Below are 144,179 nucleotides of genomic sequence, written 5' to 3' on the forward strand. Positions count from 1 at the left end.
ACATGTGTGAGACTTTTACACAGCGTAGCCACCTACAGAGGTCCAACATGCAGGGAGCACCTTCAGGCGTTCTGGAGCACCCAGACCAATTCTGAAATTTCTCTCCTACATGTAAAAATTATCATTTATTTGCTAGAAAATTACATAGAACCCCAAAACATATATGCTTCTTTAGCAAAGATCCTAGAGAATAAAAAGACGGCCATTACAACTTTTTATCTCGCACAGTATTTTCGCAGCAATTTTTTGAACGCGTGTTTTAAAAAAAACAAAAAAAAAAAACAGTTTTATGCTTAAAAAAAAAAAAAAAAAAACACAAAACAGTAAAGTTAGCCCAATGTTTTTGCATACTATGAAAGATTAAGTTACGCCGAGTAAATAGATACCAAACATGTCACCCTTCAAAATTGCACATGCTCGTGGAATGGCGCCAAACTTTGCTACTTAAATTTTTTTACTGGTTACATGTTTTTAGTTACAGAGGAGGTCTAGGGCCAAGATGATTGCTCTCGCTCCAACGTTCACAGTGATACCTCACATGTGTTTTCATATGTGGGCGGGACTACGTGTACGTTCGCTTCTGCGTGCAAGCACACAGGGACAGGGGCGCTTTAAAAAAATATATATATTTTATTGTTAATTTTACTTTATTTTAGTTTGACACTTTTTTTCCCCCAAAAATAATTTTTTTGATCACTTTTATTCCCATTATAAGAAATGTAAACATCCCTTGTAATAGGAATATAGCATGACAGGTACTCTTTACAGTGAGATGTGGGGTCAATAAGACCCCACATCTTACCTCTAGGCTGGGAAGTCTGAAATAAAAAAAAATTATCCTGGCTTCGATCGTAGCGGTGAGTATTGCAGGGTATTGCAGAGTATTGGGGTATTGCAGAGTATTGGGGTATTGCAGAGTATTGCGCAGGGTATTGAAGTATTGCGCAGGGTATTGAAGTATTGTGCAGGGTATTGCAGAGTATTGCGCAGGTTATTGCAGAGTATTGCGCAGGGAATTGTGCAGAGTACTGCTCAGGTAATTGCAGAGTATTGCGCATTGTATTGCAGAGTATTGCGCAGAGTATTACTCAGGTAATTGCAGAGTATTGCAGGGTACTGCAGAGTATTGTGCAGGGATGGATGGATGGCTGGATCTGTGACTGCAATTGTCACAGATCCAGCCACAGTGCTGCTGCTGCCACCCGCTCTCCCCCCTCTCCTCTCACACTGTACCGATCGGTACAGAGAGGAGAGGGAGGAACCGGCGTCATCACATGAGCGATCACGTGGTAAACGGCAGCTATCAGCGGCAATTTACCGCGATCCGTGATGCGCCAGGTCTTCTAGTAACTCGACCGCGCTGTAGACGTCTTGTCTATAGCGCGGTCGGCAAAAGGTTAAAAACGATCGTATGTGGGCTTCAGAGCATTTTTCACAATCTAAAAAATGGGCATTAAAAATTTCGAACATGCTCTATTTTGTTCACTACATTTTTAAGGTTGTAAAAAATGGTCGTGTGTGGGCTTAAACGACATGAAAAAAACGTGCATGCTCAGAAGCAAGTTATGAGATGGGAGCGCTCGTTCTGGTAAAACTAGCGCTCGTAATGGAGTAAGCACATTCATCACGCTGTAACAGACAGAAAAGCGCGAATCGTCTTACCGACAATAAATCAGCTAAAGCAGCCTCAAGGGTGGCGCCATCCGAATGGAACTTCCCCTTTATAGTGCCGTTGTACGTGTTGTACGTCACCACGCTTTGCTAGAGCATTTTTTTCCCACGATCGTGTGTAGGCAAGGCCATTTTAATGATCGGGTTGGAAAAAAAAAACATTTTTTTCTAGAACCTTAAAAACTTCATTTTTTAGAACCTGAAAAACGGTCGTGTGTACGCGGCATTAGTGTCTCACCGACACTTCCATGCACTGATGGGGAGGGAGTCAAGTGCCTGCAAAAGAGGCTTTGTGTGCTGTTTGCGGCACCAGTGCCAGGGGGTTGCCTACCCCTGTTCTATGTTTAAAAAAAGAAGAAGAAGAAAAAAAAAAAAAAAAGAAGGGGCACTTCACATTATTATTATATTGTATAGCGCTGGGCTTTTATGAATCAGAGGCTTCCTTCATTTATATAAAGTTTTTAAAAAGGTACAATAGAGCACAGCTGATTTTTTAGGCGTATTTGTATATACTCTATTTGTTGCTTTGTACACCAGAGGGTTCTTATGATGTTTTTCAAGGTTTTCTCACTTTAGCACAGTCTAGAGGAAGATAAAACAAGACTTGTAGTTCATTCAGTGACAGATTTCTGTGAATGAATGAATGAATGAAAGGACGGTGTGTTGCAAAATTCAGACTTTTCTAAGATGGTAGATGTTTTGGGGGTGGACAGGGGGTCAGCCTAGCACTGTATTACAGGTTACACTAAATATGGATGGTGGCTATGCATGCTTCAATAAATTATCAATTTCTTGTCCAATTATCTCTCCTAATAGGAACAATCAATCCATAGTGTACAACCCATTCAATCAATATGCCACACAAAAGGGAACTGGATTTCAACCAACTGTTGGATGATATCGTTATCAGTCACATCAATGTTTTCACCATGCCGTCTCATAATCTGATCAACTGAAATACAATTGAATTTATGACCAAAGCATATTAATACTGCCAATCAAATCAAAATGATCAATAATTTTCTGCCCTGACCAACCAAGTCAGTTTGATCGAATCCTGTGTAAAGAGATCAGAAAAGTAATGCCTATTCAATTGTTTGCCGATTTAAGAGTTTTGATCGAATTTCACATTGATCGACTTATAAAGTCAAAGCATGTATGGCCACTATGACATGCTATAAAAAGGTGGACTTAGCCCTAAAGCTGGCCATACACAGTTAGAATTTTGGACCTATTCCTGACAAAATTAAAGCTTCCTGTTGCCCTCTTCCCTCCAGCTCAACACCCCTAAAAAAATCAATAAATAAAATAAAATAAAAGGAGCTGGGTGAACAACTGTTAGCCGAACAGTGACTGCATTCTATCAGATACAGTTACTGTTCAGATAACCTGACAGCCATAAGTTCTGCAGCTGTCTAAATACAATAGCCAGCAAGAGAGATTTCTTCATCCACAATTTTTAGTGTGGATTAAGGAATATACTGTAATAAATTAGCGGTGCCTACAGTAAGGGATTTTTGTTTTAGCACGCTAGGTGGCCTGTCTAGGCTGAGCAGGGGGTTAATTGGGTTCTGGGATTCTGTGGCCCCGCTTTTCTACCTTGTGCATATTGATATTCATTCACAAACTTAAACGTAGTTTACTATGCTTCAGTTAAGCATGAACACAGGAGCAACCAGTACCGATCACTCGCTGTGTTCATTTAGAAAAAGAAGGGGCCGGTAAATTAAATATTTACCGGCCCCTTCCCCCGCTCTCCATCCCTTGCAGCAGCCGAGAAGAGAGGCGGGAAGCTAGCAGCACTGCAGGGGGGAGACAGGAGGTGCCAGGAAGCAGATGAAATAGGCACTGCACAGGGGGATTATGGTGTGCCCAGGCACACAGGAACACAGTGTACACGCCTATGGTTTGAGTGTTACTCGTCCTGAATGGCACCCCAAGCACAGCATGATTTGGCGTGATTATCACACAATAAAACGTGCAAAAATAATGCCAAAAACGCGTGTAAAAACGTCCCTGGCTCTGGGCCAAAATTTGGTCCCAGAGCTTTTTTTGGCACGAAAAAGGTGCATAGGGCAGCCCATTCAATTGGGCATGAAGGTTCGCAAGGTCAGGATAGAGACTGTTCAGTTATTGGTGACCTTTACACATCAGTGGGATTTGTTTTGGCTCAACCAACATTAAGGATGTTCACCTGCATCTACCTATCTGTCTCGTCATCAGTGGTTCTTCCTTTTTGCAGTGGGTAAACAACATTATTAGTTTGTGGCACTTACTTTTGGGTTGGCATCAGCCTCCAAGGTATTCACAAAGGTTCTGACTCCAGTCCCTGCTCTATTGTGACTACAGGGGGGATCTGAATAATTGGCAATCTACTTCTGTGAACAAACTCTAACCCCAAGCTGGTCTGTTGATATCCTCAGAATATTGAGGCTGACAGTATCGTAGTAGATTTTCTAGGTTATGTCTGGAACATGGTTTTTCTGCCTTAACAGTATACAATAATTTCACATACCTACAGGCGCACAACCCTTTTTGATATTTGTCTCCAACCAAAATGATACACTTACTCTAAGAGCTTGGAAGTGACTTCTTGTTGTGCACCCATCCTACACTACCATTCTGTTCTGGTTTGTGTGGGGTTAGGAGCTGTGTCCCTGTGCCTTGATAGTATTGAGGTTTCCCTTCACTCCTTTTTTTTTTTTTTTTTTTAATTCTTTATTTTATACATTTTTCAGTTTTAAACAAACATATTTTCCAATTTTACCATTTCATATGGCTTAAATATGCTATTACACAAATTAACGGATTGCTCCTATCTCTCTTAAGACTTCTCTGTATAACTATTTCAAAGAAGAAACAAAAAACAAGAAAAAAAGGAGAAGGCAAACGAACACCACGACCAGAAAGAACCAGAACAGTCCCTCTTCTTCCCTTACCCAATGCCTTACCTACCCCCCCCCCCCCCCCCTACCTTCCCCAAAAAAAAAAAAAAAAAAAAAAAAAAAATTACTTCCCCTTCCCCTCTCCGCCCCCGTCCCCCTACCCCCACAGAGCTCCCTCTCTAAATCGTATATAAGGGGTCCAAGTCGATCTATAATTATCCTCTTGTTCTCTTATTCCCGCAGTTAGCTTCTCCATCTGTTGGATTTCTGATATTCTGCCTAGCCATTGTTGTCTAGTAGGGCTGCTTGTACTTTTCCATAAGATTGGTACACAAGCCCTTGCAGCCGTCAAAAAATGTCTTATCAAGGACTTTTTGAAATTAGTCGTGGAGATTGGTATGTCTAGTAGTAAGCAGGTAGCAGGGTTATCTCCCAGCTCTACATCCAATACTTTTATTGTGTCCATGACCATTTTCCAAAAGTCTTTTAACTTTGGACATGTCCAAAACACATGTAACATTGTGCCCCTCTCATCCCCACACCTCCAACATCTGTCTGAACTTTCGGGAAATATCCGCTTTAATGCCACTGGCGTTTTGTACCACCTGGTTAAAATCTTGTACCCCCCCTCCTGGTACCTTGTGGCTAGGGAAGCTTTATGTGCAAAGTTAAAGATTTTTGTTTTCTGCGTTTCCGAGAATTTCACTCCTAACTCTCTTTCCCAAGCTTGTACAAATGGTAATTCCTTTGGGGCTTCTAGATCCACCCATAGACTATACATCTGAGAGAGGGAATGTCTCATCTCTTCTCCCTTCAAACATTGTTCCTTAAATCCTGAGAGCGCTCTGAGAGGACTTCCTTTTGGGTTCAATGCTCTGATAGCAGTTTTTAATTGAATTTGTCTTAGAGGATCAAGTTCTTTTCTCACTGCTTCCTCCCTTCCCTCCCTCCCTGTCCTTTGGTTGTCCCCTTCAAAATGTATTATTCTACTCCAGCCTAAACATTTTATCGTGTCGAAACGAGGGTCTACAAGTCCCAAATGGAACTTGGGGTTCCCCGATACCGGCGTGAGTGGGCTTGGATACTTCGAAAGATTCGTTCTCCTAAATAGTTTTTTCATTACTCTTAGAGTAGCTCCTAGAGTTGGGTGTTTTTTTTACCTCCGATGGTATATCTTCCTCGTGAATCCACACCATACCTTCTAAAGGAATGACTGAAATTTTCTGCTCTATACGTATCCATGGTTTGGACTTCTCTTTTATACACCATTCAACCGTCCTAGCCATATGTGTCGCCTCGTAATATCCTATTGGATCTGGGAAACCCACTCCTCCCCTCTCTTTTGGTAAGGTCAGAATTTCTCGCCGTAACCTCGCTGGTTTTCCTGCCCATACAAATTTCGCAAGTCTGGATCTTAAGTCCCTTAGAAATCCCACAGGGATCTTCACCAGTAGGGTTTGGAGTAGGTAAAGTAATCTTGGTAAGACATTCATTTTCAATATGTTTATTCTCCCGAACCAAGTGAAACTTTCCTTGTCCCATTTCAGGAGATCTAGCTTGATCTGCCTTACCAAGGGGGCGAAATTCAACTCAAAAATTCTATGTAATTTTTTCGAGATTTTAGTGCCCAGGTAGAGTATGTGTGAATCTGTCCATTTAAAAGGAAAAATTCCCTTGTAATTGTTCCTTGTTCTGTCGATTTACTTCTATCCCCATCGCCTCTGATTTACTTTGAAGTTAGAGAGGTCTCCGTAGTCCCTCAACTCTTTCAGCAAAGCTGGTAGAGACAATTCTGGGGCCACCACCGAGAACAAGAGATCATCTGCGAATGCAGCCACTTTATATTCCTCTCCTTTGACCTGAAAACCTTATATCCGTGTTTGATCTGATTGTTCTCAGAAGTGGCTCCAGTGTTAGGACAAAAATAATTGGAGAAAGTGGACAACCTTGTCTTGTACCATTTCTTATTGGAAAGGGGTCGGATAGTGCCTCGTTTACCTTTACCCTTGCCGTCGGGCAAGAGTAGAGGCTAGCAATCCAATTTAACATTCCTGACTCTAAGCCTATGTGCTTTAATGTTGCGCTCAAAAATCCCCAATCCACCCTATCGAACGCTTTTTCCGCGTCAGTTGATACTAATGCCATAGGGGTCTGGTAATATTGGGCCATGTAGATTATACTTAGCGTTCTTTGTGTGTTTTCCCTTCCTTCCCTACCGGGAACAAATCCCACCTGATCTGGATGAATAAGAGAGGGAACATGCGCCACCAATCTATTCGCCATTATCTTGGAAAATATTTTTAAATCTGTATTCAGTAGGGATATTGGACGGTAACTTGAGCATACCGTGGGATCTTTCCCTTCCTTAGGGATAACTACTATATGCGCTCCTAATGTTTCTCCTCTCATCTGCTGTCCCTCTTTCAATGAATTAAAGGCCTCCAGAAATGTAGGTATTACTTGCTCCTGGAAAGTCTTAGAATATTGTAACGTGTACCCGTCTGGGCCTGGGCATTTTCCTGCTTTCATTTCTTTAATTACCTCTAGGACCTCTCCCACCGTGATTGGATTTTCCATATCAAGTTAGCTCTCATTTGGAATTTTAGGCAATCCTGACTCCCTCAGATACGTTTTTATTCTTTCTTCTCTACTCTGTATCCTCCCTGAGGTAGGCTGTTCCTCTAATTGATATAAGCTACTGTAATATTCTCTAAACGCTCCTGCTATTAATTGTGAGGAGTACACTAGGTTATCTCCTTGTGTTTTTTGGATCTGGATTCTCTCAGTGCATTCGCTAGCATCCTGCTTGGCTTATTACCGAACTCGTAAAAGGCCCTCCGGCATCTGCTCAACTTGGCTTTCGCCTTGTCCATGAGAAATAGATTGAGTTTTTCTCGAAGAGACATCAGCCTCTCTTCAAGGTCTCCTTTGTGCGCTTTCTTGTGTTCATTCTCTACTATCTTAATTTCCCCAAGAAGGGTGTCTAGCTTTGCAGTGAGGATTCTTTTTCTGTGGGCCCCCATTGCAATAAGTATTCCTCTCAGGTAGCACTTGTGTGCTTCCCACTTACAGAGCGGGGATGTTTCATCATCATTATTCCTCTCAAAAAAAGATTCTATTTCCTGCTTTATTTTCCCTTCGTACTCTGGGTCTTTAATTAAGGTTTCATTTAACTTCCAGGTCCACTCCCTATGTCCCAAAACTCCCCACTCAATAAGACAGCTAACTGGGGCATGATCAGAAATTGTAATTGAGCCTATTGATGCTTCCCTTACATTCATTAGGACCTTTTGGTCCAGGAATAAATAGTCAATTCTTGTATAAGTTTTGTGTTTATGGGAGTAAAAACTATAATCTCTTTCATGAGCATGCAATGCCCTCCAGCTATCTACTACTTGTAGGTCATGGATTATGGTCCTTGCTTTTCTCAGTTTACTGTTAGATATGCTGTAAGACCCCCTAGACGAGTCCATAGTGGGGTCCCACACCATATTCATGTCTCCTCCCAGAATCAAAACCCCTTCTCTATTTTCTTTTATCACTTCTGCAAATTTTTCCAGGGTGGGGACCGGATCTTCATTCGGAAGCTAGATATTGACTAACGTGACCTTTTGCTCGTTTATTGTCCCTTTTATCAGTAGAAACCTGCCTTCCTCATCCACCACTACTTTAGATTCTTTCCAAGATATATTTTTAGCCAGTAGGATTGCCACCCCATTTGCTTTTGAGGACTGAGATGCCCCCATGTATATCACTGGGAATCTCTGAGACCTCATTTTTGGGATTTTATCCTTTCTAAAGTGAGTTTCCTGGACAAAAACTATTTGTGATTTTAATCTCCCTATTTCTAACATTAATTTTGTTCTTTTTTCTGGAATGTTTAACCCTTTCACATTATACGAAGTTATATTTATTCTATTCATCTCGTAGCGATTTATCTGATAACTCTTGTAAACTTCTATTACGGGCACCAATTATTTCTCACGCTTCCTCCCTATCTATATGAGAGAGCGGCGGAGGGAGGAGGCGAGGACAGAGAGAGGGAGAGGAAAAACAATAAAACAAAAAAACACCCTCCCCCCCCCTTGTATCTCGGAATCAGGACCACCGTCCGATTGTCCGAGTAATCTTTATTGACCCTCTCGTGGTGACAACTCTCCCCTATCCGAGATGTCCCACCTTCACCCAGGGACCAAAACAGGAAAAAAAAAAAAAAAAAAAAACCCCCAACGTCTCCGACTACCCCCCAACTGGAGGAGAGACGCTTTATTGGGGGAAAGTGTGAAAACACAGCGGAGAGTCACGTCCGCAGCCCCCCGTCCGATGCTCGCCCTCTTTGTATTATTGCCGTATCCCCTATCCTTGTACCTCCTGTATATTGCCTCTTAACTTTAAAAAGCTATGTCCCCTCTAAGTTGTCCCTTATTGTGTCCCCCTATCATGAGGAGGACCATGCCTCGTATTCCTATTACATAAAAAAAAAAAAAACACAACAACTATTAAGTTGCAGATATTATAAATAGATGTACGAAAACCTCCCACTAGAGCCCACTTAACACGCTATCCTCTTACTTGACCCTAATCTCTGGTCAGTCTCCATTACCTCCTTCATACTATTACAACATGTTCATATATCACAAAGTAACAGTCGTGTTAGCGTGTTCCACGTGAAGTAGTAGTCATATTTAACAGAGGTTGCAACAAATAATTATATTAGTATATAATATGGTTGATGCCATATAAAGTAATATGTAGTAATAGCCAACTTGGTGGATATAGGATATAGTTTAAGAAAAAAAAAAAAAAAATCATAATGGCAGGTACGTTGTGAGAAGAAAAAAAAAAAAAAATTCCCTTTTCTTTCTGTCACAATATTTTACTTCTTCCTCTAGACATCGTACCATCTCATCTTCCTCATCTTCCTCCCTTTCCTCCTTCCTATTCTCCCCCCTCCCCCTCCCCCCCTCCTCCTTGGATCTACCTACGCGTCTGTTGGTTCAGAGGGCCCCACCCCCCCCCCCCCCCCAAAAAAAAAAAAAAAAAAAAAAAAGTCACTCCCCACTTCTATTATGTAGACCCCCACTTCTATAATATAAAATTACCCGTCTCCCTTTCTCCCTCCCACCCCCTCCCCCTTAAGTAATACATCCCCCTAAGGTGAGCCAAAAAAAAAAAAACTTCACATTCCGTGAGTCGTGTTTCTCGTGCAATAATCCTCTTCAATGTCTTCCCCTGGGAAAAAAAAAAAAAAAAAAAGGCGGGTGATACACGTCTACTTATATTACCTTGTTATGCAGTGCAATCCTAGGGCCCTCTAATTCCAGGAGCCTCAGTCGAAGTGTGGTCAAGTGTTATTCTGTGTAAATCCCCCCCTCCTCAACCTCACCCTCCCTCCCCTCAACCTCACCCTCCCTCCCCCCCTCCCTGGTGTGCCCTCATTGCCCAGAGAAGGGGAAGGAAAGGCAAGACAATTCCTGATACTTAGACTCCCTGTGCCCCTTTAACACTCTATCCACCAGTCCTCGTATCCCTTTTTTCCCTTTTTTCGGTGTACTTACACCTATGCATATCCTATTGCTCTATCCACATATACATATACATATTCAGAGCGCACAACAAATCCACATCTATTCCAGATCCCTTAAAAAAAACAAAAAAACCCCCAAAAAAACGACGGGGCCAGCGGACATGGTTAATCTCTATCATACATTTTGTCATACCTTTAACACTCCTCAAAGTCCCGAATCCCGCCCCCCCCACACCACCTCACCCCACCCCCTCCCCCCCTAAGAAAAGTCCACCTGGCCCCCTAAAAAAAAACAAAAAAAAAACGCATCCTAAACAAAACAAAAAACCCCCAAAAAAAAAAAGAAGGGAAAAATTTCCCCTACACATCCTCGAGACATAGTCCCCCCCACTGTTGTCTGTAGGAGACCATTGTCAGACCGCTCCCTTGCACAGGGCTCCATGCCCCAATCTCCCCTCTTCTTCCTCTCTGTTCAAGAAATCCACTCCCTTCCGATCCTCTTATAGGAGTAAAAAAAAAAAAAAAAAAAAAAAAAGGGAGCAGAAAAAGAGTTGCTCTCACGAATTGTAGTGAAAAGCAGGCCTTGTACCCCTTACCAATGGCCCGGCATTTGCCTATTTATTATTTATCTGTCTCTCTCTCTCTCTCCTACCCCAAAAAAAGGAGAGATTTTCCATCCAGCCTCTGGGGAGGGGAAGAGAGAAAAAGGAGGAAGAGCACCAAAAAATAAATAAATAAATAAATAAAAAAAGAAGAGGGGAAAAAAGAGGGGGAGTTCCCCTGACATCATTTGGAACAGATCTTCTTTAGCTGAATAGGTTTTTCCTTTCCCCTATTACTGACAGGTCCAACCAATTAGGGACACTTATTGGATCTGCTCCCAGGAATTGAAAGAGTGTCTGAAGCTGCGAGGGCTCGCTCATAGTAACTCCTTCCTTCCTTTTTTACTATTAAGGCCAACGGAAACCCCCACCGATAAGTAGCCCCCTTGCTGCGCATATAGTCCAGTAACGGTTTTAATAACCTTCTTCTGTTTTTGGTTTGCCAGCAAAGGTCTTGAAATATTTGGATTTCCGCACCCTCCAGCACCCCCAAAGACCCTTCCTTCCATGCCGCCCTGAGAATCTCTTCTTTCGTCAAGTAAAAGTGGACTCTGCATAGCACGTCTTGGGGGTTCACTTGATCTTGGTATCGTACTGAGGGGATTCTATGGACTCTATCCAGTTCAAGAGCAGCGTCTGAAGGTTTTTTCAGAATTTTATTCAATAGGGAAGTTACAACCTCTCTTAATTCCAAACCTTCATATTTATCCGGAATACCTTTAATGCAAAGATTATTTCTTCTACTTCTATTTTCTGTTTCTTCAGCCTGCAACTGCAGCCTGATCAAATGTCTCTGCTGAAACAGTAACTTTTCCTCTAACTCAGTCAGTCTAATTTCCATACCATTTTGCATCTCCTCGCATCTCCCAATTTTCTGGTCAGCTTCCGCTACCTTCGCATGTACATTTTCAATCTCACCCCTCAGTGTAGCAGTGATGTTTGCTACTATCTGCTGTATGTCTTCTTTGGTAGGAAGAGCTTGAATGAGCCTACTGATTTGCCCAATGTCTGTGGAGGATCCAGTTTCTCCTCTCCCAACCTCTTGTATGTGTTGTGACTTTTTTGAGGCATGCAATCCTGATGTCTCCGCTGGCATTGTCTGACTAGTCATTTCAATACCCTGGCCTTGCTTAGGTGCCTCCATGCTTAGACCCAAGGATGGACTCCCACAAGTACCTAGTCTAGGTTCTGTTGGGGGCCCTAGGGCGGGCTCTTTAGCAGCCTCTAGGGGCCCTCCCAGGGATGGCAAAGCTCTATTTGATATATTTAGGGTAAGTGGCTCCTTTACTATATCCTCTACTGTGTGTTCCACCCTGTGTAGAGCCAAATGTCCACCTGTGGGTGTTGATTGCTGATCTCCTTCCCTCACAGTCTCAATGCATGAAGCTCTTCTCACCTGATTTCCAGAGGGCTCTGCTCTCTGCTCCAGAGGCTTCTCCTTCCCACCTGTCAGCCGTATAGCCGTTGCTGCTACGGGAGCTGCCGGCTCTGAGGATAAGGGAACTGTCCTTCCCGACGCTGATGATACGCTCTCAGTCAGCGAATTCCTCCTACTTGTTCCTCGATCCGACTGCTCACTCCCCTTTCCGCTCAAGAACCGCGTGATCTGCGCTTGGCTCGATTGCTGTAGGGCAACCCCGATGTGCTTCGCGGCGCTCCGTCCTCGTCGTGACATCTGCCGCTCGAGCCAGGCTTTCTCCCCGCTCAAGGGGCGTTCAAGGGGCGTACGGGGTTTGCAAAACTTTAGCCGCTCTCCTGGTTCACGAGCACCGCGGGACTCGGAGGACTCTCCTGGCGAGGACGCCTACTCCGCCATGCTTCCGACTCCTCCCCCCGGAAAACGGAAAAGTAACAACTCCCCCCCCCTTCACTCCTTAATGGGGCGATTTGATTGTTGGCCCCAAATACCTTAAAGAGTCACAGGTCTTCCTTGCGTTGCTTGTTCATAAATCTTAGCGGGCATTTCCTATTCTGGGTCTGTATCGGGGAGGTAAGTTTCTCCTTGTTGGATCTCGAATTTTTCTTTGGGACACGATTTGTTTGCCCAAACTCCTATTTATTCAGAGTGGAAACTGGATTACTGAGAGCCCCTGGGAGTTCGCAAATCCTTTGGGCATTTGTTAAATCTACATTGCTTGAATCCATAAAGCACATTTATGTTAAGGGGCCATTCTGTTGTGGAGAGTGTGCCCCCCCCCCCCCCTACAAGTGGTGGCATATATACCTGCATGTTTGGAGGGGTAAAGAGACATCACCAGTTTTATATTATCGTATGGACTTTGTTTGATTTGTTAATTTGATTTTTTTTTTCATTGTTGTGTTGAAGCACCTTACTGTATTTTATTTTTCAAAAGTGTTTATTGTACAATTATATTATAAATAATATATAGATACATTTTTTTTTATTGCGTTATTGAAGTGAACAGGGGTAGGCACCATTCTTCTTTCTCTATTCACAAAACAACATTGAGGCAGAAAATGGAAAAGTGGGCTTGACACAAAAATATATATATGATACCAACGGATTTGAAAAACAAATTCAACAAAATAACTGAAAGATGCTTACTCTACTTTAAACATTCGATTATGCAAGATTCCCTGACCAGTTGCCTGCATAATAAATAGCGTGCATGTTGTCAAAAACTGATGGGAAAATCCTGTCCTAACTTTGGAGGAATCTTTTGGGTGTATATTCACTCAAAAGATTTCTTAAATTAATCCTTGATAAATACACCCCCTTATACCCATTTTTTTAGGCAGTATGTTGGCAAAAGCAATGTTAACATGTAAAAAACAAACAACTTAAAACCATAAAAGTTCAGGTGCTAAACCATCACAACACATGTCAACATTTGGTACTTGCCTGGAGTTTGCATGTTCTCCCTGTGTCTGCGTGGGTTTCCTCCGGGTACTCCGGTTTCCTCCCACACTCCAAAGACATGCTAGTAGGTAAATTGGATCTCGTCCAAATTGGCCCAGTATATATGTGTATGACTGTGTCCCTAGCGTGTCATGATCCTACGGGGTAAAAATGACCGCACCAAGCAGATACTGGCTGGAAAAAGCGCCCAGAGGCGATTCAGTTTGCATGCGTTGCGCTATACAAGATTATATATATATATATATATATATATTCACACACACACACAATATATATTAATAAATAAAAAAATAAAGTGATCACATAATCTGTTCTCAGTTAAATTGGCTTGGAGAGCTGGAGCTAGAAAAAGCACTGTACACTGATCTTCCCAATGAATGGCTGTGCTGGGTGCCATGTCAGCACAAGTCTTGGCTATTGGAGGACAGAAAGGCTAATGTCTCAGCACAGCCAGAAAACGGACCAAGCTAGGATGGATATGCTTCTATGCCTGGTATGGTCAGTTTTAAATAGGAAAGCATGAAAACTGTCAGAATCAGCAGATATTTCATGCAAAGAAAGCAATACACAGAGAACAAGATATGTTTCTGTTGTACCATTTAAACGTATCAGGAATATGAAATGTTGGGGTAACATACTTAACTTTCTAGCTCTAGCATATACTAAACACATATATTTGGCAGGTGGACTTTCCCTTTAAATTATAAAATTTAGATTATTATTAATAAATAATAATAATATTATTATTATTATACTAGTAAAAGCTGTGTAATTTTCTTGCACAAGGTCATGCATTTCATGACAACTTAAAGCGGGGGTTCACCCTTAGAGGGCACTTTTCCCCCTTAGATTCCTGCTCGTTTTTACTAGGGGAATCGGCTATTTATTTTAAAATATGTGCAGTACTTACCCGTTTACGAGATGCATCCTCTCCGTCGCTTCCGGGTATGGGCTTCGGGAATGGGCGTTCCTTCTTGATTGACAACCTTCCGAGAGGCTTCCGACGGTCGCATCCATCGCGTCACGATTTTCCGAAAGAAGCCGAACGTCGGTGCGCAGGCGCAGTATAGAGCCGCACCGACATTCGGCTTCTTTCGGCTACGAGTGACGCGATGGATGCGACCGTCGGAAGCCTCTCGGAAGGTTGTCAATCAAGAAGGAACGCCCGCTCCCGAAGACCCATACCCGGAAGCGACGGAAGAAGATGCAGCTCGAAAACGGGTAAGTACTGCTCATATTTTAAAATAAATAGCCGATTCCCCTAGTAAAAACGAGCAGGAAGCTAAGGGGAGAATTTTTTTTTTTTTACAAATGGGTGAACTCCCGCTTTAAGCATGCATGCCATTGTTAACACAAATATTAATATAAAAGGTACAAACACACAAGATTGTTTGGTATGGGCAATTCTGGTGATTATTTGTGTATGTGTGTGCGCACAGATGAGTGCAGAGTGCAATAGCTGGGCAGATGGTCTATCGGGTTAATTGGTACTAGAATAAGACGATATATTGGAGATGTCTCCTGACAAGGTCTGTCTGCCCACTCAGATGTGCAGGGAGCTGAAGGAAAGAGATTATTCTTGCGGTTTCTTTATGTTCAGCTGACAATGAAAATGACCAGCTGTCACTTTCCATTATTTGGACATCATGCAAAACTAAAAAAGAAATATGTGAATTAAAATGTGCAATATATTGCAGCACACCAGTACTTAGATGTGGCGGCGGCGGCGGCCGTTCCACCCCCCCCCCCCCAACACTCACTTACTGTATTGCACTTATGAAGGGGCGTCATCATCCCAGGACATAACTACAGAACACCTCCCTCTCTCTCCATCACCATAACACAGTGGGTAGAGGTTTTGTAGTTCCTATAGACATCTAGGAGCAATGCTCACTGGTAAGGGTGCAGCACAGGCAGAGAGTTACCAGCTCACAAGATTTCTGGCAAGATGTACAAGTATTTTTTTTTGCACTTATCAAACAGATATAACAAAATGCTTTCCATGATTTCTTTAAACACATGAAAAAGGGAGCGAATAAGGAGTTCATTGTTCGGGTTTACATACAATTTTTAACAGCATCCTGAAATTAAAGAAAGACAGAAAGCAAGGTCAGTATTCATAACAATATTATTTATTGTGTAAAATAGCGGACACATGGGAACAATATGCAAATATTTCTTGTAATAACACAAGAATAAAATTCAAAGAAACGTGGTCACTCTGACTCTTCTTCAAACTCAACAAGTGGAGCATGTCGGCTGGCTTGTACACCTTCTCTGAAGTGAACCTTTTTGATGGTGCCTGCTTTGGGTGCTCGTATTGTGTGCTATAAGAAAACAGATGGCAATTCAATTTTTTTTTTAGAAAACATTACTTTAAAGAGGTGAATATCAAGATTCATTTTTATAATCTGCTTGGCGTTCAAAGTTGCAAGGCCTGCTTTTTAAGTGTGCCCTCTCCGCCTTTTGAAAAGTTGTGTAGCACCCTCTAGTGGGCAACAAGTATAGGTAAATTTATTTTGGTAGGAATTGTGGTTAGGCCCCTTTCACACATGCAGATCGCTCAGATCCGCCTGTCAGTTTTTTCAGGCGGATCTGAATGGGCGCTCCATATACCTTTATGAAGCGTTTGGATGTCAGCGGTGACATGTCCGCTGACACCCGATCAGCCCCGATCCGATCCTCTCCGCTAAAATGTGACGGATGCAAACCCTATTTTGCATCCAATGAAAATGAACAGACGGTTCGTTTTCATCTGATCCCCCCTAGGGGAGAGCGGAGATCCAACTGCACAGTGTGCAGAGACAGACCTGTCATCTGCCAGCTCAGCAGGGATCAACGGAGGTATCCCCGCTGAGCAAGCGGATGTTTAAAAGCGCTCACGAGATCCGCATGTGTGAAGGGGCCTTACTGTGCGAGTTTGCAAGTAGGTCTAGTTATTGCAGGCCAGGCTGGATGGCTCTACAGGGTGGGTCTCCCCCTGGATCCCGAAGCTTGGAGAAGCTTCTGAAAGTTAGTAGGCAGAGGCAAAGAGGACCTGATCTGCTTACTGTCAGATTATCCCCCCCCCCCCCCCCATTTTGGAGATTTCCCTTAAATTTCCTGTCCATAGCCAAAACAGAAAGTGAGGAAATCCCTGCAAATTAAGGAAATTCCTTGGGAACCCCCAGGTCACCAGAACTAGTCCCCAATTGCAAGATTGCCCCCTCTGTTACTTTTCTGGGGACAAACCAAAATCTGTGATTTTTTTTTTTTACATTCAACGATTATGGTAAAGAGGACAAATAGAGAGGGGGGGGGGGATCTCCTCAACAGTGGCACAGACAGCAATAAAAACTGAGGAGCCTTTTAATCTCTCTGTTGGCTCTGTCTCCAGGCTGGAGCCAAGGAAAGGAAGCCTGAGAGAGGAATCTCTATTACCTTTGGACATCCTGGTTGGCATGGGAAGATCTGATCAGTTGGAGGCCTGAACAAGAATCTTGCCCAGTGCAGCAGGGAGTAAAGATGTGAAGGTTTACAGTGGAAGAAAGATACTTCTTCATATAGTTTTTAACTTTGTGTCAATTCTTTGAAGACGACTGAGAGCTCTTGCTCCTTAAAAGATCTCGTCTCGGATCCATAGAGACTGCGTTTATGCCAGAGGGAGTACAGCCCAATATCTTCATTTTTGTACATATAGAAGATGTTTATCCTCTGATGTTTCTTAAAGTCAAGTTGGGCATCCCAGAATCCCTTTACCCTATCCAAGTTGTTTCCCCAATAAAATAAAAACAAAGCCCATGGACTGATTATTTGCGTCTGGATGCAAGTTGGAAATGTGTTGCATTGCTGTGCAGAAATAGGGGGAATCAAGATATCCAGTGGCCCCTGCAGGGGTAGCGCTACAGTTGTATAATATACTCACCTTTTTCTGGCTTTCATAGTGCAGGTGACTGCACCATCCTGCCGGCGAGATCCCATAGAATGTGAAGTAGAAATCTCATCACGATTTTACTGCGTTTCATGTTTTACCGTGGCCGGCAGTCAAAATATTTCTATTCTGAGAGAGAGGTTGAAGCTCACCTAACTGCAGCAGATCCCCAACGCTGCTAAATGGAGTGGAGTTTGGGAGATGACAAGAGCTCCTAAAACGCAAGTTTAGCAGCTCCTCAAGTTTAATGCCAAGTACACACAATTTTTTTTTCCGGCATGTAGAAAAAACAACGTTTTCCCAACTTCATCATTAAAACGACGTTGCCCACAAACCATCGTTTTTAAAAAATGCTCTAGCAAAGCGTGGTGATGTACAACGGCACTCTAAAGGGGAAGTTCCATTCGCCTTTGGGCTGCTTTAGCAGATTCTGTGTTGGTAAAAGACGATTCGCGCTTTTCTGTCTCTTACAGCGTGATGAATGTGCTTACTCCATTATGAATGGTAGTTTTACCAAAACGAGCGCTCCTGTCTCAGAACTTGCTTCTAACGTCGTTTTAGCCCACACACAATTTTTTACAACCTGAAAAACGACATAAATTTAAAAAATGCAGCATGTTGGAAAAAAATTGTCGTTTTTCAGAACCCGAAAAATTATGTGAAGCCCACACACGATAATTTTAAATTACATTTTTAAAAAACTACATTTTTTTTCATGCCGAAAAATGATCATGTGTACACGGCATAAGAGCTGCTAGTGTACAAGAAGCCTTAGAGGGATTTGGGCTATTAAACATCCCCTAGATCTCAGCAGAAAGAGGACTCCACACTGAAGGTGCAGTGGGCAAAAGCGCATAGGTTATCCAACCTTTTGTTTTTTATGGGACTCTTTTGTGAGTTTTTATGCAGTGTTTCTGCAAGCGAGAGGGAGACATTTAAATAGGAGGCCTTGCAATTTAGGTTCAAGATCTGCTTTAAAGCACATCTCATAGCAAACAAAAACATTTGCTACATTTCTGGCTTACATGCACATTTTCTATGATTTTTCCCCTTTAAAAACACACTGCAAGTACATGAAAATACTAGTTAGTATTCCATAATTACTGTATGGTATGCTCCTCCTAGGCATGTGGAGTCAGCCCTGCCTACCTAATTTCAAATGCACTACAAAATACACAGACTTCTCTTTATCACGTCCTCTCTCCATTTCCATACCCCCTTCCTTGTCCACTTATGCCGCGTACACACGATCAGGCTTTTGCCCGACCAAAAGCTCATCGGAATTCCGACGAATTGCATTGGAGTAAAATAGAACATGTTCTATATTTAAACTCAGACTGAATTCATCTTAATTTCCCCGATGGGGCATACACACGGTCAGAATTTCCTATGGAAAAAGTCCGTCTGACTTTTTCCATTGGAAATTCCCATCATGTGTACACGGCATTAGACAGCATAAGAAGTTATCAGCTCAAAAGACTTGTGTGCACTAATCCAATAAACAAAACTTTTAAAATGGTATATTTAGTAGACCACAAGGGAGCAAATAAGAGACGTGGACTAGTAGGATTTACATACACTTCAATATCCTTGAAACAAATGGTATAGTAAACATGACAAAAATACTGCTAACATTACATTGAAAGGGGTTTGTAACTGGTTATTTGGAAATCTTTTATATTTCAAAGTAAAAAAATACACTCTGAGGTTTTGGCGCCGTCACAATACTTACAGACATGAAGTTATTTTTGCCACTCCCGATGACGTCAGCCACACTGAGCAACCATTGTCTATAGCAGTGATGGCAAACCTCGGCACCCAGATGTTTTGGAACGACATTTCCCATTATGCTCATGCATTCTGCAGTGTAGTCAAGTGTCATGGCAAATGTAGTTCCAAAACATATGGGGTGCCAACGTTCGCCATCACTGGTCTATACCAGTGGTTCTCAACCTTACTAGTGCCGTGACCCCTTGATAAAATTTCCCAAGTTGTGGGGACCCCCAACAGTAAAATTATTTTGGTATAGTGGGTTGTCAGAACCCAAGGCAAGACACGTAATTTGTGCCCCTGACCAATGGATATTTAGCGCTCCCTGAGTCCTTTCCACTTCTACAGTACAGTGCTGGTGGGGACTTGGGATGAGTGGCAATGTTGGGGGGAGTTCTGATCAGCCAACATAGGTGCTCTTGATCAAGGTTATCTGCTGATCTGAGAACTGTAGTGGGGACTTTTTGTGGCAACTATAATCACAGGTAGTGTTACTCACTGTGTCTCCGGCTTCACTGTGAGACACAACTTTGTGGTGTCTCGTAGCAGTGACACCTATGCCGAAATCAGGAGATAGGGTCTCCTCCAGTCCCTCCCACTTCACATTCATCACCAGTCAGCTAACCTCTAGTTTCTGCCCCCAGCCATGCCGTGAACTAAATGGGCGGCTACGAAGAGGCTGAGTGGGTGGCTCCAGGGACAGCCCTGCTGGTCGGCCCCAAAAAAGCTGGGAGAGCGGTGCGGGCTTCAGGAACAGCCCATGATTTGGTGACCCCTGGCAAATCATCATTCGACCCCCAAAGGGGTCCCGACCCCCAGGTTGAGAACCACTGGTCTATACGATCATTCAATTCTATGCCTGAAGACTTACCTCCATTTTCATAGCAATCATGACCATCAGTGGATCTCCAGCTTCTACTTTATCTCCAACTTTTACAAACACCTATAAACAAGCCATGAATAATAATTAGACAGTAAAACAACTAGCTGGGTTATTTACCAATTCATGATTGTGTATTTTGACAGGTTATTGCACACAAGACAACATAAAATCTGAAGGTAAAAATAAATAATAATAATTATTAAAAAATAAATACCCTCTAGTACAGGGGTCTCAACCTCAAATTACCTGAGGGCCACAAGACAAGTTTTCATATGCCATGGGGGGCCGCATGCAAACTTTCAAACTTCAAAAACAACAGTACTGGTGTCAGCGAACACATTATTAACCCCCAGCACTGGTGTCAGCGAGCGCATTATTACCACCAGCACTGGTGTAAGTCAGGGTTTGACAAATTTGCTTGGAATCTAGGAGCCAGCTAAAAAAGTTAGGAGCCAGAAAACGCACCCCGTCCCGACGAGCTTGCGCGCAGAAGCGAACACATACGCGAGCAGCGCCCGCATATGTAAACGGTGTTCAAACCACACATGTGAGGCATCGCCGTGATTGGTAGAGCGAGAGCAATCATTCTAGCACTAGACCTCCTCTGTAACTTAAAACATGCAACCTGTAGAGTTTTTTAAACGTCGCCTATGAAGATTTTAAAAAGGGTAAAAAAGTTTGTCGGCATTCCACAAGCGGACGCAATTTTGAAGCGTGACATGTTGGGTATGAATTTACTCGGCGTAACATTATCTTTCATAATATTAAAAAAAATGGGGATAACTTTACTGTTGTCTTATTTTTTTAATTAAAAAAAAAGTGTATTTTTTTCCCAAAAAAGTGCGCTTGTAAGACCGCTGCGCAAATACGGCGTAACAGAAAGTATTGCAACGATCGCCATTTTATTCTCTAGGGTGTTAGGATAAAAAATATATATAATGTTTGGGGGTTCTAATAAGAGGGAAGAAGATGGCAGTGAAAATAGTGTAAAATGACATTAGAATTGTGTAAAATGACATTAGAATTGCTGTTTAACTTGTAATGCTTAACTTGTAATACCAACGGCTCACCACCAGATGGCGCCAGCTCACAAAAACATTTTTTCCCTCTTTGCTCCACCCACTTCCGCCCTGCCTGCGGGCCATTTATAACTGGTCCGTGGGCCGCAAATGGCCCGCGGGCCGGTACTTTGAGACCACTGCTCTAGTACAATATGAAATGTTTGCATCCAAATTGACCTTAGATGACATATCATTCCAACTATAGGTCTCCAATTTTAACCCTGCCACTCATCCCCTACAGCCTACTCTCTAGAAAGCTACTTATAGTTTTTGAATGGCCCTGAATTTGAGCCTCGTTTTGGTTCATCGCCTCCTCACGACAAACAGAGCTTGAAGGTAATGTAAAGGTCTGCGTTTTATTTATTTATTTTTTTGAAAACGCTCCTTTCCGCATCGAGTGCCCCCTTGGAGACCCGCATTCCAAGGGGGCACTCGTGAGGGGGGCGCTCTCCCGAGTCCTGCTGCTGCGTCCATTGACACAGACAGCAAGGACTCGGCCCTGCCTGGTATGGATTTTGGGGGGGCCCCACGCTAATTATTTTTTAAATTAGGCATGGGGATTCCCTTCAAAATTCATACCAGACCTGAAGGTCCTGGTATGGATTTGGGTGGGACCCCACACCATTTCCCCCCCCCAGTTTTTTAATTGCCGGAAATTGTTTATAGTCCTGTCAGCGGGAAACCCCACGGACAGCTGATTACTTTTTGGTGGTCAAGGACACAGCAGTCACCCGCGCCTTAACAACCAGGTTGTTTACTAAGATGCTGCTGGCACCTGCCAGTTTCTTAAATATTGCATGCCAGGAGGACCACCAATTATTTACTGCATGCATTTTTGTTCGTGAATTGATTTTTACTCCTGTTTTATATGGTATTTACTGAGCGTTTTTGCTTTATGCGGTAAATACAGTATAAAGCAGTAGTAAATTGACATTTTCAGAATCTTATTCAAGATTTGGGAAAACACCTAAATAATACATGCCGTCTGGTTCTGTGAATGGAGCCCACAGTAATTTGAAAATATTGTAGCCTGAAACTAGGGCATATTTTACAATCACAGCTTGTTTGCCATTTGTTGGCATATCATTATCCAGCGGCTAATTATACATTTACTGCTGTGATTTTTATTTCTACCAAGCTGACTTTAAGGCCCCTTTCACACGGACGGACAGAATGGTGCTTTTAGCTACGGATTCTCAAGTTATCTACCGCAGCTAAAAACACACAAATGCTTTCCCATGGCCCCATTCACACGCAGTGTTTAGCTGCGGTTTCGTTACATGCGGTTTGGTGCAGATAGAAAAAAATAGATTTGACTGCGTCCAGGAATGATTTTGCGCAGCTATCTGCACATAACTGCAGGTAATCGCAGTGCACTGCGTCAGCTGCAGATAGCAGCATGAACAAAAACAAAACAGGAAGCACATCAAAATAAAAAAAACGGTTGCTATGGGCATGACAATAATGGCCGACCGCAGCTGCATGTAAAACGCAGCTAAATCGCTGTGCCTGGAGTCTTGAATTTCAAAAGAAAGTAACATGCTGTTAACTGTGGCAGAACAGTCGTCCGTGTGAAAGGGACCCAAGATGCTTTCCTTTCATGCAAGCTGTAAAACCCAATTACCTTAAAAAGTGGAAGTAAAGGCTATGACCAGTCTGCTTAAAAAGGTTTTCTCCTCATACCTATGTGGCTTACCATTTGTAAAAGATCTGTGCAAATACCTTTCTTGTAAATCCGTTTTGGTGCGATCACACAATTAAGAAGCTGCAGCACCCCTGTGTCAGAGAGCACTTGAAAATAGGGCTGAATTTATGGGGCTGCGATCTTTATTGCATCCTCACAAATTTTGTCAGTGGTGCTCCTCCCCCACCTTTTGCAGAAGCTGCAGCTTCCTCAATCATGTGACCAGTCAAAAAATAAATAAATAAATAAAAAAAAAAAAAAGGGCATTTATACCAATCTCAAAACTTTAAAACACACAAAAAAGGTTAAAGTTCATTACCTTTTCTATCGTTCCAGTCATGGGTGCTACAGCCCCTCCTTGACTTCCTGAGGTGCTTACTTCAGAGAGAAATTTGGGAACAGGAATACCCAACTGGACACTGTCCTCCTGCAGCAAGAAGACATGGATAGTGTCAGATACAGTAAACAGTACATGAGTGAGAGATATACAGTACTAGGTCACTTACAAAAATGTCTGTAATACAGACTAGCAATGTACATAGATATTGTGAGAATAGCAAAATAATGAGTACAAAAGAAAAAATCCCGCGCTAATAATGTGTAAGTGGAGCAGCTAACACAGCAAGAAAGATCAAATTGCTAAAAGATACTGTGGAAAAAGTGTAGCGCTAGAAATGATTGAATTTCAATGAAAGATTTGTAAATAAATAAACAAAATACATATACAAACACCACAAGTGAAAATGGATAGTGTTACCACTAATTTACAGTCCATAAACCTCCAATAAATGGATAATAGTGACAAAATCTGGACAATGCCAGAAAGATTGAAGTGAATAGAAAAGTTCATATATGAGAAATCCAGTGACTAGGTGAATAAACACAATCCAAACGGTGATTTCTAGATAGGAGATCCACCACCACTTATAATAGGGGGCTTGCCGGATAGATTGGACCCCGAAGGGCATATACCCACTAGGCCAATCAAGCTTGTAAATAGGATATACTTTAGAGGATATACCACAGATGTCTCAAAGCCAGGAATCATTGATAAGACCTCCAGGAAATCCAGGGGTTTACACCAGGTGAAGATTTACAGCAAATCCCAGAGACGGCACATCAGATATCCCAATGTAAAAGAAAAAATTGGAGCGCACATAGCATAATTCCGTATAAATAACACGAAATTTATTAAAAGAAAGAAACTCACATATTGCAGTAATAAAACAAGCTCATAAAATCAGGGTAGCAATGACGACAGCAGTCCTTCCCAACATGTTTCGTTACAATAGTACTTCATCTGGGGTGTTGTATATGTATTTTGTTTATTTATTTACAAATTTTTCATTGAAATTCAATCATTTCTAGCGCTACACTTTTTCCACAATAGCAAAATAATGTACTTTTGAGTAACCATAGCCCAACTGGACAAAGATTACTCAAAATTATTTATTGCTCATCGTCTTCTATGCTCACCTAAAGCCCAAGTTTAGGCAAACTTAAAAAAATAAAATAAAAAATGTGTAAACAATAGTGCTGCACTATAAATATTCAGATGACAGAAATAAAATGTGCAAAGTACAAATGTGTGAACAGATCACACTGGCGTATACAAGTCAAAAACATAGAAATGTATTTACCCCACCAATATTAGACTAGTAATGTCCATAGAGCTCAGTGTCACTGTGAAAAATGTCCAGTAAAGTCAATCGAGCAAGGTGATGTTAGATCTTCCATGCAAACCACCACCACGAAAGCCCCCAAGGGTGTACGCTCACCTTACTGATGTGGACCCCAATACATGGAGAAACAGAAGCCTTGAGTTATAAATCAAAAGCTGCAGGTAAACACTTCGATGAGTTTGACTGTTAGCAATAACAGCTCCACTCAAAAAAAGAAGGAAATAAAAAAGCCTCATAGTGCAGACTATAATAAAAATATGGCTGTATTTAAACTATAACTGCACTGACATGTACGAATCACAAGTACCGAGCCTCCACCTCCCTTCTACAGTCAAACCATGTCAAAAAGAAAGAGCAACAGAAGCCGGCAAAGCATCAAAGCAAACACTCGCTCACCTGAGTGCGTCTAAGATGAGAGAGTGTTTGGGTTAGAGGCACAAACTGGACATTCATCTCAAACCCCCCAATACAGTAGTACAGAGGGTATCAAGCACCAAACGAAACTTTTTTATGGGGTTATAGCCAAACTGGTGGTAGGTGTTAAAAGCAGAAAGGGTGATTGGGGTGGTGCGGGAGTAGTGGTGAGAATAGGGATGTTCAGTGGGGTGGTGGCATGCACAGTGGTGGGTAGCAGATAGTGTGCACAAAGGTAGTTGGGTCTGTTCACCAGCAGTCAAGTGAATGGAGGGTGGAACTGGCAGGCCCAGTTAGAATGAGGAAAAGCAGCTATTTACAAGATAGAGCGAGGAGTGCACAGACTGTATATGGCTATTGTGGGCAGTATTCAGTGCCAGAATCAACATGTGATAAAGGCACAAAGAAGATGCTGTGCAGGGGATGCAGGAAGCACGGTAGGCACCAGGTTCCGCAGGTGATGAACAGAGGAGGCAAGATCCTGACAGCAATATATAGAAAACCTAAAACAATATGCATTAGGTTTCTGCCCTAGAGGTGCTTACACCTCACACACACACTGGTGACATTTAAAATATACATTTACATACTGTACATATAAACACGAAGTTCTGCCATATTACGCAGTCTGCAGAAAACACTCAGCAAAATCAGTCTCTGCTGCCCTAGAGAAACTGACATTCTAATGTCCCAACCTTACTTATAACTATTATTTCAGTTCTGTGAGCATGGAGTGACAGAATCATTTCTGCAGCTTCTGCACAGGGAGATCGCTGAGCTAGCAGTAGTTCGATGTGATTTGCTGTCTACCAAAAAAGTTATTTCTATAAAAAAAAATATATATATATATATATTTATTTATATTACCAGTTGCCTACCTTTGGCGTATTACACACAGCCATAAAAATCTCCTCCTCTGTACACAAGGCAGTCTCTTGTACATCCAGGACACTGCCTGAAGTCACATAGGTTAGACTTGATGGACTTATGTCTTTTTTCAACCTCACCTACTATGCAAGTTTCTCTTCTACCCTGCTTGCCCCCAAGCACAGTACCCGGAGACCTACTGTCTGTAGAAAGTGGAGCTCCCAATCCTACGATTGGCAGCCAAACTGAAGCCTTCCTCATAGAATGATCACTGTAACAGCCAATCACAATGATCATTCGGTGTAACATTTCTAAAGAACAACAAAAGTAACACAGTAGCTGTCTTATCTACTCAGTTCCCTGACAGACAGTATCAGTGTTAGAGCTGCAACACACACAGAAGAATGTTTATTGTGCGTGCAGGAAATTTGTTAACCCTTAACCAACCCAGACATGCTCTTATTTAACCTTTATTTTACCATTCAACCCATTCATTTCAGTAGATCACCCTCTATAAGCACTATGTAATAGTTTAATCTCCTGTTCCATGTTTCCATTTTAAATCATTTGTAAAAATAAAAAATAAAATAAAAAAAGTGATTTCTGGTATATCTGTTTAATTTTAAATCAGCCCTATTTCTTTTGTAAATAACACGATAATGTAAATTTAAGTGTTGCAGTAAATAAAACGGGCAGCAGAATATGTACAAGCTTCCCCACACTAATGGAACTTGTGTTCAAACTTGGAAAAAAATAAAATAAAAAATGTTTCCCAAAATTATTACTCTGTCCCCCCCCCCCTTAAAATGCAAATAAATTACAAATAAATCAGAAGACCTTAGCATCACATTAAAGTCCCATTTGTCCCTCAAAATATATGCAGTCAGTATTTACAGTTAAAGCGGGGATTCACCCAAAAAAAAAAAATTCTAACATTACATTGAGCCGAGTTGTTAGAATGACATTATGCTGTTTTTTTTTTTTTATTTCCTTGCCGTACATACCGTTTTATCTATATTTTCACTGCGGCTTCCGGGTATGTAATCTGCGGGACTGGGCGTTCCTATTCACATGCTAATTGATTGACATGCTTCCGACCGGCGCATACAGCGCGTCACGAGTTGCTGAAAGAAGCCGAACGTCGGTGCGCAAGCGCCGTATAGAGCCGACTCGCAGTCCGGATTCTTTCGGCAACTCGTGACGCGCTGTATGCGCCGGTCGGACATACCCGAAAGCCGCTGTGAAAATATAGATAAAACTGTATGTACGGCAAGGAAAAAAAAAAAAAAAAACAGCATAATGTCATTCTCACAACTCGGCTTAAAGTGGTGGTTCACCCTCCATAACAACTTTTTAGCATAAAATGAGGCATAGTAGCGCGAGCTACAGTATGCCCGTCTTTATTTTTTTATCCCCGTACTCACTGTGCACTCGTAGATACAAGATTACGACTCCCCGCAGGGAATGGGCGTTCCTATGGAGAGGGAAGGTGATTGACGGCCGGCTCTGGCACGTCACGCTCCCCGAAGACAGCCGGAACAGGTTTTGGCTCTTCACGGCGCCTGCGCACAGACTATGCGCAGGCGCCAAGTCCTATTTCGGCTATTTCCGGAGAAGCGTGACGTGCCAGAGCCGGCCGTCAATCACCTTCCCTCTCCATAGGAACGCCCATTCCCTGCGGGGAGTCGTAATCTTGTATCTACGAGTGCACAGTGAGTACGGGGATAAAAAAATAAAGACAGGCATACTGTAGCTCGCGCTACTATGCCTCATTTTATGCTAGAGGGGGAAAAATTTTTTTTTTTTTATTAATAGGGTGAACCCCCGCTTTAATGTAATGTTAGAATTTATTTTTTTGGGTGAACCCACGCTTTAAGTTAGAGTAATGAATAGACATAGCGGAAATGTAAAAATAAAGGCTGGTCCATAGGGGGTAAACAGGTGCGAGAGGCTGAAGTGTGTGTGTGTATGTGTGTATATATATATATATATATATATATATATATATATATATATATATATATATATATATATATATATATATATATATATATATATATATATATATATATATATATATATATATATATATATTTTTTTATTATTATTTATTCATATGTTCATTATTTCAAATGCAGATATACTACTATACCACTGTGTTACCATTGAGAAGAGATGGATCGTGTTATCAATGATAACAAGCTTGGATTTACAAAGTGTGCCATCCACAGAGCATCTTAGGAATGTCATGCCACCTTCATTCAGAAGTTCTCCTGAAACTTTCAGCACTTTATCTTGAACCTGAAACATACAAAAAAAAATAAAAAATAAAAAATAATGCCCAGGCTGAAATCCACTTTTGTCTAAAACTAGCCAGTAATGAACCATATCTAGCTTGCTAGAGAGGTGCTCAGACAAGCCAGCTCACTTTTTCCCTATATCCATCAGTTACATGGTCTACTGTAGTCCATCACGTTGTGCGCCTGATCATAATGATGTGATGATTATTCAATACCTATTTCAGTTTTCAACGATTATCCATCTACGGCATACAATAATCTTACTATCAATTCTAATGAAACAGTTTTGAACTGCTACCTAGTATGGCTTTACCATTTCCTAATTACTTGCCAAGAAGCCGAGTTTACAAGCAGTTCAAATATATAACCGTAACAAGATATTTTAATCTTCATTTTGTTGCATGCGAGCTTGCAAAAAAGTGTAATATCTCCAAGCCACAATTTACTACTCAGGACATGTAGCTCAGTACACACTCCCAGTTACCTGAATGTCAAATGATCCATCACGGTTGTAATTAATTTTCAAGTCCACTTCTGTTTAAAAAGAAAAGGGAAAAAAAAAAAAAATTAAATGTGTTGCTAAATGATTAACACACAAGCAATGTACTTAAAGTATTGTTTTCTTTTTTTGCAAAGAATCATACCTACCTAGGTGGATGTAGCATAGCATCGGTCCGATACTGCATCTGTCCCCCACCGGCTCTAACAGTGAGAACCGAGTGATCTCAGTGCTCCCCGAGCAGAGAGCTGGTGACTGTCAGTCACCGACTCTCTGCTCTGCCCCCCACGCTCACTGGGATCAGGCTCTTAGGGGCTTGCAGAGAGGCTGAGCCGGGTGCCAGTCCAGGCATGTGGGAAGATCCCGACTTCATTGTCCTGATGTTGCCCAAGACTGTACTGACTAACGGCAGCAGACAGCGGGCTTCACAGCCCACTGTCTGCTGAAAAAAGGTAACATGAGTGCCAAAAGAAATGCATTCTTGTGAGCCACAGGAGAAGTACAGCCAAACAAGCTTTGGCTGTACTTTTCCTTTAACAGTAAAAGTTTGCCTGAACAAAGATGACAAGATTACTGAAAGAAAGACCTGTTGCTAGATACAAGTAAAAAGGGCACGGCTTACACAGAATACACTTGGTGATAAGAAAACAAGTCAATACATCTACACCATGATAAACCAAGTCAGTTTCTTATACTAGTAAACATAAAATACTGTATGTAGATATCCCGATATAAAGAAATGCAATAGCCGTTTGACATATTTGGCTTTAAAAATTACATTTTGTGCCTAGTAGCACTGGGTTCCTAGTACAGCAAGAGCATGTTTATATGCCTTTTAATTGCATCTTCCCTTTGTGTATACTACAGGTTCTCCATTTCACTTCAATAAACCTACTTGTATGTTTTCTGGGTTTCAGATTAAATTAGCATTTACAATGCACTCATCACTGCCTGAGGTAGGGAAACAATACTATCCCCACTATAGCAGGAACTCACTTGAATCATTGTATATTCACTTTGCAGGGTGATACTTTATACAAGTTCACCAGTACAGGAAGTGGAGGGAGACCTCCCCAAAAGAGATTGAAACAGCAATTCAAATAATCTTAGAACCATCTCCACTCTATCCAAAAGAGAAAATGTTTTGGCTTCGGTCCCACATAAATCACATCTGAGTGATGGAGGTTTACATTTAAAGATTTTTATTCTGTTTCTATTTCACTTGATCCATTACTGACAGAAAAAGCTTTGGATGGACTATTACTTTAAATTCACAAACATACGCCCAGTAAACAGAATGAAGCCATTACATAAAACTGGTAATGCCCCAACTAAAATCCAATAAAAAAAAAAAAAAAAAACACACACCACACACAAACACAAACACTACAGCATTTTTAGGATGGACTTGATTGGTCAGTGCCTGCAAATTGAATCGCTCTGGTACGCACTGAAAGTTGTGGACAGAGAGAAGAGAGAAGAGTAGAGATTTCAAATCCCTGGACCACTGCACTGACAGCTCAGCATCTTCAGAGGCAAGTACAGCGTAGTCTGTGGGTGTGAAGGGAGTACGATGTTGGCTCTCCTTTTCATTTTTTCTGAAAAGGTGAACTATTACTTTAACCACTTGAGACCCGCGCTGTAGATGAAAGACGTCCACAGCGCGGCTGTCAACTGCCGAGTGGACGTCCTTTTATTTGCATTTATCGCACGCCGCTGGGGGTGCGCAGCGGGGAAAAACTGTGCCCAGCGCATCGCAGAGATGCCGATGCGCGTGCCTGGCAGCCGCGATGTCCGCCAGGTACCCGCGATCGGCAGTGACGTGGAGCTCTGTGTGTAAACACAGAGCTCCACGTCCTGTCAGGGAGAGGAGACAGATGCTGTGTCCCTTGTACATAGGGACACAGATCAGTCACCTCCCCCAGTCAGTCCCCCTCCACACACAGTAATAATCACTCGCAGGGAATACATTTAACCCCTTCTTCGCCCCCTAGTGTTAACCCCTTCCCTTCCAGTCACATTTATACAGTAATCAGTGCATTACTATAGCACTGTTCGCTGTACAAATGTGAATGGTTCCAAAATAGTGTCAAAAGTGTCCGCCGCAATATCGAAGGCCTGACAAAAATCGCAGATCGTCGTCATTACTAGTAAAAAAAAAAAAAAAAAAAAAAAAAAAAAATCCAAAATGTATCCCCTATTTTGTATAACTTTTGCGAAAACCAAACGCTTATTGCGATTTTTTTTTACCAAAAATATGTAGAAGAATACGTATCGGCCTAAACTGAGGGAAAAAAAGTTTTTTTTTTTTTTTTTTAAATGGGATATTATAACAAAAAGTTAAAAATATTGTGTTTTCTTCAAAATGTTCTGTCTTTTTTGTTTATAGCACAAAAAATAAAAAACCGCAGAGGTGATCAAATACCACCAAAAGAAAGCTCCATTTAACTTTGACAGGAAAAATGAGATTAGAAAACATTTTCTATTAGTCATGCTGACGTGGAATTTTTACTGATGGGAACCCAGTTCTTTCATCATCTATTTATTTTTTTCTATCTTGTGACCCTTTTTTCAGCAGACAGAGCTCTGGAGCCCGCTGTCGGCTGACGTCACAGAGCTGGTCCAGGCTTTGGAAAGATCGTGACGACATGGTCAGAATCTGCCCACAACCTTGAACCAGTACCCAGCTCAGTCTCTTAGCAAGCCACAGAGCCTGATGGCGCGTAGACACGGTCATTTTTTGTGATGAAAAAAAACGTCATTTTTTTTCATGAAAAAAGACAATGTTTTTCAAACTTAATTTTAAAAAACGACGTTGCCTACACACCATCGTTTTTTCAAAATTCTCTAGCAAAGCGCGGTTACGTTCAGCACGTACGGCGGCACTCTGTTCCATTCAAGTTTGCGTCATAACTTGCTACTGAGCATGCGCGGGTTTAAAAACTTTGTTTTAGCCTACACAGGGTCATTTTTTATGACACAAAAAACGACGTTTTGAAAAACGACATACAAAAATTGAAGCATGCTCGAATTTTTTTTTTTGTAGTTTTTCAGAAGACAAAGAGACGTTTTCCCCACACACAGTCATCTTAAATGACTTTTTTTTCATCACAAAAAACGACCGTGTGTACACGGCATAAGCCAGCCACTCCCGCCCCCTCCAAGCCCAGTGGTCAAGTGAGCATGCGATGGGGGCTCTGTTCATGGAGCCCTGAGAACTGAGCAATCAGCGGTGTTTAATGGCTTGGTTCCCAGTCCAAGAGACTGATGTTTTGCCGTCAGCGGTGTTTGATGGCTCTGGTTCCCAGAGAGGACAGATGCAGCATTAAACTGATGCTGCATCCATCTAGGAAAGTATGATTCAGAAAAAAAAAAAATATATATATATATATATATATATATATATATATATATATATATATATATATATATATATATATATATATATATATATATATATATATATATATATTTCTCTTTTAAGGATTTCAAACATGCAAGTTTCTTTGCCAGACAAAAAAAAAAAAAAAGAGAAAGAAGCATAATCTTGCATTATTATAAATTAGCCAACAAAACCAACAACGTGCATCTCCTATACTCCAGACAGTCTAAGAAAAAGGAGAACTTTGCCTTTTGAGGCTATTGGCTTGTAGTTCTCAGTTCTCAGCTGTTAAGCGCTGTGGTAGTTAATTGATGCTTCCCAACAATGTATTACTGCCTGTCTATGCGATTAACAGGTAGACAGACAGGTTACACTGACAGTCTACAGGAGACATACATGGCATCAGCGTTCTAAAATAAAAAAATAAAAAATAATTAAATTTGCACATTTCTTTACCTGCAAACAAATGTGCATTTATTAATTTTTATTTTTTATTATTATTTAAAAGGTGAACTTATCTTTTAAAAAGGTAATATTGCAGAATGAACCCAAGTTCGAAGGCATTCATGTGCTTCTACTCTAGAGAAAGACATTTTTTAATTATCACACAATATATCCAGAAACACAAATTCACTTACTATTGTCTCCATCCAGTAATGCGAGGTTCCTGGTATACAAAACATTTATTCGTCTGCCACTGCCAGAAGCAAACGGAGAGAATTTGTCTACAAAGCAAAATAGTAAACGTCACATTTCCACATTTTGCGCAGTTTCTTGCAGACAATGCAAAATTACAGTACATTTACTTTCATTCTATGTTCCCCGAATCCACCTGTCTTAAAAGCATTTTAAGTCTCTTTTGCAATACTGCAAAATAGCAACACATTTTATAGAATGTTCCCACAAGCAGAAAATGGTTCAAAAGAATTATTGTCAACAAGATCATGGTTTCTCACTCAGAAAGGAAACCATATACACCGTAATGGCATTTTGAGCTAAACATGCAGAAATATTTTATTTTGCACCACTAACTTCTCTTCTGTGCTTTTTAGCATCACCACATATAGGGGTTGATTTACTAAAGTAAAACAGACTGTTCACTCTGCAAGTGCAGTTGCAATTTGCAAGGGAATTTTCCCCAGAGCTTAGTGAAGGAGTTCCATCATGCAATCATGTGCAAGAAAAAATGCTGTGTTTTTCCCCCCCATGCACATTATCTAAGAATTAAAACTCTCCTTGCATCTTGAATAGTGTATTTATCTTTAGTAAACCAACCCTATAGTGTGAAAGAATTCTGTAGCACTGTAATTGAACCCCCAGACAGTACTCAGCCCAACACTTGCAGAAGACATTCTACTTAGGATCCTAATAAATAAATTGAAATATAGGAATCTATATTACCAACCATCAGCTGAATATTGCATTTCGTGAGTAACTGACGTTTTCTGACTGCCGTTGTGGAGGGGGGAATTGGCAAGATATACCTTTGCCCAAGTAGATAAAAATCCTTGCACCGGCTTTACAAAAGAGCTTTTGAAGGAAAGGCACAGGTATGCCATTCCTTTTGGGCACATGCGCCAGTGATGTCACCAGCTGCCAACCAAGTGAATATCTCCTAAGTGGTGCATGTTTAGGAGAAATTAATTATACAGGTAAGTTTTATTATACGCTTACCTGTAGTTAAAATAAATAAAAATCCAGAGCGTTTACTACCACTTTAAGCTTCAACTCCTTAGGATTTGTAATGTATCATTTTTAATATAGCCCTGTAAGAGTCGGTTCACACATAGGCGGCACGACTTCGGGGGCGACTCTGCTAGTCGTCCTGAGGACGACTTCAGAGGCGATTTGCAAAACGCCTTCTGTATAGAAGTCAATGCAGATCGCCCCGAGTCGCCCCCGAAATACTACAGGAACCTTTTTTCGTAGCTCCTATTAGAACGGTTCCATTGCAGTGAATGGGACGCGACACGTCAGGCGGCTGAGCCGCCTGTCGTGTTGCCCCAGTGTGAACCGGGTCTTAATCAGTAACATGAACGGAGCCCCGCTTGGCCACATTTATTGTTTTGTTTGTTTTATTGTGACAGCTAACAGGGAGGGAGAAGAACCCCAATGAGCTGTCACAGCAGGGATCAGGGAGGTGCAGGGGCAGGTCTGTTTGGAACATGAATATGGGTGCAACATGTTACAAAAGGTGAACGTATCCTTTAACCTGGACTAACCATTAATTCTTGAACTAATGTGGCTACAATTGTCTCATCTATAATACAGGCATACCCCACTTTTAAGTACACAATGGAGTTTATTTACTAAAGCTGGAAAGCGCAAAATCTGGCTCACTTCTGCATAAAAACCAATGAGCTTCCAGGTTTTATTACCAGGCTTAATTATACAAGCTGGCGTTAAAAGCTCATTTGTTTCTATGCAGAAGTGAGCCTGATTTTGCGCTTTCCAACTTTAGTAAATAAACCCCATTGTGTACTTAAAAGCGGGGTATGCCTGTATGGCCTTTAAATCTCAAAGTACATAGTTTGAGGACACAGTTGCACACTACCGTCAGCCACAGCATAAACATGACACAATGACATCACTACAGGTGCTACCATTTCCATCCACACTACATAAATGCACACTTGCATTATAATGGAGCAACACAATTTAGTTAAACTGCCCAATGCCCATAAAAATAGGAGTCACGGTCTACTGCTTCTCAGGAGATTACTAAATCTTTATCTGTATGCACTGTTGTAAAATACTATGTGAGATCAGACTACATATTTCAATTAGTATAGGATACTGTATATAGAACATAGGGAAACAAACCTTCCCAATGCACATTGAACTCATCAGTTAAGATTTGCTCCTTCAGAATGAGACCCAGAGCAGCCTGGCACAACATCTGATTGGAGATTCCTTTCTTAGGAGGAAACAGCTTGTTATAATGCTGGGGGATAAAATTGGTATGTACATCCCCTGCTTCAAATGCTGGATGTCCGGAGAGACTAAGGAGGAAATCAATATTGGTGCTCAGTCCTACAATCTGTAAAGACAGGCCAGAAGGCAAATCAATAAACATATAAAAGAGTGTGAAAATGAAACAGAGAAGAGAGCAATTATAATATAGATTTTCTATTAACCTGAGCATTTTAAAACAGAGAATCAAAACAAAGCTAATAAAATGTAATCCCACGATGTACATGTGTATAAGATCGTTAGCATTCAAAAAGAAGTTCAGTGACCAAATACATTTTGGTACTGCGTTATTACAGATGGAGAGAAATCACAGAGGCTGCCATTGCTGGCCTCTTCTGAAATGCTAGCTGTATTGCTGTCATGTTGATGAATTGCCTTTGATACTTCGACTAGCTGACCTGGAACAAGAATTACCGACTTATTTACAGCATGTACAGTGAGGAAATTTGATCCCCTGCTGATTTTTTGGGTAAGTTTGCTCACTTACAAATTAAGGGTTTATCATAGATGTATTTTAAATAATAGAGACAGAATATCAACCAAAAATCCAGAAAACACGCAATACAAAATGTTATAGCATGCAGTTCAGTGAGTAAAATAAGTATTTGACCCCCCTACCAACCAACAATAATTCTGTCTCTCACAGACTGGCTACAGTATGTGCTCATGTGGTACACAGATCAGTTCTGTCAGTTTAATAACAACTCGTTACGTGTATAAAAAGACACCTGTCCTCAGAATCTTTCTTCCATTCAAACCTCACCACTATGGGCAAGAGTTGTCAAAGGACGTCACAAGCAAGATTGTAGACCTGCACAAGGCTGGAAAGACCATCAGTAAGAAGCTTGGCGAGATGGAGACAATTGTTGGAGCGATTATTCACAAATGGAAGAAATACAAAAAAGAGATTTTTAATACAGCTTACCTGTAAAATCTTTTTCTTGGAGTACATCACGGGACACAGAGCGGCATTCATTACTATATGGGTTATATGGAGTACCTTCAGGTGATGGACACTGGCAATCTCAAACAGGAAATGCCCCTCCCTATATAACCCCCTCCCATAGGAGGAGTACCTCAGTTTTGTAGCAAGCAGTATGCCTCCCAAAATGGTCCTCAAAAGAGGGGTGGGAGCTCTGTGTCCCGTGATGTACTCCAAGAAAAAGATTTTACAGGTAAGCTGTATTAAAAATCTCTTTTTCTTTATCGTTACATCACGGGACACAGAGCGGCATTCATTACTATATGGGATGTCCCAAAGCAATGCTTACAATGAGGGGAGGGAGAACATCTCCAAGACAAAAGGATTTAATTTAGAGAAATACTCAAATCATAATAAATCCAACTTAGTTGAGAAAAATAATCTTAAATTTTAAATTTAACTCAAAAAAGAGGAGCCCCCGGAATCCGAGGGTCTCAAACTGCAGCCTGCATCACTGCCTGCCCAAAGGCTGTATCAGAATTCCTTCTTACGTCCAACTGGTAGAATTTTGTAAACGTGTGGACAGAAGACCAGGTTGCCGCCTTGCAAACTTGAGCCATAGAGATCTGGTGGTGTGCTGCCCAGGAGGCGCCCATGGCCCTAGTAGAATGAGCCTTTAATGATACTGGAGGAGGCAACCCTTTCAAGCCGTAGGCCTGAGTGATTAATTGCTTAATCCACCTAGAAATGGTGGACTTTGCAGCTGCCTGCCCCTTCTTGGGCCCATCCGGTAATATGAACAGCACATCTGTTTTCCGGATCTTCTTTGTAGCTTTAAGATAGGCCTTCATGGCCCTGACGATATCCAAGGTATGCAGCAACCCTTCCTTTCTGGAAGTAGGTTTAGGGAAGAAGGATGGTAATACCAAATCCTGGTTCAAATGAAAACTGGATATAACCTTCGGTAGGAAGGAAGGATGAGGGCGGAGAACGACCCTGTCCTTATGAAAAATAAGATATGGTTCCTTACAGGATAAGGCCGCCAGTTCCGATACTCTTCTTGCGGAAACTATGGCGACCAAAAATACTAACTTCCTTGTCAGTAAAACCAAAGGAATTTCAGCCAACGGCTCAAACGGTTGTTTCTGTAAACTTGACAGAACAAGGTTTAAATCCCACGGGCAAAGCGGGGATTTAACTGGAGGTTTAATACGTAAGACCCCTTGAAGGAAGGTCTTAACCAGCGAGTGGGTGGCCAGCGGCCGCTGAAACCACACTGACAGAGCAGATCTGTCCTTTGATTGTGCTTAATGCCAATCCTTTATCCACTCCTAGCTGGAGAAAACTTAAAACTCTATCAATGGTGAATTTGCGAGGAAGCCATAGCTTGGACTCACACCAGCCTACATAGGCCTTCCAGACCCTGTGATAAATCACCCTAGAGACCGGTTTCCTGGCTCTGATTAGGGTAGAGATTACTTTCTGAGACAGACCTCTACCCCTGAGAATCAGGGATTCAGCTTCCAGGCCGTCAAATTTAGATGCCGTAAGGCAGGGTGGAGGATCGGACCTTGCGATAGCAGGTCTGGCCGTAGAGGAAGAGTCCAAGGGTCTCCCACTACCATCCTTAAGATTAGTGAGTACCATGCCCTTCTGGGCCATGCTGGAGCTACCAGGATGACTGGTATGTGCTCCACCCTGATCCTGCGCAGCAGGCGGGGTAGTAACTGGAGCGGGGGAAACGCATAAAGAAGTTTGAACTGATGCCAAGGGCAAACCAGCACATCGGTTCCGCAGGCCATCGGATCCCTTGAGCGGGACATGAACCTGTCTAGCTTCTTGTTGAGTCTCGATGCCATGACATCCACGTCCGGCACTCCCCATCTTTGGCAGAGTGCTTGAAAGATTTGTGGATGCAGAGACCATTCCCCCGGCCATAGAGTCTGGCGGCTTAAGAAGTCCGCCTAAAAGTTGTCCACTCCGGGAATGAATATTGCCGATATGCAGGGCACATGAGCCTCTGCCCATAGGAGAATCAAGCTCACCTCTCTCTGAGCGGCTTGACTCCTGGTTCCCCCTTGGTGATTTATGTATGCCACGGCCGTGGCATTGTCTGATTGAATTCTCACCGGGAACCCCTGCAATTTTGACGTCCAAGCCCTGAGGGCTAGTCGAGCAGCTCTGAGCTCCAAGATGTTGATGGGCAACTGCTCCTCTAGCTTTGCCCAAGTACCTTGGCGAGTGCAACCATCCAAAATTGCTCCCCAGCCTGTCAGGCTGGCGTCTGTGGTCACTATCTTCCAAGCCACTGGGCTGAAAGATCTCCCCTTCAGTAGGTTCTGAGGGTCTAACCACCAACACAGACTTTGTCGGACTCTTGATGAGAGCGGCAACGGGATATCCAAGGCCTGTGGCCTTCTGCTCCATGCTGACAGGATGGCTGCCTGCAGGATGCGAGTGTGACTCTGGGCGTATGGTACCGCCTCGAATGTGGCCACCATCTTGCCTAGTAACCTCATACATAGGCGAATAGTCGGTTCCTTTTTGCTTAGAACCAGTAGGATTAATTCCTTGATGGCTTTGACCTTCCTCAGAGGTAGAAACACTCTTTGTTGTTCTGTGTCTAATCTCATGCCGAGATATTCCAACTGCCTTGTGGGCAGGAAAGCTGACTTTTCTCGATTTAGGACCCAGCCGAACTTCTCGAGGTATTGGACCGTGAGGGCCACTGCTCGCTCCAAGCCGGGAGACGAGTGATCTATGACTAGGAGGTCGTCCAGGTATGCTAGGATCGTGACCCCTTGGATCCTTAGTTTGGCTAGGATTGGAGCTAGGACCTTCGTGAACACCCGGGGGGCCGTAGCCAACCCGAAGGGAAGCGCCACGAATTGGAAGTGACGCGAAGCCACCATGAAGCGTAGATATTTTTGATGTGGCTGATAAATTGGAACATGAAGGTAGGCATCCTTTATGTCTATGGACGCCATGAAGTCGTCCTTTTGGAGTGTGGCAGCTGCTGACCGCACGGATTCCATCCGAAATGAGCGGATCTTTAGGTATGCATTTACCATCTTTAGGTCCAAAATTGGCCTGACATCTCCATTGGACTTCGGGATGATGAATAGGTTGGAGTAGAAACCTAGCCCCTGTTCCAGGACTGGTACCTTTACTATTACTTCCTGGGAAAGTAGATGATTTAATGCCGACATTAATGCGGCTCCTTTCTCCGGATCGTTTGGAATCCTCGACTCCTGGAAATGAGGAGGAGGAAACTTTAGGAAATCTAATTTGTAGCCCGTGGCCACGGAAGACCGTACCCACTCGTCGGGAATGCTGGCTTCCCAAACCTCTGAAAAGAGTCGCAGCCTTCCCCCCACCTTCGTGGGTGGGGGCGCCCCTTCATAAGGTTGGCTTGGGGGCTGGTTTTGCTGGTTTGCGAAACCACTGCTTTCTGCCTCTAGCAGCCTGTCCTTGAGACTTGCTGTTGAAGCCGAAGTTTGCTTTCGCAGGAGGCCGTCGATACTGTTTGGCATTAGAGGGCCCCTGCCCAGGGGAGTACTGTCGTTTAAACGCAGGCCCCTGAAACTTCTTCTTAGTTGGCAAGAGAGTACTTTTGCCGTTTGAAATGGTCTGAATGTATTTATCTAGGTCTTCTCCGAAGAGTCGTCCTCCATAGAAGGGAAACCCTACCAGGAGCTTCTTGCATGGGGGCTCGGCCTCCCAGCTCTTTAACCATAAGAGTCTTCTCATATGGATAAGGGATAACGATAAACGTGACGCTTGCTGGATAGAATCCTTAATTGCGTCTACCGTAAAACATATGGCCCTAGGGACATCCGAAAATTCTTCTGCCTGCTGGGCAGGAATAAGTTTAAGCATCTGCTTAATTTGATCCGATAATGCTTGAGCAACCCCAATCGCAGCCACAGCTGGCTGTACTACTGCCCCTGCAGTAGTGAAGGAGTTCTTAAGTAGTGCTTCCAAGCGTTTATCAACTGGATCCTTGAATACCTGTATGTTTTCTACAGGGCATGTTAACGACTTGTTAACACATGAGATGGCTGCGTCCACTGCAGGAGTAGCCCATTTCTTGGAAAATGTATCTTCCATAGGATATAGGGCAGAGAATCTTTTAGGTGGTAAGAAGATTTTATCTGGCTTGTTCCAATCTTGGAACAAAACTCCCTCTAATAGAGGGTGGATCGGAAACACTGCATTGCTTTGAGGCGCCCTCAGTGAGCCCAAAGCTGAAACCGTCGATACCTGGAGATCTGGTACTGGCAAGTTGAATGCATTATGGACCAAGTCCGTTAAGGCTTGAATCCACCAGCCCTCCCCTTGGGAGACTGCTCCAGACTCCTCTGTATCCGGCTTCGATCCCTGAACCTACTTGGTCCTTGTCCAAGAGATCGTCCAATTCCCCTGAGGAAAGGACCTCCTCTTCTGAGGGTCCACGCTCGGGCGACGGAGATCTAATCCGTTTACTGCCCCGCATAGCTGTGGCTATCATTTTTCCCATTCTTTTCTCCATCTCTCTTAAAGAGGTGAGTAATACCTCGTCCGTGACCATCTTAGGGTCGGACTGACCCGCGCCAGCTCCAGCCCCAGATCCCGATGGCCCCAAGGCTCCCTGTGGGGAAAGCAGCGGCATAGCTTTGTCCGAGACCTCAGACTCTCTGGGGGAATCCCCACCTCTTGTACCCTCTGACCCGGATGCCATGGTACAATACCGAGGTACACCTGCTACTTATTGGTACTTGGAACTATAAAAGTTAATTGCCCAAACACCTGTTTGGGGGATAAAAAATGCTTCCTCTCCCCTAGATGACTTTTTTTTTTTTTTTTTCACTTTTTTTTCAATTTTTTTTTTTTTTTTTTTTTTTTTTTTTTTGTTTCAAATCCAGGAAAGAAAAAGCATTCTGTCCCCCTGAGTAGTATTGCAAGAAAAACTATGAGATGGAAAGAAACAGCCTATTTCTAGGCTTGAAAACAGTCTTCTGAAGACTGCAATATTCTTTTTGGCCACTGTGTGTCCTCGGCGCCCCGTGCTGCCGCTCTGGTCTTTCCTCCCCAGTTCCAATGTATCGAATGAGCTGTTTGGAACGAAAAAGAAAGGGCCGCCCCTTCCTTAAAGGACTGACCCGCCCTTCCCCCCTCAGCTAAACGGCGCGAATTGCGCCTATAACACGTGAACGCGCGCGCGCCCGCCGATAGGGGGGGGGGGGGGTGGGGGGAAGGGAGCCTCTCTGCTCCAGCTGGAACCACGAGGAGGTCAGCGTTTTGCCTGCTTTGCAGGCTCTGAGGAGGAAGACTGATGGAGCATCGCCTGGAGGCTTGCAGGTAAGCATAGCTCTCTGACACACACATACACTTTATATTACACAGGCCCTACTCAAATGCTTTTCCAACACTACAAGGGAGGTCACTTCTTATGGGGAAAAAATACACATAGAGCCATCCTATCATTAAGATATGTGACTAGTTTGCCAGATGCAGCGCATAACTTTAGGCATGTCCCCTGTGACCCCCCAGAAAAAACCTGCTAAGAACCAAGTTCCGCAAGTTTTCCCCTCACTTACCTGCTCCATGCCGCAGGACTTTGCCAAGCAAGAGGCCCAATTTTCCCCCATCTCCGTGGGGATGTCTAGACCTTCAGGCCCTGGGTTCCTATGAAGGATCCACTGTCCTGGGCCCATATAGCACTCTGGCAACAGAAAACATTAGGCACCCAAAGGTTTCTAAGTTCTGGGCCCAGGGTCCAGCTCTCTAAAAAGAAAAGCATTATGGGCTATACCCCAAGGGTTTGGGGTCCGGTTACTGACCACTTTAGCGCTGAGGCCTTTGGACAGAACCGGTTAGCTCACCTAATCCCAAGGATGCGGAGGCAAGCTAAACCATGACCAACACCTAAGACACTGGCGTAAAAACTGAGGTACTCCTCCTATGGGAGGGGGTTATATAGGGAGGGGCATTTCCTGTTTGAGATTGCCAGTGTCCATCACCTGAAGGTACTCCATATAACCCATATAGTAATGAATGCCGCTCTGTGTCCCGTGATGTAACGATAAAGAAATAACCATCAATCACCCTTGGTCTGGAGCTCCATGCAAGATTTCACCTCATGAGGTAATCATGGGGGATCATGAGAAAAGTGAGAGATAAGCCTAGAACTAAACAGGAGGAGCTTGTGAATGATCTCAAGGCAGTTGGGACCACAGTCACCAAAAAAAAAAAAACATTAACACAATACGCCACCATGGATTGGTATCCTGCAGTGCCTGCAAGGTTCCCATCCTCAAGAATGCACAAGTACAGGCCCGTCTGAAGTTTGCCAATGAACATCTAAAAGGATTCAGAGAAGAATTGGGAGAAAGTGCTGTGGTCAGATGAGACCAAAATTGAGCCCTTTGGCATAAACTTGATTCGCTGCGTTTGGAGAAAAAAAAAAAATGTTGACTAGGACCCTAAGAACACCGTCCCTACAGTCAAGCACAGAGGTGGAAACATTATGCTTTGGGGTCGTTTCTCTGGTACAGGCTGAAGGTACCTAAAAGGTACAGGCTGACTTTGCCACGTTGAGGGGCCAATGGACGGGGCCATGTATTGTAAAATCTTAGAGGAAAAACCTTCTTCCCTCAGCCAGAACAATGAAGATGTGTCGTGGATGGGTCTTCCAGCATGACAATGACCCAAAAACATACCGCCAAGGCAACAAAGGAGTGGCTCAAGAAGAAGCACATTAAGTTTATGGTGGAGTGGCCTAGCCAATCTCCAGACCCTAATCCTATAGAAAATTTACGGAAACTGAGTTGCCAAGTGACCTGAAAGATTTAGGAGAATATCTGTAAAGAAGAGTGGACCAAAAGCCCCCGCTGAGAGGTGTGCAAACGTCTTACCTCTTATTGCCAAAAAGGGTTTCTCCACCAAGTACCAAGTCATGTTTTGCTTGGGTATGAAATACATATTTTACTCACTGAACTGCAACTCGATTGATAACATCTGTATCATGTGTTTTTTTTTTCTGGATTTTTGGTTGATATTCTGTGTCCAATCCCCACTGTCCAAATACAAAGACACAGCAGGGGAGATCCTTGCATCAAGATCTCGTGTTGATGCAGAGATCTGTAAGTTTTGTTTTTTTCGCTCAAACTGCTGGCTGGGAAAAAAAAAATGCAATATAATAATATTTTTTATGACAAGACATGTCCTACTTAAAATCAGCATGTATACAGTACTCTGCTTTAGGAGACATCTGGTCAGATAATTGCTGCACTGTCAACTTCCTGGTCTTAAGCTCATAACAGACATTTATCAGTGTGAAGTTAACAGGCTACATCTAGCAATACACTGTTGGCAGAAAAAAATAATAATAATAGGATTCCTCTAAACACACAAGGTGAATATTGGAATTCCCCCCCCCCCCCCCCCCCCCGACACAACAGTGTATGCCGACTAGTGGCACCAAACGCTTTCACAATACACCGATCAGCGGCTGCAACCACCGATTAATGCAACATTTTCAAACATGTACTTTCGACAGAAGTTGATTAAACAGCGATGCTATAGAAAACGGTTCAAAGTGGTTTTACTTACATTGTACTGCCGTAAGCAATATCTCAATTTTGTCAGTGCCGCTTGCCGATCCTTTGCCCAAACCACCAATTTGGCAATCATGGGATCGTAGTGTACAGAAACCTCATCGCCTGTCAGTTTTGGAAAAGGAGAAAAAAAAAACAAAGCAACGTTATTGAGCAAGAAAAATTAAACAAAAGTCCTCTGCAAAACAGCATGTTTTATATGAAGTTTCCCAATTCGAAGGCTTAATTATTATTATTTTTTTTTAAATAACCACCATGTCATACTTACCTGCTCTGTTCATAGGGTTTTTCACAGAGCAGCCCCAATCCTTTAGACTCCTTTCCCTATGTGTGCTCGCTCCGAGCCCCGCTCTGTGTGTCCATAAGACACACAGAATGGGGCATGCTTCCGCCCCCGGCTCACTGGTTGTGATTGACAGCAGCAGGAGCCAATGAAGAGGCAGAGAGGCATTGATCTTCCTGCCATTCAGTAAATGCCTGTCTGTATAAGGTATGGGCAGACAGCTACACTGACAGTCTGCAGGAGCCTGACACTACACTTGTGATCTGCTCATCATGGGTGCATTGCTTTATAGGCTCCCAATAAAAAAAAAAAAATTATATATATATATATATATATATATATATATATATTTTTTTTTTTTTAAGTTGAACTTGGACTTACACTAATGTGCAATTCATTGTTACATTACACCGCCTTGAAGGAGTTTTAAAAAAGGCAGAATATTTTTTATTTATTTTTTATCTTAATGCATTCTTTGCATCAAGATAAAAAGCCTTCTGTGTGTAGCAGCCTACCCAGCACCCCCTCAATACTTACCTGAGCCCCATTTGTCCAGGGATGTCCACAAGTCCCTCGGCCATCCAAGACTCTCCCTCCAGATTGGCAAACAGATTTTTGCTGACGTGGTAGCCAATCGGGGGTCAAATGGCAGCTCAGTGTCTGAATGGACACACAGAGCTGCAGCTCAGCTTAGGTGCCCCCATAGTAAGCTGCTGGCTGTGGGGGCACTCGACAGGAGGGGAGGGGCCAGTAGCACAGAAGAGGGACCTGAGAAGAGGAGGATCTGGGCTGCTCTGTGCAAATCCACTGCACAGAGCAGGCAAGTAGGACATGTTTGTCATAAAAAAAAAAAAAAAAACTCACAAGACTTTACAATCATTTCAATGTGGTATTGAATGCAAAAAGCAAACATTATATTGCAGCTTACCATTTCTTAGATGTAATGGTTGTATTCATTTTCTATTTTAGCCTTTCTTTTCACCTGCTGATCCAGCCAGTATGTCTATTGTATTTCAAAAGAACAAGCTCGCCAGCAGAACCAGTTACAGAAATGAGACAAACATTTTACACTAGCAGAGGGCTTATAGTGATCAAATTATGTAAAACCTCTATCCCAAAAGAAAACAAATGCTTGCTGAACTGCTTATAAAGTATTAGCTGGAGTTTGGAACAAGGCTGCTGCCCAAAAGTGTCCCCTGTGCTCCTTCATCCAGAGTAAGGGCTCTCTAATAAAAAGGAAGCGTGTTACTGATCAGATAACTAGGTTAAAACTGATGTAGCAACCACATCTAAACGATAGGTTAGCTGTAATACATTACATTATTGGTTTGGGGTTTAATCAATCACTTTTACTTTTCTTCATAAATATTCTCAGGATAGCTAGCTCTCAAAGCCAGTCTAACCTGAAAGCAATGCATTTACCCCGACTCTGGGGGGACCAATATCAATATAGGCCAATATCCTCATCCTACCGAGTGATCTGAACCTAGAAAAATGCAAACTAGTGTTTTCCAGCCTATTCTTTGTTTCCAGTTGTACAACAGAGCAGACAATAAGTCCTAATAGAAACCTGGAAAGTGGTCACAGAGGATTTTGTAAAACCTAAATGAAGTGCATTTTTTGACCAGCATTATTTGTATCCGTTACTGGTTCGGATAGTTAATCGACTGACATTTTATCGAAAGTTTACAAACTATACATATTCCTCCATACACAAAGAATTAACATGCATGATCACCTTGCCTGACTCCAGTTTCAATGCGAGTGTAAAGATCGTCTGGTGGAGTAGAAAGATGTAGAAGTGGGCCGGCTCCAGGCATGAAGTTATTATTTGGATCTTCTGCATATATCCTAGCTTCAAATGCATGGCCACTCAGAGTAATCTCTTCCTGTGTTAGAGGGATCCTTTCTCCAGCAGCCACCTGAAAAATACCAATGCTTTCCTTTAGGCTACATTCACACCTGAGCGTTTTCAGTGCGTAAAACACTCATCTCAAAAGTTCCAAAAAACGCCCAACAAGCAAAATCCTATTCATGTAAATGGCCCCTGTTCACATCTGAGCGTTCTGTCGCCTGAAAACGCAAACAAGTACAGGTGCTTCTTTTTAGGCAGATTACAGGCATTTTTCTGCTTTTTACATTGGTGACCTTTTGACCTGTACAAAAAAAAAAAAAAAACACACACACACGACTCTTGCCTGAAGTCAATAGGCTGCATTCACACCTGAGCGTAACAGCCAGAACAGCAGAATGGAAAGTTTAGGAATGGTCAACGTGTTGGAGAGACTCCAGGATAGGCACACACTCACCCCACATAGACAGAGACTTGCAGAGCTGTGCTGTGAATAGACCAGCTCTCCACTAATCTATTGCACCCAATCGGACATAAAATTCAGGCTGTTTTTATCTTGGTTGATAGAAAACTTGTCAGAAGTTATCCTGCTGATAACAGAACAGAGCAGGAGAAAGCCATGGGACTTTACATGTACCCAGCTCAAATTTCATGAATCAGGTTTACATCCACTTTAAGGCCTGCAAAATAAAGATTAAAGCGGGATTCCACCCGCAATTATTTTTTTTTTTAAAGCCAGCAGCTACTAACAGTGTAGCTGCTGACATTTACTAAGGACACTTACCTTGTCCTACATGCCCGCGCTGATGGCCCCCCCGATGCCGATCCCACGATCGATGCAGGTCCCGCGCCGCCATTCACACTAGGGGAAACAGGCAGTGAAGCCTTACGGCTTCACTGCCCATTTCCTACTACGCCTGTGTGAGTCTCGTGCCGGCTTGTGAATGGGCGGCTGCTCTCTGAGAACACACACAGTTCCCAGAAAGCAGCGCGCCTCATTCACTAGGAGAAGAAGAAGAAGAAAACATTCCGCGGTGCCGAAGAGGCAGATTACGGACTTCCGCATAGCAACAGGTATTTCGGGTGAGTATAAATTTTTTTTTTTTTTCACTTTTATTTTATTTTATTTTTTTAGTACTTTTGGCCAAATGTTGTTTTCCTGGGTGGAACTCCGCTTTAACTACTTGCTTTCGAGACATTTCACACATACATGTACAAACATATCAGCATTTTTTTTGCTAGAAATTACTTAGAACCCCCAAACAATATATATTTTCTGAAAGCAAAGTCTCTGGAGAATAAAATGGAAATGGATGTTGCAATTTTATGGTGGGCCTGGCAAAGGCAGCGACAGGGTGACCCCCTTCCACCACCTGCAAAAGCAATTAACTGGCTGTATAGCTGCACAGATCACTTTTACATGAAAGAAAAATGTGTGACCGCCATTGATCCCTGCATTATTTAACTCTACATGCCTATAATGATGTTGATCTGGTAAGCAGTTTGACTGCACAGGGTGTGGTGCGTTTCCTTATCTGCACACTGAATTCTCGGTGGAGGTTCTTCATTTTCAACACTTTTAATATTTTGAAGACTACATACGCTCATTTGGACATTATTCATATTATTCAATCTCACAGCGCTTCACTTTTGTATTCAAAGTATATATGAACCGCACTCCAAGCTTCAGAAAGTGACACTAAATTATAAACACATTGGGCCGGATTCAGCTAGATCGGCGCATAGTTATGCCGGCGTGGCGTAGCGTATCGAATATACGCTGCGGCGAGCACAGTATTCACAAAGCACTCGCTCCAACGTTGCGCCGGCGTAACGTAAATTCCTCGGCGTAAGCCCGCCTAATTCAAAGTAGGTGGAAGGTGGGCGTGATCCATTTAAATGAAGCGTGACCTCATGCAAATGATGGGCCGAACGAACAGCGCATGCGCCGTCCCGTGGACGCATCCCAGTACGCATGCGTCAGAATCACGTCGTAAATACTCCATAAGATACGTCGAATCACTGCCTACGACGTGACCTACACCCAGCCCTATTCACGTACTACTACGTAAACGACGTTAAATACGATGGCTGTTCCCTGGTCCATACCTTAACATGACTTACCCCTGCTTTATGAGGCTTAACATTACGCCGGACGTACGACTTACGTAAACAGCGTATATTAATACGCCGGGTGCAAGTACGTTTGTGAATCGGCGTATCTCACTCATTACCATATGGGAATCGAATTTCCCATATGCCTCCAGCGTAAATATGCGCCCAAGATATGCCGGTATAAGCAAGTTACGCCGGTCGTAAGAAGCCTATTTTCAGGCGTATCTAGTTACACTTACGCGGCGTATCTCGAGATACACCGTGTAAGTGCTATGTGAATCCAGGCCATTATTGTTAGAGATCTAAATCCTTCTACCATTAGAGATTATAGAAACATTTAATCAGTGCTCTTCCTTAGAAATGTGGTTTGTAATTGTATAAAATTGAATTTATGTAGTATCCCATCATCAAGAAAACAAAGCAAGCCTGTAAACCAACTTTCTTATTCCCCCCCCAAATAGTTTTCAGGTCATATCTCCCACCCTCTTCTCAGCTGTGAGTTTAACAGCAGCAGGCAGGCAAATTTATATACAGAAGAGGAATCCACCCTGCTGTGTCTCCCTCCCTCTGCTGTAAATGTCAATGGCAGCAGGACAGGCATCCACTCAGGCTAAGTGGTGCAGTTGCAGTCCAGACAGGACTGTGTGTCTGGACCACGGTCCACCATTTAGTGATGCCTGCTCTAGAGGAACCCTAACTGAGAATGGCTGCTGCAAGCAGTGCATATTAACTGGGTAACATGGACTGTAACACAGGTTCTCAAATGGTGTCAGCTTGTGGCAATGGCTACACTTAAGCCTCATACACACGATCAGATTTTCCGACAACAAATGTGTGATGGCAGGGTTTTGTCTAATAATCCGACCGTTTGTACGCTCCATCGGACAATTGTGGTCGGAATTTCCAACAACAGATGTTTTATAGCATGTTTTTAAATTTTCCGACAACAAATGTGTCTTGTCAGATTATCCGATCATGTGTCCACAAGTACGTCGGAAAAAATCCAAAGCACAAACACGCATGGTCCGAACCAATGCTAACCATAGCACAACATTAGCAGAAGTTGTCCAAAGGGTGGGGCTAAAGAGCTGAAAAACCACGTTGTTTCGTGTATGTTGGCTGAAAAAGTTCTGCCGTCTGTATGCATACCAAGTTCACGGCCAACGCCCTTTTCACAAAATTCCACGGATTTGTCCTCTGGAAATCCGATCGTGTGTACGAGTTCATTTATAAAAGCAGTCATTCACTTGCTTTGGGACTCTCCTAGAATTGCAGCATTATGCAGAAAGAACTCCATGGGATCTCTCTAGCACCACACTCTGGTCTGCATTTTATGAATGACTTGTAAAATGCAGGCATGGTGTGGAGTGTTGTGCAGTGAAGCATGGACAGTGGTAGCCACTATAAATGGGCCTATTAAAATAAAATCCAAAAATTTAAATAAACACGAATAGTATTTATTTAAATCATAAAAATGCTTGGATTTCATGGGGAGTGTACAAAACAGCAGATGCTCCGGCAGTGGCTACAGCTTCTGGAGAGGCTGTTGGAATAACTAACAGAGCTGAGAAATATACGTAGGCTGCCACTGCCGACTTCTAAAAATATTACTTGCCTGGCTGCCATCCTAATGTTTGGAGAAAAAGGCAGCTTTGACATTAACCAAAATCTCATTCAATGTCACCTTTTCACACTGCAGCTTTTATGCCCTAATGACTTCATTTCTTTCTGTAACCATTCTATATAGAAGATTTGACTTACTCGTAGCTGCCATTCCACCAGGTCAGTTCCAGTGATCATCTCTGTGACTGGATGCTCTACCTGCAGTCGGGTGTTCATCTCCATGAAATAGAAATTCTGCTGTGAATCCATAATAAATTCTACTGTACCTAAAAGCAACAATGGGGCAATTTGTCAAAAAAGGCAACTAAACATTTTTGTTGCAGCTAGACAACTCCAAATCTGATATGCCTGCTTGCACATCAGGCTAAATGCCCATCTTCCATAATATAGAGACATACCTGCACCCACATAGTTGACGGCTTTTGCAGCTTTGACAGCAGCTTCTCCAAGTTTCCTCCTGACCTCGGGACTGATTCCAGGCTGTTAACATATTAAAATATTCACAAAAATCCATACATTGCTGTGTTGACTAAAACACATTTATATTTGAATAAGGTGGTTAGGACAGCTGCTGCGTTGAAGAACAAAAATGTATCACAAACCTTTTTTCAACATACAAGCTAAAAGAAGCAAAGTTGTACACTAACCAATGATACAGCAGAACAGTCAGTAATATAGATCAAAAATAGTAAGGTCGGCCATAGACAAAGTAAATTTATTTTCTGCAACAACGGGTTCGAACCTCGATTCCCCCATTAACACAGACAGTGTTGACAGGGGAAGCCCTTCCATGCAGCCAAGGCGTTCTCCAGCGGGGAGACGGGAAGCCGTCCACCCCACCGGACAAGACCATGATTATTGCAAGCGGCTATAAAAGCCACTAGCAATATTCGTATGTAAAATTCGGCTGGCTAGTTGTTCAGTCATTCAGTCTGCCCATATATGGTTCGAATCTCAATTCCTGCTGAACTGGCTAAGAGTTGATCCGCCTATGACCGGCTTGATGCCGCGTACACACGATCAGTCAAACCGAGAACGGTCTGATGGACCGGTTTCATCGGACCAAACCGATCGTGTGTAGGCCCCATCGGTTATTTATTCATAGGTTAAAAAAAAAAAAAAAAGCAATCTTGTTTTAAATTTAACCGATGGATACCTAACCGATAGAAAAAAACGATCGTTAGTAGGCACAACCATCGGTTAAAAATCCACGCATGCTCAGAATCAAGTAGACGCATGCTTGGAAGCATTGAACTTCGTTTTTTTCAGCACGTCGTTGTGTTTTACATCACCGCGTTCTGACACGATCGGTTATTTAACTGATGGTGTGTAGGCACATCAGACAGCTTCATCGGGTTAACCGATGAAAACGGTCCATCAGACCGTTCTCATCGGATGGACCGATCGTGTGTACAGGGCATAAGTCTCCTTATTGGCAATGGCAACACAATGCCCTAAAAATGAAAAACACATTTTTTTTTAACGAATGCCTGTAATGAAACAGAATTAGTCTTACCCCAGGTGCTTCCTCTATGATTTTCTGATGTCTTCTTTGAACACTGCAATCTCTTTCAAACAAATAGACAGCATTTCCATGCTGGTCCCCAAACACCTGGACTTCTACATGTCTTTTCCAAAAAAAAAAATAGGCAGTACACTTAAAATGAATGCATGCGATTTAAAACCTTTTTAAAATTTACAAAAAAATTTAAAATAAAAGTGCCCACATATCTAAAAAATAAAATAAATGAATAAAAAAAAATACCCATGTATTGCAAAATGCTGCACAAGATCAAAATTCTTAGTTGCACTGCACATGAGATCTTTCTGGGAAAAGAGGAAGGCTGGGGATAGAGTAACAGTTGGTACACACTGAATAAAAGCTGGTATTAGCTGGTTCAACAGAAGCCAACTGACATTTGGCCCGTGTGCTGGAAAACCATCATGCAATTGGCATCCGATAAGCACTGACAGCCAATAGCTGCGAACACTGACCGATGTGTTCTGGTGGGAGCGGCGATTAGTGTCGCAATTTTTTTTTTTTTTTTATTTGCTATTCCCCCCCCCCCCCCCACAAAAGTGGAGTTACCCTTTAAAGGTTGTTTTGCAGTACATGAGAGTTCTGCTTAAAGCCCAATGATGCTGGACATTATAAAACCAAGAGTACCAACATTGGATTGCAAAGAAGTGAGCTTGTGAGGCAGAGTGTTGGACAGGAGAAGAGTATTGCACAAAAAGATGCAATTTTTTTTTAAAGAAGCTGGACAATAGGACTTTTACACGAACCTGCAAACTGCAAAGTCAGCTACCGCTTCAGGCATATTGGTTCCGGTTTAAAAGGGGAACTTTAGCACTTCACTATATTTACAGTATGTGTGTCAATGAGATCACCCTTGTATGCTGGCCCCTTTGAGCCATTCTGAATGGTGACATTAAAGCGGAGGTTCACCCATAGAGAACACATTTTCCCCTTAGATTAATGCTTGTTTTGTCTAGGGGAATCGGCTAGTTGTTTTAAAATATGATCCGTACTTACCGTTTACGAGATGCATCTTCTCCGCCGCTTCCGGGTATGGGCTGCGGGACTGGGCGTTCCTTCTTGATTGACAGTCTTCCGAGAGGCTTCCGACGGTCGCATCCATTGCGTCACGATTTTCCGAAAGAAGCCGAACGTCGGTGCGCAGGCGCAGTAGAGCCGCACCGACGTTCGGCTTCTTTCGGCTACTAGTGACACGATGGATGCGACCGTCGGAAGCCTCTCGGAAGACTGTCAATCAAGAAGGAACGCCCGCTCCCGAAGACCCATACCCGGAAGCGACGGAGAGGATGCATCTCGAAAACGGGTAAGTACGGATCATATTTTAAAACAACTAGCCGATTCCCCTAGACAAAACGAGCAGGAATCTAAGGGGAAAAGGTAAAAAAATAAATGGTTGAACTCCCGCTTTAAATTAATTTGGATTTACAATTGGATTTTTAAAGATCAGAACTAATCACATGCTTCACAATTTAAAAATTGTACAAGCTACTGACCTTAGACAGAGTTGTACAGAAAAGGAGTGTTGAACATGGACAGTATATGGTGGAACATGTTTGCTAGTTCCAAGCAGATTCTAACTGTGGAAATTCCCTTAAGCTCACTATGCACAATCTCCTCTACATCTACCAACAACTATGCAGTGACACAACAGACAAAAAAGGTCTCATGCGCAGCACATCACTGCAAGACCCTTTAGAAATGTGAAATAACCGCCTTGGCTTGGGCTCCAGCCAAAAAAAAAAAAAAAAAAAAAAAAAAAAAAAAAAGGACTGCACTAAGGTAAAGGAAGCTATTTAAGGAAAACATTTTTTACCTTTACAACCCCTTTAAAACAAGTTGATTTAGCCAATTGGCTACCACGCAGAGCTGCACCAGATTTTGCACTCTCCAGTTTTAGTAAATCAACCCCAGTGATGCAAGTTGACAAAATATATGTTCATCAATATTATACAAACACTTTAAAATAAAATACATTTTTACCTTGGGTTGTCCACAAATTTTTCAATCAACATGACATCATCATTAAATGACTTTCTTGCTTCTCTACGAGCAGACTCTAGTTGCTCCACAAACTCTTCCTCAGACCTTGCAATTCTCATGCCCTGTGGTGGCAAAGATAAATCACACATGTTTATTGTAGTTGACAATTCCAATAAACTATTAGCTATAGCCAAAAAAAAAAAAAATGTAAAATGAAAGTTATACATTTAGAGAAACGGTCATTAGTAGTCTTCAAACAATGGCCACATTACTGTTCTGGTTAAAAAGAAGGCACTGCAGAGCTGGTTTTATTAGCCTGAAAACCCTTTGTGTGTGTGTGTGTGTGTGTGTGCCTCTGCAGCCTGGCTGTACTTCAGACACTGGGGTAAGCCCCACTCACTCATGGGCCTACCTTCCAATAAAAGCTCCTCAGAAGTGCAAGAACATTAGATAGTGATGGGGCATTAGCATATATGATAAATACATTAACAATGATGAAAACAGTGATGATGTCATAATCTAAAAACAATGTCTCTCAAACAAATCTGAAAATAAAGCATTATTCTCAGCAATACTACATACGTGGAACCAAAAGCTGCACTATATGGTCAAAAGTTTGTGGATACCAGACCTACACTATGTGGCCAAATGTACCGTATATACTCGAGTATAAGCCGACCCGAATACAAGCCGAGGCACCTAATTTTACCACAAAAAAAAAAAACTGGGAAAACTTACTGACTCGAGTATAAGCCTAGGGTGTCCATCTGCATGCCTCACTTTGTCCATGTGCATGCCTCACTGTGCCCATGCCTCGACTGACGTTTAACATGGAAGTCTATGAAAGGTGTTCCCGGATTTGAAAAATCGGTGCTTCCTGGCTGTAGGTCCCCTGAACAACCACCTTTGCACACATGTAGAGGAAGAGATGGGCTACATGTGTGCCAAGTTTTGGGTCCAGACGACCTACAGCCGGCTAGTACCAGGTCCCCAAATATCCGGGAGATCAGGCGCAAAAAGGTGACTCGAGTTTAAGCCGAGGGGGGCATTTTCAGCACAAAAAAAGTTTGCTGAAAAAAACTTGGCTTATAGTCGAGTATATACGGTATGTGGACAGTCAGAGGTTTCCAGTAATGGGTACTATTAATTCTACAGCATGCAAAGACATTTTAGATACAGTGCCTTGAAAAGGTATTCCTACCCCTTGAAATTTTCCACATTTTGTCATGTTACAGCCAAAAACATAAATGACACATAATTATAAAAGTGGAAGGAAAATTATAAATGGTTTTCATAAGTTTTTACACAAATATCTGAAAAGTGTGTATTCAGTAACCCCTTTACTTCAATACCCCTAACTAGTGGAACCTATTGCCTTCAGAAATCACATAGTTAGTAAATATTGTCAAGTCCACCAGTATGTAAATTACATTTCACTATAAATACAGCTGTTCTGTGAAGCCCCCAGGGGTTTTTTAGAGAAACTTAGTGAACAAACAGCACCATGAAGGCCAAGGTAAAGTTGTGGAGAAGTTTAAATCAGGGTTAGGTTATAAAAAATATCCCAAGCTTTGAACATCTCACAGAGCACTGTTCAATACATCATCCGAAAATGGAAAGAGTACAACACAACTGCAAACCTACCAAGACATGGACATTCACCTAAACTGACAGGCCGGGCAAGGAAAGCATTAATCAGAGAAGCACTCAAGAGGCCCATGGTAACTCTGGAGGAGCTGCAAAGATCCACAGCTCTGGTGGGAGAATCTGTCCACAGGAAAATTATTAGTCGTGCACTCCACAAATCTGGCCTTTATGGAAGAGTGGCAAGAAGAAAGCCATTGTAGAAAGTAAGCCATAAGAAGTCCAGTTTGTGAGAAGCCATGTGGGGGACACAGCAAACATGTGGAAGAAGGTGCTCTGGTCAGATGAGACCAAAATTGAACTTTGTGGCCTAAATGTGGCAGAAAACCAACACTGCACATCACCCTGAACACACCATCCCCCAATGTGAAACATGGTGGTGGCAGCGTCATGTTGAGAAGATGCTTTTCTTCTGCAGGGACAGGGAAGCTGCTCAGAGTTGATGGGAAGATGGATGGGGCCCAAATACAGGGTAATCTTAAAAGAAAACCTGTTAAGAGTCTTCAAAAGACTTGAGACCTTCCAGCAGGACAACAACCCTAAACAGAGCTATAATGGAATGGTTTAGAATAGATCAAAGAATATTCATGTGTTAGAATGGCCCAGTCCAGACCCAACATCAATTGAGAATCTGTGCCAAGACTTGAAAAATTGCTCTCCATCCAATCTGATAGAGCTGAAGTTATTTTGCAAAGAAGAATAGGCAAACATTGCACTCTAGGGGCCAGATTCACGTAGATGGGCGTACTTTTGGGCGGGCGTAACGTATTTGATTTACGTTACGCCGCCGCAAGTTTTTCAGGCAAGTGCTTTATTCACAAAGCACTTGCCTGTAAAGTTGCGGCGGCGTAGCGTAAAACACCCGGCAGAATTCAAATTCGGCAGGTAGGGGGCGGGTTTCATTTAAATGAAGTGCGTCCCCCGCGCCAAACGAACTGCGCATGTGCCGCCCCTAAAAAATCCCGGCGTGCATTGCTCTAAATGACGTCGCAAGGACGTCATTGGTTTTGACGTGGACGTAAATGGCGTCCAGCCCCATTCACGGACGAATTGTGCAAACGACGTAAAATTTCGACGCGGGAACGACGGCCATACTTAACATAGGATACGCCACCTAGGGGGCAGCTTTATCTTTACGCCGGCATAGCTCTTACGGAAACAGCATATCTTTACTGCGACGGGCAAGCGTACGTTCGTGAATCGGCGTATCTACTAATTTGCATATTTTACGCCAAACTCAATGGAAGCGGCACCTAGCGGCCAGCGGAAATATTGCACCCCAAGATACGACGGCGCAGGCCGTCGTATCTTAGGCAGGTTTAAGTGCATCTCAGTTTGAGCATACACTTAAACATGCGACGGGCTTAGATTGCGAGTTACGTCGGTGTATCTACTGATACGCCGGCGTATCCCCTTGTGAATCTGGCCCTAGATGTGCAAAGCTGGTAGAGACATCCCTAAAAAGACTTGCAGCTGTATTTGCAGTGGAAGGTGGTTCTACAAAGTATTGACTCAGCGGGACTGAAGACAAAATGCACTCTTTTTTCAGATAATAGTAAAAGAAATAAAAAAAAAATAAAAAAATTGAAAACCATTTATAATTTTCCTTCCACTTAACAATCATGTGCCACTTTGTGTTGGCCCATCAGCCATAAAATCCCCAAAAAAAACACATTTACATTTTAGGCTGCAACATCACAAAATGTAGAAAATTTCAAAGGGTATGAATACTTTAATGTACTGTAAAAATGCACTTCCAGGTCCATATATACATGGTTTGAAATATCCCACTTCAGTCTATTATTAATGCTGCTGCCTGACTCATCCCCCTTACCAACTGGTTAGTGTCCGCCACCCCTCTACTGGCTTCCCGTTGCCCAACAAGTACAATACAGAATATTAACATACAAAGTCATCCGCAACTCTGTCCCGAGCTACACCACCAATATTGTCTCCAACTACCACCCAAACCATCCTCAAGACCTCCTGCTCTCTAGCTCCCTTGTCTCCTCCTCCCATGCTTTTCCTTGGGACATCTCCAGAGCCTCTCCAATCCCCTGGAACTCCCTACCCCAATACGTCCGGCTATCTGCTACTCTGGTCACTTTTAGGCGATTTCTGAAAACTCACCTATTCAGGGATGCCTATCCCACCTTCAGCTAACAACTGCATCTTATTTCTCCCATCAGGTCATCCCTCACAGTTATTACCTTTTCTTTCACTTGACCTTCCCCATTAGATTGCAGGGCACTCCTAACCCTTTTGTATTGTTGCTGCATTGTCTCCCTTTATAATGTAAAGTGCTGCACAAACTGTTGGAGCTATATAAATCCTGTATTATAATAATTATTATTCTTCTTCAATAATTCTCTTTCTCAGATGGCAAGTTGCTCGATTAGTCTACCTCATTAAAAGGCAGCATACCTTACCACCTCCACCACGGACTGCTTTGATCATCACAGGGTAGCCAATCCTCCTGGCTTGTTCTTGGAGATGCTGGTCAGACTGCTCTTCCCCATGGTAACCCTCTACAATAGGAACTCCTGCAGCAGACATAATGGACTTTGATGTGCTAAGAAGACAGATAGATGTGTAATTGATCTCTATCAGGGAAGAGAATTGTTAACATGATCTTAAGCACAGAATTTGTTACCTCTTAATCCCCATATCTCGAATAGCAGAGGAGGGCGGTCCAATAAAAATGATATTTTCTTTCTTACACAGTTCTGCAAATTCAGTGTTCTCAGAGAGGAAACCATACCCTGGGTGAATAGCCTGATATCAACAATAAGGATTATTAAATACTCAGAGGAATATTCTTATATAAAATACACCGATATTACATCTCATAGAAAGGACAAACTAAAATGAGATTCAACATGGTACTTTAACTGTAATCCATTACCGCCAATCTCGATTAACTCATTACTTTAACCACTTAAGGACCTTGCCCGTTTTTCAGATTTGGCGTTTACAAGAATAAAACATTTTTCTTTTGCTAGAAAATTACTTAAAACACCCAAACATTATATATTTTTTTTCTCCAACACCCTGGAGAATAAAATGGCGGCCATTGCAATACTTTTTGTCACACCGTATTTGCGCAGCAGTCTTACAAGCGCACTTTTTTTTGGAAAAAATTAACTTTTTTTTAATTAAAAAAAAAAAATAAGACAATAGTAAAGTTAGCCCAATTTTTTTTTACATTGTGAAAGATAAAGTTACGCCGAGTAAAATGATACCCAACATGTCACGCTTCAAAATTGCACCAGCTCGTGGAATGGCGTCAAACTTTTAACCTTAAAAAATCTACATAGGCAACGTTTAAAAAAATTCTATAGGTTGCATCTTTTGAGTTACAGAGGAGGTCTAGGGCTAGAATTATTTCGCTCGCTTTTACGATTGCGGTGATACCTCACTTGTGTGGTTTGAACACCGTTTTCATATGCGGGCGTTACTCACATATGCGTTCGCTTCTGCACGCAAGCTCGTCGGGACGCTTTAAAAAATTGTATTTTCTTATTTTTATTTTATTACATTTTTACACTTAAAAAAAATAAAATGGGTCACTTTTATTCCTATTACAAACATCCCTTGTAATAGAAAAAAAGCATGACAGGTCCTCTTAAATATGAGATCTGGGGTCAAAGAGTGATTGGGGGGGGGGGGGGGGGATTAGGATAGAGAGATGAAAAAGGGAAAGAGAGAAGAACAAAGCGAAATGGTGGTCCATCCTAAAATGTAGCATAATGGGATTTAATACTGTATGTGTGGAAGGGACTCGGGGAGCGTTAAATGTCTATGGGTTAGGGGCACAAATTCCTCGTCTTGCCTTGGGTGCCGACAACCCACACTACAAAATAATTTTACTGTAAGCAAAGAAATAATGTTGTGTGTCTGCAAAGTGTAGGTTTTCACATGTTTAGAACACACAATGATTTATAAAGCTTATCATACATTACAATAGTATTGTACAATCACCTTTAGACCGACCATCTATGTAGTGCTAGGCCCGGCTGATTGCAATATAAAGGCCTACCTCATCTATCCATAGTTTTGGAAAATCGAAACTGTATTGTACAAAGATTGTATGGCCTAATTGTAACATGTATGGTAACTTTAATACACACAAATCCGTTTTTGTCAATCGTAATAATAATCCTATAGTATTACTTATACCAAACCTATAAAACAAAAGCCTTTGCAGATACAGGGACATATTCATCATGTGACTAACCATGATATTCCCTCTGCATGCAGCAAAGTAGAGCCTAGTTAATGTAAAAATTAAGCAGAAAGTATTACCTGAGCACATGATGATTTCGCCACACGCATTATTTTGTCCATGGCGAGATAGCTTTGTTGAGAAGCAGCGGGACCAATAAGATAGGCTTCATCTGCCTGCAAGAACACCGAGGCATTAACATTGGCATAATAATGTACTAACAAAAGCAAACAGATTTACTGCAAGAAGGATCCAGTCCAGGCATGACGAGGGTGGAACAAATCTACAATTCAATTCCTTACTCAATTTATAATACAGTAAAACCTTGGATTGTGAGCATAATTCGTTCCGGAAACATGCTTGTAATCCGAAGCACTTGTATATCAAAGCACATTTCCCCATAAGAAATAATGGAAACTCAAATGATTTGTTCCACAACCATTTATTCTTAAGTCCTTTAGTTTATAGTCCATATAAAAAGATTATAGCACTGTGATAGGTTGTGTAACCATAACATGTCTATCTACAAATGGAAGCCTCCACAAGAGGAGTAGAAGCAAAATCCAGCAGGTGCTACAGAGTTTAAAAGAGAAGAGGCGCCTCTAAATGTAGCAATACAATTACATTTAATGAAGGTACAACATTTAGAAACTCGCATGGTTGATGATTAAAACAGGCACATCTAAGTATGCAGGTATCTGGGGTAAAGCTGTCCACATAGACCATCCTCCACACCGATGGCTCTCACCGCTATCAGTCTGCAATCGTGACTGGGAAGACTACCCTGCAGTAGAGGACGGTCTATGTGGACATCTTTACCCCGGATGCCTGCATACTTAGATGTGCCTGTTTTAATCATCAACCATGCGAGTTTCTAAATGTTGTACCTTCATTAAAAATGTAACCATATTGCTACACTTAGAGGCACATCTCTTCTCTTTTATTAACATAACTTATTACACTGCCGCTACTCTTATATCAAGACATTACTATATATATATATATATATATATATATATATATATATATATATTCTCTCAAGTCAAATTTTACAAAATTTTGCTTGTCTTGCAAAACACTCTCATTGTTTACTGTACATATCTAAAAGCTAAAACTTTTTTTCGCCTTTTCAGGTAGAGAAAAAAAAAAAAAAAAAAAATCACTGCCAGTTTATTTCTGCCATCTGTGCCCCATTTGGGAGATTTCCCATCACAACAGGACGTGAGAGGAAATGTCACTAGCGTATGTTCTGGTGACAACTAACAGCTTTGGAATTTGACTCAGAGTCTCGGTCACAATGGTCAGCAGTACAAATAAAAAGGTGAACCCCCCTGGAGGGGACACAGACAGCAATAACAACTTGACAGGTGTTCTAACCCCTTATCAGTTTATACAAAACTAAGAGATACATTTGTGTGCATGAGCCCCTAAAGTGTAAAACACACTGCTTTCAGATCAAAAATGTTAACGTTTCTCCCCCCCTCCCCCCCCTTCTATGCATCTGAATGCAGAAGCATTATATGCTATGGCTCAAGCACGCAGCTTCATTTATATCAGCAATATTACTATTTCTTTTTCTATAAGAATAATTGTAAATGCAGAAGAATTATTTTTTTTATTTTATCTTAATGCATTCTATGCATTAGGATAAAAAAAAAAAACCTGCGTGCAGCAGCCCCCCTTAGCCCCCTCTTACCTGGGCCCCATCTAGATCCAGCAATGCCTTAGCTGCCTGGGGCTCCCCTCATTGGCTGAGATAGCAGCGTGGTGCTATTGGCTCCCACTGCTGTCAGAGTCAGTAAACCAATGAGAAGAGACAGGGGGCGGGGCTGGGTAGCGGCTCTGTGCCTGAATAGACACGCAGAGCTGGGACTTGGCTCAGGTGCCCCCCCCCCCCCCATAGCAAGCTGCTTGCTGCGGGGGCACTAAACAGGAGGGAGGGGCCAGGATCACCATAGAGCGACCCCAGAAGAGGAGGATCAAGACTGCTCTGTGCAAAACCATTACACGTTTGTTATTTTTAAAAGATAAAACAAGACTTTACAATCACTTTTTTACTGTTTTACCCCAGTATTGCCATACAGTCTAATTTTACTAGTGAGTGCTGCGTTTTTGGATGCAGAGTGCGTTTGAAGTTTTTTTATTTAAGTGGATGTGCAGCTGCATCTGACAGAAGTCCATGGCACCGTGAGTAGGAGAATTGGTTTCACTTTTTCTCGCTGATCGGGGGTCCGCCGTGACCGCTTCTCACCATTTTGACGTTTGAAGGAGTTTCTTGATGTGATATTCTGCTGTTTTACAAGATTTTGTTTGTGAGTGCACTGTTTGAAGTTTTATTTTGGTGTGCTATTAAACCTTTGATGGTATCACACTATTTGCACTTCTTTTGTCTCTCTCTGACATATATGTGGAACTGATTGGATGTCATATTTGGATTACATCTTTATTGACGGGAACAACTACATCTGATAAGGTTTTTTGTGCCAAAACACGAGAGTGTGAGGCATACCTATCCGGTGAGTGTCCATTTGATGGGGGAGGAATCACTGAGCACTGTCGGGTGTGGTGGAAGTTTTTGAAAAAATTTGAAGATCGCAGGATCCTTATACACATGAACTTTGCTTTGTTTGGCCACATTCTAAATTATTTTTAAAGACTGTCTCTTGCACTTTCAGTGCGTTCACTTCACGTTTAAGTCAATCACGGGTGTTTATTATTACAGTCACAGTTTAGTGTTTATTTCTTAAACTGGATATATTTTGTTTATTATCACTGTATATCATTACATATGGGTTGTAGTAATGTATTTTATATAGTCAAATATGCACAGTTATTTGATAGCGCTGTTTTAATTTGTTGACACTCCTTAGAGAGTTTCATCATCTTACATTCTTTTTGTTCACTTATCTTCTAAACAGCAGCTAGGCATCATCCACTCCTCCATAGGCGCAACGGTGGGCGACTTTTTAGGGCGCATTCTATAGATCACCCATTGTTACTATCACTTTAAGATGTTGTTATTTGGAGAATTACATTTCTGGAAGGTTTATAATTAGATTTACATTTAATTGTAATTGAGAGACTGGATTGCGCGATTGTTGGTATTGTAAAAGAAATGTCTAAAAAAAAAAAAAACACAACACAAAAAAAAAAAAACAACACAAACACACACACACACACACACACACACCAACTGTTGCAGAAAAAAAAATCACCTGTACGTGATGTTGTTAACACAGTTTAGGGCGCGCAAATGCTGCCAGCGCACCGATCCCGCTGTGATTGGTCACAGTGGGAGCTAATCAGCTGGTCTGGCGGAAACACAGGAGAGACGGATCAGTGGTGTGCCGCTGTAAACAAAAACAGACCGCTGATCTGTCAGTGAGGAAAAGTGAGAGATCTCTCCTCTTCTCCACCGAGTGCAACACTTCCCACTACAGTTAGAAACACCTCCCAGGGAACACATTTAACACCTTTGATCGCCCCCTACTGTTAAAACCTTCCCTGCCAGTGCCATTTATACAGTAATCAGTGTATTGGGGTCACTGGTCACCAAAAAGTGACACTTAGGGACAGACTTGTCAACCGCATTGTTGCAGTCCCGAAAAATAATAAAAAAAAGATTGCCGACCATTACTAGTAAAAAATAAAAGTCCCTAAATCTAGACACAATGAGCTAGATTCACGTACCCTTTACGTCGGCATATCTATTGATACGCAGCGTAAGTTGAAAGATGCGCCGTCTAATCTATGCGCGCTATTCAGGGAACTAGTTACGCCTGAATTCCTGCTTCATCCGACCGACACAAGTCTTAGTACGCTGTCGTATCTAGGGTGCATATTTACGCTGGCCGCTAGGGGCGCTTCCGTAGATTTACGCGTAGAATATGTAGATGATATGCCGATTCACGAACGTACTTGCGCCCGCTACATCATTTACGTAAGGCTTATGTCCGGCGTAAAGTTATCCCTGCTATATGAGGCGCAGCCAATGTTAAAGGTATGGACGTCGGAACAGCAGTCGAATTTTACGTAAGTGGTACGTGAATGGGGCTGTGCGTAGGTTACGTTCACGTCGAAAGCATTGAGCCGACGTTTCTTAGGGAGTATTTGCGACGTGATTCTGAGCATGCCGAACGAACGGCCATTCATTTACATGGGGTCACGGCTAATTTACATGGAGCACGCCCCCTACCTGCCTATTTTGAATTAGGCGGGCTTACGCCGGCCTATTTACACTACGCCGGCGCAATGTACGGCGCCAGATCTTTGTGAATACTGGTCTGGGCTCCCTGTTTTACGTCGGTGTAGCGCATATGAGATGCGCTACGCCGGCCAAAAGAAGCGCCGAGCTACCTGAATCTAGCTCTATAACTTTTGCACAAACCAATCAATGTAAGCTTATTGGGATTTTTTTTTTTTTTTTTTTTTTTAACAAAAATATGTAGCAGAATACATATTGGCCTAAATTGATGAAGAAATTTATTATAGCAGAAAGTAAAAAATATATATTTTTTTGTTTTCAAAATTGTCGGTCTTCTTTGTGTATAGCGCAAAAAATTAAAAAACTGCAGAGATGATCAAATACCACCAAAAGAAAGCTCTACGTGTGGGGAAAAAAAATTATAATCTACAACGTTGCACGACCGTGCAATTTTTCAGTTAAAGCGACGCAGTGCCTCGTCGCAAATAAATTGCCTGATCAGGAAGTTGGTAAAACTTTCCGGGTCTGAAGTGGTTAAAATCAAAATAGAAAAATCGGCATCCCTGGTGAGTCTTTTACACACCTAAAACATATGTAAATGTGGCTAAATAATTTTGATCTGTACCTTTATGCGTCTAAACGTGTTTACAGAAGAAGCACTTTACTAACCATCAGCTGCGTTTTTTTTTGTTTTTGTTTTTTTTAGGCAGGATGTTGATGTGAGAGCCTCTGCTAGCAAGATTCTGCATAGATATCAGTAAATAGTTACAGCCATGTGCATGAACACTAAAGCAGCTAAGGGATGCAAAGCAACAACAAGGCTTTATGTGGTTAAAAACAGCACTTTGCTCTAGACCAGGGGTGGGCAATTATTTTTTCGATGGGGCCACATGAGAAACTAAAAATATTTTGGAGGGCCGGGCCAAAAGGCTAAACTCAATACTGCATAAAATCAATTGTATTTCTTTATAAAAAGCAGTAAATATCATTGTTGGACAACTGGTACGAGTACTTGTTATAGTTAAACAATGAAAAAGTGAGGTTGCCTTACAAGAAAAAAATTTAAATTTATTAAACAAAATTTCCCAAAACAATGAACATTTTTCACTATTTGTGACTCATATTAGTGAAAATTTCCAGAGAGGATCAGAGACTGCGGACATGATACCAGAGAGGATCAGAGACTGCGCACATGATACTAGAGAGGATCAGAGACTGCGGACATGATACCAGAGAGGATCAGAGACTGCGGACATGATACCAGAGAGGATCAGAGACTGCGCACATGATACCAGAGAGGATCAGAGACTGCAGACATGATACTAGAGAGGATCAGAGACTGCAGACATGATACTAGAGAGGATCAGAGACTGCAGACATTGTCCCCATAAAGTCCTGCCAAACGACAATGTATGCCGTGTCATAAATTATGGTTTATGTATGTCTTATTATCTTAGTGATTGATTCACATCGCAACTTCATTGATAGCTTTTTTTTTTTGTATGATTTTTAGTTTTGCTCATTACTGCCACACACGTGCAATGCATGGCTGCATGTGTGTGGCAGTGATGAGCAAAAGCAAAAATCATACAAAAAAATAAGGGTATCAATTTCAAATCAATGAAGTTGTGATGTTAATCAATCACTAAGACATACATAAACCAGTGTGCCATCAATTGCTGCCAGTGTGCCATCAATTGCTGCCAGTGTGCCACCAGTGTGCCATCAATTGCTGCCAGTGTGCAATCAATTGCTGCCAGTGTGCAATCAATTGCTGCCAGTGTGCAATCAATTGCTGCCAGTGTGCAATCAATTGCTGCCAGTGTGCAATCAATTGCTGCCAGTGTGCAATCAATTGCTGCCAGTGTGCAATCAATTGCTGCCAGTGTGCAATCAATTGCTGCCAGTGTGCAATCAATTGCTGCCAGTGTGCAATCAATTGCTGCCAGTGTGCAATCAATTGCTGCCAGTGTGCCATCAATTGCTGCCAGTGTGCCATCAATTGCTGCCAGTGTGCCATCAATTGCTGCCAGTGTGCCATCAATTGCTGCCAGTGTGCCATCAATTGCTGCCAGTGTGCCATCAATTGCTGCCAGTGTGCCACCAGTGTGCCATCAATTGCTGCCAGTGTGCCATCAATTGCTGCCAGTGTGCCATCAATTGCTGCCAGTGTGCCATCAATTGCTGCCAGTGTGCCATCAATTGCTGCCAGTGTGCCATCAATTGCTGCCAGTGTGCCATCAATTGCTGCCAGTGTGCCATCAATTGCTGCCAGTGTGCCATCAATTGCTGCCAGTGTGCTGCCAGTGTGCCATCAATTGCTGCCAGTGTGCCATCAATTGCTGCCAGTGTGCCATCAATTGCTGCCAGTGTGCCATCAATTGCTGCCAGTGTGCCATCAATTGCTGCCAGTGTGCCATCAATTGCTGCCAGTGTGCCGCCAGTGTGCCATCAATTGCTGCCAGTGTGCCATCAATTGCTGCCAGTGTGCCATCAATTGCTGCCAGTGTGCCATCAATTGCTGCCAGTGTGCCATCAATTGCTGCCAGTGTGCCATCAATTGCTGCCAGTGTGCCACCAGTGTGCCATCAATTGCTGCCAGTGTGCCATCAATTGCTGCCAGCATCCCCAGAAGCAAGTACCTGATGATGATGAAATCTCTGTCCTGTCAGTGTTTTGCTGCCTGCAGTCCTCGGCCGTCTCGGGTCTCCTACAGCAGCCTGTGCAGTGTGCACAGTGTGAGGTGAGGAGTCGGGACCGGGTCATTACTTGGCGGGAATTGGGGGACTTTTTTGAACTCGGGGACACTCACTCCACGTGGTGACGGGCGGCTGGGAATGCCGTCAGCGGCCAGCTCCAATGGCTTCTTCGGCTGAATCAGCGGGGGGTGGGAAAGGAGGCGCGGCTAACACCCGCAATTCTTTCGGCTGCAAATTCAGACTTCAAATTCAGATTTCTAGCGATCCGCCCGGGGGCCGGATTAAAAAGGTCCGCCGGGCCGTATATGGCCCGTAGTTTGCCCACCTCTGCTCTAGACTCTGAAATGTTAATATATTTGTAATATAAAAAGATGTGCCACACAAATACTAATGAAAGCAGTGTACCAGAGAGACGTGCATGGAATCCCTGTCTGCCTCACTGTACACAGCCACCGACTGCACACCCATCTTCTTTGCTGTGCGCATCACTCTGCATGCTATTTCCCCTCGGTTTGCAATAAGGACTTTCTCGATCTTGGATTTGCCTGAAAAACAACCACAAAAACAAGTCGACTTGAAATAAAGATCAACAAGCAAAAATCGGCAACTGTTCCTTTAGATGTACATACATATATAGTATTCATACCTCTTGAAATGTTCCACATTTTGTCATGTTACATACAAAAACTTAAAATGCATTTTATGTGATAGACCAACACAAAGTGGCACATAATTGTGTAGCGGAAGGAAAATTATTTTCTATTTTTTTTTTTACAAATAAATGTGAAAAGTGTGGGGTGCATTTGTATTCAGTCCCCTTTAATCTGATCCCTGGAGTCCACCTGTGTGTAGATTAATCTCAGTAAAAATACAGCTGTTCTGTGAAGCCCTCAGAGTTTTGTTAGAGAACCTTAGTGAACAAACAGCATCATGAAGGCCAAGGAACACACCAGACAGGTCAGGGATAAAGTTGTGGAGAAGTTTAAAAGAGGGTTAGGTTATATATAAAAAAAACAAAAAACAAACACAATATCCCCAAGCTTTGAACATCTCATGGAGCAATTCATCATCCGAAAATGGAAAGAGCATGGTACAAGTGCAAACCTACCAAGACATGGCCGTCCACCTAAACTGATAGGCCGGGCAAGGAGAGCATTAATCAGATAAGCAGCCAAGAGGCCCATAATAACGCAGAGATCCACAGCTCAGGTGGGAGAATCTGTCCACAAATCTGGCCTTTATGGAAGAGTGAAAAGAAGAAAAAAGACATAAGAAGTCCTGTTTGCGGGAAGCCATGTGGGGGACACAGCAAACATGTGGAAGAAGGTGCTCTGGTCAGATGAGACCAAAATTTTACTTTTTGGCCTAAAAGCAAAACGCTATGTGTGGCAGAAAACAGACTGCACATCACTCTGAACACACCATCCCCACCGTGAAACATGGTGGTGGCAGCATCATGTTGTGGGGATGCTTTTCTTTAGCAGGAACAGGGAAGCTGGTCAGAGTTGATGGGAAGGTGGATGGAGCCAGATACAGGGCAATCTTAGAAGAAAACCTGTAAAGCCTCGTACACACGATCAGTCCATCCGATGAGAACGGTCTGAAGGACCGTTAACTTAGGTTAACCGATGAAGCTGAATGATGGTCCGTCGCGCCCACACACCATCGGTTAATGAACCGATCGTGTCAGAACGATGTACGACGGCACTATAAAGGGGAAGTTCAAATACAATGGCGTCACCCTGGCTGCTTTAGCTGATTTTTTGTTAGTAAAAGACGATTTGTGCTTTTCTGTCTGTTACAGCGTGATGAATGTGCCATCTCCAAAACGAACGCTAGTTTTACAAGAACGAGCGCTCCCATCCCCCTATTTAGTCTGAGCATGCGTGGATTTTTAACCGATGGTCGTGCGTACTAATGATCGGTTTTGACCTATCGGTTAGGCGTCCATCGGTTAAATTTTAAAGCAATTTCCTATTTTTTTAACCGAAAGTTGAATAACCTATGGGACCCACAGACGATCGGTTTTGGCCGATGATAACGGTCCTTCAGACCGTTGTCCTCTGGCTATCCTATCGTGTGTACGAGGCCTTAGAGTCTGCAAAAGACTTGAGACTGGGTTGGAGGTTCACCTTCCAGCAGGACAATGACCCTAAACATACAGCCAGAGCTACAATGGAATGGTTTAGATAAAAGAATATTAATGTGTTAGAATGGCACAGTCAAAGTCCAGACCTAAATCCAATTGAGAATCTGTGGCAAGACTTGAAGATTGCTGTTCAAAGACGCTCTACATCCAATCTGACAGCTTGAACTAATTTGCAAAGAAGAAGAATGGACAAAAATTCTCACTCTCTAGATGTGAAAAGCTGGTAGACATCCCCCAAAAAAACTTGCAGCTGTAATTGCAATGAAAGGAGGTTTTACAAAGTATTGACTCAGGGGGGCTGAATACAAAATGTACCTCACACTTTTCACATATTTGTAAAACATTTAAAAAAAAAACATTTATAATTTTCCTTCGACTTCACAATTATGTGCCACTTTGTGTTGGTCTATCACATAAAATACATTTAGGTTTTTACATGACAAAATGGTGATAACTTCAAAGGGTGTGAATACTTGCAGATGGGCAAGTGTGATATACACTGATCAGGCATAACATTCTGACCAAATACAGGTAAAGAGAATAACACTGATTATCTATGCCAGGGGTCTTCAAACTACGGCCTTCCAGTTGTTCAGGAACTACATTTCCCATCATGCCTAGTCATGTCTGTGAATGTCAGTATGTTACAATGCCTCATGGGATGTGTAGTTCTACAACAGCTGGAGGGCCGCAGTTTGAGGATCCCTGATCTATGCCATAAAATGGGATTGATTTCTTCTGTGAGACCAGGAAGAAAGAGCAGTGCACCAGATTGATACAAGACTCAAGGGAGGGGGGCGGGGAAAGCAAACATTTAGTGAAAAGGATTTTTTACCTTAAGCCTAGGTTTTCACTATTGCAACCTGAAAGTCATGCAATTTTGAGGAGACTTGAAGCAATGCCTGTGTATTCTGGAGGTCTATGGACCTCAGGTTGCATCAAAGTTGAACCAAAGTAGTGCAGGGACCACTTTGAAGTCGCTGTGACTTGAAGTCGCACAGATATAAATGGTACTCATTGGAAATCATGGGGCAAGACTTGTCATGCGACTTTGCAGTGCCAAGTCGCAGGACAAGTTGCACAAGTAGAAAGGGAGCCCAATGTAGGTAATGCATTAAGGACGAAAAAAAAAAAAAAAAAAATATGGGTACAGGTATTGCTCTTACAGTCCAAGAATGACATACCTGCATTGGAAGCATATCTCAGTGATATGGAGCCAAATGCCCATTTCCTGCAAAAAACACAATAACATTATTATACAAGATTTATATAGCGCCAACAGTTTACACATGAAGCATTCTGCATTTAATGATACAAGATTTTCCTCTACATTGTAAAGATGACTTAAAAAAAAAAAATCGATTAATCGAACATGAAAATTTTAATCAGTAACAGCCCTACAATTTTCAGATTATTTTTAATATTTTGTAACTACACACAGCAATGCAAGGCTTTCTCCCTGGTGTGGAGAAAGCCTCTTGAGGGGGCGAGCAGGCAAGTCAGGACGCTCTCTACTTTGCAGATAGAGAAAGGAGCTGTGTGTTAGTGGGTGTCCTGACACTCCTGCTCGCCCCCCCTCAAGAGGCTTTCTCCACACCAGGGAGAAAGCCTTGCATTATTGTGTGGAGTTACAGACAGAAGAACAGGAAGTGAGGATTTCTCAGAAGAAATAAGGACATTTAAAAGCAAAATGGAAGGAAGAGGTAAGTGAAGGAGGACTGCACTAAGGTAAAGGAAGCTATTTAGGGAAAAAAATGTTTTCCTTTACAACCCCTTTAAGAAAACTGCAGACTGAAGCTGTCATTTTATTGAAGCAGAACTAAGCAATGTAAAATTGCAATAAAAAAATAAATAGAAAGCAAAACTGGGCATCAGGACACAGCAGTGGTGCCTCCCAATTGTCTTCAGACACTGCTATACTCAGCTTGCCTAACCATGCAGTTAGGTACGAATGCCCACAAAGACATGCATCCTGGGTATTTTTACTCGAACATATAGGGCCCTAAATATGGGTACCACTCTGCACAACTTTCAGCCCCATCCAGCCACAGCCTGTCATAGCCTTAAAGTTATAGTAAAGTTTTTTTTTTTTTATATTATTGAAATAACAAACATGTCATACTTACCTGCTCTGTGTAATGGTTTTGCACAGAACAGCCCAGATCCTGATTGCCAGCCCCTCCCTCCTACCTAGTGCCCCCATAGCAAGCAGTTTGGTATGGGGGCACTCAAGCACACTCATTCCAGAGCCATTGCTCCGTGTGACCATTCACATACACACACACACACAGCGTGGCTTGGCCTTGCCCCTGCTCGCTCGGCATTGGCTCCCTGGCTGTGACTCACAGTAGCAGGAGCCAATGGCTACCGCTGCCATCTCAACCAATGGTGAAGGAGAGACCTGGGAAAGCAGCGGCTCTTGTGCACATTGCTGGATCAAGATAGGGCTCACGTATGTATTGGCAGGGCTGCTGCATACACAATTTTTTTTTACCTTAATGCGTAGAACACACGAAGGTTAAAAAAAAAAAAAAAAAAAAAAAAAAAAAAAAACACACCTTAAAACTTTACAACCACTTTAAAAAGTGTTACTAAACCCACAACAGTAAAATCAGTCTGCATATGCAGTAAAGCATGCTTGTTATACTCACTGTGGAACCTAAGGGGTTAATCCTCCTCATTGTGTAAAAAGGCTGGTTTACCCCGTTTCTCCCCTTCTTCCACTGTCCCCAATCCATCTCCTGACAGTACAAAGACCTAGGAGTCACTCTGCACATGCTCAGTTTTGTGTGTATTGCTAGAGTTTTTTGTTGGGAGGTTGCATGTGATCAGCACAGGGCCAATCAGCACTGTTCAGACAGAGAGAGAGTCAGGGGACATGTAGCCTCATAGGACAGTCTGAGGAGAATGAAAACTCCTCCTACAAGCTTTAACCAGACATTGCTGATGAGAAAAGGGTATTTAAGAGTATATTTACTAAAATAATTGCATTTATGTGTACTGTGGGAGACCAGATCTAGTGAATGCAGGGTCCTGGCTTTAGTAACACTTTAAAGTGGTTGTAAAGTCTCAGGGTTTTTCACCTTATTGCATTCTATATATTAAAAAGGTGAAAAACCTGTGCTGCAACTCCCTCCAGACCCCTCCCCCCTTTTCTTATCTGACCCCGATCCAATCCAGCGATGTGCATTGGACAGATTGATAGCAACAGGAGCCATTGGCTCCCATTGCGGTCAATCAAATACAGTGACATGGGAGCAGGGGGTGGGGATAAGTTCAGCTGTCTGTGTCAGTAGACATAGCAGTGGGACTTGGGAACGAGCATGCACAGGTGCCCCCAGGGAAAGTGGCTTTCTGTGGGGGCACCCGATGAAGGGGAGGGGCCTGGAACACCAGCGGGGCACCCCAGAAGAAGAGGATCAGGGATGCTCTGTGCAAATCCCTTGCATAAAGCAGGAAAGTATAGGCATGTTTTTATTTTTTTTAAATATGAGTGTTTACAATCCCTTTACGCTGCCCATAGACAGCTCGACTCTTGGCTGGTTCAGAAGGGAACAACCAAGATGGGAACTATCTATAAGCAGGCTGATTGCAGGGGTGTATTTAGGTTTTGTGCTGCCCTAGGCCTGGTGAAACTCGCGCACCCCCTACTTTATATATGACGCACCCCTTCCTTTTTAAGACTCGTCCTGTCATTTTCATGGGGTGAGGACAGAGGGGCAGGGTGGGATGAGCACAGGGTGGGGTGAGGACAGGGTGGGATGAGCACAGGGGGACAGGGTGGGGTGAGGACAGGGTGGGATGAGGACAGGGTGGGATGAGGACAGGGTGGGATGAGGACAGGGGGACAGAGCATCTTTTAATTTGGGGGAGAGAGGGTGGTATGGGGATATGTGCTGGGGAGTGATTTGAGATGGAAGATGATATGTGCTAGTGGGGGGGGGGGAAATCAGACCCCCCACTAGCACATATCTTCTTCCATCTCAAATCACTCCCCAGCACATATCCCCATACCACCCTCTCCTCTCCCATCACTTCATTCATTGACTTTGTATCTGCTCCCCCCTCCCCCTTACCTCCTGGTTACTGTGCAGCATGGCTCTCTCAGTTGTGTCTCTCCTCCTGGCTGTGTACACAGGAGCATTGAGCCAAGAGGGGGGGAGGAGCCGAAGAGTGACTGTGTATTGCAGTCAGTGGAGAGAGAGGGACGGCTGCACTGTAGCCGAATGACGCTGCGTGACCCCGGGCGGCAGATGTCCCGGGTGACCACAAAGTGGCGAAAAAGCGCCCCCCCCTTCCTCCCGCACGGAGAGCCACACAGCTGAATTCTGGAGTTTAGTGCAACTGCACGCTTCGGCACTGAACTCCAGGATTCAGCTGTGCGGCTTTCCGTGCGGGAGGAGGGGGGGTTTGCGGGGGGGCGCTTTTTCGCCGCCCCCCGCAAAGTGCCGGCCTAGGCCATAATACATCTCTGGCTGATTGTACTTAAGTTGATCCATTAATCGCCTTGGGTACAACCAGCATGTCGGATTTTTACATGCAACTTTTGCCAGTGGCTATAGCCCCTCCTGCCGGGAGAACACAATATCTGTGCAGAAGGGATTCCCCATCAACACTGGCCCAGATTCAAGAAGCAATTGCGCCTGTGTAACCATAGGTTACACAGCGCAATTGCTTACTTGCCCCGGCGTTACAAATGCTCCTGATTCAGGAACATCGTAACGCCGACTGCAGCCTAAGATCTGCGCGGCATAAGGCTCTTATGCCACGCATATCTTAGGCTGCATTCTAGCGATGGCCGCTAGGTGGCGTTCCCGTTGTGCTCAGTGTATAGTATGCAAATTGCATACTAACACCGATTCACAACATTGCGCGAGCCCTGCGTACGCAATTTACGTAGTTTGCGTACGTCTGGTTTCGCGTAAGGTTGCACAGCCAATGCTAAAGAATACCCGTCGTTCCCGCGTCGCGAAATTTGAAATCTACGTCGTTTGCGTAAGTGATTCGTGAATGGCGCTGGACGCCATTCACGTTCACTTTGAAGCAAATGACGTCCTTGCGACGTCATTTGCCGCAATGCACGTCGGGAAAGTTTCCCGACGGAGCATGCGCTCTACGCTCGGCGCAGGAGCGCGCCTAATTTAAATGATTCCCGCCCCCTATGGGATCATTTACATTAGGCGCCCTTACGCAGGGCAAGTTTACACAGCGCACACGCAATTTACGAAGCTACTGCTCCGTGAATCGCGGGTAGCGCAGGAAATTTGCGGGGGCGCAGGGCAAAAACGCTGCCCTGCGCCTCCGTAACTAAGGGGCAAATCTACCTGAATCCGGGCCACTGACTGTATTAATGAGGGAAGGGCATCATCAATGGCTTGCCTGTAGCGGGGTTGGATGAGCACCTGTCCCTCCCCAACAGCTAGATACCCCTGTGTGCAAGAAACCAGAGGATAAAAGTGACAGCTCATAAATTTATAACCCCGAAGGCTGCATTTACTCCTAGGTGTACAGATAACGCACACAAAATCGCACCACATTCGCACGCATTCTCATAGGGCAACCTATTCATTTAAATGGGCTGCTTTTCACTCATGTAGCTTTTTGCTGCATTTTAACAGTGCATTTTGCGGCATTTGTTGCACATTTTCAATTTGGAAAACGTGGATCTGCTTGCTGCGTTTGGGGCGCCACTAACAATGAACGCCACTGCAAAACGCAGCACGCATTTTAAAAATATACACAAAAACGCACGATTATGAGCACGTTTACAAAACGCTCAGGTGTGAATGTAACATAATACATGGGAGTGCTAACAACATACTGCTGGTGTCTCCTATCAGCCTGTAAAGCAGTGTCAGGAGTACACAGGTATGATGGTGGAGGTGATCCTGTCATTGGGTGTGATGTCCTCTTCATAGGAGCGGACTGACCCTCTAATAACACAGCTCTATGCTGTCCTGTACCAGGCACACACACACACACCCCTCCCCCTCCTCCATATTACCGAGCCTGCAGTACGGCTACCAGCCCAGGACATCGTCTCCTTCTGACACAGACCAGGGAGGCCGCCATGTTTTGGTCTCATTGACAGCTAGGTCACACCTCTGCCCCGCCCCTTCCGGAACTCCATCCCGGGATCATCCTATCCCGAACACCTTATAGGAGTATATTGTCTTCGTCGCTTTATTAAAATGTCACATGAAAACTACTCGGGCTGAAAAATAAGAAAGGCGCGTTTCAGCCAATGAAGTAAAAGGGGCTTGTCGCATTGGCCAATCACATTTCGCAGGATGGAACGCCTTTCAGTGATTGGGGCGGTGTAGAAAGCACGGCTGCAAAGACAGAGGAAACTACTGAAATGTAGCCACTAGAGGGCAGCAGACTAATTCTCCATTGAAAGGGAATTTTTGTTCTAGGAACTGGAAGCTTTGGCATAAGGAGGAAACAGTATAAAGTGCATTCAATTATAAATAAAGTACAATTAGGAATTTTTGTTTTGTTTTGTATAGAGTGTAGAGGGACCAGAATACTTGTCAAGTTTTCATTGTTTGTGTATCTGTAAGATACCTCAGATCGGGTCTGATCAAACCCTTTAACCACTTCCATACCGGGCCAATTCTGACACTTCGCTCCTACATGTAAAAATCTTCATTTTTTTGCTAGACAATTACTCCCAAACAATATATATGTTTTTTTTAGCAGACACCCTAGGGAATAAAATAGCGGTCCTTGCAACTTTTTATGTCGCACAGTATTTGCGCAACCATTTTTCAAATGCATTCATTAATTTCATGAATTAAAAAATAACAAAACAGTAATTTTATAAAAAAAAATTGTATAATGTGAAAGATGAAGTTACGCAGAGTAAATACATACCCAAGATGTCACGTTTTTATAAATTGCGCACACTCATGGAATGGCGCCAAACTTCGGTACTTACAGAGCTCCAAAAAAAAAAATCGAGGGTTTACAAACCCTTTAAACAGGACAAATAGAGAGGGCGATTCTATCTAATGGGGTCACTGACAACAATGAAAACTAGAAATAATACTAAAAAGGTTGCGCTGAGCTTCAAAAATGTAAAATCAGAAAATGCTGGAATCAAGCAATTTCTTAAATGTTATGTATTCTGACTGTGAAAGTGTGCCCAAAACAAATGTGACAACCATTCCAAAAATATGAAAAAAACCCTTATGGGAAATAAATGGAAAATAAACATTTCCCTCTAAATGTGAATTGCCTGAGTGACCATACAAAGTACATACATATATATATATATATATATATATATATATATACATACATACAGTAATATGCTAAATATTGCACTGATCTCACAAAAATCAAAAGACTGAAAACCTGCTGCAACAAGTGCAGGTAAATGAAACAGGTGGTGCCAAAAGTTCCTATATATTGACTGGTGCTTCAACAATTCCTATGTTTGCATAAAATGAATAAGGTAAGTGGTTCCAACTTCCCACATGCAATTAATAAAGAATTGTATTTGTGCAAACAAAATAATCCAGAATGCAAGTGCATGGCTCCTGCTGTTATCAATCTGTCTAATGAGGTGAGCAGTCCTCCTTCACTTACCTCATCCTTCGATTTTGCTTTTAAATGTCCTTATTTCTTCTGAGAAATCCTCACTTCCTGTTCTTCTGTCTGTAACTCCACACAGTAATGCAAGGCTTTCTCCCTGGTGTGGAGAAAGCCTCTTGAGGGGGGAGGGGGCGAGCAGGAGAAATAAGGACATTTAAAAGCAAAATCGAAGGATGAGGTAAGTGAAGGAGGACTGCACTAAGGTAAAGGAAGCTATTTAGGGAAAACATTTTTTTCCCTTTACAACCCCTTTAAGGCTTTACAACCACTTTTATCACCCATAGTGAAAGTGAAATAAAATCCCACATCTTGAGTTGTCACCATTCGCTATAGCAATACACCTGGGTGGGCTCGGTTCGCATTCTCTGCACCCTGAGCTAATCCTATTTTGAGTCTTGTCAGTTTTCATTAGTGTATAGTAGGTTTTTCATGTACTCATTGGAATTTTTAAAGACACACTTTCTCTATCCGAGACAGTACTTTTTTCATATTTATTGATACTTTAATAAATCAATTTGTATCAATATATTTTCTGATTATTTTCTAGTTGCCTAAGTAACCCCTTATCTCACCTTCCGATCTTCACTTAGATCACGTCCCAAATCCCCCAACCTTTACCCTCTATACCAGTGGTCTCCAAACTGCAGCCCGGGGGCCAGATGTGGCCCTTTGCTTGATTTTATCTGGCCCTTGGGGTGCTTTTTTTATTCATTGGCACCAATGAAGGGCAGAATTCTTGGGTCCAATGACATAGGGGATTTTGTGCTCTTGATGGCCACAGTCCGGCCCCCTTAAAGTCTGGAGGACAGTAGTCCGGCCCATTGTTTAGAAAGTTTGGAGACCCCTGCTCTATACGTTTTATGTCATCCTATTTTGAAGCCTATTAGAGCCTCTGGAATTCATGCATCCAGTGTCCTGCAAGGGGCTGGATGCATGGATTTGGGGGGTGGCGCCCATAATGGTCGGCCGCCCCTAATTCTGACTACCCTCATGCTGCGTGAGATGACCAGTGTACTTCATGACTCTCAGGCTAAGTTCCTCAAAGTGTGGAACCCATGGTGGTCTTATGCTCTCCCCTCCCTGCCCCCAACCAGCTTCGGTATTCCGGAGCGTTTCTAATATATCACCCAGGGCAGTCTTAATAGCATCATGGGCCCCTGGGCAAAGTAATTCTCTGGGGCCCCTACAATGATGACAGTGCAGGTAAACAGACATTAAGTAGGTAGGAGGCAGACTGCCTCCCCTTTGCATCTATCACTCTCAGTGACATCATGAGGCTCCCAAGTTCAGGGCAGTGTGGGCTCAAGGACCAGTTGCTTTGGGGAAAGTGCAGGGCCCCCCATGCAGCTGGGGCCTCTGGGCAGTGCCCAGGTGTGCCCTCTCATTAAGACAGCCCTGATACCACCCAACCCACAGACCCTGCGCTCTTTTATTGTCTAAGACTACATCTCCTTTTCTATTCTTGTCTTTAATGTTTCTCCTTCTTTTTCCTGGCCTAGTTCTACATCTCCTTCCTGTCCCTTTTTTTCCTACTTGTCTCTCATTCTCCCCTCCGCCAAGGGATGGCAATCCTACCCCGTTTTTTTTTTTTTTTTTTTTTGTTAGTCTCACCATGTCTTGGACCTCTGAGTCCAGTAATTCATTCCCACTTCCAGGACTTATGCCGGATGCTTTTACACTTTGAAAAAGTGTTTTGTTTGTATTTATGTGAAATGTGATGTTTTGTTCCCCTGTGCGGGACCATTTTGCCTTTCTTTTCTTCAGACCTGTATTTTGGCATTGTTTTACTCAATAAAAACTATTGTACCAAAAATATAGAGGTGCATGGATGTACATGCTTGTACCCATGTAAACACTGATTGTTTTTTGCACTGGCGTTTACCCGCACATGTGCATATGATGTATTTTCCTGAATGCAAAACTCCAGTCTTCAAGACATATGTCACACACTCATGTGTGGGTAACCACAGGTGCAACAGAGCATTTGTGTTTATACAAGTACAAGCACATACAGCAAGCTGTATGCAGCGCCTGCAGCTCCCAGGGCATGGAAAAGCGCTAGGAGTCTTAAAATTAAAGTCTATTTTTTTTAATTAAAAAAAAAGGGATATACTTACTTGCTCTGTGTAATGATATTGCACAGAAAGAACCCTCGTCTGCTCTTGTGGAAGTCCCCCACTGATGATGTTGGTTTCTCATTGCGCTGGGTGCATCCTCAGGAAGCCGGGTGCTAAGTGGGCATCTGTGCATGCATAAACTTTTTGGAATCTACTAGAATCAGTGTGCAGTCATCCGCCATTGCCTTTGAAGTTCTGAGGTACAAGCCAGACTGGCACATGACAACTTTTGGACCGACATGGAGCTGTTTTTGCCTCTATACCAGTTTTGGAAATGTCTGTGTGCATGTAGCCTATTGCTGTCTGTGTTTCTGTGAGTGAAATTTCCACTCATTTTTTGTCTAGGTGAGTGTCAAACAGATCATGAAGAGGACAGAAATGTCCTCTATGGGGGACCTAGACAGCACTTAAAATGTGACAAAATATGTCCTCAAAGGGGCACAAAAATGAATTCCTCATAATAAAATATATAAAAAAAGGAAAAGTTTATTAATGCAAGACTATTATATTACATAAAATATCACCACTTATCCAGTGGCTATCAATAAACACAGTTACTTAACAAAAAATAGAGAAGAAACAAATCAAACCAAAATTACATGCATAGAAAAAAGAGAAGGCATTTTTGCAATTATTTATTCATTTTAAAAATCATTGAAGACTTTCATTGTATGGAACTAATACAAGCATACTTGTGAAGCAAGGGAAAGGTAAGTAGCCCTCCACCGCAATGGACGCAATGGTTTAATAGCAGGGCATATAGTGTGCCGGAGGCAAATATGGGGCCCACAGTGCTGTAGCTTGATAGAGACAGATCTTCCAAGGATTAAAAGAGAAGTAAGGGATTTAACAAAAAAGAATCATACATGTCTACGTGGCTGCAGCACAACGCTGCAGCTGTCCTCCTCTGGCTCTAAGATAGAGAACTGAGTGATCGCATGATCACTGATTTCTCATTTCTTGGTCTTCACTGAGTAGAGAGCGATGAACATCGGTCACTGCTATGTGCTCTGCCCCTTCAGTGCTCAGTGTAGTGTCAGTCTAAGGATGGGGTGGGAGCGGCTGGCTCAGACTCTCAATGACTCACAGATATTATTGTCAGGGATCCCACAGCAAACTTTATGCCGCGTACACACGATCGGTCCATCCGATGAAAACAGTCTGATGGATTTTTCGATCGGTTAACCGATGAAGCTGAGTGATGGTCAGTCGTGCCTACCCACCATCGGTTAAAAAAACGATTGTGTCAGAACGCGGTGACGTAAAACACAACGACATGCTGGAAAAAACGAAGTTCAAAGCATGCGTCGACTTGATTCTGAGCATGCCTGGATTTTGAACCGTTGGACGTGCCTACAAACGATCGTTTTTTTTTCTATTGGTTAGGTATCCATCGGTTAAATTTAAAACAAGATTGAATTTTTTTAACCGATGGATAAATAACCAATGGGGCCTACACACGATCGGTTTGGTCTGATGAAAACGGTCCATCAGACCGCTCTCATCGGTTTGACCGATCGTGTGTACGCGGCATTAGCTGCCTGTAGGATGAATCTTGGTCACAGAAGTGCAGAACTACAGTAAGTGCCCTCTTGTGACCCACATGTGAAGTATGGTCAAAAAATGCTTTGGCCATACTTCTCCTTTAAAATATAGTAAAATGATGCTTTAAACAAACATTGATATTCTTGAAAATACCTGTATTACAAATGAGCAATTGTTAGGATATGTGGGCAACAATTGGGCAAATGTAAAAAAGAGGTTGTGAGGACTAGGTGTAGAAAAATACAAAGGTGCCAGTGGGCTTATATGGGAATGTTGAAGACTTGGAGGGCATGATTGGAATGTTTTGATGTGTTAGAAGCAGAGAGATTATCATTTTTACAGATCTTCAGGTCTTTTACAGGCTTGTTAGCCTGGCTTTGCAACAGTCTGGACTTAGAGCGTGAAAGAGAGAATTGGAAACTGTACAACTGTCAGTTAGAAAGAACTCTGATGTGTTTGTGAATTAGGCCTCAGTCACACTGGCACTGTCAAACCTGCAATGATTTGTGTTTAGAGGACATTTTAAACACATAAATGCATGTAATGTTTTTTTCAATAGATGGAGAGGAACTATTATAGTTGAATATAAAGGAGGGGGATGATGTCAGGCTGTGAGTTTTCTTAATTTAGTTGTGAAAGGAATGTTGATCGTGTTTACCATAGGAAGGCATTAGAATGTGAACTGGAGGCTGGATTGTGCTGAATGATAGCAGAACTATGAAATGTAGAGAAGAGAGGAATAAAGCCGGCTAAAGGGCTGTTGAAGAATTTGAGTGTGGTGCTAAAGGATCAGCAGGTAATAAATGGACTTTGTGGTTATAACTGGGGCTGGGAGTGTGAAGTGAAGGCTAGAAGAATCAGATACATTAAAAGGCCATGGGCCCTACTTGTGTTGTTGGGGTTGTTTAAATGAAAGGATGTGGGGTGGATCAATGTGCTGGGATTTGTAATGGGAGCAGCATGATAGCTAAAATGATGGCCAATGCCCCGTACACACGATCAGGCTTTTACCCGGCAAAACTCACATCGGAATTCTAATGGAATTCCATCAGAGTAAAAAGAGAACATGTTCTCTATCTAAACTCCAATGGAATTCCTCTAAAAAAATGGTGCGTACACGCGGTCGGAATTTCCGATGGAAAAAGTCCGTCTGACTTTTTTCATCGGAAATTCGGATCGTGTGTACAGGGCTTAAGATGACTGGGAGGAGTAACAATAGATGTGAAGGCCAAAATCGTGATGTTTTGATGGAAATACAAACTGTGAATCAGATGGAGATTAGAAGAGCTAAAGATCTAGTAATTATGCTGATAAGCCAGCGGCTCTGACCAAAGGCCAAAAAGTTCCCATGTATAAGTACCTAAGTATACCTTGTTATCTTCATTATTCCCTTACACCACAGCAGTCAGATTGGGAAAGGAAAGGCTAGCACTAGGAGCCAATATGGATTTGTATTATTGAATAATTGGAGCATACTGACAGCAGAAGAGAGGAGAAATGAGTCCTCCCCCATGCAACATTGCTTTAATGCAATGTAATGTAAAGGCATGGTCACTGTCTATCTGTCAGGGGTACCTGGACGTTAAAATTGTCTGACAGAACTAAAAGTTATTCAACAGATCAAATATATGTATTTCAACCTAGTTTCTAATCGCTTGCTTGAGCTCAACTCAAGCATGAATTGAGAAAGTGTCTTGTACGAGTGCAAGCAGGGCTGTCTTAATGAGAGGGCACACCTGGGCACTACCCAGTTGCCCCAGCTGCAAGGGGGGCCCCTGCACTTTCCCCAAAGCAGCTGGTTTTTGAGCCCACTCTGCCCCGAAATTGGGGGCCCCATGATGGTACTGAGAGTGATAGATACACAGGGGAGGCAATCTGCCGCCTACCGCCTACCTACTTGATGTCTGTTTACCTGCACTGTCGTCATTGTAGGGGCCCCAGAGCATTACTTTGCCCAGGGGCCCATGATGCTATTAAGACGGCCCTGAGTGCAAGTAATAACATCTATCTTTTTACAAACTGTGTATTGTAATTATTCCCATCGTATTAGTAGTTTGTATCAATTTTACTAATATTCAGTGCAATAAATAGTATCTAGTTTTAGCTACCTAATAAAATTATTCATTAAAGTTCTAAAGCATTGGGAACAAAAATGATACATAATATCAAGTTAGATGTTAGCGGTTTGTATTTAGAGGCGTGTGAGGACACCCTGGAAGGTCTAGCTAGCTAGCTTGTATTTGGAACACACAGATACAAGCTGTTGTCAGAAACAGGAATTATTACTAGAAAATGTTGTGAAGCAGAACCTTTACCCTCCAAACAGAACATCCAGAAATAAGTCATTGGGAAATAATTATCCACTTTGCATCTTTATAACGAAATGTTATGTTTTGTTCTCATTAAAATTTCCTAACGTTTTTACAGCTTGAGATATTTGATCGTATATTATAATTTCCTGTACAGATTAGTGAAATCTGGAGGTATTTGTAATCAGCCATTTTTAACTGAGAAAAGGCTAGCAGAACCTGATATTAATTTTAGGATTTTAATGATTGAATTATTAGGATAATAACTCAAACTTTTTTACACTATATACCCAACATATCAGTGATTAGAATAATAATCAAAGGGTGACAACACTGTTTACTCCTTAGTAAAATCGCACAGCAGCGTTGTCACCCTCACATATCCTTGGTACACCTATGAGGTCCTATGTGTCTCTCCTTCCAGCTGTGGGTGCTGAAAGCAATCCAGGCTTCATCGCTTTCTCTCACTGTCTGTATACCAAAGCCGCACTTTACTCATTACCCTTACATAAGAAAGCTTTATTTGTCCTGCTAAGAGAGATATGTGCTTTAAGCGGCATTAAACCCAAAACCAAAAATGTATTATTTTGCAGCATAGCAATCATTAGATGTGGTGGCTGCATCAGTTTTCTTTTAGGTTTTTCCCCTGGTGGTCTGGCCTGTAATACACCTCCTAAATTAGTGAGACAAAACTCTGGATGAATGAGCACACGAGGCACAGCAGACAGCAGAATTGCCAGTTTGCGGGTAAGGTAGTGTTAAATGTATTAGCAGATTATAATACACTAAACAAATTGAAGCCAAACTCCAGCCCATATATATTATCAGTTACAGCCAACAGTTTTTTTCTCCTTTTAAGATAAAGTTTTTACATAAATAAATAAAAGCTGATCATTTTAATCACTCCTGTCAGCGTTAAGTGGTTTGTCTCATCCCTGTAAGGCCCCTTTCACACGATAAGCCCACTTGGATCCGCCCGTCCGTTTTTCAGGTGGATCCGAGTGGACTATCCATTGACTCCTAAGGGCAGGCGGATCTCAGTCAAGATCTGTCCGCTGACACCCGTCTGCCATCCGATCCTCTCAAGACAGACGTATGGGCGATAATTCTGCTATGCATCTTGGCGGATCGGCGGAGATCTGTAGAAAACGGGCTTGCTGTCAGTTTTTATCCGATCTACCCATAGAGATCGGTGGGGCTCTGACAGGTCAGTGAGCAGAGACGGACCTATTATCCGGCGGCTCAGTTGAGATCAATGGTGCGATCTCCCGTTGAGCTAGCGGATCCGCCACGTGTGGAAGGGGCCTAAACTGTAACATTCACCTGGAGAGCTTGCTGGCTGGATCATCAGGAAATCTCCATGAAGATAGAAAGCCTAAAAAAGGAAGTGAATGCAGCCATCACATCTAAGATCTAGTAAGCTGAAATTAAATATATGTTTGCTACTGGGTTTAATACTGCTTTAAACTCCATAGGAGGTAAAACTCTCCAGAGTAAAGTCTTGGGTAGAAATTTGTCTCTGCTGTTGATGTCAACATAATGCTATTTGAATGCAAGGGATCTGCAATGTGCAGCATTAATACTTTTCAAATTCAGGGTTGTCACCCTGTGAGACAATGTAGTCTTCATTCTGCTCAGCTCCTGGAGGAAGCTTTACTGTGTCAAGGATTTCAGTCTGGGCTTCAGCAGCTAGGCTGAGCGCCTGGAGAAGTTTGCAAAGGGACTTTTTGCTGCAGTCTGGGCTGCAGAAGGAGCTGGATTGAGGGCCTAGGTAAGACTGTTAAAGGACCAGTGCTGGAGGCACTGCCAGACGTTCTGGTCTGTAGAAGATACTGTTATCTCCCTCACAGAGGATCTCCTGGTGGAAGCTAAGGGCCAGATTCACAGACAAATACGTTACGCTGCTGCGGCGTAACGTTCCCCATTTACGTTACACCGCCGCAGGTTTACAGCGTAAGTGCCTGATTCACAAAGCACTTACCTGTAAACTTGCGGCGGTGTAACGTAAATCCGCTTGGCGCAAGCCCGCCTAATTCAAATGGGGCAGGCACCATTTAAATCAGGCGCGTTCCCGCGCCGAACGTACTGCGCATGCTCCGTCCGTCAAATTACCCGACGTGCATTGCACTAAATGACATCGCAAGGACGTCATTGGGTTTTGACGTTAACGGCATCCAGCGCCATTCACGGACGACTTACGCAAACGACGGGAACGACAGCCAAACTTAACATTGGCTAGGCCACCTAGAGGGCAGCCTTAGTTTTACGCGGCGTATCTCAACGGAAACAACGTAAATTTAGAGCGACGGGTAAAGCGTACGTTCATGAATCGCCGTAACTAGTCATTTGCATATTCTACGCCGACCGCAATGGAATCGCCACCTAGCGGCCGGCCTAGAATTGCATCCTTAGATCCGACGTAAGTCAATTACACCTGTCAGATATTAGGGCTATCTATGCGTAACTGATTCTATGAATCAGCCGCATAGATACGACAATCGTATCTCAGAGATACGACGGCGTATCAGGAGATACGCCGTCGTATCTCTTTTGTGAATCTGGCCCTAAGTACTTTACAGCTACTGGGACAAGGGGGGGTATTTACTATAGGCTAATTGACTTTTCACTACAAGTGTACTTGGTAGTGCATTTGCTGTAGATCCGAGAGGATCATGCAAGGAAAATAAAAAACAGCATTTTTGCTTGTACATGGTTGGATGATAAAATCAGCAGAGCTTCCCCTCATTTCAGATCTTCACATCAGATTTACAGCGACTGCACTTCCAAGTGCACTTTCAAGTACACTTGCAGTGCAGAGTGGATTTGCCTTTAGTAAATCAACCCCTGTGTGTAGGACCTGGTTTTGGACTTTCACGTGTGGCTGTAGTTATGAGGATTTAGTGAGAAGATTGTCCTCCTATTGATTGCAAATATTGTTTTGGAGCATGCTGTGACCCTAAATCCCTGTTTTAAGTTTCTCAGCAATAAATACTAAAAAGGCATCAGACTGTGGTTGTGACTGGCAGCCTCTGTATCAGCAAGGGGGACCTGGGTTATTATCAGCGTCCCCTTCGGGGGTAAGTGCTACATATGCCTTTTACTTCTGCTTGGAGTTCACCTTTAAAAGTCATTAACAGGCACCACCATGAACCTGAACACTAGTGACCTTTCCATGTAGACTGCCCTTAGAGCTCCAGACATTGTGGGCTGATATGCAAAAAGCAACCATCCTCTGCTGTAGCTGGCTCTTGTACATCCTCTACTATTTACCACACTTCAGTAATGTCTGGCAAGGCTAACAACCACTGTCATGGGTCAATGGTGAGGTAAAGGAGGTGAAAGGGGATAACCAGCTGGAAGCAATGGAAGATAATCATTGTTGTTGTAATAGATTCCTGTAGGGGTCGAGGTTCCCAGGGAAAGAAACTTGATGTGCAGGCACCAGGGGCCTTCTAATGAAAGTAAGTGACAGTTTGACATCTTAACAGTAGCCACAGGTTTACTTTAAAGCAACATATATCTTACTGCCTTCCCTGTGTCTGTCTGTACTCAGACTTCTAGTAAATTAGTGTCTACCCAGTGGTGAAACCTTTTTCAGAAAAATTAGGAGCATTGTCATTTTGTCAAGAAAAATAATCATTCATTTTGTCATTAATAAGAAAGCTTTAGTTTTTCGTTTTCCATAGTTAAAGGAAGTGGCTGTTGGTTGTTGTCTTCATTGTAAAGATACACATGATGGGGATGATTTCCCCTTGTGGTTAAATCCGCTGATATCCAGATGATCGCCTCTTGTGACAAATGAAGAATATAACTATTGCAATGATTATGATAATTAATATAGTTACAGCTACAGCCACGGCAATCATATTGCGATCATATGAGCACACTTCCTCTGTAAAGAGAAAACAAATGACAGTTATAAGATGCCTGAAATAAACATGTTAAAATAGTTGTTTCTCAGGCCTCGCACACACGACCGAGTTTATCTGCAAAAAACTTGCTGGGATTTTTTTTTTGCCACGGAAACCGGTTGTGTGTACATTTTTCTACAAGGAAACTGTCGAGGATCCCGTCGAGCCAAAAAGAGAGCATGTCTTCTTTTTCCTCGACGGGAATGGAGAAACTTGCCTTGTTGAGTTCCTCGACAGCCTAACAAGGAACACACGACCGAGGAACTCGACGAGCGAAACACATCGTTTTCCACGTCGAGTTCCTTGTTAGACTGTCGAGGAACTCGACAAGGCAAGTTTCTCCATTCCCGTTGAGGAAAAAGAAGACATGCTCTCTTTTTGGCTCGACGGGATCCTCGACAGTTTCCTCGTCGAAAAATGTACACACGACCGGTTTCCTCGGCAAAAAAAAAATCCCAGCAAGTTTCTTGATGGTTTTTGCCGAGAAACTCGGTCGTGTGTACGAGGCCTAAGATCACTGGTTGTTTTCCATTAGTTGTGCTCTGAAGTCATTTATTCATGCCTACATTGCAAATATGCTGCATAAGGTGAAATTAACCTAGTATGTCGTTCTCACAAGAGAATATGTCTCTTTTAGTAGTAATTATTCAGCAGCTAAAAGATGTAAAGAAACAGGGAATTAAATGGTTTGTGTGGATAATTAAGCGCCAGTTAACACAAAATAATTTAAAGGGCCCCTAAAGTCAAATTCCAGCTTTGGGGAAAGTTAAAATTTAATTTTTCCAAGACTTAAAAAAGAATATATACTGTATATATTTTGGAAAACACTGCAATACTCACCTCCTCTCCAGCTCTCTCCCCCAAAGACTTTTTGCCCCATCCTACTGCGGTGTCATATATGAAACTATACAGTTTTCCCTTATTGATTTCAACATTTTAGCTTAATAATTAAAGTTAATTTGCAGGGGAAGGTAGCAGGTTCATTTAAAGCGGAACATCACCAGGGATATTGTTATCCCCCTGGCTTGTCTTTGGCATCACCATCTTTAATTATCTGGTGCATGCGCAGACATTCCACACAAGCGTAGTTAAGCTGCCCCAGTTCTGACGTCAAACATTATGGGGTTCTGTGACATTTTTTGCACATTGCACGGAAATGTCTGCACATGCTCAGATATGCCGCAGGTCTCTGCCATATCAGAAACAACAGTGTCACATCTTCATTAGCGCACAGTTCTGCAATGTGGTTGTCCTCTTCAATAAATTGAATAGAGCACTGGGGCACAATGCCTTTCTGGGTTACTGCAGTACAAAAGGCAGGTATTCTTTTTGTGTAAGAGGGAACAACATCCTATTGGGGCAGGGGGGTCTGGATCAAGAAAAGCTTAATTTTTTGATGGATTAGGTTCCACTTTAAGTGGGGTCCCCCTGGCAGCTTATAGCCACATTACCTTGCCTACCCCACCACTTTTTGCCCACAGGAGCAAAAGGAAGAAGCTTTGCGTTAGCTTCAGTTTACTCTGGCTGGGACTTGGATGCTGGATTCCCAGAGATGCATCATGAAGAGGATTGACTTACCTGCTCCTCATATCAAGAAGTATTGGATATTTAAGTCTGCTCTTGGTTGCCAAATGGATTGGCATAAGAACACAAGAAAGATGAATATATTGGAAGGGGGAGCAAAGCACATGCTATTTAACATGTATGGTGTTTAATGTATCATCAATTTTGTTTTTGCTTTCATATTGACAGTTGTTATGTGTAGATACATTCCACCGAGATTTGCTTTATTCCAACATTCTAAATCTGGTATGATGTTTCAAGGGATGAAGCTGAAGAAAATGCGGCATAAAAATTACTTAACTTTTTCAGTTTATTCATATTTTTGTGCCCACTGATCCATTAGTTTTCCAGATTGTGCCTCTTTTGTACCCTTTCTGAATACCAAACCTCAGAACTTTCTTTACATATTTTGGACAAATCAAAAACAAAAGCCACACACTGATGATGTCTTCCCAGGCATATTTTAATCAGCCGAAAAGCTACATGGCCCTGTCTCCAAAACTTCTCCTCTGACATGTTTCACCCAATGGGTGTGAGGGTTCTGGGGGCAGTATTATGTTCTGAAGCTTGTCAGATGGTTACAGTTTTGCCTGTGAATACTAGACATGTGCATTCGTTTTCGCCCGAATGCATTTTCGTCCGAATTTCGTGTATTTTAGTTATTGTTTTAACAAACAAAAACGAACGCGCAGAATCCGAAATCCAAAAGATCCGACATAAAAAAAATGCTTTATTTTCGTTGCTACAACAGTTCGATATAGATAGGAGATTCGACATGACGCTGACAATAGCAATCTGTGTCTCACGAACCTGTGGTCGAATGTGCCTAACCTTAACTCTATTAGTCCAAGATTATTCTACAAAGAGAGGAAAGATTCGACATTATAGAGACAGTGTTGGGGTAGACCATTCATAATGAACAACGAAGATTCGATGAAGCCGTGAAAAACATACAAACGTTGAATCTCTCATTGAAGGCTTATGGTGTCTGTTGAAAGTTCTAAGAAGATTCGACAAGCATCTAAACTGTACAACGCGACAATCATACATTTTCGGTCAAATGCTCCGGCCATAGGCTATAGAAGAATTCGAATGTTGGTTGACTAGTAATAATAATTTATAAATTTAATTATTACTAGTGTCATACAACATTAGAATTCTTCTATAGCTTGTAGACGGAACATTTGACTGGAAATGTACGACTGCAGCATCGTACAGTTAAGCTGTTCCGTCTGACAGATTCGACCTTAATTAATTTGGATTTGTGCTGGTGTGTGCGGGTGTTCTCGGGGCCGATCCAAGTGCCGCCTCTCCTCTCCCTCCCTCTGCTTTTTTAATCACACACAGCAGTACATGTCTCGCGCTGTGTCACGGAGCTGGAGTGTGAATTGAACTGTTCGGCAGCCGAACAGTTCAATTCACACTCCAGCTCCGTGACACAGCGCAAGACATATACCGCTGTGTGTGATTAAAAAAGCGGAGGGAGGGAGGGAGAGGAGGCACTTCGATCGGCCCCGAGAACACCCGCACACACCAGCTGCCGAACAGTTTAGACTCCAGCTCCGTGACAGAGCTTGAGATATACCGGTATACTGCTGTGTGTTATTAAAAAAAGCAGAGGGAGGGAGAGGAGAGGTGTGTGTATAAAAAAAGGGTTTATAGGGTCTGAACTTGCCTGATGAAAGAATAACATGCCCTCACTATGGGTACTTTTTGTGATACATGTAAAGCAAATATGCAGATGAAGGTTCAGCGTTTGACAATTTGTATCCATCATCATCTATTGCTGCTGTTGGACTCTAACACTCAGCATGCTTTGCCTGTCACATAAAACTATATTTTTGTATAGACTAAAACAATATTTTTTGCCTTACATACCTTTTATTTTGAAATGTATCGTACCAGTAGCTGCTGCATTTGCCACCCTAGGGTTATACACGAGTCAATACGTTTTCCCATTTTTTGTGGTAAAATTAGGTGCCTCGGCTTATACTCGGGTCGGCTAATGATCGAGTATATACTGTACTCCCAATGAGAAAAAGCATCTATGGCTGTGTACCTGGAAGAGGTCTCATGGAGGAGGATAAGTTGCTAGGAGAAACCACGATTCCCATCATGCAATAGGAATTGTAGAATTGAATGGGCATAAATGTAGATGAGATTGGAGGGCAGCTTTGTTGCCGTTATAAACATTGGCAATCAATTACTTTTGTATATGCCCATATTGTCTTCATTATATGCCAAGGCCCACATAGTCCTCATCATACCCATAGCTTGCCAATCGCTTTTATGCAGGAATCGTTGGGCATGAAAGGCCAAGTCATTCCTGGCCTGTCAATCAATAAACTATTCAATTTGTATGTTTTTTTTATTGGTTGAACTAGATGGAGTTTTGTCTTCTAACTATGTAACTATATGCACAGCAAATGGGCAAGTCAGACTGGGTGTCTGAGGCATTCAGGTCTGTCCACTACACCAAGCAGTGAAGTAGTTTTGTCATGCTCACTGTTCATAGGAACTACTGAAAGGATTTCACAGGATGATTTGGAATTCTTTAACTGGCAATTACTCAATGGTTGGTAGCCTGCAAGCTTTTTCTTTCCTGAGTCATGCAAGTTCCTCTTACAACATTGAGTACAATACAGGATCCATAGCCCTGTATTGAACATGAGCATGCCAAGGGACAGTGCACATGGGGAAAGTGGGGGAGCAGCAGTTATCCCCTTTCCCGGAAACAAGTAATTATAACTTCATTTTCTGGTGCCCTAAATCTACCCTAGACATAAACCAAATGTGCAACCCAACTTTAAGGATGGAGTTTTGTTTTCATGGCTTTAAATATCTGCCCTGTCCAGCAGAGAGCAGTTTTAGGCCTCATTCACATGGGTGCTGAGGCCCCCAAGACCCTGAATGGGCATTTGTTTATGCGGCTTGAGCCTCCAGGTGCTGTGTGAAGGCAGCCCATGTAAGTGTATGGGGATGCAACACCTGCACAGACTTATCCTAATTTGGCAGGTGTAAAGGTGAGCGGCATCAAAGGCACACAGTTTGCATCCCCATACACTTACATGGGGTAAGTAAACATCCCATTTACAGTCTACAAGCCTTAGCACCAGTGGGAATGAAGCCCTAGGCCTCCCTCGTACACACGATAGGTTAAACAGAGGACAACGGTCTGATGGACTGTTTTCATCGGTCAAAACCGATCGTGTGTGGGTCCCATAGGTTATTTAACCATCGGTTAAAAAAAAGCCAACTTGGATTCCTAACCGATGGGAAAAAAACGATCGTTAGTAGGCACAACCATCGGTTAAAAATCCATGCATGCTCAGAATCAAGTAGACGCATGCTTGGAAGCATTGAACTTCGTTTTTTTCAGCACGTAGTTGTGTTTTACGTCACCGCGTTCTGACACGATCGTTTTTTTTAACCGATGGTGTGTAGGCGCAACGGACCATCAGTCAGCTTCATCGGTTAACCGATGAAAACGGTCCATCGGTCCGTTCTCATCGGATGGACTGATCGTGTGTACGAGGCTTTAGCCTTGAACCCCCGTTCACATAAAGCAAACGTGCGATGTGCCTTTGGGTGCCATTATTTTTAATGACATCCCAAATGTGGTGTGATTATGCTGCGATTGTATTTGCGCAGCAATTGCAGCAAAGCTTGCGGTTAAAAATTGCACTAAGCTTGTCACTGAAAACAGAGCAGAAGCTTCTTTTGGACAACAAATGTGCATACGGCAGCCTACTAAATTGAATGGGCTGCCCCATGCACGACACGTGTTTCCTTGTGTCAATCACGCTTTAAATATTGCGAGAAGGAACACTAGTTCCCGCTATGCGAAGTATGAACTGGGTCTTTTGAGCTTTTTATGTACATGCATTCTACAGAGTCAAAAACCCATAGCAAACCTGTACTGACAAATAAGTACACAAATTCCTTCGGCTACCTCTGGCTGCTAAACACTGACCTGGAACTGGAATGCAGATCAGCAGGGTTGTTAAAGTGAGAATTCCTTTTCTGAGAATCTGTTTCTTTTAAATTTACAAATGTAGCAATTTGGAAATTGGATGAAGGGCTTAGCACTTCAAAACACTTTTTGAAAGATAAAAAGTGCATTTTGTATATAACTATATATTGTAGATCTGACCAAAATGAGGGACAAATGAGGAGGAAAGAAGGAAAGAAAGAAAGACATAGTTCCAAATCAGAATTACAGTTGGGAGCTATGCTACTGTATTGCGGTGACATTCATTTTTATTGGTACCCCAACGCACTAAAGTAACTTGCGTTCGTTGCAACACTGCAACACAGCACCATGTTACAAAAATGTGCAGGCCATATTTTTGGTGTGTAGGCAACTCATTCAAATAACGCAATGCATATTAACACACAACATAATGCACATTACTGCACATAATGCACATGTGTTAAAGCAAAGTTACGCCTGCAAAACAAAAATTTAAAGTCAGCAGCTACAAATACTGCAGCTACTGACTTTTAAAATAAGGACACTTACCTGTCCAGGGTGCTCGTGATGTCCTCAGCAGAAACCGTCCCGTCCCTCAGCTCCAGGTGGAGGCTCCGATATCTTCAGTAAGGGAATCAGGAAGTGAAGTCTTGCGGCTTCACAGCCTGTTCCTACTGCACATGTGCTAGTCATGCTTCATGTTCTTAATGGTCCCTGCTGTCTTCTGGGACTTGTTTGTCTCCCAGAAGACAGCGGGGGGGGCATTGAAGAGGGGCCAGACATGGCGTAGTTCGCTGTGGATGCTGAAGCGCTCTTTTGCCGAAAGTGGGAGAAAATACCTGAATTAGACAGGTATCTGCTCCCCCCTCCCCCTGAAAGGTGCCAAATGTGACCCTGGAGGGGGGGGGGGAACCGGATCAGCAGAAGTTCCATTTCTGGGTAGAACTCTGCTTTAAATGCACCTAAACTGAGGTGTGAATGGGCCCCAAATAGTTGTTCAGCATGACATTTTCAGACAACAAGAGCAGCAATGGTAGCATTCGTACTACTCAAGTACAGGTTTCCTTTAATAAAATGTGCTAAAATGCAAATTTTTGACACAAACTGTTATTTTTAATTTTCCATTCTGTTCCAATCATATGTAAAATACTCACATTAACTCATCCTTGTCGCTAGGATAAAAAGTTTGATAGTGAAGCACTGTGTCAAACAAGGGTGCTCAACCTGTGGCCCTCAGAGTCCTTTGATGTGGCCCTCGACCCCAAACCAGGGAAGCGCATGTTCTGGGATGGTGGGTCAGCAAGCCCAGACCGTGATCAACGGTGTTATTGACCTGTCATCCCAGTGCATCAAAGTACATGGAACCAGTGCTGGCAGTGGAGGAAGCAGGCGGCTACGGAGGGAGCAGGGGCCACTTAAGTTTAGGCTTCCTCTGTAGTGCCAGCTCCTGTCTCAGGCAGAGTGACACTAAGTGCACTTCACCCAGGTACTTTCTAGCAGTCTGGAGAGTGATGCCAGCATAAGCAGGAAGAGGAAAAAGTCTGTGTATTAAATCTCACATACACTGCACTTTTGCAATGGCCATATTAGCACTTATAAAAAATGGTTATTAGGATGCTTTCACACTAATCCACAGGTACAGTGTGGCTTTCTTGCAGGTTGTTTGCACTGAGCCATAAACTTAATAGACTGCAGGTTTGGCGCACTTACTGAAAGCAGCTAATCCGCAGGAAAGCCGAAGGTGAACTCTGCTGTACCCATGGTGTGGGTAAACCACAGCACATCAGTGTGAAAGCAGCCTTATAGGGGGCTCAGGACAGTAAGAGCTTGTTTACATTTGTGGTTTGGGGTGTGGTAAAACCCCATAGTTCATTGTGGGCCGAGACCAGTTACCAAATCACTTAAGAGGCCCTTGCTCTTCAATAGTTTGAGCACCCCTGGTATAAAAGAAGAAGTTGGAGACTTATTTGTAAAATTATTTACTCTGAGGTAGAGTTACGAACACCGCTGCTATCTGACACTTCCTGGTTTGTCAGCATGTCTCCTGCAGAGCTTTGTGGTTTTTCCCACCAATGACTACATCACTACAGAACACAGAAGCGGATGTAGTAGCTGGCAGGTGAAACCACAGAGCTGGCTAACAGAAATAAATATAGGTATTTAACAGTAAAAAGATTGGAGTTGCCGCCCACTAGACAGATAATTTTTGTTTTGCAGTAATCCTAGGTCTCGATCGATGCTGTTTAGTTTCAAATTCCTAGTCTCACTCATGCCAGAATGTACTGGCAATGCTTTACTTCTGGCATTGTGTGGATGAGAGCTGTGGCTCTTATACGGCGTAAAGTGCTGGGCAAACTGTATAAATCCTGTATAATAATAATGATTATACAGTAAAGGGAACCTGTCCTTCACCAGTCCTTTCCTATCCCCTTCTCTAGTCATGAAACACTATGCATTATTTTCAGAGGATACAAGGCTTTCTATGAATACACATAAATAAAATACTGTATTTCAAATTGTATGTGACAGAGATGAAAAATAAATCACAAACACTTTCTAATTCTTATTTAAAATAATTTTAATTTGTTAATATGTGGGTGATCACAGACCAATCATCATCCTGCAGACTCCTTGTAATCTTGAATGAGAACCACAGGACTACAGGATCCAAAAACAATATATTACAGTCATCTGTAAAATGTAAATCTGCATCCTGGGTTGGGCTGACTTAGTTGTTCCTTTATTAATAATGGGTCTTCATTATAAAAAAAAAAGATATTGTCTTTCATCATGTCATTCGGCTAACTCCAAATTATTTCTATCAGTCTTTTCATTACATAATCATAACGAATACAAATTCAAATGTTTGAGAGTTTTGTACTTTTTTTTTTTGGCAGCAGCAAAATGCTTGTAAAAGCTGAGGTAAGGTGATGAAGTCTGCTGTGAGTGGTGAATGTGAGCGTCTCAAATTCGTTCATATCCTGGGCTTCGCCTTCTTCTTGAGAGCAGGACCACGAGAAGGATAATGAGTATCAGCCCCACCACCGCCAAGGCCACACCCACTGGAACTAACAATTTGTTTCTGTCTGCAGAACAGACTTTTTCTGCAATAAAGCCACAGTAGAAATTTGCAGATGAATTGTAATACCCTGAACAAATCTATAAAAAAGATTTTATTTCTTTGTCTGATACTTGCTAGCTTAAAGAGAATTGTTTTATTTATGCCCTTTGCAGGTTTACTTAATGGGGAGGGCAAGAACAATGTAAAATAATGCATTTGGGTGGCAAAAATATGAATGCAATCTACTCACTAGGGGGAGAACCTCTGGGGGAGTCTAAGATGGAAAAGGGACCTGGTGGTCCTAGTAGATGATAGGCTCAGCAATGGCATGTAATGCCAAGCTGCTGCTAACAAAGCAAACAGAATATTGGCATGCATCAAAAGGGGATTAACTCCAGAGATAAAACAATAATTCTCCCACTCTACAAGACTCTGGTCCAGCCGCACCTGGAGTATGCTGTCCAGTTCTGGGCACCAGTCCTCAGGAAGGATGTACTGGAAATGGAGAGAGTACAAAGAAGGGCAACACAGCTAATAAAGGGTCTGGAGGATATTAGTTATAAAGAAAAGTTGTGAGCACTGAACTTGTTCTCTCTGGAGAAGAGATGCTTGAGAGGGGATATGATTTCAATTTATAAATACCGTACTGTTGACCCCACAATGGGGATAAAACTTTTTCGCGGAAAGGAGTTTAAAAAGACACATGGCCACTCATTAAAATTAGAAGAAAATAAATTTAACCTTAAACTACGTAGAGGGTTTTTTACTGAAATAGTGGCAAGGATGTGGAATTCCCTTCCACAGGTGGTGGTCTCAGCGGGGGGCATCGATAGTTTCAAAAAACTATTAGATAAGCACCTGAACGACCGCAACATACAGGGATATACAATGTAATACTGACATATAATCACACACATAGGTTGGACTTGCTGTCTTTTTTCAACCTCACCTACTATGTAACTTTGGCTCCTTTTTCATGGATGGCTTCTGAACAGATCCCCTGCTAAATTGGAGAGACACAAAGCTATGTCTATTCAGTTTTTTCTCCTCCTTAAACCCAGAACTTAAAGTGGAAGTAAACTCCCATGCATGATATTTATCTATAGGTAAGCCTATAATAAGGCTTATCTATAGGTACAGCAAATATCTCATAAACATGCACCATTTAGGAGATATTTACTTTAGATGCAGCCGGTGACATCACCGATGCACAGACTGTGAAAGAATGGCATACCCCTCCCATTCTTTCACAGTCCACTTGCGCAGGAGTGACGTCATTGCGACTCCAGCCACTCCCACAGCTGAAGTCCGTGAACCCGGAAGGAAGACCTCTGCTGGAGGGCTTCATTCTAAGGTAAGTTTCACTTAAAGTGGTAGTATGCGATGCATACTAGCACATTATAACATTGCCTTGCAGGTTAAAAAAAAAAAAAGACATCGGTTTACTACTGCTTTAATGAAAAACTTGACGAAGAAATTCCGCTTTTGACACAATCGTACGATAATCTGATCGTTACTACACAGCTTTCGTCTGAAATTTTCCGTAGGGACAAACACAAAAATGTTCTCATACAATACCAGATCGTACGATTTTCCTATACAATACAAATACATTACATCACCAAATTGTTTTTCTGACATATGAGAATTTTCGTACTTTAGTAACCTATTCGCATCCGTTAAGGAGACTTAGGTCTCACATTTGGTCTGGAAAAGGACAAAAGCCCTTTCCATTTTTTTTACCTAGATAATTGAATGTAAATGAATGCACGGTCGTTTACATCCTCCAGTCCGCAGATTGACATTGAGATTCTATTTAGATCAGCCTGAAAAAATGAAAGGTGAATCTGAATGGGATGGTTGTGTGAATGGGGCCTTAAGCCTGGTACACAATATGAGTTTTTTTTCCCATTCAACCCAGCGGGTAGATGAAAAAAAGAGAATGCTGAAAGACCAGCTGCGACGAACTCCCGATCTGCGCCCTCAGCTTTCCACCATTGGCTGGGAGCGCTGATTGGGAGTCAGTCGGCTGCTGGTTTTCCATTATGCTCGTTTGACAGAAGCTGGCCAGACGACTGGCAATTTTGTTTTTTAACTGCCCGATGTCTCCCAACATTCGGCCCATGTGTACGACGAGGCTTTATTTAGGATTCATGCCCTCTCATTAATTAGCCTAGGTTACCTTTTCTGAGCCAAGGTAAGTGGGTGAGGATTAAGACCACTAAAATATTTGTTTTTTATTAGTATTGCCATCTCTGTCTCATCAGGGAGATTTCCCTTCACTTGCTGTCCTGTAGACTTAATAGATTATAATTAAAATGTGAAGAAAATACCCTCTTACCCTCAATTGTCAGAGGTGACCCAATTTTAAGATTTCCCCTCTATTCCTGTTCTGGTGGCAACTCAAAATTTTGAATTTCATTCATAGTGTCGTTGATAATCAGGACAATTAAAGTTCCCTAAAGGGGACATGGAAATTATATATAATAGAAGGCAAATTTTCTGATGGGCACACTAGTTCTGGTGACCTGGGGGTCCCAAAAGAATTCCGCTAATTTGCAGGAATTTCCTCTCACTTAGGCCATGGGACAGGGAGTCAAGGTAAATTTCCCCAACAGGAAACAGATGGCAAAAAAAAAGAAAAAAAAAACGGACAGGGGTTATAACCGTTGCAACTTTCATACGTTAGAAGACATCTGCCATATCAATGACAGTTATTCGATTCCTATTCTGAGAAGTTAATTTTAATCTATAAATGTTTAAATACTTCTATAGAATCCTTATTGAGGCGTCTGACAGCCAGGGCTGGACTGGGACAGAAATTTGGCCCTGGACTTTATCCAGACTGGCCCACTTTGACAGGTCTCTCCCATGGCGGCCGGACAACTCCCGCACCCCCCTGACCACCCAAGCCCCCTCTCCCCCTTCACTAGCCACTAGCCGTTCTATTTATTAGAGTAGAATGGCTGGTACTGGTACTCTTATAGGCAGTACCAGTGGGGAAGTTAGACATTATTTCACCCAGGGCAAAGAATCAGTTCGGTGCCCCCCTTATGGGACAAGATTAAGCAGAAGTGAGAAACTCCCAGGCCATAGCTGTTGAGTCAGCTGTCTGTCCCCTCCCCCCCCCATGCTCCTCTGTCGTCCCCCCTGCTCCTCCCCCTGCTTCTTTGTTCCCCCCAGGCGAGTGCTGTGGGGAGGGAGAGACAGAGGAGCGGAGGGGGGAGGCGGTCCGCTGTCACTGAAGCCGGCCCACTGAGCCATCGGCCCACCGGGAAACTCCCTGTAGTCCCAATGGCCAGTCCATCCCTGCTGACAGCATCAACAAGAATAAATCGGAAATTACTTCCTTGGAGCATTAAGAATGCAAAGGTCCACAACAATTTTTAGAGCCACAATATGATATAATAAGCCACAGTGTGACCGATTAATACAAGTTATAAAAAAATCCAGATGTTTAAATTTGCAACCAGTCAGAAACATACTTCTATTTTGATATTGCATTAAAAAGCTGACTTCTGGCATGATCCAGAGTTTCTAAGAGAACCCCAAATCATTTGTATAACCAGGGCTCATAAATTCCAAGTCCTGAGCTACTAGCCAGGCCTCAAGAGTTACTTGCCACCAGTTGCCCCACCTAATTCATACACTGCCCTGCGCCTAATTGCACCCGAAAACACGCCCTCGTAGATTATCTCATGGAATGACAATGTTTTATGCAGAATCAAGTTACAAAATTAAATAATACCAACAACAACTTTAACAAAATGGGACAGGGCACTGGGGGCAGACCAGAGGGACAGGGCACTGGGGGCAGACCAGAGGGACAGGGCACTGGGGGCAGACCAGAGGGACAGGGCACTAGAACTGGGTCTCTTCCCCATTCTCTTGCTGTCTCCTCTGCAACTCCCATCCATCCTCTCTCTCTCTCTCTCCCATTCATCTCATCATCAGGAGCCTGTGTGTGGCTCCACGCTTGCATGTCCCCACTTCCCCCTTTTATTCAGGCTGGCAGAGAGGAGAGGAGCTGCAGCACAGCGGGAGGGAGTACAATCCAGCGCTGAGATCCACACAACTGCACAGCCATTGACACCATAGCACAGCACACATTGAGACCAGTCTGTTCACAGTGCTCAGGCTAAACTGTTGGACACTTACATAGAGCACAAGGAAAAGAAAACTGCACAAACTAGAAGGCTGCCGCTCTCATGTCAGGGCAACTTTCAGTGAGCGCTGCACCGGAGTGGTAATTTTTGCAATCCTCCACCTCACTCATTACTTTCTGCTCTCCAGCTACATTGGTCGGGGCCCGGGGGAGGGGGGCAGGCTCAGAGAGGTCATACTGTTAGGTCCCATGGCTTAATGAAAATTGTAAGGAGAGCACCTGTGTACTGCTCTGCCTGTGCGTGGCTCACCAGACTACTTTTCCCGAGCATGCACCTTTCCTCTTCGGCCGCCAATCTCATCGGGACTCTAAGTGTAGGCACAGATTGGAGGGAGATTGGTCATGTAGCCCTGTCATCACTCGCCCCCAGCTTAAATCCACTCGCCAAATGCTAGTAGGCGAGTGGAAATTTTGAGGGCTGGTATAATAATAAAGTAATTTTAAAATAATTTTACTCCCCTCCCCTTGCACACAAGCCTCGATCCTCAATGTTCGCATCGTGCTTCTTAGCCACCACACCTTACCTACTAAAACTACTCTTCAGCAGTATTTCTAATATCCTCAACCTTCTCCGTTCTGAAAAGAGTACACATTCACTAGTTTTGAATCATTTCAGAATAATCACTTAAGATTAAAGCACTGACAAATGTAAACAAATTATGAAAAGCATATCAAATGTAATAATGTGACATGAGGAAATCTTTGCTGGGTGGTCTAAATGTTTGGGTATTGGCTGCACCAACAAGCAACATTAGAATCAGCCCCTGAGTGACATTTGGCTGATGTTTGAACTTGGGAGAAATGTACATCGGAGCAGATTGGATTCCTGTGCCCATACAGGTATTGCAAAGCACAGTCCAGTAGGTGTGTCTGTTGATCATCTTTTACTATTATATTATGATTTCCTATATTATGATTTCCTCTTTGTAAAATAGAAGCCACTGACACCACCTCTTTGTTGTGTTTATGGCATGCTTTCGTCTTTGTACAAATACATGCATGGAAGCAACCATTGTGTGAAAAACTAAATATAAATATCCAATTTTCACACTTGTGTTCTTGCGGTGTGACAGCAGAAAAGAGGCCAACTGGTCCATTGCGTCTGCCTTTTTTGACACATACACTATATTGTCAAAAGTATTGGGACGCCCTCCCTTATAAAAAATGTAATGGCATCCCAGTCTTAGTCCGCAGGGTTCAATATTGAGTTGGCCCACCCTTTGCAGCTATAACAGCTTCAACTCTTCTGGGAAGGCTGTCCACAAGGTTTAGGACTATTTTTCCAGAAGCGCATTTGTGAGGTCAGGCACTGATGTTGGACGAGAAGCCCTGACTCGCAGTCTCCACTCTAACACAATACTTTTGACAATATAGTGTATTATACAGTATATACATGCTGTATACATATTTGTTTTGTTTGTTTTTTTACGTTTTTGTTTAAGCATAGATTTATGTTTGTCCCAGGTATATTTGATTCCACTTACTGTTCACTCTCCAAAACTTATGGAGATGGGGCTGCAGCCCAATCTCTCGAAAGTTTGACCCCCCTCCTCTTACCCAGCCACCGGGCCAATTATAAAGTGCAGAGTCATCGTATAGGCCAATTTCACTTATTAACTCGGATGTAAAAATTCGGGCTAAGGTGCTTGCCCAACGATTAAATACAGTAATTACTACTATTATAGGGGCGGACCAAACTGGATTTATGCCTGGACGATCGACATCTATTTATTTACGCAGACTCTTTACCAATATACAAGCGGTTCATGACACGACTGGCTCCCGAGCTGTATTGGCTTTGGACGCTCACAAGGCCTTCGACTCAGTCGAATGGCCCTATCTTTTTGAAGTCCTAGCTAAATTCGGATTTGGCACTACTTTTAAAAAATGGGTACAACTCCTATACTCCAAACCCATAGCTAGACTACGGGTCAACGCATCCATATCGGATGCCTTTCCCATAAAGAGAGGCACCAGACAGGGGTGTCCGCTGTCGCCCCTCAGGTTTGCGTTAGCGATAGAGCCCATGGCATCACTGATAAGGTCCAGTGGGGAGGTTAAGGGACTGACGATTGGGGGTCTGGAGGAAAAAGTGTCATTATACGCGGACGATATGCTGATATATCTGGAGGACCCCCAGTTGTCACTCCCAGCCCTGCTGGAAATTATCCGACGGTTTGGCCACGTTTCAGGGTTCCGGGTAAATTGGGACAAGTCTCTTTTGTTTCAGATTGACCAGGAGACACCCATAACACTACCCCCCGCGTGCCCACTGCAAATAGTTTACACTTTTCGTTATCTCGGTGTCCTGATAAAACTCCCTGTCTCCTCCTATGCCAAGATCAATTTAGACCCCCTTATCAGTAGATTAAAAATTACCTTGAAAACATGGAACAATCTCCCTCTCACACTGTTAGGAAGAATAAATATTTTCAAAATGATCCATCTCCCGCGATTCATAAATGTCCTGAGCAATTCACCAATATATGTAACCAAAGCAAAATTTAAAGAGATAGACTCCATAAACACCAATTTTGTGTGTAGGGGCGGTGTGGTGAGAATCGCTAAGCAAACTTTACAGCTGCCTACTTTGGACGGGGGCCTGGCACTCCCCTGTCTCCAGACGTACTATATTGCCTCGCAACTGGCGCATGCCCATTGGTGGTTTTATCCTGAGGCCAACAATGCAGCTGCTGCACTAGAGGCGGCCACCCTCACCTCATATGAATCTCTCCAGAACCTAATACACCATCTATCAATTAGGGGGAGGGAAGGGGCTACTGTTCTGGCCATGACCCTGCGGATCTTTAGAGTTTCTAAACTGTTGCCACCCAGTACTCCAGCTATATATTCTCCCAATGCCCCGCTATGGGGAAACCCAAGCCTATCAGAATTTCATCAGAGAACTGATGGGGGATACTGGTTTAACAAAGGGGTAAAAACAGTATCACTCTTGTTTACAGACACTGCGTTCCGTTCCTTTGCGGAATTCCAGAGAGACTTTGGACTCCCACACACGGCCTACTTCCAATATCTACAGATACGACATACCGCTGTTGCTCAATTCGGACTACGAATAATAGAGATGCAAACTTCCCCACTGGAAAACTTACTGACTGACCCCTCCCACACCAAAATAGTTTCGTCTTACTATAAGACTCTACTACACTCCACGACCACTAGGCTTACCACCATTGAACAAAGATGGCGCGCAGACATACCTGAGTTGACGGAGGAGATCTGGGGGGAGATTCTTCCCCTGCAGGTGACCTCCGTAATTTCCTCAAGGGACAAGGTGATCCAGACCAAACTATTGTATAGATCCTATTTTACACCATATTTGTTATATAGGTTATAGAGATTATCCACTCCTTTATGCACTTGATGTGGAATGGCCGATGGTACATTCTTCCATCTGATGTGGGAATGTGCTCCGATAAGGAAGTTCTGGTCGGATGTTACTGCTTTGATCAGCTCTGTAGCTGAGATTCCTAATATTTGCAATCCTCTTAGATGTTTACTGGGATACATTGATAATGAAGATTTATCCAAAAATGTACAATCCTTCATACGCATAGTGCTATTTTATGCTAAAAAAACGATTACCATGCACTGGAAATCTCAGTCCACACCAAATATAAAGCTTTGGCTTACCATTGTCAACCAAGCGATACCACTATATAAGTTAACATACGAAGCTAGAGGATGCCCAAAAAAGTTCTCCAAAATATGGACCTCCTGGGTTAACTCAGAGAGTACCATACCACCTGCCCCCTAGGGTACAGCTCTTAATATGGATACTATAGTTCCAGAACTGCCAGTGCCTAGGCCCTGACTAGGGTAGATTGTGCTATGTGATGATATTTTCTGTATGCTGTTTCACAATGTTTACCTGTATGCCTGAGTATTGTATTGCACTTTGACTGAAGCGATGTTCGCTAGGATAATACACCTGTGTAATGTTTGTTTGTTATGTTTTTATAAACAAAGTTAACCTTTAAAAAAAATTAAATAAAGTGCAGAGTCTTCTAAGAAGTTTTGGACTAGGACCTGGATGACTTATTAATGTATAATGTTACAAGCAGTTTAAACTGAACTTATGTTTTATACATGTCAGACAAGACAAGTTCCCTTTAATTGCAGCCCACACAGTGGCTTATACTGACCTTCCCCTAATGACCAACCCTCACCCTACCTCCCAAGCTATGTACTTGCATGTGAAGCAAAGTGATATACCTAGTCCTTTTGGTAATGGGGAGCATAAGACCAACTGCTTCTTCCAATGTGACAGCACTGGTGCTTGGTGATTGGTGTCTCATTGCTGTCACATGGGGGTGGGGAGAGGGTCCTCAGCTCTGTGTAAAGCCCCATACACACAGGCCGAATGTTGAGCGACATTGGTCAGTTCAATAGAAACCAGCCGACATTCACCCTGTGTGTACGGCAACCGGTCTGACAGAAGCCAGCTATTCGGTCAGCCTCTGTCGAAGGGGCACCACTAAAAGAGGTCTGCCGACCAGCTCCCAAACAGCGCTCTTAGCCAATGGCCAGAGTGTTCTGGTGGGGGAACTGTCCCTCTATCAAAACACAATAGAATAGCAGGAGAGACTGCTGTACTAACATTGGATCATTAATGCAGTAGCTCCAACCTGAGCTGTCAGTTTTTTTTCCCTTTAGCCCGCTGGGTTACTAAAGTTCCTAAAATTCTCATACGACAGAAAAAAAATTCTGAAGTGATATAATGTATCATATTGTATTTGTATTGTATTTTCGGATGAAAACTGTACTGATTAAATGGAAATTTAACAATCTGGTATCGCACAAGAAAACTTTTCGTGCTTGTTCCATCGGATATTATCGGATGAACTGCCATGATCGGCTCTTGAAAGCTGTGTACTAACCAGGGGTCAAGTCCTGGGGAAAAAAGTGTGGGAACTCCCACCCAAGATCCACTCCCCCACCCAAAAAAAAAAAAAATGATAGGCTCATATGCATAATTACTAAACCACATGGTTTTTTTTTTTGATCAACTGTACCTTAGTAATCTTTTATGTTACTGGCTGCTTCCTGTATATGGATTCATCGGGTAGTGTGCAGGTATTCCGTCACTTCCTCAATGCCGCAATGTCTCCTGGGAGCTTTTGTCATTGTTCCCAGGAGACATTGCAGAGGTCTGCCGTGAGTTATCACAGGATTTAGAAAGAACTTTAAGTTCATTCTAAATCCGGTGATAACTCGCAGCAGACCTCCGCAATGTCTCCTGGGAACAATGAAAAAAGCTCCCAGGAGACATTGCGGCATCGAGGAAGTGACGGAATACCCGCACACTACCCGATGAATCCATATACAGGAAGCGGCCAGTAACATAAAGAATTACTAAGGTTCGCCTGCCCCTGACAATGACTCGAGCTGGGCATCGCCGCTTAGTGAAGGAATGGCTCGGGCGGCTCGGCTGCTCTCGGCTGCTCTAGTCCTGCAAAGGAAACTGCGTTCCTGCTGTGAAAAAAGTGCAGGGACTCCGTTCCCACACGTTCCCACAGGACTTGAGCCCTGGTACTAACGATCAAATTATCATACTATTAATTCGAAAGAAGAATTTTCGTACGATTTCTGATCGTGTTTAGGGGCCATTAAGGGACAAGTCAATACTTTCTTTTCATCACTCCCGCAGGGAAAAGGAGAAGTAAAAGTGAGATAAGTATAAAGCTGCAGGCTGATTGGGCCCAATAAGCAAAAAAAAACAGTCCTGCCTTATTCATTGTGGTGCTCATCATAGGTCATCACACATGCCACTCAACTACTGCTGCAAACTCTCTCAGATGGACATTGTCTTCTGCTCATTACATAAAAATTGTATTCATTCCTATGTTCATCACCTCTCTGTAATGCAGTGTACACATGATCAGGCTTTTGCCTGGCCAAATCACATCGGAATTCCGACTGAATTTTATCCGAGAAAAATAGAACATGGAATTCATTGGAATTTCTGATGAAAAAACTCTGATGGAGCTACACACGATCGGAATATCCGATGGAAAAAGTTCGTCTGACTTTTTCCATCAGAAATTCCGATCGTGTGTACGTGGCATAACAGTGAATAGGATTTCTTTGAAAATATATAGTACATACGTTAAAGATATCCAGCCAGTAGAGTTTGCAGTGGCAGCTGCGTGGCAGGAGGGTGGACAGCAGAGTACACAATTTGGGGGTGAGGTTCTTGGAAGAAGAACCAAAGAAGTTCTTTGAAGGCCACATAAAGAATAACTGTACAAAAGTACAAGTAACAGTTATCGTTGAGACATGCACAAGTATACTGCAGGGAAATGACTGTAGAAAACAGACAGCTAGGATCACAAGATTTGGGCACATGATTTACCTCTAACATGAGGAAGTCATGAAGCAAAGGAAAATTATGGCTGTGCAAGGGTTTGTGAGCACATGGGAAAAAGAGGAAGAACAGGTATTTTGTAATGTGGTATTGCAATACATCTGAAAGTAATACCAATAAGCATTATTTAGAAAATTACTAGAACTGGAAGCATGTGAATGAAAGAGGAAGAACGAATGTTGAAATGTCTTATTGAAATGTATCCATGTTTTTAAAATTCGCTAATATGCTGATTATATTATTATATTATATTTATGGCATATGTTTTCATATCAAAACTGCAGGCACAGCCATTGTTTGTCACGTCCACATGGATGATGTCTATACATTTTGAAAAAAAACCCCAAAAAAACAGACAATATACATTTCCTAAAATAAATACATTTTTCCAAGTAGGTATTTGAACTGATATAGAAGTTGTTTATATTAAAAATGTAGATCTTCAGTGGGATTACAGTTATTTATCTATTTCATTTATAGCTGTTTAATTCAGAGGAAAATTAGGTTCTAAAAATTTAAATAACAAATCTACATTACCATTCACTGTCAAAATAAACTGTGCAGCTTTAGTTCTTACCTTTGCCAAAGACGCCATCAGTAAGGTTAAAAGCCTGTAGTTTCACATCCGCCATTGAGAGACTTAAATTACTGGCCAGCTTTACTGTTGGTGTGGTCTTACATTTTGTCGCATAACCAACGTCTGTACTTAACAGCTTTAGATTTCTAGCTGTACCAATCCAGTGTTCTAGGAGCAAAGAAGACATTCTGATAACCTTAGATGGCAGATGATGAAGATGCAAAGCATAGAAGTAGTTTAGCTTGAGGGTTAACAACAGAGCACAAGGACTTTAGGAAGAAATAGTGTGTATGATGAATGAGAAAACCTCAGGTGTGCTACAATGTACTGTAGATGGAAGTGTACCCAGAAATATTGTCTCCTAGCTGATTAAATACATTCCTTCAACGTGAGCCTGTGCCCTGTCCATGCTTTGTAAAGGCAAGCAGGAACAGTATTTTAAAATGAGGACCACTGGTAAGTATTATGTTTCGCGTTATGGAATAGCATAGGGCAGGGGTGCCCAAACTTTTGAAGAGCAAGGGCCACTTAAGTGACTTGGTAACCAGTCGCGGGCCACAGTGAGTGGAGTGGGTGGATGGCAGCTCACTCCATTCGGCTCTATAGAGCCCACTCTACTCTCACCACACCAAACTCACAGGTAATAGAAGTCTATGGCTCAGTGCAGGTAACCAGCAGGTGCACTTCTCTGCACCCGCGGATCAGTTTGAAAGCAGCCTGGTAACCACTGCAGAACAGATCTGCCCATATATACACTGTGATTTTTATAATAAACTTACCTTTAATAACAGTGGGCCAGATTCTCGTAGTTTTGCCGCGGGCGTAGCGTAAGCCATTTACACTACGCCGCCGCAACTTACTGGAGCAAGTGCCGTATTCCTCAAGCACTTGCTCCGTAGTTTGCGGCGGCGTAGTGTAAAAGGCCCGGCGTATTCCCCGCGTAATTCAAAGGGGGCGGCTTGTATTTAAATTAAGCGCGCCCCCGTGCCGATCGAACTGCGCATGCGCCGGGCTTAAAATAGCCCAGTGCGCATGCTCCAGTTCTCGACGGAAAACGTCAATGACGCCGACGTGTGCTTCATTGGCGTAAAGTCGTATTTAAGAACGACTTAGGAAAATGACGTACCCGACGGGAAAAGACGACGCGGACCCGACGCCATACTTAACATGGCATACGGCGGACTGGCGTAAGGTTACCTCTCATATAGCAGGGGTAACCTTACGCTTACGCAAACGACGTAAGCGATGACTACGCAACGCAAATTCGTTTGGGAATCGGCGTTTCAGGCTCATTTGCATAAACAAATGAGACCTGAGCGTAAACGCCACCTAGCGGCCGGCGGAGAATTACATTTAAGATCCGACAGTGTAAGTGACTTACACCTGTCGGATCTACAGCGTATCTATGCGAAAATGATTCTAGGAATCACTCGCATAGATACGCGGGTCAAAAAACACGACGGTGTTTCCTGAGATACACCGTCGTAACTCTTCTGAGAATCTGGCCCAGTATTCTATTCTATTTTATTCCACCCCAGAGCAGGAGGTCGTGGGCCACATCAGAGGGCTCCGGAGGCCACATGTGGCCCCCGGGCCACTTGTTGGGCACACCTGGCATAGGGGAAGTCGATTAGACGTTACCTAAGATAAACGTACACTTGCCCAAACATACAGAGATCAGGAAGAACAGGTTATCAACAGCTAAAAGGAGCAGCAGGGCAGTGAAGGAAAGGAAAGGTGTGTCTGTGCTGCTTGGAGGGGAGGCAGACAAAGTGAAGATTTATATAATAAAAGGAATATTTTAGAAATGTTTATTTTGCCTAAGCAGTACACTGAAAATGTGCCTTTTTACCTGGAATTTCTCCTGAAAAACAGCAGTGCCTAGGCACTTCTGTGCCTACAACCTTATAGCTTTACATCTGCAGTGTTAGATTAAAGGACTGCTACCTCTGACTGCTAGTTTTAGAAGATTTAGATGCCATGACTGTGCTGCTCACTGTTTTTCTTGCTGGAGACTCTGACTTGAAGAATTAAAAGTCTGGCTCTACCAAGATGGCTGCCTCCACACCAACATAGTGAAGAACAAGGCATGGTAAGTTAGTAATGGGGCAAAGATCAGTTGGAGAAAGACTATAAGCAAAGCTAGTGACTATATTCAGGCCCATAGGTGTGCGCAGCCTATTGCATTAGGCTGTGCACCTCAAAGCTCAAACACACATGCCTCTCTCTGCAGCCTTAGCAGCACTGGACGGTGAGTGAATGGGAAGTGTTCTCTGTTGAGCGACTTCCTGTTCATTCACAAACTGAAGCATATTAAGCACAGTTTCCTATGCTTCAGTTATGATTGAACACAGAGAGAGTGTTTTCACTGTGTTCATTAAGAAAAGGAAGGGGCCGGTGAAGTACATATTGATTAGCTCCTTCCCCTTTCCTCCCCCCTGAAACCTCCCCCACAGCAGCCGGGGGAGAGAAGGAGGAAAGAGGAGGAAAGAGGAGAAAAGCCAGCAGCACTGCAGTGGAGGGGTGCAACATGTGGGGAAGCTTGGGCAATGGGGGAATTGGCACTGCCTGGCACACCCCTGTGCATGCCTATGCTCAGGCCCCCTGCCTGTCTTTTGTTGGGTACAGTTTTCATCGTTCAGTTTCTCTTTTAAAGCAAAATCCAGTTTCTTTTTTCTGGCAAAGCGCTGATTTGATTTCAAAGTAATAACTCTTTTTTATCAAAAAAAAATCTTCTTTAAATTGAGGCAAAAACAACAGTGTGCGACTTTATTTTGACATTTCACACAGTTATGTATGTAGGACTTTTAATATGACTTACCGGCAGAATTCCAAGTAAAATTCACAGAAACGTCATCAATGTAGTATATTTTCTTGTCCTGCAGGTTGTGTAGAGGAAATAGACATTTGTAAGAAGTAAGTTCTGGCTTTCTTAATATAATTGCCATCAGCTTTATCTAGTAGTAGTTAAGCCAGCCATAAACACTTCGAATCTCAGCCCGTTATGCAGGAACCGGACGAGATTCAAAACGTGTATCGGCAGGCTGAATGTACCCAGTTTATCGATCGATCAATCAGCTTGAGTACAACCAGCCTCCTGAATTATCACTGATGGCTGCTATAGCAGCTAGCAATAATCACTGTCTACTCCTGGAGGGGATGGCTTCCCCCAACCCCTGCCTGGGGAATATAATGTATTGGCAGGAGGGATTCCCCTTTTTAGAGCTGTCTGTGCTGACGGGGGGGACCTTGCAAAATTCTTTCCAGTAACCCGCTGTTGCAAGAAAGAAATCTCAAAAAGTCTATGGCTGGCCTTATTTATTTTATTGCATTCGGTGCATAGAACTGGTTATGTACTGTAATGTTGAAGAGGCTTTGGTAAATTATATAAATGCATGTTTTCAGTTCTAATGAGTGGCTGGAAAATACTCCAGCAGTAATATCCACACAGATAGTATAGCCAACTTAATAATATCACCATGGAAAGGCAGATGGTATTGCCCAAGAACAAGATGAAAGGTATAAAAGTTGCAGAACCATCCTGTTCTAGTTGCATAATCCCATCCTTGGTATCGAGAAGGCTTTATAGGTGTTAATACTTTGATTTACATGGCTGATCATGGCATAGTGTGAATTGTTGTCAAAATGCCAAAGTAGCCAAGAAAAATAACTTGGTATATGCAGTGCAGTTCAAACAAAAGAAATGCATCACTCAGAACAGTGGAGCCTTAGTGTAAAGCTGGACGTTGCAGTCCAGGTGCCGAAGCTGTGGTGTCCTCCCATCCACTAAAAGACATTATAGTCAATAGAGAACGCTTGGGTATGCTTGGGGTGTGAGGTGTCTCTGCGGCTGTGCATTACAGTTTGGTTTCCAGTTTGAGTCCCCCTCCCCTTCTTCCTACATTATGGGCAGTGCCGATCCTGACCTCCTTGGGGCCCTAAGCAAAATGACATGTCACATTAAAGTTGAGAAGCGGGGGGGGGGGGCTGCCGGGGATTAAAGTTGAGAAGTGGGGGGGGTGTTCTGCTGTCGGAAATGACATCTTACATTAAAGTGAGAAGCGGGGGGAGGGGGTGTCTGCTGTCGGAAATGACATCTTACATTACATTACAAGTGAGAAGCGGGGGGTGCTGACTTCTTACCTCTTCTCCCATGCAGCCTGCGAGTTCAGAAGCGGGATGAGGGGCCAAAAATTACTTCTCACCAGGCGGGGCCTCTAGTATATTGGGGGGCCCTCCGCAGCTTTGCGGGGCCCTAAGCAGCTTGCATAGTGAGCCTATAGGGTGGATCGGCCCTGATTATGGGGCTAGGGTAGTGGGGGGTTTATTCCCCCTTTATTTGGGGTTAACAGACAACATGTTATGATGTTTGAATTTTGCTTTGCTTCTGTCTAAAATGTAGTTATGAATATCTATTTGGCTCCTCAAGAAGTGGACTACGTTCATAAAACCTGTTGAGCTGCACAATGTGGGAATGGATCATCTGCAAGAGATATACTGTTCCGCTAACATATGATTACCTTGTCTTGTTTATTTAACAATTTTTGTATTTTTTGTAATCAAGTGGGCAAGAAATGGCTTTTTATGGAAATATTCAGGCTGGGTTCACACTTAGTGCGGACGTGGCTCACAGCAGGGGTCCGATGCATCCCTGTTCTCCGCTTCAGGGATGAATCAGGCCCAAATTTTTGCCTGAATTGGGTCCTAAAACTGAGCCAAAGGCGCACAGTGCAATCCATTCCGCTACCACCGCGGAGATGTATGAACGGGCTCCATTGAGAGCAGATCACACTCTCCTGTCATGCGAAGTGGATGTCGTGAAAGCCACATCCAATTCGCATTAGTCTGAACTCAGCCTTAAAAATAAAAGATATGTTTTTAATAAGAAAATTGTTGTGTTTCAAAAATCTAATTTTTGCAAAATTCATCAACCTGCTGCATGCATGTAATGATTTTAGATGGAGTAATACATCCTCTGCATTTATCAACATTAAGGTGCATTCAGTTTAATTGCTTTTGGGAAAAATAGAAACCTGTGCAGAAAAGATACTCTAAACCAGGGGTCTCAAACTGACAACCCTTCAGCTGTTGCAAAACGACATGTGCCATCATGCATCTTCCTGTGGGAGTCATGCTTCTAACTGTCAGCCTTGCAATGCCTCATGGGACTTGTAGTCAGCTGGAGGTCCACCAGTTTGAGACCCCTGCTCTAAACACACATACAATGTAAATGCAACTATAAACATAACTTTTCAAAAGCGCCACTGTCACTGTTTGACATTAAACCATGTCATAAAAGTGCCCAGAGCGCAGAGACTACAGTACATTATTTAATTTTCACTGCTGTCAACATAATTTTTTATCAAACTCTGTTTCTTCCTCAATGATTTCCTATAAATAAAGGGGCAGATTCACAAAAGAGATACAACGCCGTATCTCCTGATACGCCGTCGTATATCTGAGATACGACGGTCGTATCTATGCACCTGATTCATAGAATCAGGTTACGCATAGATCTCCCTAAGATCCGACAGGTGTAAGTGACTTACACCGTCGGATCTTAGGCTGCAATTCTAGGCCGGCCGCTAGGTGGCGATTCCATTGCGGTCGGCGTAGAATATGTAAATGACTAGTTACGCCGATTCACGAACGTACGCTTTGCCCGTCGCTGTAAATTTACGTTGTTTCCGTAGAGATACGCGGCGTAAAACTAAACCTGCCCTCTAGGTGGTCTAGCCAATGTTAAGTATGGCCGTCGTTCCCGCGTCGAAATTTGAAATTTCACGTCGTTTGCGTAAGTCGTCCATTTACGTTAACGTCGAAACCAATGACGTCCTTGCGACGTCATTTAGCGCAATGCACGTCGGGGAAATTTTAGGGACGAAGCATGCGCAGTACGTTCGGCGCGGGAACGCGCCTAATTTAAATGGTCCCCGCCCCATTTGAATTAGGCGGGCTTGCGCCGGGCGGATTCACGCTACGCCGCAGCAACTTTACAGGCAAGTGCTTTGTGAATCAAGCACTTGCCCGTAAAACTTGTGGCGGTGTAACGTAAATGTAATACGTTACGCCGCCGCAGAGTAAGGCGATTCTACGTGAATCTGCCCCAAAGAATTTATTTAAAAAATCTTTTGATTTAGCATTGCACACAATCTGGTAAACTGTAATTTGCATGTTTATTTTTTTTAACTGGATTTCTGTTCAGTATTCATTACTAAAATTATTTCTGTATGACTGGAAGTCAGAGGCATATGACCATCCAAAAAGTGAAGTGGTAACTTAATGTAGGAAATGTTATCGGCAATGTTGAGTTAATGGTTAACAGTCAGCTGGTAGCATTTCAAAACCAGAGAATTGAGAAATGTTCACCTGAGAATTCTTGCATATTGCTTAAATTTGACGACAAATAAGAAGTATGAGAGGCTCACAAGTAAGCTTAACAATGTCAAACACTTAGGCCCCATACACACGAGAGGATTTATCCGCAGATACGGTCCAGCGGACCGTTTCCACGGATAAATCCTCTCAAAGATATCCGCTGATTTCGATGGGATGGAGTGTACACACCATCCCATTGAAATCCGCGCGGAAATCCTCTGCCGATGACGTGTCGCGCCGTCGCCGCGATTATGACGCGGCGACGGGCGCGACGCTGTCATATAAGGAATTCCACGCATGCGTCAAATCATTACGACGCGTGCGGGGAATCCCTTTGGACGAATGGATCCGGTAAGTCTGTACAAACGAGCGGATCCATCCGTTGGAATGGATTCCAGCAGATGGATATGTTGTGCAGCACAACAAATATTCGATCTGCTGGAATCCATCCCAGAGGAGATTTCTCCGCGGAAACAGATCCGCTGGCGTGTACACACCATAGAATCTATCCGCAGAAACCCATTTGCTGGGATTTATCTGCGGATGGATTCTATCGTGTGTACGGGGCCTAAGTGACACTGGCCCATTTATGAGATTATCACTACTATTATTACCTTAGGTTTGCCCTACTTTTTCTGCAACAGTGCTATGAGTAACACATTGTAATATGTTAATTGTAGATAGATAGGTAGAAGTTTAAACATAAGAAATATATGTACCCTAAGCCTCATTTGCAATGTTATTTTTTTCTTGCAACAATGAAGAGCGGGAAAATCTCTGATTCCCCGTACACACGATCAGAATTTCCGATGGAAAATGTCAGACAGACTTTTTCCATAGGAAACTACGACCGTGTGTATGCCCACTTGGAGTAATTCCATCAGAAATTCCGATGAATTCCATCGGAGTTTACATAGAAGAACATGTTCCTCCGATGGAATTCCGATGTGAATTTGGTCGGACAAATGACCAATCGTGTGTACAGGGCATTAGTGATAACAGTGGACATTGGAACTTTTAACTTACTCACAGCATGTTAGAATGGACAGTACGTTCACATATATAAATAGAATTAAAATAATAAGGAATTGGGTATACTTAGCATACTTGACAAGGGCTACTCCATATTACAGCCTTTCTCACCCCGTTTAACATGGTGGACAATCACTTTCTGGTCTCAGGGAACCCCTGCTAATATTTAGAATATCTACAGTATAGCTCACAGGATATTAGCCTGATGGTCAGTGGGAAGAATGCTTCTTACATTTGTGGCCAATAGGATGAATCCCCCCCCTTAGGCCTGGTACACACGATAGGATTGATCCGTGGATACGGTCCGCCGGACCGTATCCGCGGATAAATCCTCTGCGGATTTTAATCCGATGGAGTGTACACACCATCGGATCGAAATCCGCGCCGAATTCCCATCGCGGTGACGTGTCACGCCGTCGCCGCGATGATGACGCGGCGACGTGCGCGACGCTGTCATATAAGGATATCCACGCATGCGTCGAATCATTACGACGCATGCGAGGGATGGGTTCGGACGGATCGATCCGGTGAGTCTGTACAGACCACCGGATCGATCCGCTGGTGCCGATTCCAGCGGATAGATTTGTAAGCATGTCTACAAATTTTTATCTGCTGGAATTCGGAAATATCCGCGGATAAATATCCGCTGGAACGTACACACCAGGGGATCTATCCGCTGAAACCGATCCGCTGAGATTTTTCAGCGGATGGATCCTCTCGTGTGTACGGGGCCTTACAGATAAAGATTGTTTTCAAGGGTTCGTTTAACGAGAAGAAGAAAGTGTTCATTGCTCAAGGAACCCCTGGATGAACCCTGGCTGATAAAAGCTGCTATAGGACAACATTCATTTCAATAATAATAAAAGGAAAATATTCATTTTAACAAAAATCTTCCCAAGTAAAATGTGCATTTAAAGCAGTTACCCCCAAAAAGGAAATTGTTGTATCTGGCTCCAGTATGCTTCCTCTCTTACAACTGGATTCTTTTTATTTTGATGATTTTTACTTTTTCTTTTGTGTTGCAGGGGCAGAACTTTCTCCTTTCTTGCCTAGGTGAGAATAATGTTGCTCTCGATGCATACATGCGCAGATGTGTTGAAGGACTTCCTTCAGTACATGGCAGAGACCCTTGTCAGAGATATGCATGCACAAGTTTTCATGTGCCCATGAGCGAAGATGGCACAATTAAGGTGACCCAAGACCTCTGTTCGGTTTGTGCACTCATCAAAATATACTTCGTTGTGTGCACAGATGTACCTCAAGGCTGTGGCAGGTCCCAAAAGACCAGACAAAGCCCTTTGGCTTATTAGCACATGTACTGGACCATCAAAAACGGCAGCGCTGATTAGGGGGCGGGGGTGGCAGTAAAGGGACTGAAGTTCCTATTAAATGTGTTTTATGTATGTTTTTTACCTGTAAAAGCATCCCTGTACAAGCATCAAAAAGCTATGAGATTTCTGTTGGGCACTGCCTTGGGTGTGCTGTTAGCAGCCCCAGCAGACTCAGAGCTATCATTCAAGTAACACACTTTAGTATTCCCTTTTACTCCTCCTCTGGGGGCCATGATTAAGAGGGACGGCTGGGGGGCATTCGTATTTTGCGATTTGGCCTGAGGCTATCTAGAGTCCTGCACAAAGGTTATGTAGGGAAGTTGAGGAGCATTGCCAGCACAGAGTTATTAGACAAATCAACTCATAGGGGCTAGTTGCATTTTCTAGCACGTTTCAGAGCCATTGCATTGCACATTCAGAGTTAAAATTACTGTGCAAATGGAACTCCACCCTTTTGCAATCTCAGTTCCTCTGTTCTGGAGATTAGAGGATGATATTATGCAGACCCATGTTAGTAGTTGCTGTAAAAAAAAAAACACTTAAAGGAAACCTAATTTCAGATAAACATGGGGACTGCCACTGCTGAACCCTCCAACTGAAAGTCAACATAACATCCAGGTAAGAGGCTTTTTCAGGACAGCAGTGGCAGCCCTGTGGTTTTCTAATGACAAGTGCACTTTGTTAATCTTTACTAATTGCATACCTGGAATAAATTGTGATCTTTTTATCCAACCAGAGCTCAGTCTATATACAGAAAGTATTGTTAAATGCAAACTAAACATACCTTAACAAAAACAAAATGAATAGATCCTTGTGGAAATGTCAGGATAAGAGTTGCTGTGGATTCATTACAAGTGCCGTTTGCTGTAGTGGTTTCCGGGTTCACATTAAAATACCATTTGACCTATGAAAAAGCAGTATGAGAGCTTCCGTTAAGGACGGAAATGTTAGAACATTTGTTCTCATAAAGTTAATAAAGACGGTAAAGGTTTTCAATGAAGACAAGAATGAGAACGCCATTTACCGACACAATACAAGATGATTAAAGTCCATCTATTGCTTTGAATCATGCGGAAAACAAACAAGAAGCCTACCAAAACAGGAACCTTCTTCAAAATGTAAAGCAAGTTATATGCATGTAATAGAAGTTACATAGTTCTAGTTCTTTTATTAGGATCTCTCCACTTTTGACATAGATGACAGCTTCTCAGCACAGGCATCATCCACTCTGTACACCAGCTCAGAGTTGAACATGGTTGTAATGTGTAAACCTCAAGCCCTGTACACACGGCCGGGATTCCCGTCAGGAAAAAAACATTGTTTTTCCCGACGAGATTCCTGGCAAGATTTTCTTGCCGGCCGAGTGTAAACATGTACGATTCAAAAGAACCGCAGTTCTTTTGAATGGCACGAACGCGGTGACATCATCGACTATGAAGAGCATGCGCTCGTCACATTCGACGCCGTCGCCCCCATCTTGCTTCACCCTGCCTATGCTTTGGAAGCTACTGCACATGCGTCAAAGTCATTTCGAGCATGCATGGGTTTCCATGGAGACAGGTAAGTATACACACGCTCGGGTTTCTCAGCAGGTTCTCAATTTTTCTCGTCTATATTCTAGGCAGTTTTCTCTACGAGAAACCTCAAAGCCTTGTACACACGCACAGTGTACTCGGCAAGAAAGCTCTGCCAGCAGTTTTCTTGCCGTTTCTGGCAGAGAAAACCATGCGTGTGTACGAGGCTTCAGACATGAAATATGAACACATATCCCTCTATAGTGTGTACTTGTCTCAATTAAGAGCACTTAGTGTAATTTCCGTCTATTGCGTCATTCTTCTGCTATCAGCATGAATTTCTTCTGACAAGTTTTCCTGAGCTGGAGAGCTGCGTTTACAGGCCAGGAGGGCTGAAAACCATTTACTTTGGTAGCAGGACTGAAATACTGAATACCCCTGCGAGGGAATCTTCTGTGTTTGTTTTAAACTTTATTTTAAATAAAAGTCTGCAAAACCAGCCCTGAAACGGAGAAAAGCGAGTGGTGGTGTCCTTAAAGCGCTACACTTGGAGTGAACCAAGTTTACAACTACTTTAATTACCACCAGTTTCCTTATCTGAGAAATCTGAGAAATGGCGGTAACTAATTTGATGCTGACATAGCGAGAGATGCTTAAAGTGGTGGTAGTAAGACTTGGTTCTTAAAAGAACTACCGACAGAAAACTGCTATTAGGACTTTTTTAAATTCCCCTGATAGGATTACATGAAGATTATTTATGCTAACAATCTATGCTTATAAATTACAAACCTTGGCCCAGATTCACAAAGCACTTACGCCGACGTATAACAAGTTACGCCGACGTAAGTGCAAATGTGCGCCGTCGTATCTGTGCGCCAGACCCACAAACAGATATGCGCCTAAAACCAGGCTACACCCCGCCGACGTAGCTTGCTTACGCCGGCGTAGGGTGAGCTCACATTTAGGCTGGGTGCATGGTGCCGCTCCCATTGATTAGCCATTCAAACATGCAAATGAGGGAAATACGGCAATTCACGAACCTGCGTGCGCCCGGCGCAGGCTACGCGAGGTGCGCGTAAGTTGTACATCCAGCGTAAAGTTATTCCTCATAAAGGAGGTGCAACCCAGCAGCAGACATGCAAAGGTCTGCACCAGGGAACACAAGCCGGTGTATTTTACGTTGGACGTGTGTCTGGCTGGGCGTAGGTTACGTTCACACCGTACGCAGTGATCCGGCGTAGTTTAGGCAGTTGTTCCGACGTGGTTGTGAGCAGGCGCAGGGGGATGCGTCCACGTCACGGCACATGCACAGTTTGTGATACGTATCTGTCTGGTGCTCGGTCCATCATTTGCATGGGGTCACGCCTCATTTGCATGGGTCACGCCCACTTCCACATACGCCGGTGTACGCCTTCGAATCCCACACCACGCTGGCGCAGCGTTGGGAGCACTGGCTTGCTGAATGCATTGCTTGCCTCTCTGCGCTACATTGGCGTAGCGTACATTGGTTACTCTACGGCGGCGTAATGTGCGCCTTGCTCTCTGTGAATCTGGGCCCTTGTATCTGTGTGTAGCTCCCTCATAGTTAGGTTTCTGGAAGATTTAGTTATGGCTTCTGCAGTAATCACAAGAGCAGTGATTGTTTGGTTAGGTCTGCTCCTAGCTTCACAGGCTGACAGTTTGATTACTTCCCCCTGCCTCTAGAAGAAGTTTCTAGAGCTTAGGGCAGGAGAATTCAACTATTCAGTCTGAATATTCAGCAGGGCCTAGCCAATCCCTGGGGAGTTATGTCCAGATGGAGCTAGATTGCTGTTAAATAGTCTGGAGCCCTGAGGAGTTGGTCTTTTTTCGCTTGTGGGATTGGATTGGTGAGTTGAGAGGAGAGGGGCTGCTTGCCCCTGGATCCCTATGGACTGAATACTGAACTACTTTGCAAGAGGCTGCACCTATGTGCTGTCTATGTACCAGGATCCAGTGAGTAAAGCCTCTACTTATGTTCATACTGCTTCATGGTCCCCAACTCTACTAGTAATACCTTTAATTTTAGGAGTATTCTGCATCACCCTAAATACCCTCCCAAGTTTTTACTAGCAAATAAACTTCCAAAAGACAACCCCTAGACTGATTAATGAGCCAAAGGAAACAAAGGGGGCGCTAGACTAAGTGCAGCGATAAAAACACTTAGATTTATTATAGGCACTATGAATAGGCAACTCACATTTGGTGAATAAAAAGTGGGCATGTGAATAAGTCCACAGCCAGGCTCAGATGTTCCCAGGGGTGGAGGCAGGTCAGTGTCCCATCGTGAGTGGCGTTAGCTGCGGTAGCTGGAGCTGTGGGAAGCAACCAGCTGGTGGAAACCAGCGTGGAACGCAGATTACATCAGGTCGGAAATGACGTCAGCGGGAGAGCGTTGTGCTGTGGAAAGTGGGCAGTAACGTTTGTCGAGGTCTCATAACGCGATTCGAAACGTGTTACTGCCCACTGTCAACGGCACCATGCTCCCCCAATGTCGTCTGTTCCGGTGTCTTGTCACAATCTGCTCCCCATCACAGATTGCTCCGGAAGTGATCTTGCTACACCCCACACCATTGTACAGTAATGATTGAGTGTGAAGGGGGCAAGCGGACATCTTGTTACACCCATCGGAGTTTTAGATTTCACAGTTATTTTCAACACAAAACTGAGTTTATACAGTGCCTTGCGAAAGTAATCGGCGCCCTTGAACTTTGCGACCTTTTGCCACATTTCAGGCTTCAAACATAAAGATATAAAACTGTAATTTTTTTTGAAGAATCAACAACAAGTGGGACACAATCATGAAGTGGAACGAAATTTATTGGATATTTCAAACTTTTTTAACAAATAAAAGACTGAAAAATTGGGCGTGCAAAATTATTCAGCCCCCTTAAGATAATACTTTGTAGCGCCACCTTTTGCTGTGATTACAGCTGTAAGTCGCTTGGGGTATGTCTCTATCAGTTTTCCACAATCGAGAGAATGACATTTTTGCCCATTCCTCCTTGCAAAACCGCTCGAGCACAGTGAGGTTGGATGGAGAGCGTTTGTGAACAGCAGTTTTCAGTTCTTTCCACAGATTCTCGATTGGATTCAGGTCTGGACTTTGACTTGGCCATTCTAACACCTGGATATGTTTATTTGTGAACCATTCCATTGTAGATTTTGCTTTATGTTTTGGATCATTGTCTTGTTGGAAGACAAATCTCCATCCCAGTCTCAGGTCTTTTGCAGACTCCATCAGGTTTTCTTCCAGAATGGTCCTGTATTTGGCTCCATCCATCTTCCTATCAATTTTAACCATCTTCCCTGTCCCTGCTGAAGAAAATCAGGCCCAAACCATGATGCTGCCACCACCATGTTTGACAGTGGGGATGGTGTGTTCAGGGTGATGAGCTGTGTTGCTTTTACGCCAAACATAACGTTTTGCATTGTTGCCAAAAAGTTCGATTTTGGTTTCATCTGACCAGAGCACCTTCTTCCACATGTTTGGTGTGTCTCCCAGGTGGCCTGTGGCAAACTTTAAACAACACTTTTTATGGATATCTTTAACCACTTGCCGACCGCCGCATGTATATGTACGTCCACAGAATGGCACGTACAGGCAGATGGGCGTACATGTACGTCCCCGCCTTTCCGCGGGTCGGGGGTCCGATCAGGACCCCCCCGCTACATGTGGCGGTCGGATACCCGCGGGGAGCGATCCGGGACAACGGCGCGGCTATTCGTTTATAGCCGCTCCGTCGCGATCGCTCCCCGGAGCTGAAGAACAAGGAAGAGCCGTATGTAAACACGGCTTCCCCGTGCTTCACTGTGGCGGCTGCATCGATCGAGTGATCCCTTTTATAGGGAGACTCGATCGATGACATCAGTCCTACAGCCACACCCCCCTACAGCTGTAAACACACACTAGGTGAACACTAACTCCTACAGCGCCACCTGTGGTTAACTCCCAAACTGCAACTGTCATTTTCACAATAAACAATGCAATTTAAATGCATGTTTTGCTGTGAAAATGACAATGGTCCCAAAAATGTGTCAAAATTGTCCGAAGGGTCCGCCATAATGTCGCAGTCACGAAAAAAATCGCTGATCGCCGCCATTAGTAGTAAAAAAAAAAAAAAATTATAAAAATGCAATAAAACTATCCCCTATTTTGTAAATGTAAACGCTATAAATTTTGCGCAAACCAATCGATAAACGCTTATTGCGATTTTTTTTACCAAAAATAGGTAGAAGAATACGTATCGGCCTAAACTGAGGAAAAAAAAATGTATATATGTTTTTGGGGGATATTTATTATAGCAAAAAGTAAAAAATATTGAATTTTTTTCAAAATTGTCGCTCTATTTTTGTTTATAGCGCAAAAAATAAAAACTGCAGAGGTGATCAAATACCACCAAAAGAAAGCTCAATTTGTGGGGAAAAAAGGACACCAATTTTGTTTGGGAGCCATGTCGCACGACCGCGCAATTGTCTGTTAAAGCGACGCAGTGCCGAATCGCAAAACCTGGCCTGGGCATTTAGCTGCCTAAAGGTCCGGGCTTAAGTGGTTAAGAAATGGCTTTCTGCTTGCCACTCTTCCATAAAGGCCAGATTTGTGCAGTATACGACTGATTGTTGTCCCATGGACAGAGTCTCCCACCTCAGCTGTAGATCTCTGCAGTTCATCCAGAGTGATCATGGGCCTCTTGGCTGCATCTCTGATCAGTCTTCTCCTTGTATGAGCTGAAAGTTTAGAGGGACGGCCAGGTCTTCGTAGATTTGCAGTGGTCTGATACTCCTTCCATTTCAATATTATCGCTTGCACAGTGCTCCTTGGGATGTTTTTTTTTTTTTTTTTTTTTTTTTATTGAAGATTTTAAAAACATAACAAAATATACATTTCTTGGCACAACACCAAGCATACCTAACGGCAGGGGCAGACCGACCATTGAGGCTCTCGGGCACTGCCCGAGGGCCCCATGCCACTAGGGGGCCCCATCAGGGTTGCCAGGCTCAGTAAAACCAGGGACAGTATGTAAAAATCTGTGGGCCAGATTCACATACATTTCCGCTACGCAGCGGCGGCGTAACGTAATCCATTTACGTTACACCGCCACAAGTTTGCAGCGTAAGTGCCTGATTCACAAAGCACTTACCTGTAAACTTGCGGCAGTGTAACGTAAATGCGCTCGGCACAAGCCCGCCCAATTCAAATGGGGCGGGCACCATTTAAATTAGGCGCGTTCCCGCGCCGAGCGTACTGCGCATGCTCCGTCGGGTAAATTACCCGACGTGCATTGCGCTAAATGACGTCGCAAGGACGTCATTGGTTTCGGCGTTAATGTAAATGGCGTCCAGCGCCATTCACGGACTACTTACGCAAACGACGTGATGTTTTAAATTTTGACGCGGCAACGACAGCCATACTTAACATGGCTTAGAACACCTAGGGCTCAGCCCTAATTTTACGATGCGTATCTCGACGGAAACGACGTAAAGTTAGAGCGACGGGTAACGCGGACGTTCGGGGATCGCCGTAACTAGTCATTTGCATATTCTACGCCGACCGCAATGGCCTCGCCACCTAGCGGCCGGCATAGAATTGCATCCTAAGATCCGACAGTGTAAGTCAATTACACCTGTCGGATCTTAGGGCTAGCTATGCGTAACTGATTCTATGAATCAGTCGCATAGTTAGGACGGGCGGATCACAGAGATACGACGGCGTATCAGGAGATACGCCGTCGTATCTCTTTTGTGAATCTGGCCCTGTGTTTTTTTTACATCTGTCCCTGATATGTACGAAACCGACATGCTTTTGATGTGAAAATCCCGAGATATTAGCTGCCACGTCTCTGCACTACCTCCTGGCATGGTGGCCATCTGTAAGCCCGGGGGCCCTATAATCTTCTTTTGCCCGGGGGCCCCATGAGTTGTCAGACCACCCCTGCCTAACGGTCAACATGACCGGTTACATACTAGCATAGAACCCTTGCCATCGCAGATAGCAGTCATAACAACTTAAACCCCATCCCTCCTCCCCCCCTCCTTGGGATGTTTAAAGCTTGGGAAATCTTTTTGTATCCAAATCCGGCTTTAAACTTCTCCACAACAGTATCTCGGACCTGCCTGGTGTGTTCCTTGTTCTTCATGATGCTCTCTGCGCTTTAAACGGACCTCTGAGACTATCACAGTGCAGGTGCATTTATATGGAGACTTGATTACACACAGGTGGATTCTATTTATCATCATTAGTCATTTAGGTCAACATTGGATCATTCAGAGATCCTCACTGAACTTCTGGAGAGAGTTTGCTGCACTGAAAGTAAAGGGGCTGAATAATTTTGCTCGCCCAATTTTTCAGTTTTTTATTTCTTAAAAAAGTTTGAAATATCCAATAAATTTCGTTCCACTTCATGATTGTGTCCCACTTGTTGATTCTTCAAAAAAAATTACAGTTTTATATCTTTATGTTTGAAGCTTGAAATGTGGCAAAAGGTCGCAAAGTTCAAGGGGGCCGAATACTTTCGCAAGGCACTGTATGCTTAAATACAATATTTTGAAATCCGACGGACTGTTTACATGTTACATGTGAAAATCAGACGTGTTCTGTCACATCAGCAACCATGTAAGGTCAGCAGGTTTTCTGCTGCTTTTAAAATTTAACATGTAAACAGTCCGTCGGATTTCCAAATACTGTATTTGGGCAAATAAGCTCAGTTTTGTGTTGAAAATAACTGTGAAATCTAAAACTCCGGTGGGTGTAACAAGATGTCCACTTGCCCCCTTCTCACTCTATCATTACTGTGCATTAGTGTGGGGTGTAGCTAGATGGCGGCGACAGAACGTCACTTCCGGTGATAGGGAGCGGAATGTGACACTACAGGTGTTTGGTCAGATATGACGACCTGTCAAAATTGGTAAGGGAAGTGACGTTCTGTCGTCACCATCTTGCTACACCCTGCACTCCTCCATAGTATGAATACTCTGAGAAGGGGAAAGCGGACATCTTGTTACACCAATTCTGACGGGTCGCCAAATCTGACGAATGACCGGCTACCGTGGCTAACAGAATCCACAGAGTTGCTTCACTCCAAGGGTTCTGCCGCAGGTGCTCAGATCCACTTACCGTATTCTGATCTCATATGGACTTTTATGAACTTATACAGAGACTTTGGTTCTAATGCCCCTCCAGCGCCATTTGATTGCTTGGTGATTAATGAGCCACAGTGAATGTACTAATGTTGCTGTGTTCCTGGCCACCTCTGCACTAATCGGGAAAGAACCTGTCTAAACTCTGCACCTCCTACGGGGGTAGTGCTGCGTTTATACTATGTGTATAGTTTTTATTTATTAAGTGTGTACCTAGGCAAAGCCATATTTGCTTATTACATAGGCAGGTTTTGCTTCCTGTTTCACTTCTTGCCTGGCAATGCTACACAATTGCTTTGCTCAACTGAACAGACTTTGTGGATGACATCTTGACTTAAAGGGGTTGTAAAGACAAAAACATTTTCCTCTTAAATTAAAGTCTGACAGTAGCTGATAAAGTAAAAAGTAATGTTTTGCATTATAACTAGTTTGATACCTGTTGAAATCTAGCTGTTTTATTCACCTCCATCACTCCTGAATCATTATTCTCACTGACTTCCTGGTTTGCGGTGCGCATTCATTCTTGCTACATCACGGCCTAATGGGAACTACAGTTCCCATTAGGCTTAGCCTCCATGCCTGTGAGGGATAAGAGAGCATCTTCACACAGGGCTGTAGTCATAGGGAGGGGGTGAGCACATTCTGCTTTCCACCATGCAAAACGGCTCAGATGCTGGTGGAAAGCAAGAAGAGGAGAGACAGGAAATGGCATTTTCAAACCTGAATTACTGTATTTTGGAGGTCAAAAGGAAAAACGAGGTAAGTGATATGTAAGTGCTCTAGCTTACAGCAATCAATTGATCTAATAAAAAACGAACCTTTAGTGTTCCTTTAACTGCATAGATCTACAAAGGTAAACACAGTAATGTAAACAATTGCTACATAAGCATCTGCTATTATTTTCCCTACTCTGCATAATGAAATGGAAGCAAGTGTGTAGATTCTCTTACATAAGGGAAACCAAAATGATCAGTGGAAAAAGCCAATAAAACCAGTTGGCAGAGTCCTGAGAATGAGAGTTAAGACTATCTGCTGCTAGCCATCAATATGATTATTCCCTGCTGTATCCAACATCAGTGATAAGCCATTATCCCATTTATTGTAACTCTAGAACTCATGGCATATTAAAATATTAAGGAACTAAATTCCACCCTTTATCGTTGTATAGCTGGAAGGATAAGGCTAATGACCACAGTTGTATATAAGAGGTCAGAAATGCCTTTAGGTGCCAAAAATTTAGACAGCATATCAATAACAGATTACAAGGAAATCAGTAACCTGAATGGCTTCTGGGGTTCCAGAATAGCTACTTAGGCTCTCTTTTGCTCCTCCATATTGGTTCTTTAAAGTCCAACTCTGGACAATATTCTTTGTTTTTTTTATTTAATTGGGCCTTCATGCAGGCTACAAAAAAAAGAAACTCAAGCTGCAGTTCTCAATCTGAAGCAATCCCCTATGTATTTCACCACAACATATCCTCATTCTTCACAGGGCATCATTTAACCTAGAAGACTGATGATATGCTATGGAAGAATGGACTTCATGGCCCTACTCAGCCAGGGGAATCACCACAAAGCAGCACTGATATCATCATGTAAGGCAAATAATGTTCTGTATTAGAGTATTCCCTAAACAAAATAAGCGTTATAGTCTGCTTATGTTGAGCATTGGAACACATTTTTTTATTTTGTTTTACTTCTAAATATAATATCTTTTAACATAAGCTGGATTTTGCTAGAGATAAAGGAAAACTGATCAGGTAGTGCAGCTTTATAAAGAAAGACATGGACTCCCACAATCCCAAGAGGCATACCTTTGCATCTTTGTCTTGCATTACTGTTGTTGAATTATCCAGTTCAAGTGCCAGACCCATGTCTGCAATTATACATGTCACGTTATTAGCATCTTTCACTTTGTACTCTCTCCTTATTGGTGGTGAAGGCTTTGTTGGTAGAATTGGCGACGTAGTATGTGCTGTTGTTGGATGTGTTGTGGTATTGGTGGGTGCATGCGAGGTCGTATTTGAAGGTGTGTGTGTTGTGTTTGAGGTTGTATGTGGTGTTGAGTGTGTTGTGGTGTTTGAGGTTACATGTGGTGTTGAGTGTGTTGTACTGGAAGACATGTGAGATGTAGAAGACATATTTATTGTGCTGCTGGACGATTCTGATGCCTTAGAAGTTGTTGACTGAACTGTTCCTAAAAAAAAAAGGCAAGAAAAATAATGTTAAATATTAAACATGTAGATACAAATAATATCATATAAAAAGTCAGTCAAAATGAAAAAAATATATATATACATATAGAGGAAAAATATGATGTAAAGCCAGGCCTCATGTACTTAAATGATACCCAACTCTTATGGGCCCACCAACAGTTCTGTACAATATGAATACATATAACTAGTTTGTTTGTTTTCAAATGAAAGGAGGTGGAAAATATGTTTTTTTGTATTCTTTCTTAGCACTTCTAGTTCCTGTGTTGCAGGCTGAGCTCATAAAGTTTCAGCATCATATATATTATTTTAAGTAACAAATGATGCATTATTACAATGAACTTTGGGACCCCTCTGCCCCACCCCTATTATGTTTTAGATGTGATATAGCCTTCAAATTATGCATTATTACAACGTTATGGGGCCCTTCTGCCCCACCCCTTATTATGTTTTAGATGTGATATAGCCTTCAAATGATGCATTATTACAAGGAATTATGGGACCCCTCTGCCCCACCCCTTGTTATGTTTTAGATGTGATATAGCCTTCAAATGATGCATTATTACAAGAAACTGTGGGGCCCCTCTGCCTCATCCTTTATTACGTTTTAGATGTGATATAGCCTTCAAATGGTGCATTATTACAAGGAACTATGGGGCCCCTCGACCCCACCGCTTATTACGTTGTAGGTGTGATATAGCCTTTTTTTGTTTATTAACTGTTTATGCAAATTTTAAAATGTTATTTCCAGTTAATTCATGCACCAGTGCATCTAAGTAACCAATTGTCAGGGTCATTAGAAATAAAAACTTGAGCGTTAAAAACAAAACAAATACCGTATATAATAAGGGAGAGCAAAAAAAAAGATGTGCAAATGAAAGGTCAGAAAGAAATTACGATACGAAGGGTGGAGAGTAAGGGAATAGGAATCCCAGTTTAAAATTATAGTAAAACCTTGGATTGCGAGCCTAATTTGTTCCGGAAACATGCTCGGCGTATAGTTACCCCTGCTATATGAGGCGTATCTATGTTAAGTATGGCCGTCGTTCCCGCGTTGAGTTTTGAAAATTTTACGTCGTTTGCGTAAGTCGCTCGCGAATAGGGCTGGACGTAATTTACGTTCACGTCGAAAGCAATGACGATTTGCGTCGGAATTTCGAGCATGCGCACTGGGATTTTTTCACGAACGGCGCATGCGCCGCTCGTAAAAAACGTCAAATATGCGGGGTCACAGTTAATATACATAAAACACGCCCACATCATCCACATTTGAATTAGGCGGGCTTACGCTGACACAGATACTTTACGCCGCCGTAACTAAGGGCGCAAGTTCTTTCTAAATACAGAACTTGCGCCCTAAACTACGGCGGCGTAACGTATCTGAGATACGTTACGCCGGGCGGACAGATAGACGATTCTATCTGAATCTACCCCACTGTTTTTTTCTGATTGAACTATGTTCTTAGAATTGTTGCCCGCAAGATCTTGGCAAAATTCTTCCCGCCCAGAAACCCCATTGGTAGAATGTCTGAAAGTTGGTGGCAACACGAGTCTGAAAGTGCAGACAAAAATAAAAAGTGACAGTGACAAAAAAATATATGTATATAAAAGCTCTGTACATATCAAATCATTACTTTTTAGTAATCTTTAGCCCATTTGATGGAGTAACCAGTGATTGATTTTTTTTAGGATGTAATTGTGTCTCATATTGTGAAAGAGAACATGCTGAGTCCTACTTCTACTTCCATTAAAAGTGAAGAAAGATTCCAAAATAAGGAAGTATCCATATGAGGAAATATAGTTTAGCAAGTTCCCCTGTCACATGTGGATGAGACAATGTCACTTATACTGGCAGATCACAGTATAAAATAGGCTACACAAAGAGAATGGTATACCAGATAATGACACACAGAATAGTACTCTACTGATCATATGACCAGCGCAATAACAATTATCTAGTTTGAAGACATGTGATACAGCCAACCTTTGTAATTACAGCATTGTAAATATAAATGCAACATGAAGCAAGCACGTGCTAAAATATCTTTAGACTCCAGAATAATATTTGTTATCATTATTATGAATTTATATTGTACACATTTAACAATAAGTGTAACCATACCTCCTAACAGTCTCAAGAATTTAACACAATCCCTGAAAGCCTCACTGACACCAATGTCTCCGTACTCCCCCACAAAGCACTGGTGCCACACACTAAACACAGTGCCCCCCTCCTTCGCTATCAAAAACCATTGCCCCCTTTTTCCCCACCACTAAACATCATTGTGCTCTTCTCCTCTCAGTGAGCACCAATGGCTACCACTACTGAGCATCAATGACACCCCCCCCCCCACCCCCAAGCGTATTTTTCTTTCTGTTGGCCACTGATGCCAGGCATTGTTTTTCATCCCACTGACCACCAACGTGGGCCATTTATTCCTCTTGCTGACCACAAATGTTTTCTCCCTCTGACCCTCCCTCCCTCTTCACATCTATGCGTTTGCAATCGATGCGTTTTTCAGCCACGTTTTGCATTGAGTTTTTAAACCCATGTTATTTTATGTGTTTTTGCATGCATTTTTCATGCATTTTTTTGGTGTTCCCTTTAAAAACACTGTATATAGCTGGTTGCTAAGGAGCAGGCTGGTACTGACAGCTGAGTTAAAAAACAAAAATTACCAGCATAAATAAAAAAAATTCATGCAAGAATGTAAAAAAACGTGGGGTTCCCCCAAAATCCATACCAGACCCTTATCGGAGCATGCAGCCTGGCGGGTCAGGAAAGGGAGGGGACAAGTGAGCACCCCCCCAGCTGAACCACATGCCCTCAACATAGGGGGGTGCTTTGGTGCAGGGGGGCTCTGCATAATACCCCATTTTTACCGCCCCATGTTGAGGGCATGTGGCCTGGTATGGTTCAGGCACTCATCCTCTCCCTTTTCTGACCTGTCAGGCTGCATGCTAAGATAAGGATCTGGTATGGATTTGGGGGGGGGGCACGAGCCATCTTTTTAAAATATTATGATGTGGGGTTCTGCTACAAATCCATACCAGACCCAAGGGGCCTGGTATGGATTTGGGGGGGACCCCACACCGTTTCTTTTCACAAATTTTTTAACTGGCAATTCTTTTATTTACATTCAGCTGCCAGTGGGAAAAAACGGTGAGGAAAAAACCCTGCTCCCCATGAAGGTCTTAAATAGCTATCGACCAATGCATGCCAGGCCGCCAACGTCATAGGGGGGTAGTGTCACCAGGTGACTTTGCCGGGGGGGCTCCACCCCATAGCTATTTAGGAAATTTCTCACGGTAAGACAGGCAGACCATGGTAGTGTTCGTGGTGAGCAGAGCTTTTTTGTTCTTTGTTTTTCGGGTCCGGAGGTGGCGTCTCACCGTGATTGACGACGGATCTACATCGGGAGACATTGGGAGGCATTTTGCCTCCCACTGACCACCAATGCTGATCATTTTTTACTGCAGACCGCTGACGTAGAGCGTTTTGCCTTCTCCCCATCACCAATGATTACATTTTTTTCCTTCCCCTGATCATCAACACTGGGCAGTGTCTATTCCCTCTGACCACTGATACCAGACATATTTCCTCCCTGTTACCATCAATGCTGGGCATTTTTATCTCCTTCTGACCACTGACACCAGTCATTTTTTCCTCCCACTGACCACAGATTTTGCTGAGCAATATAAGAGCACTATGACACACATTGTCATAGTTGCACTGTGTACATAGTGCTATACATTACATACTCTTGGCCAAAGTGTTTATGGCTGCTAAGTAGTTTCTGGCTATTTTATGACCATATTCTGTTTGATCTTTCAAAGTAGATACTTTAAGTTTATGTGTGTCTGTGAACTTCTTGCTTAATATATTAACATTTTTGGGTACAAGGACTGTGGAATATGTGGGCATTGTATACTGCAATATGTCTCAGACCATATTTAACCATGTCCCTTTAAGTCACCCAATATTTAGAAGAATGTAGCCACGGCTATCTTTCACTGTGGCATGCTGCATGTTTTTTCCTTTGCAGGGTGTCCAAGCTTCTGATGTATGAAGGTGTAATATAAAAGTCTATATCCAGGTTACACGAATAGCAGTAGATAAAAATTAATTATCTAATTTATCTGCAGAAAAAATACATTGCAACTCATACATTGCCGCAACAGGTTCCTTTAAATCAGAGAGGCTATGGAGCACTTAGCTACCTTCCATGTGCTGTCCCATCACCCCTGCAGGCTGAGGGGAAAAAAATCGAACAGATTCCTCCATCCATGCTAAACAGCGCAGATGGATAAGTCTCTTGTTGCGGCTATTGTATTTTGACAGCCAGCTGTTAAAATACCTGAACAGAGGCTGCATCTGATTGTTCAGCTGATAACTTTTTGCCTGCTGGGCGGGAGGAGGAGGAGAGCACCACTTTGAGAGCAAATTTTGACTAGTTCATCAGGAACTAGCTAAGATTTGTTCTATGTATGGCCAGCATAAAGTGGATGTAAAGCCTCAAGGTTTTTCACCTTAAGGCAGTGCTTTAACTGGGCCGGAAAGCGGCGGTACTCAGTACCGCCACTTCCAAAAATGGCCCTGGAGAGTACCAGCACCTCTCCGTGCGCCCAGTACGTGGGTTTCCCGTACCGGAACGCAGCCCCAGGCACGGGCGTAGGAACCGGGGGGGACGCATCCCCCCCCAGGAAATAATGCGGGGGGGACGGGTATGGTAAAATCCCCCCCAGATGTGACAGCGCAGTCACTAAACTGTATGCCCGCTGGCGCCGGCTCACTGGCTGCCACGTGCGCTCCTGGCTGGCTCCCGTTCCTCCTGTGCGTCTCCTCTCCCCCCCATGGAGGATTGATTTGGTTCAATCCACCGACGTGCGCCGCGTGACGTCACGCCGGCGGCCGGAGGTGAGAGGGGAGGAGGGAGCGAGAGTGACTGTCGGCGCCAGTCAGAGAACAAGTCGTGACTCACGAGGAGCCTGCTGCTGCGCCTGGGCCTGGCCTGCCTTACTGTATACAGTAAAAACTCTGCAAAAAGTAAGAAAGTATTGTGTATTGGGGAGGGGGGGGGGGGGTGTTGGACTGAGCTGAGGACCTCAATGTTTTTTTTTTTTTTCTTTAGTCAGAGAAGGCAAGCTCAAAATAACAAACATTTTCAGGGATGTAGTCTCATGTTCAGTATTGGGGGGGCACCGGCGCCTAATAGAGTACCGGCACCTCTTTTGGCCCACTTAAAGCACTTCCTTAAGGCATTCTGTACATTAAAGGAGCTGTAAAACCATTGGCTCATGCTTCTGGCAATCAAAGTCAGTTAGCCATTTAGGAGAATGAGAGGGGGTGGGGCAAAATCACAGCTCAGTATCTGAATGGACACACAGAAATGCAACTCGGCTCAGATTCCCCCATAGCAAGCTGCTTGCTGTGGGGGCCTGTGACAGGAGGGAGGGACTAGGAGAAGCGAGAGACCCAAGAGGGGGATACGGGCTGCTCTGTGCATATCTACTGCACAGAGCAGGTATGTATAACATGATTGTTATTTTTATGGGAAAAAAAAGAGTGGGCTCGGAGCACTGCGCCCTGAGCCTACCCAGTTGTGTGACAGTAGCGAATTAATATATGCTATTGTCTTCCTGATTCTCCTCCCGGACAATCAGGAAGCGTGTCTCAAGACACACTTCCTGTTCAGCCGGGAGGCGAAGCAATGGCACTGGCTCTTCCTTCCCCCTGTCTCCTAAAGTAAGGTCCATCTCACACAGCCTTCTCATTCGGGGAGGGGGGGGTTCTATTTTCCCAAAATATTTAGCACCGGCCGCCACTGTATTGGGCCAATGGATAGGCCCAATATCTTCCAGGAAGTCATGGCTTTTTCTCCACTGGAGAAAAGGATGAAGATGAGGAATGAGTGAAAGGTATATACTCCCTACATTTTCTCCTTTTAAGTGAAATTACTACTTTGTCCTGAATGGGCGAGTTAAAGGGTTGCGTTAATATACTGTTGTCACATGGAAGCAAATTTTATTGTTAGTTTGATTTTACATCATTTCACATTTAGTGCAAATTTACCCATGTATTGCAGAGCAGCCAGAGCGATTCAATGCTCTAACCACTGCGTTGCTGGCTGGCTAGGAGGCAATGTGGTGCACGATTCAGCACACCATTCCTTTTTTTTGTTTTGTACCAGCCTTATTTGAAGTGTACAAAATGTATACCGTATTTATCGCGGCATAACGCTCTCCCGCGTATACCGCGCACCCCTAAAGTGACCCCCAATCCTGTGAAAAAAAATATATTTTTGTACACAGTTTTGGTGTCTTGTGCGGCGTCCATCGGCGGCCTCGTCGGGTCCGGCGTCCTTCTGCGGCTTCGGGTGTCCTTCTGCGGCTTCGGTGTCCTTCTGCGGCGGGTCCGGTGTCCTCTTCGGCGGGTCCGGTGTCTTCTTCGGAGGGTCCGGCGTCCTTCTGCGGCGTCCTCGCGTCCTCCCCGCTCGTTTCCCGCGCCGAGTTTTGAATACTGCGCCAGCATATACCGAGCGCAGTACACTCGGGCAGGCTCGGCAACTGTCGCGCTCACGTCCTGTATGTCCAGGACGTGACCGCGGAAGAAGCCGAGACTGGCCGACTATACCCGAGTGTACTGCGCTCGGTATATGTCGGCGCAGTATTCAAAACTCGGCGCGGGAAAGCGGGTATCGGCGTATATCGCGCACCCACGATTTTGCCCTGATTTTCAGGGCAAAAAAGTGCGCGATATACGCCGATAAATACGGTACTTCATTTATTGCAACGTCGGGCGGCATGATGCACTGTCTCACATTTATCGCAGCACGCTGCAGTGCAGTGCTAGGCAGTGTGAATGGGACACATAGGAAACAATTGTTTCCTGTGTGTCCCTGCGGTGAATGACATTCTACCGTGCGGTAAAATGTCTATCACCACACATAGTGTGAATTGGCCCTAAGTCGGCAGTTTTCTTTGCGCGTTTAATGAGAAAATAACACTATCAGTTCAATCTCATATTTAGTTAGAACTTAACATAAGCATTACATTCCTTTGGCAATGAGTAAACACTTCAGCAGCTACTTTCTAAAGAAAGCAGAATCCACAATGCACTGAATCTAAAAAGCCAACTGTACAATAGTCAATAAAAAAATTATACATTCAATTACAAACTTACGGCAAAGCCAGTAGTAGAGGAATTGGAATAAATGTGTACTCACCTGCCAGGAGCAGGACCCCCCAGATCATTATCAGACGATTCATGGCTCAGTATCAGCAGCTTCTCACACTGGAGACAGATCTGTGTTCTGCAAGTAGAAGGAAGTTGGAGAGTCTGTGCTGCTGCACGTGACTTCAAGGAAATGAAGTTTTTACTGTTGGTTTCATTTTACATTGTTCCCTTGCGTCTCTATATTTTTTTTCTTTCAGCCTTATTTTGAACAGAAAATAAAAACTAAAACAATTTAAAATTTAAATTCACCCTTAAAGGGTTAGTTCATCTTTACAGAAAGGATGTAAAGGTGAACTAACACCAGACACTTTTCCCTACTGCCCCCGATCCCCACTGTATTTACCTCTGGGGTTGTCAAGCTGTCAACACCCCTGCAGCCAGTCCAGCGCTCAGGGGATTAGAAATACCAGCTCCTCTTCCTCTTTTCAATCAGAACTTTCATCATGGACCAGATTGATTTTGATTGGTCAGCGTCAGTTACAGTGACAGCACCAATCAGATGCGATACGGTCCTTCCTGAAAGCGCTGCTTTTACATTCTTTCTGTAAAGGTGATCTAATGCCGCATACACACGATCGGATTTTCCGTTGGAATTCCGCTCAAGCTTGGCTTGCATACACACGGCCACACAAACGTTCTCTGAACTTTCGACTGTCAAGAACACGGTGACGTACAACACTACGACGAGCCGAGAAAATTAGGTTCAATGCTTCCGAGCATGCGTCGAATTGTTTCTGAGCATGCGTTGGAATTTTGCACGTCGGAATTGCTACAGACTATTTTTTTCCGTCCGAAATTTTGAGAACCAGCTCTCAATCTTTTGTTGGCGGAAATTCCGACAGCAAAAGTCAGATGGAGCATACACACGGTTGGAATTTCCATTCAAAAGATCACATCGGACTTTTGCTGTCGGAATTTCCGATCGTGTATACGGGCATAACACTTTAAGCTGGCTCTACACTTGTAGAATTTTCTTTAAAATGTATCATTTTAAAAATGTTTGTTCAAGTTTATAATCATTAGTGCAATGTTTCTCAACTCTAGTCCTCAAGGCCCCCCAACAGGTCATGTTTTCAGGATTTCTCTCAGATGAAACGGCTGTAGTAATTACTAAGGCAGCAAAACGGATCAAATCACCTGTGCAAAATAATAGACATGCCTAAAAACATGACCTGTTGAGGCGCCTGTGGAGTGGAGTACAGGGTGGGAGCAGACAGGTGGTGGGGAGTACAGGGTGGGAGCAGCCAGGTGGAGGGGAGGACAGGGTGGGAGCAGCCAGGTGGAGGGGAGTGGAAGGTGGGAGCAGCCAGGTGGAGGGGAAGTTCTTACCTTGGAGGGTAATAATAGAATCTATGGCTCACTCCACTAGACAGCCTCATGGTATTTCTTCTCCTCTCTTCCTATTCCCCCTCCCACTTGGCATGCTGGGGGCTGCAGTTCTCTCAGGGAATCATCATGGGGTCTGCTGGTATCCCTGACTACATGTCCCATACTGCTCTAGTTTCTAGTTTCTTAGCCATTGGCTTCGAACTTAGCCAATAGGAGCAGGCATTGCCAGGTAAATGCTCGGCTCAAAAAGGAGAAGGAGGGGTGGAATTTCCTCCCCCTCCCGCAGCTGCGGCTTTGCCTGTGTCTCTTCACAGAGCCTGTCTGTTTTGGCGCCGATTCCATGTCCTGATGGGGGATCGGTATCACCACAGGCTGCTCACTAGTTTGTCGGGGGGTGGGGGCAATTGACCCATTGCCCGCCCCCTGGATCCGCCCCTGGTTTGGGGTCATTATGTTGGAATACTGCCCTGCGGCCCAGTCTCCGAGGGGAGGGGATCATGCTCTGTTTCAGTATATCACAGTACATGTTGGCATTCATGGTTCCCTCAATGAACTGTAGCTCCCCAGTGCTGGCAGCTCTCATGCAGCCCCAGACCATGACACTCCCACCACCGTGCTTGACTGTAGGCAAGACACACTTGTCTTTGTCCTCTTCCCCTGGTTGCCGCCGTGCATGTTTAACACTATCTGAACCAAATAAGTTTACCTTGGTCTCATCAGACTGCAGGAGATGGTTCCAGTAATCCATGTCCTTAGTGTGCTTGTCTTCAGCAAACTGAAGCAAACAGGCTTTCTTGTGCATCATCTATAGAAGAGGCTTCCTTCTGGGACAACAGCCCTGCAGACCAATTTGATGCAGTGTGTGACATATGGTCTGAGCACTGACAGGCTGGCCCCCCCAACCCTTCAACCTCTGCAGCAATGCTGGCAGCACTCATACGTCTATTTCCAAAAGACAACCTCTGGATATGATGCTGAGCATGTGCACTCAACTTTTAGTCTTACCTTTAGTCGACCAAGGCAAGGCCTGTTCTAAATGGAACCTCTCCTGTTAAACCACTGTATGGTCTTGGTCACCATGTTGCAACTCAGTTTTAGGGTCTTGGCAATCTTCTTATAGCCTAGGCCAGTGTTTCTCAACTCCAGTCCTCGGGGCGCACCAACAGGTCATGTTTTCAGGCTTTCCATTATTGTGCACAGGTGATTTTATCAGTTTCACTGCCTTAGTAATTACCACAGCAGTTTGATCTGAGGGAAATCCTGAAAACATGACCTGTTGGTGCGCCCCGAGGACTGGAGTTGAGAAACACTGGCCTAGGCCATCTTTATGTAGTGCAACAATCATTTTATTTCAGATCCTTAGCGAGTTCTTTGCCATGAGGTGCCATGTTGAACTTCCAGTGACCAGTATGAAAGAGTGAGTCATGATCACACCAAATTTAAAACACCTGCTGCCCATTTACACCTGAGATCTTATAACACTAACGAGTCACATGACACCGGGGAGGGAAAAATTACTAATGTGTCCCAATCTGAACATTTCCACTTAGGGGTGTACTTAATTTTGTTGGCAGTGGTTTAGACATTAAAGCGGAGGTTCACCATAAAAAACATCTATATACCATTACATACAGCGTACTAACGACATTTACAGTATGCTGGTATTTTTTTTTCCGCTGTACATACCGTTTGGGACTCCGCTCTATACGGCGCTATACGGCGCCTGTGCACAGACTAGGAGCTGTGTAGAGCTGACTGCGCAGGCGCCATATATAGCCGAGTCCCAGTTTGGCTATTTTCAGAACGCGTGACGCGCCTTATCCACACGTCAATCATCTACGCCTCTTCATAGGAACGCCTATTCCCAGCGGGAGTAAGAAAAGAAAAAGAACTATAAAACGGTATGTACAGCGAAAAAAAAAAAATACCAGCATACTGTACATGTCGTTAGTATGCCAGATGTAATGGTATATAATTGTTTTAGGGTGAACCTTCGCTTTAACGGCTGTGTGTTGAGTTATTTTGAGGGGACAACAAATTTACACTGCTTTGCTGTTTTTTTTTTTGCCTTCCTCTGGATCAACTGTGGGTATAGAATTGGGTATGTGGGATTGTATGATATTATTATTAAATTTTTTTATGGTTGAACTGGATGGACTTGTGTCTTTTTTCAACCTGACGAACTATGTAACGATGTAACTGTTATACAAGCTGTACACTCACTACTTTACATTGTTTCAAAGTGTCATTTCTTCAGTGTTGTCACATTAAAAGGTACTGGCCTAGATTCACGTAGGGCGGCATAACGTTGTGTGGGTGTAGCGTATCTTATTTACGCTACGCAACTTAGAGAGGCAAGTGCTGCATCCGAAGTTACGGCGGCGTATCGTAAATCGGCCGGCGTAAGCGCGCGTAATTCAAAGTAGGCAGGTCGTGGGCGTGTTGTATTTAAATTAAGAGTGACCCCATGTAGATGCATGGCCGAACGAACGGCGTATGCGCACGCATGCTCAGTATCACGTCGTATTTACGCCCATAGATACGCCGGCTCAATGCCTGTGACGTGAACGTAACCTACGCACAGCCCCATTCATGTACGACTTACGTAAACGACGTAAAAAGATACGCTTGTTCCGACGTCCATGCCTTGCATGGGCTGCGCCACCTAGAGACCAGCTTTATCTTTACGCCGGCGTATTTCTTACGTAAACGGCATAACTAATTGCGATGGGCGTACGTACGTTCGTGAATCGGCGTATCTTGCTCATTTACATATTCGACGCGGAAATCAACGGAAGCGCCACCTAGCGCCCAGCGTAAATATGCACCCCAAGATACGACGGCGTAGGAGACTTACGCCGCTCGTATCTTGGCCAAATCTATGCGTAACTGATTCTAGGAATCAGGCGCATAGATACGACGGCGGCCATTCGGACTTACGATGGTGTATCTGGAGATAAGTCTTTGAGAATCTGGGCCACTGTATGTATGTGTATATGTATATGTGTATATATATATATATATATATATCTTGGTAATGGGGTGAGTTACTTCTCCCGTGTCTATTGTTCTCCTGGAGCAGTGTCATGGTGGGCTCCCAATGATCCACCAATTTTGATTGGGAATACCCCAGACAGTATACAATACTCGTACATGGGAGAAACTGCAAAAGAAACATACATTTTTGGACCCGCACGGACTTACCCTTGCTGAGTATCATTAGGTACAACAGATTTTGAGAGGTCTGCGGGTAAGATTAACCCCTACACTATTTAGTAAAAATGAGGAGTAAAAAAGAACCTTTATGCAAATTTTGAATAAAGCCTTGTACACACGATCAGTCTAAACCGATGAAAACAGATTGAAGGACCGTTTCATCGGTCCAAACCGACCGTGTGTGGGCCCCATCGGTCAGTTATCCTTCGGTCCAAAAAAAATAGAACTTGCTTTCAAATTGAACCGATGGACGCCTAACCGATAAGTCAAAACTGACGGTTAGTATGCAAAGCATTGGTTAAAAACCTGCGCATGCTCAGAATCAAGTCGACGCATGCTTGGAAGCATTGAACTTAATTTTTCTCAGCACGTCGTGTTTTACGTCACCACGTTGGACTCGATCGTTTTTTTAACTGATGGTGTGTAGGCACATGAGACCATCAGTCAGCTTCATGGGTTAACCGATGAAACGGTCCTTCAGTCCGTTCTCATCGGATGGACTGATCATGTGTACAGGGCTTTAGTGTTCGCTTGATCTCATGACTAACAATCTCATACATACATAAGGAACTTGCTTCTTTATCTGAACAACTGGTAAAGGTGGAACAGGCTCTTAAAACTTCTGTGACATCCGAAGAGTTTATTAAACTCAAAGCAATGGTGGATGAAAACATCAATAAATATCGGTCTAATTTGGAAATTAGGAAAGGAACAAGTATGACTGTGACATTGAGGATTATGAGAGAAATCAAGTATAATGATGGCCCCGGCTTTATACCTGGCGAGGTTGCTCAGACTATGGTGAAACAAGAAGAGAGATATCAGATAATTCCTCAGCTAATACAGACACGGATTGCACATCTAATTGTTTACGAGTCTGGCGAGGAGGTTACCCCTGTATGCAAACAAGATCTCGGCAGAACAGGGAAGAGACAACTGGTCCGGAGCGCTATCGCAATACACGAGGCAATCAAGGTCGGTCACAGAAGACTTGATTCATAATATGTCAAGACGAGTCCTGTCGCCAGAGGATGTAGGACTTATAAAATCGTGGCCTTTCCTTTTGTCCTAAGAGCTATTTAGACAAATTTCAATTAGATCAAGATCTGTATAGATTGTTCCATAGTATAAGGTGGAAAGTTAATTTTATACATAAACCATGTTTATATGGGGTCCCAGTAGAAAATTCTCTGGATTGTAAATCATTAGGTCTAAAAGTAAAATCCAAATCAGTACCACCAACCACCTATGTCCCAGTTGAGACATTTGTGAAAGACGTAACAAGAGAGGTAAAACAGTTTGTCTCTCAAGTCAATTATCGGGACCATACACCGAACAATTTAACACACAAAGAGATTAGCCCTACAGGAACTTAGCAGATGGGAGGACATAGTATTGAAGCCCCACAGATAAGGGGGGATTGGTTGCCATTATGGATCCACAGGCGTATGAAGATGAAATTGTTCGTCAGTTAAGTGATCAAACAGTGTATAAGAAAGTGCCAAGTGATCCCACTTGGAACGTAAGAAAATTACTTGAGAGTATTTTGAAACCTGCATTTAGGCCGCATTCACACCTGAGCGTAGCGTTTTCGGTCGATTCGCGCGTTTGCATACAGCGTTGTCCGACGTTTTTGAACTTCGTCGTTTTTTATTTTCGCCAATAGGAAAAATGATCATCTCTTTCATCACTTGTTGCTATGTTTGTAGATTTTTTTATCTTCTTCCTGGGTGAATGTCCTATTTCACAGAACAGATTAAAGCGACAAAACACCCGTAGAATTGCTCGTTGTCGCGCTAGACGCTTGGATCGAACGTTTTCATTCGTTTCTATGGGAATACAAACGTTCAAAATGCCCAAATCAGCCCAATCCGGCTTTATGCTACAAAACGCTCAGGTGTGAATGCAGCCTTAAAGGATCACTGAAGGAATTTTTTTTTTTAGCTAAATAGCTTCATATATAAATTTTGGCTCTAAGGTCCCCAAACCAAAGAGCCAAATAAGGGAATTGGGGCCAAGGTTGGACTGTCACGGTACTAATAACATAGGTGTAGAGTATGAAAAAGAACAGGTAGATAGTAAAAAACATATTTTATTGAATACAATATCAGTAAGGATACAGAATTAAAAAACAACAAGACCAACATGACACCAGTGTAATAATCCCCGGATGGGGGGAAAAAACAGTGGATTGAAAGTCAAGGCAGGCATCTTAACTAGTTTCGCGGCTTCTGCCGCTTCATCAGAAGAGGGTCTACAATAAAAATGACAAGGCGTCAAACAATTGAATATTACATAAAATCATACATAGGGGAACAAAGGACTCGACTGCTCACCTAAAAAAAAAAAAACACACACACAGGAGGCGGGGAGGGTGGCTGCCATCGCATGGGGTACCAGATGGCTACAGAGGGGTGCGTGTATAGACGAATGGACCTACTTGTCGGGTATATGGAATAAAATTAGTATATATATTAAGCCCTGAGCACGTGGGGGGAAGAAAAGGTGCAGCCAGCGTAGGTAAGCCGGTGATGAAGATGCAAGTCAAAAGTGGTGTGCAAACTGAGCAGTGAAGTAAAGTGATGGTAGGAACACAACTAAGAGCTGGGAGGATGAAAGAGGGAGGGGTAGGTGAAGGAAGAAAAGGGGGGAGTGATGGGAGAAAGAAGGGAAAAATGAGGGGGAGGGGGTGAGGGGGAAGAAAGAGAGTGGGGTCAACAGCAAAGGGGAAAGGGGGGGGGGAATAAAAAAGAAGGGGGGAAAAAAGGGGGGAAAAGTGAAAAAATTACCTTATGTACAAGGAGATGTGTGACATGTAAGGGGCCCCAATAAGGAGAGCCCAGGTTAGGATTCCTAGGTGGAGCCACGTTAGACCTCCGCTGAGGGGTGACCATGGTAATGGTATGCCCACATGGACACGAGAAGTGGACCTATCCCTCCGGTCCTTAGCCTGAGTTACCACCAGGCAGGTCCGGATAATCTCTCTATGTCCACGATTTTATACTTATTTATGCCCCATGCAACTACCAGTGCTGGGGCACTTTCATTATTATTTACCATCATCTACATATGCTTTTTGCTCCATCTGGGTACTGTGATCCCCTGGCATACTAGTTATCCCAGTGGGACCCCCGACCTTTCCACTCTGGGTTACCTGCCCCAACCTTGCATATGCCTCTAGCGTTGCCAAGCAGCTGTTTTAAACACACCTCATGCCCATTACCTATTGGGCATTTATTTTTACAATCCAATATAGCATTATTGTACTTACATTTTGTTTACTCGCATTGTATGTTTATATTGTTTTTATCTCTGTGTTTCTACATTATGTATCCACTTTATGGACTCGATTGCTCACCATTCTCACTTCCTATGAAGTGTATTGCTCCGGGTGCTTCTTTTTCCTCCCTTGGTGACCAAGCCTCCGTCTCCATAGGAGCACCAGCCCCGCCCCCGGGGCGGTGCTCCGCCAGGGAGACACCTCAGTGTCAATTTCCGCCCCTCGATCGCGGGACAGCGTTGCACGGCGCTTGCGCATTATCGTGCGCTGACGTCATGCAACGCGCCCTGCACCCGGCGGCGCTTTCCACCAGCGTCGGCCCCCAGGTCACCAGCTGTGTTGGCGGGGGCTATATAAGCAGGTACCTCCTGCTTGGCTTGTAGCGGACGACCGACCTCGGGCTCTCTGTGGCCCCACCCGGCCGAAAGTAAGCTTCCCTCTTCCTAATGTCCAGACCAATTTTAGCCCTCCATTTCACCATCTTCACCAACACCATCCCAGTCAAACCTCGCCCCCTCTCCTTTTCCTCCCCACCACCCCCCCCCCTCCCCCTCCCCGCATATCGTCCATCATGTTTTTCCCTATCACTTATCACTTCCCATGCTTATTTTTCATTTTCTTTGTTTAGGTGCCACTGGTTGGCGTCATCACCCTGATGCCACCATGGGACCCTTTGTGGTCCCCCTCCTCCCGGGGTCCATTACCATGGTCACCCCTCAGCGGAGGTCTAACGTGGCTCCACCTAGGAATCCTAACCTGGGCTCTCCTTATTGGGGCCCCTTACATGTCACACATCTCCTTGTACATAAGGTAATTTTTTCACTTTTCCCCCCTTTTTTCCCCCCTTCTTTTTTATTCCCTCCCCCCCCTTTCCCCTTTGCTGTTGACCCCACTCTCTTTCTTCCCCCTCACCCCCTCCCCCTCATTTTTCCCTTCTTTCTCCCATCACTCCCCCCTTTTCTTCCTTCACCTACCCCTCCCTCTTTCATCCTCCCAGCTCTTAGTTGTGTTCCTACCATCACTTTACTTCACTGCTCAGTTTGCACACCACTTTTGACTTGCATCTTCATCACCGGCTTACCTACGCTGGCTGCACCTTTTCTTCCCCCCACGTGCTCAGGGCTTAATATATATACTAATTTTATTCCATATACCCGACAAGTAGGTCCATTCGTCTATACACGCACCCCTCTGTAGCCATCTGGTACCCCATGCGATGGCAGCCACCCTCCCCGCCTCCTGTGTGTGTGTTTTTTTTTTTTAGGTGAGCAGTCGAGTCCTTTGTTCCCCTATGTATGATTTTATGTAATATTCAATTGTTTGACGCCTTGTCATTTTTATTGTAGACCCTCTTCTGATGAAGCGGCAGAAGCCGCGAAACTAGTTAAGATGCCTGCCTTGACTTTCAATCCACTGTTTTTTCCCCCCATCCGGGGATTATTACACTGGTGTCATGTTGGTCTTGTTGTTTTTTAATTCTGTATCCTTACTGATATTGTATTCAATAAAATATGTTTTTTTACTATCTACCTGTTCTTTTTCATACTCTACACCTATGTTATTAGTACCGTGACAGTCCAACCTTGGCCCCAATTCCCTTATTTGGCTCTTTGGTTTGAGGACCTTAGAGCCAAAAACATACACAAGGACAGCAAATCTCCCCCTGGGAGTCCCATTGTCTCAGGGAGAGATTCAATTTTTGTACCCACGGCACAGCTTTTGGATAAAATCCTGTCCCCCCCTGGTGAAACATACAAGGTCTTTTATCATAGACACTAATGATTCTTTGCAGAAATTGAAAAGAATACCGCAATGACAGGGAAATGAAATATTAGTGACCTGGGATGTTAATAGCTTATACACATCCATCCCGCAACGAGAAGGAATTGATGCAGCAATAGGATTAATCAAAGAAAGCAACAGCTACTCAGTCGCAATTATTACTGCTTGAGAAATTGTTTCAACTTATTTTGTCTAATAACTATTTTTTATTTCAGGATCAGTTTTTTGTACATGTCAATTGGTTTAAACATTGCACCGCCATTTGCTTGTGCATTTATGAATGAATTTTCACAGAAGTACATTTATCAAAATTATTTATTTAAAACACATTGCGCCACCTGGTGGTGCTTTATTGATGATATATTTGCTATATGGCGGGGCAACATGGAGTCTCTAAAAAGATTTGATGAAATGCTTAATGAATATTGTCCTGAGATTCAATTTATTGATGATGTATTTTCTATATGGCGGGGCAACATGGAGTCTCTAAAAAGATTTGATGAAATGCTTAATGAATATTGTCCTGAGATTCAATTTATTGATGATGTATTTTCTATATGGCGGGGCAACATGGAGTCTCTAAAAAGATTTGATGAAATGATAAATGATCATTGTCCTGAGATTCAGTTTAAGATGCACGTGGGAGGTATGTCGGTTCCATTTCTAGATTCCAGGATTTACATCAGTCACAATATAATATAATCTTATTTATTTACCAAGCCCACCGACAGGAATCAATTTCTTTTATTTGATAGTTTTCATCCACCCCATGTATTCAAAACCATTGTACAGAGCCAACTCTGTGGGGTTAAACGCATTGTAAGTGACAAAGCCATGAAAGAAAAAAGGTTTGAAAAGATGTGTGAAAATTTTAGGGAGCGGGGACATCCTGAGAATATAATTTCATAGGAAAATATATCAGGAAGAGAAAAAGATATCTGTGGGGAGATACAAACAAGAGGTGAGGAGATTGCCCCTTTCCATTCAATTCCGCAGTTCTAGTAAAGACATCTTTAGAATCATTAAACTACATTGGCCCTTACTAAAACATGCTTACCCTCAGATAGAAGATTTATTCTGATGGACCGTTTTCATCGGACCAAACCGATCATGTGTGGGCCCCATCGGTTATTTATCCATAGGTTAAAAAAAGCAATCTTGTTTCAAAATTAACCGATGGATACCTAACCTATAGAAAAAAAACAATCGTTTGTAGGCACGTCCATCGGTTAAAAATCCACGCATGCTCAGAATCAAGTCGAAGCATGCTTGGAAGCATTGAACTTCGTTTTTTTCAGCACGTCGTTGTGTTTTACGTCACCGCGTTCTGACACGATCGTTTTTTTTTACCGATGGTGTGTGGGCGCGACGGACCTTCAGTCAGCTTCATCGGTTAACCGATGAAAACGGTCCATCAGACCGTTTTCATCGGATGGACCGATCGTGTGTACAGGGCTTTACAGCAGATACCTTTAAAAGCGTACCGTAGGAACAAGACATTAAGAGATGCATTGGTACGGTCAGATTTTAGGGCAAACAAACATGAAATGAAAACGTCATTTTTGGGCAAGAAAAGGAAAGGTTGCTTTCCCTGCCTTAAATGCACACAATGAAATTTGATGATGAAAGGCGTCAATTACACACATCCCAGTAATGGTCAGAAATTTGCGGTAAAAGGTTTCCACACGTTTCAGTCAACATATGTCATTTACATCCTAACTTGCCCATGCAAGTTGATCTGCGTGGGGGAAACCACACAAAAGATTAAAGACATTTAAGAATTGCCCAACATCACAGTACTATTAGGAATACACAACCTGGACTGTCATTAACAAAGCATTTCCTAGAACAGGGACATAAAGATTCAGATTTAAGATTTATGATTCTGTAAGAGAGATAAAAGAGAGGGGGGGGGGGGTAGAATTTTAAAACTGAAACAAAGAGAGGTATGGTGGATTCATATATTATAATCCTTTCATCCTAATGAATTGAACAGGGATTATGTTTTTATAAAAGATATGAGGATTGATTTTTATACCCTTTTGTAGGTGTGAACAGAGACACACAGGATAAGAGACATTGAATAATGCTTGGAGATGAGCGATGGAAAGAAATAATGTTTAAAGGAATCATGTATTAAGATGTGATGAATTTTGATACTATGGAAATATATTTGTTAGGTTGACTAGTAAGTTTAGAGAGGAGATGAGTAGTAGAATCAATAAACTCTTTGCATTGGAGATCGTGTTCCGTAATTTTTATATATATATATATATATATATTTATATATATATTTATATATATTTTTAGCAAACACTCTAGGGAATAAATTGGTGGTTGTTGCAACTTTTTATGTTACACGGTAACATAACATGTCATGCTTTAAAATTTCTCACACTTTTTAAATGGCGCCAAACTTTAGTACTTAAAAATCTCCATAGGCGACGCTTTACATTTTTTTTTTTTAAAGGTTACGGCCCGGATTCACAAAGCACCGCGTAAGTGTAAGTATGCGCCGTCGTATATCTATGCGCCGTGCCCATAAACTGAGATACGCCTGAAAATAGGCTTCATCCGACCGATGTAACTTTCCTACGTCGGCGTATCGTGGGCACATATTTACGCTGGGTGCATTTGCCGCTCCCATTGATTTTCTATGCACATATGCAAATGAGGGAGA

At 43.1% G+C, this 144,179-nt stretch overlaps 2 protein-coding genes across 3 annotated transcripts; both read right to left on the bottom strand.

The window, feature by feature from the left end:
* Positions 1-15,676: 15,676 nt before the first annotated feature.
* MCCC1 (methylcrotonyl-CoA carboxylase subunit 1) lies at positions 15,677-74,014 on the bottom strand. Its single transcript, XM_040349444.1, has 19 exons — positions 73,830-74,014; positions 69,010-69,056; positions 66,082-66,221; positions 58,854-58,949; positions 57,202-57,323; positions 56,973-57,120; positions 52,905-53,026; positions 50,901-51,012; positions 49,783-49,864; positions 49,523-49,650; positions 45,533-45,716; positions 43,507-43,616; positions 34,842-35,058; positions 32,657-32,743; positions 28,622-28,671; positions 28,001-28,138; positions 23,194-23,301; positions 20,118-20,189; positions 15,677-15,893 (listed from the first exon to the last, which is right to left on the bottom strand). Exons 1-19 carry the CDS (start codon positions 73,895-73,897, stop codon positions 15,783-15,785), a joined length of 2,142 nt encoding a protein of 713 aa, XP_040205378.1. The 5' UTR covers positions 73,898-74,014; the 3' UTR covers positions 15,677-15,782.
* Positions 74,015-84,580: 10,566 nt separating this feature from the next.
* On the bottom strand, positions 84,581-132,323 carry LAMP3 (lysosomal associated membrane protein 3). 2 transcript variants are annotated; one of them, XM_040349446.1, is made up of 7 exons: positions 132,236-132,323; positions 131,882-131,968; positions 124,257-124,639; positions 114,559-114,678; positions 107,855-107,912; positions 105,034-105,201; positions 84,581-85,287 (listed from the first exon to the last, which is right to left on the bottom strand). In XM_040349446.1, exons 2-7 carry the CDS (start codon positions 131,922-131,924, stop codon positions 85,154-85,156), a joined length of 906 nt encoding a protein of 301 aa, XP_040205380.1. In that variant the 5' UTR covers positions 131,925-131,968; positions 132,236-132,323; the 3' UTR covers positions 84,581-85,153. The 2 variants fall into 2 exon arrangements, with proteins under 2 accessions (XP_040205380.1, XP_040205379.1); XM_040349445.1 differs by lacking the exon at positions 84,581-85,287 and adding an exon at positions 93,403-93,946 and having other exon boundaries at positions 132,236-132,322.
* Positions 132,324-144,179: the final 11,856 nt, after the last annotated feature.

Source organism: Rana temporaria, chromosome 4 (assembly GCF_905171775.1).
Source record: "Rana temporaria chromosome 4, aRanTem1.1, whole genome shotgun sequence".
NCBI lineage: Eukaryota > Metazoa > Chordata > Amphibia > Anura > Ranidae > Rana > Rana temporaria.

What these genes read in the sequence shown, in the direction of transcription:
- MCCC1 (XM_040349444.1), bottom strand. Translation starts at nt 73,897, where the DNA reads ATGGCGGCCTCCCTGGTCTGTGTCAGAAGGAGACGATGTCCTGGGCTG. An exon ending in CGTCAACTATGTGGGTGCAG is followed by an intron (nt 49,651 to 49,782) that starts GTATGTCTCTAT and finishes TGTTGCTTTTAG; the next exon opens with GTACAGTAGAATTTATTATG. An exon ending in ATTGCTTACGGCAGTACAAT is followed by an intron (nt 35,059 to 43,506) that starts GTAAGTAAAACC and finishes CTGTCTTTACAG; the next exon opens with ATTGTAGGACTGAGCACCAA.
- LAMP3 (XM_040349445.1), bottom strand. Translation starts at nt 131,924, where the DNA reads ATGAATCGTCTGATAATGATCTGGGGGGTCCTGCTCCTGGCAG. An exon ending in TGCAAGACAAAGATGCAAAG is followed by an intron (nt 114,679 to 124,256) that starts GTATGCCTCTTG and finishes GCTTTTTCATAG; the next exon opens with GTCAAATGGTATTTTAATGT. An exon ending in TTTTACTTGGAATTCTGCCG is followed by an intron (nt 105,202 to 107,854) that starts GTAAGTCATATT and finishes CTTTGCTCCTAG; the next exon opens with AACACTGGATTGGTACAGCT.